Source organism: Ixodes scapularis, unplaced genomic scaffold, assembly GCF_016920785.2.
Source record: "Ixodes scapularis isolate PalLabHiFi unplaced genomic scaffold, ASM1692078v2 ptg000044l_1__unscaffolded, whole genome shotgun sequence".
Taxonomy (NCBI): domain Eukaryota; kingdom Metazoa; phylum Arthropoda; class Arachnida; order Ixodida; family Ixodidae; genus Ixodes; species Ixodes scapularis.
In genome coordinates, this window is record NW_024609897.1 from 1,005,034 (window position 1) to 1,149,212 (window position 144,179).

Genomic DNA, 144,179 nt, shown 5'->3' on the forward strand with positions numbered 1-144,179 from the left:
TGCCTACCGCAAAAATTTAAAAATGAAAATACCGATTTTTTTTTTTTTTATGTGCCCTATATTCTGTTTCACCTTGTGTGTACCGCAGGAAAGGCTACAAGCGCGAGCTCCTTGCTCTGGGGCACATCTCGGCGGCACGAGCTCCCGTGCACCAAGGGCAGGTGCCAACGCTATAAGCTCGGGCTTCTAGCCTTCGCTGCGGTACAACATAAGGTGAAACGGAGTGGATAAAATCGTGGTACCGACACGTGCACCGCTCAAAGTGAAAACAAAAAAAAAAGCGGGCTGCGCGATTTTTTCCGGATAACTCGACTACAGCGCCGCCACGAACTGTCAATACACGCGCCCTCACGAGCTCCCGTTGCCGAGCCGCTCCGGTCCCAACACTACCCAAGTATTCTAGTACACTGTACCCTTACTGCACGAGAGCTTGTGCCGCCGAGATCTGCCCCCGAGCCCCACCCCTGCCCGTTTCGATCTGGATGAGCATCGTACCGGCGTGCGGTCGTGTATCACTACTGCGTGGTGCACGTTAAAGACCCCAGGCTAGCGGCTGTACCGCACTGGCTAAATTGCTCATCTACAGCTGGGAGACTCGTCGCCCCTGTGAGGCAGACCAAGTTCTAGGCTGTATAAACATACCACAGAACCCAATTTTCAAGGAGCTCGCGCTTACAGCCTTCCCTGCGGTACAACATAAGGTGAGAGTATAGCTTTCAGCTCACAAGACCGCTCACCGATGTGCAGCGCCCCCACGGAAAATGAGAGAAGTTCTCCTCTCACGCGCGCTCTTTTGTTTTCGGAAAGACATCGGCAGGCCGCACCAACAGGGGGGATCGAGTGGCCGTGCTAGTATACTGCACTTGAGGATTGATTGGCCGCTCCAGCGAACGGCAGTTCCGAAATAGCAGTTCAACATCCGTCGCAACGGTAGTCCGTCGTGCGCCGCCATCACGTCGTCCAGCCCGCGGTACATCGTCATGTTGAAAATGAATGACTTAGTACGTGTATCCGTAAAACCCATAATTTTTTTTTTGTTGTTTTACAGCGGAGCTGTTAAGGGCTAGTTTCCCCAGTTTCGTGTATATGGACAAATAAATCTCGACACATTTTCTGAACAGCTACCGCCATCTATAAACAATGGTGGCAACCAGACAACCGGCTTGTCGGTTGTCTGGTTGCCGCCGTCGCTCATAAATGGCGGCACATCGTACAGCCCCGCTGCTCTTCTTTCTTCGCCAGAATGGAAAGGCTGAGTTTTTTTTTTTTTTTTTTCAATCATCGTATTTACAGTTTTTTAAAAGCCACCGATGATGGAGTTCATATTCGTTGCTAACTTTAATATAAAATGCGTGCCTTAGATGACCCATGCCTTCGAAGATACACGTTTTCCGTTTTCTTTCATTCTCAGTCTGGTGGGTTTCATATCCGGTATGAGCGACGCAAAAATAATGAGACATTTCAAGCTGGAATATGCGAAGAGATATAGGTCACAAAAACAAGAACGTGTGACAATCACGCGTCTTCGTGAACGCCTTCTAGCAGCGTGGAGAGATCAAAACGACGTTTTAAGGCATACCAGATGTGACGAAATTCAAGATAGCTGCACCCTTGTGGAAAGTGTGTACATTCGGTACGCTATCTGGAATGTCACGTGACCATAGAAAATAAAGTGAGCGCGCATAAACCCGCGAATTCTCGGCCTGCGGTTTTCGGACGATAAAAAAGACGAACTTCAAGTTGCAAATTGTGTTCTGGGGAGTTAGGCTCTCATATGTCATGCACCAATAAAAATCTTGGCGTGCATAAATATCCTGTCAGTTTTTATCTAAAGATGACGCACACCAAATATTGTAATGCTAAAAATTGACGTTTTCTGTCAGCGCTATAAGAGCCTAACTAACTAACTGGAGAGAGTTTTTCTCAGTTTATTTTTTGTAATTGTGGTTGCTCTACAAATAAAGAGTGTTTTGAAATGTTACTTTATTGTAAAACATTAACTGTTTTGAAGCCTGTGAAGTAAAAACAATTACCTAACTAGAGCAAATACATCAAGGCGTCAACTACGGTTGATACCTCCATAGTGTCCTATTAGCTCTGGCTCGCGTGTTGCGAAGCAGATGTTTCATTCTTGCGAAATTTGCGTCAGGATGCAAGATCGACGTTTTACTCGCATGCGTTTCTCAGAAATAAGTAACACAATTCAGTAACATATGTTTTTTTGATAAATTACTTAATTTTGTAATCAACAGATTTGAACAACCTTAATCGGACCATGAAATTATTTTTCGACTTCTTGCTCCTTAGCTTTAGTCCTCAACTCAAAAGCCTAAAGGCACCATAGAACTTGTCGTTCTCAGGTGAGAAGTGCCGTCACGGCACTTGTCGGCCACAACCGGGTATCCAAATAGTCGTTGACAGATTGTTGTTTGACATGCGCATACGTCCGTGTAACGCAGTGCTCGTGTCCAATGAGTAAACTGGTGTCGTCTGACGCTTTGGGTGCCACGAGTGTGTCAATAGAACTGAAAAGGTGGAGGGCTTCCGAAGGAAAGGAAATGCGAAACAGTCCGCTATATTTTAAAATTTTTCTTCCGAAAAGCTGACTTTTTATCTGCTGCCCACTTTCTTTCGGCCCACTAAACGATTTCCGATTAGTAAGAAACGATTATAAAATAATTTATGCAGTCCAAAATTTATTTCATGGCCCCTTCAAGTTTTCCCGTATATAAATCTTCTCCTGCTAAAAAGCTCGAGATCCAAGGAAGCATCTGATTACTGCTGTTAGCGCACACTGAAAGCGCGTTCACACAGTCGCGTTGGAGTGTGACTGCAGCCACTTTCCTGTCGTTAAGACTGATTGCGTCAATTTGTTACTATGGCGACCCTCACGATGAGCCAATGGGGACGCGCTGGGCTGCGCGACGCAATGCAGCGCAACGCAGTCGACGCAGCTGCTTCACCGACCCTTGAATTCACCGTTAACAGCGATAATTCGCCATATTATAGGTTAAGCAAACCCCTCGTATCTTTCTTGTGAAGTCAGAATGTGCGAACTTTCCTCTTGCATTTTGTTTTCTAAGTGATAACAATAATCGTGTGAACTAATATTACTGTGTGGCGTTAAACATGTTTAGCGTTTATTATTTCTTTATAGCTTTCATTTTATCAAATAAAACAAGTTTTGAGTATCAAATATAGTTTATACGATGGTTTGTCCATGCACTAAGTCTTTTTGTTTTTCTGTTCGCACCGTACTGAGGCGGTCGATCACCTTATGCGCAGTAAAATGTGCTTCCGAGTCCGATTGTTGTGTATGAATTGACTCGCAGGATACTGGGCGCGTTTTTATCTTCTAAAACTCGTTCCTACGACGGAAACTCCACGCACGATTCGCTCACTTTCATATTGTATGGAGGCTTCTTTTAGCCAGCTCCCGTGATGTCCCTGGAGGAGCACTACCAAGGAGATTATATTTAAGACTTCTGGAGTGGCGGTGGCGCTGCGGAGCTGACGCCGAAAACGGCGACTGCCGCCATCTTACTACAGGTAAAAAGCGGATCGGCTTTCTACCTTTTGAGCGGCTTTGGAGTCCTCTAAAACCAATAAAAAAATCAGTTTTGTTTTTCTTTTAATACGCAGCCCCAAAAGCAACGGTGCACTGCTACTGCCGTTTCGAGCGCCGTTTCGTTTCGCCTTTAGTAAGATGGCCGCCGACCGGAAAAACTGGCTTCACCCGGTCGCAAGGGAGTGTACTGGAGGCCGCCACTCCAGAAGTCTTAATTTAACCTCCTTGAACACTACGGCCTTGTCCTCTAGGCGGGGTTGCGTATGTGCGCGCGCTTTCGACACAGAGGGTTCAACCACTGCACCGTCGCGCCAATGTTAATCAAGTTCGCACGCCTCCGCGTTTCTTGTACGAGCTACCGTAGCTTCCTGCAACACTCCGAGGATCAAAATAGGAGACCGTCGCGTCGTAGAATGACCTTGGCGTCAAAACTCTTTGCGTAGCCGCTGGACGCGCACAGCCCTCAGGGTTTTTGCTATTGAATCGGGAGTACTGTAAGTAAATTGCGATGCCAGAGTGTCACCTACCTTTTCCTTTCGCAACCGAAGCCCCATTGGCGGAGGAAAGATGACATCCGATAAATTCTACTTCAACGCTTGCGAGGAAGCGACCTTGCAAAGCGCTGGGTTTAAGATGGGGCGCAGGTTTGGCTTTGCGCTCGTAAAATGTTGACTTTGTGCTTAAGTATGACAAGCTTCATGAACCTTCGGACATTTTCTGTGCCGCTCACACATTTGTAGAGCCCTGAATATGCGCTGATTATCCACAGATAAGCTCCAAACGTCTGCCGTAAACTGTCGGATGAGGATAAAAAGGAATCAGATTTGGCGGATTGCGGATCAAATGCGTATATTTGCGGGTCCGCATCGACATTTTTGCCGAGGCGACACAGAAACCTGTGCGACCGCACAGTGTAGAGTGAACAAGTGAGTGATACTATAAAGGGGTGCATCATCGAATGTACTGCGGGGGAAATTTACCCTCTTAGATAGGAGGTGCCAATGGGAGGGGAACACGAGGAAAGATGATTCTCACCAAAGATCGCGTTAGAACGTTCTAACTCGGCAAACATTGCGTCCCTAGAAAACGTAAAGAATGCAGGAGTATCACTCCTCCCGGGAAAGGGTGTCCTTGTTTGGCAGGGTAAGAGCGAAAAACGTTTTCTGAAGAAAGAAATCCCAAAAAGTACAAGCCCCAAGAAAGTAGAAGAAGAGTGCAAGTAGGATCTTCTCCTACAAGTAGATCGAGGGGACTGTATTTGATTCATTAAAGTGGTGGAACTTGCGCCACTACGAGTTTCCCCGCCTCATTCTCGTGGCGCAGTTCGTGCATGCCGTCCCAACATCAAGTGCATTAACGGAGAGACTTATTATTAGCGGGTATTAATTTAAGAAAGACACACCTGTCTAGATCTGTCCATGTTGACGATATTTTGTTTCTTTTACACAGCAACCTCAACAAGTAAAACGTTGCGAATATGTGCGTTTTCTTTTTCTCGACAGGTGGCACTGAGTTGTTTTTAAGTATACGCTTGCGAGCATGCAAGTGTGGGTTCGTGTTTAAAACTGAAGCCGATAGGTGTTGCCATTAGTTAAGATTGTGATATATTTTCCAGCGGTGTACCTGCACCTCTCCTCTCCCACTTTTTTATTGTTTGGCCTAAATAAAAGGACACAATGTTATTAATCTGCCTTTTGTTAATTTTCATGTTTATAAAATATGCGTCTGCTTGAAATGGGCTTTACAAAACAAAAAAAGAAAAGAAATATTGCACATTTCCTGCTTTTCAGCGTATCTTCCAAACAGAGTATCAGTATCACGAATTTCCGAGAGGAGCTCATAGCCGCGATCATCTTTCCAGTGATCCGAAGAATTTCTGGAAGGATGATCGCTTATTTTATCAATACGAGAAAACGAGATACGATAAAAATGGCTTCCCCAGTATCCTGGCACGAAAAGCTCTTCGTACAAGGGTAAGCGGCCGGATTTACCATCCAGATTTTTTATTTTTTTTTATTTTTTGTTATGTTTGACTTTATGATGTGAAATGAAGACGCGGATTGAGGCTCGGATGAGGTTCCGAAGTTTGCGGATGCGATTCGAATACGGACAGGAAGTCTGCGGATTCAGATCGAATGCGGATACGGTTATTTAAGAACATTGTGGACGCCGATCGAATGCGAATACGGTTATTTAAGAACATAACGATGTGGTTCGGATACGGATATGAAGTCTGCATGCGGAGGAGGGTCGGATGCGGATGATCAAACTGTTATCCGCGTAGGGCTCTATACTTTTTTAATTGCGTTGTTTTGATAACGCGAGTGCTGTTTGAAAGCGGCCTCACACAAGCAGACGACCCGGCGACCCACAACTCAGCGTGTGCGCGCGTTCCAGAGGAAGCCGGGCGACGCACGATGGCGCATGCGCGGTGAACCAGTGTCAAACGGAAAACGAACCGAACCGTTATTTTTAATCGCACCGGACCTGAACGGAACCGATATCGTCACTGCTCTTTTGAGACTGAACCGGAAATAAACAAAAAAGAAAAAAACAAAAAAAAAACAGAAAAAACATTGGTAACCGAGTCAATACGGTTCACAGTTATATTTTTTTTTGTGTCAAGTCAATATTCCATAATAACAAAAAAGAAATGGGAGCTGTATTTCTATGCATGAATGAAATCGTCATATACAGAATTGAAATGTATGAGAAATTGTGGTTTTTTGTGGCGCTTTTGTATTGGCACTATGAATGATCATGTAACGTCAAGGCGTCAAGACATGCTGTCAAGTATGGCGAAGTCTGACAAAGTCTGGCGAGCACGACTATCTTGGGCCAGATTTCACGCAATGCCTGGCCTTCACAAATTTGTTGCGTGTTCTATTATCTTGCCGTCTTGCCCTCTCTACTCATAACCGGACCGTCCCAACTCTATACTAGACCTAATTATGCGCAAACTGTTTTATAACTGTTACAACAAATAACACTTAGTTTTATTATATATTGTTATCATATAAACAAATAAAAACGACTGCCCACCTCAAGACAAATATCTCAACTTGTGCAGTTTTTATTTAAATTCTGATTTATTACAATGGAAATATGTAGAAACACCTTTACAGTAGGTTACATCTTGGTTTTCGTGTGGCTTGAGAGTCTGCGAATCTCAACTATTTTTTCAGTTTCTCTATTTCATGGGCAACCTTTGTTTTGAGATCTTGTCTCAGCATCTTTCCGTTATCGGACTTGGGAAGAGACTTCATAAAGAAGACACCTCCATGCAGCTGCTTGAACACTGCTACTTGACCTTTAAAATGGAAACCAAGGTAAGACAAAGACGCATAATAGCTTAGTCAATCTCCCTGAAGCTCACCACTCCATTCATGTAACCATAGTTTGTGCAAATAAAAAAAGCATAAATACGTTAACGTTTTGCGTTCATGAAATTTTGAGAATTAGAAAAAAAGCGTGGCACAAACCAAGCACATCTGCTCCTGTCGTGCCGTGTGCATTGTGGGAAGTAATTTAACTACCGTAATATCCCGAGGAATAGCCCACCTAAAATCTAGAGCAAGTCGGGCGAAAATAAGGAGTGGGCTAAATTTCTTGTGCAATCAAGAAAAATTTAAAAGAAAACAACACCAGCACTATTGTTACATAGGATGTGAAGCAAAGATGGCAGTACTTTAAGAGGCAAAACAAAGATCACAGAAATGTTCGCTCTTTTTGCCATAGCCAACTTTCCGCCTTTACGGCGAGGCCATCATTGATCCGCAACTACGATTACTAGGAGTGGGCTTTATTTAGGGGGTTAAAAAATAGCAAATCAAGCAAAAAAATGAAAATAAAAGATGAGTTGTTTTTTGGGGGTGTGCATATCTCGGGATGTGATTACGGTGGTGTTTTTCTTAATTGTCACCATGAAATGGAACTTAATGGAGCAAAGCCAAGTGTCCCGTTAGGTAATAGCCGGCCCTAATATGTTATACAGAACGTTTTTGAAATTTCATATGTCCGTGACCAAATTTTTCGAAATTGGTTGGTCGATTGATCGATTCTTCGACCAACCCGCTCGTTCTGTCCTTATTTCAAAAACGCTTCGGAATTCTCAGATAAAAAAAAAAACCTATCAACTAAAAGCGATTATTTATTTTGAAGTCTTTTTTAGGTCATGATAAAAACAAAAAGAGTGAATTTTCTCCGGTTGCGAAAGCTTCGCGTAGCTTTTAAAAATAACAAATGCTCAAAACAAGGGGAAAAACAATTTACGCGAAAAAAAAGTGGCCGTGATATGACTACCCGCATTTTGTAAAGGCTTTTATTTTTACGTCAAATCTTTTATATTGGCTATGTAGTCATTTTTGTTGGTTCTTGAGCACCCGGCGAAAAGCATAATTTCTAGATATTATCCATAAACAATTGGAGCCCATAGACCGCTATTCCCTAAACCAAGTTTATGTAGTATACATTTCAAATTTAAGCTTTAAAATGTGCAAGTTCGACATGGTCATAACACACCAAAAGACAAAATCAGTATCGGGAAAATGACATATACCAGCAATGAGTTCCTTCAGTTCTGTCGCCAGACTTTCGAGATTCTTGTCGAAGCCGTCTTTGACAACGACGCAGGCTGTTGGAGCCTCGCCATACTGCGAGCTCGGGACACCCACAACAGCGGCCTCTGCGACAGCCTCGTGGCTGATCAAAATCTCTTCCAGCTCAGCAGGGGTGACGACGTTATCCATGCATTTTATCATTTGTTTAAATCTCTCAATAACATGGAGCCGTCCTTCCGTGTCGTAGTAGCCTAAATCTCCTGAAAAGCAACACCAAATTTTGTCAATAAATCAGTAGGCTTGCAGAAAAATAAGCACGAGTGATTTTGTTTTTCCACGTCATTTTGTTCAGTATTTTTTTTACCTGCAAATAAAATGTTTGATATAATAATATTCAACTCCAACCTAAATATTCAGCCACTATTCGGCACGTCGATTCAAATTCGATTCGAGCTGACATTTCACTATTCGCGCAGCTCAAAACATTTCTTTAATACAAGCGTCCTTAAAAAAGTGAAAGCCGTTTACAACTCTCTGTAACGCCGATTTAGAGCGCAGTTCTTGAGGAGGAGGAGGAGGCGGCAAGGGTACTGAGGGGAGGGTATACCCCCTCCCCTCTTCGTTCACGTCCTGCTCCCCTCATCTCTAAAGCTACTCTTCTCCTCTTCTCCCTCCCTCCTCTACTCCTCTTCATCCCTCCTCCTCCTCTTTTCCTTTCTCCTCTTCTCCCACCTCCCCCTCCTCCTTCTCCATACATAAGTAAATGACTTTTAAAATGTAATTTAATTACAATTACAATTACTTTCCTTCAAAAGTAGTTTAACTACAATTACAATTACCAATACATGAAAAGTAATTAATTACAATTAAAATTACTATTAAATTGTAATGCGATTACTTTACAATTACTTATTTCTGAGAGCGAACTGACTTGGGCCATATGACTTTAAACGAGTTGTATAGAATGCAACTTATTTGTTCATTCCTTGCCCCAATGTTTGAGGAGGCTTAAGCATCGCTGCATAAATGCCGCACATTGTACTTTCCTTATATGAATTTTGTTAAATTCATATTGGAACTTGACAGTTTGAGGCAATGAAGTACTACGTTCTTATAGTTTTTCACGTAACCTCAGGGGGTCACGTGACTTAAGGGGGTCACGTGACTTCAGGGGGGTCACGTGACTTCAGGGGGGTCACGTTACCTCGGGGGAGTCACGTGGCCTCAGTGGTGGGAGGTCACATGACCTCAAGGGGTCGCGTGACCCGAGGGGGGTGATGTGACCTCGGGGATCACGTGACCTGAGGGGGGTGATGTGACCTCGGGGATCACGTGACCTGGGGGGTCACGTGACATCGCGGTTACGCCGATGGCGACGGCGATGCTGACGCCGACGCGGACGGCGACGCCGACGCCGCTCAAGCCGGAAACGGGACCCTAAGAGCTGCGCTCTAAAACAATATCTAATTGATTGGTTTTAAAACCCCACATGGGCTTCAGAAAATGCACAATGGCTATCGGTCGTACCATAGCCTCCTCTATACGGAGGAAGCCTGGCACATCGACAACGGACCCATAGAGCGCGCGGCCGCAGGAAAAAGGAGAGGAGGAGCGCGCCGAACGGTGACCAATATGGTAGCGCAGAGCAGAAAGGGCAGACCGAGACAGCGAGCGCTTGGGTCGTGAGCGGCCGCTCCCCGAACCACGCTTGTTTCTGTGTTTTCGTTACCGTCGTTTTTGTACTCCGGGAGAAACGGGCGCTGCGATTCGAAAGGGCGCAGGGAGAAACGGGAAAGGGTGGACGTTGAGTTTCTCCTCTCCGCGATAGCGACAAGAAAAGAGAGAGAAAAAAAAAAGATTGTTTCTGCGTTTGGCCGCTCGCTCTTTTGTGGCGCTAGCGGGCAAGGTTCTCTCCGCTCCCGTTTCTCCGCCCATCCTTTCCCATTTACGGCGGCCGTCTTTTCAAGCGACGCGCCAGGCTTTCTCCGTATAGAGGAGGCTATGGTCGTACGGATTGCAACACAGAAACAAGAGTACACAACATGACGTACGTCAACAACGCGGGATAGGCGTCTAGAAACGCTCCTCTACACGCTTCCGTGCGCACACCTAGCACACAGCGATAACAACCGAATAAGGACAGTAGTGAATTCTTGAACATCCTATGAGAACTCCATATATCAATGCTGCCTGCTCTAATTTTGTCCACGTTATTGGCTGGACACAAAACCACAGAAATTTGAGACTCAGCGAACAGACTATGAACTGGGGAACATAAACAAAAGCATCATAACACGCCAGACCGATAACTATTCAAGCACAATTGAGCAATTTGGGCCCAATCGAGAACGTATTCTTGTAATTTGGAATAAGAAAAAATAAAAGCCATTTACAACTCCCTGTAACGCCGTATTTGGGCCATGCCCCTCCACTTCTCCTGCTCGCCCTCGTTTTGGGGAAATTTTTCCGCTAAATTTAGCGGGGAAAATTTTCAGCTAGATTTAGCGGGGAAACGTTTACTCCAGATTTAGCGGGGAAATTTCTCCGCTAAATTTAGCGGGGACATTTGTCTGCTAAATATAGCGGGGAAAATTTTCCCCCCGCTAAATCTAGAGGGGAAATTTTCCCCCTAAAATTAGGTGAGAATTTTTTCTGCTAAATTTAGCGGGGAAACTTTTCCCCGCTAAATTTAGGGGAACAATGTTCTGCTACGTTTAGCGGGGAAAATATTCCGCTAGATTTAGCGGGGAAATGCCCCGCTAGATCTAGCGGGGAATTTTTTTCTCTAAACTTAGCGGTTAAAATGTTTCTCTAAATGTAACTGGGAAAACTTTCTGCTAGATTTAGCGGGGAAATTTTTCCGCTAGATTTAGCGGGGAAATTTACCCACGATTCACTGCGCGGTTACGGCGACGGCGACGGCGACACCGACGCCGCTCAAGTCGGAAACTGGCACCTAAGAGCTGCGCTCTAAAAAAAAAATACAAGAAATGGAGATAAGTTTTGCACCTGTACGCAACCATCCGTCGCTGCTCAAAGCTTCAGCAGTAGCTTCGGGATGCCCATGGTAGCCCTTCATGATGCCTCTAGCGTGAACCGCAATCTCGCCATTCTGGTTCGGTCCGAGAGAGTCTCCGGTGTTTATGTCTATAACCTGGGGCATCATATAAGGTCATGAGTTCCTTTCTTCTTTCAATATTTTATTTACTAGATGAGACAGCTTCGTCACCGTTTCCGAAAACAGTAAAATACTTGTAGAAACAAAACAACAACAAAAAACTCGGCTAATTGAATGTCCGATTGTAAGCGTACACCTAGCTTGCTGAATAAAAGCTATTTTCTTATCATCGAAAGGTGTAGACAATAGGGAGGTAATGCTAAAGTAAACCGAGGTAACTCAATGCCGAGACACACCTTGAGACAAGAGGAAACAGGATAAAACATACGAAGCATTCAGAAAATAAGTACCCTTCGTGGATTGGTTCCGTAAAAATAGTATATTTCCGAGTCGCGAGTGAGTTGTGTTCCCTCGTATGTGCATTGGTGACAAGTTGACGTCGTTCTGTGGAACTTTTTTTGTTTTCGGTTTGTACTTTGTAGTTATCGCGTTTAAGTCGATAGAATTGCCCATCAAACTCCGAACTTCGGTCTGTGATAACACTTTTGGAACCGACAAATATCTAATCATGCAGAGCCTGAAAATTCATGGACACATTTGCGAAATATATATAGGCTAAACTCAATTAGCAAAATTATTGAACATAAACAGGTGAGCATGCTTAAATCAAAGTCAGGAACCTCTCATGACGCATTGAAATGCCATAGGCCGTTTCTGGGAACACATTCCGTCTTAAACGAAGTGAATGAAAACATCGCCGATGCGATGCCTAACAACATCTGATTTTGCAAAACATGACCTGAAATTTTGATATCGTTTTTACACAAAATATTTTAAAACGCTTCATTAGTACAAATTGTTTTCAAAATTTTGGCTGAGATTTCACGCAGCAAACTTTTATGAGGGTGGCATCGAAACGCTTGAGCCACGATATTGTCGCGAATTACAACTGATGAGGCAATGATAACTAAAGAAAGTAAACTTTTAATGGGGCGAACTTGTGCCCAAAACAAAAAGGAAACAGAATATAACAATAGAGCGTCGCAGGCGTCGATGGCGGCGAAACAGCAGGATCGAACGCTGGGGCGAGACTGACTCCACTCGCCATACCCTTATGTACACTCGTGGGGTTCTGGAACATTCGACTTAGAGCTTTCGGCAAGTTAAACATTCCGAGCACGATCAGACGAGAACGTTCTCGAACTTACGAGAACGCCAAGTTGAAAGAATAAATAATGGGACATTCCGCTGACTGGAATCGAAGCTAGACCTTCCGCGCGACAGTCAAGCGCGGTAACCATTCAGCCACGCACCCGCTTGCTCGGCGACGCGCATGGCAATATAACAAATGCCTTCACACATAAGAAAATTCCGAGACGCATCGCGCTCGTGACGTCCCGTTTTCCTCCGGCAAGGGCTGCATGGAATTTGGCGTGGTTGTGAGGTTAGCCACTTGGTGCGTCAACGCATCACACCCTGGCCGTTCCAGTTGTCCATTCCCACTCCCCGCAGGAGTTAAATAGGCGCTGGAGAAAAGGGAAATCCGGTTCGTCCAAGTTCGACAGAGCTCGCGCGCACTCAGCAGTCCGCGGTACTTCCACTGATCAGTGTTGCTTTTAGATATTCGCTTTATTCCTTAAAAAAATGTTATCTTGTCTGTTTGAGCGAAGAATTGGTGTCTCCGCTGTGTGGCCAGAACATGGTTGACATTTAGAAAATAAAATAGACTCTAAATTTTGGTTGAAGTATCTTTTTAAACAAAAAAAAGCAAGAAGATAAAAAAGGGATGCACATATTTTCTCTTTACTCATCAGAGAGAAAACGTATGTTCCTTTTTATTCTTTCTGTCTAAATACTGGCACCCACACTGAGGCTCTGCCTGACTGTTTGTAGTATGATATTATTTCGCCAGCTATAGTCGGTGCAATCTATCGCGTATCCCTGAAACGCTTCAGATTTGCATATATACATATATTTTCTAATGCACATTTTCCTTTCACCGCGAGCTTTGGCATACTTAAGATAATGTTTTACTCGACAATTTTTTTTCGAAGGTTACGTATATTTGATCTTGCCAGTAGTTCAAAACCTTTGATTTGGATCGAAAGCATTCCAGGGATACCTGACAGATGGCCTCAGTGTGCCTGTGTGTTCTCCGGTCGTAGGTGGCTACAAGCAAGCACAACCAAAAACAACTAGACGATAAGTCCTGCTATTGACGTCATCGTTCGTGGATCCCTGACCCGCCTCAAGTGGGAAACAGGCCGAGGCTCGACGAGAGGATAGCCTCAAAGCAACAGACGCGTCCCTCGTGGCTTCACCGTGGAACCGTCGTCTCACGAGCGCGACGTACACCCGCCGGCAATATGGAGGTGAACGCCGGACCGTCCAACAGCTCTGTGCTATCAGCGCCATGACGTGGCTGCCACGGGAGCCGCGTCATGGCGCTGGTAGCACTGAGTGGTCGACGGTCCGACGTTCACCTTCATATTGCCGGCGGGTGTAGGCGGCGACGCTACTAACGATGACGCGTGGGAAGGAGTGGCCCAGGCCTTGTCTTCTATGTGGTTTGGGCACAACGCGCTCGATCACACTCGAGTACAAATCTGTGAACCAGGCTTTGAGCCTTTGCTCGCCCTCGAGTAATCATCGTACTAAGGTTATTGTCACATCTGCAGAAGATATGCAGAAAATACGGTGGATCGCACCTGCTTGATAGTGTATATATCTATCGAGCAATGCCAAATCGTGACGCCATACTCCTCCGGGACCTGGAAAAGTACTTTGGTCATGAGGATAATTTTTTTTTTTTTATGTTTTCACATTAACGCACAATCTTCAAGAAATTAAAACGTTAATGTAGAAGTTGGTTTGCACTGTATAAATGTTCGTTTGACATAATCAGGTTAACCGAAACGTGGTGTGCGAATGAGGCCTACGTACTTACGTTAGGTGTGTATTACAGTTATTTTTTTAAATCGCAGGTCTCGCCGTGGAGGAAGTGTGTGCTTATTTGTAAATAAATCAATGAAATCCAAACTTTGGGTAGACTACTGCTCTGTCACTCAGAACCACGAAGAGATTTTGGTAAAGGCTGGGAATACGGTTATAAGTGTACTATATCGACCACCAGGTGGCCATACTTTGTGATGGTTTCTTGCGAGCGTTTTTTTATGACATCAACGCATTATGATTTTAATTTGGGGGTGATTTCAACATATATATGTCAAAGGATTGCGCTACGAAACGGGAAATGATCACTTTAATTGAATCTAGAGGATGTGTCAATGTCATGAAATCTCTCTCTAGGATCACGGTTCCTCTCAAGCATTGATCGACTTATTTATTACGAGCGTCTAACGTGGTAGGATTGTAGCAGGCACGCCAAACAATAATAGGAGTGATGACTTTCCAATATTCCCGTACCTAAACGAAAAATCGCACAAACAAGCAAAAATAATGAAGCATTTTCTTTTGAACATATAACAACTGACAGCTAAAGGCTTTCAAATCAGATTTTTGGGAACTTGTTTTATGAGTCACTATTTTATTTAGAAGACGTCAACTTAGCTTATAATGTGTTCCTTAGTAAATTTCCCACTGTTTACAAGCGCCATTTTACTCATGAAACTGTGAAAGTGTAAAAAAATGTGAGTAGGCCATGAATTACTCCCGACATTTTGCAAAAAATTAAATACAAATATATTCTACCAGTGATTTCTCGAAAGAAGAGATCATTCTGAGCTTTTAACCTTTAAATTAAATTGGAATCAATTAACAAAGCTACTTACGGAAAATTTTTAGGCAGAATCTAGACGTGCAAATTTTATTTGAAAAAACAAACAAAATACTTAAACTCAATTTGAAATCGTACGTAGTTCAAATTCACAGCCTGTCGAGAAAATTATTCACTAAGGACTGTCTTTGGCTGGTCGCTCCCCAGCAAATACTTTCAGTGATTACTTTGCTAACTTGGGCAGCAACAGCAGTTAAAATTATACATCTTGCAATTAATTAATATTGTGGTGACCAAGTGGCGCGACCAGCGCTGCCAACTTGGGCGCCGAAGTGCTTGCGAGACAGCGCGTGCTGAGGCGTGATTGTGCGCGCGTTTCAGAATACATTCAGTCTTGGCTGGACAAACCGTCGTCTCCGCCTGCTTATTCTTTGTCCCCAAAGACACTCACAATATATAGAAATAATCATTCAATTTTTCTTGAGCCCATCACGAACTCCGAAATATTTGAAATCTTTATGAAGAAAAAATAGCAGTAGCTGTGTCTATGATGATTTGCAAATTCGACCGACTAAGTACGTACTTGACATAATAACACCCCTTCTAGGTCACATTTTCAATGTATCTTTTGCAACTGGCGCGTTTTCCGAAAAGATGCAGAAGGCAGAAGTAAGAGCTCTACGCAAGAAAGAGATAAAAACATTTTAAGTATCCATTGACCCTTTCCATCCTCCCGTTATTCTTAGAAGGCCTGGAAAAAATATTACAGACTTGTTTAACACACTTCTACAACAAGCATAAGCTTATAAACTCCGCACAGTTTGGTTTTAGAAACAACCGGTCGACTGAATTAGCACTGCTAGAACAAAAAAAATATATATATTTTAAAACAACCCGAGGAAAATAGGCTGGTTCTGTCTGTTTTTATTGCTTTCAGAAAAGCCTTCGACTTCATTAATCATGATTTATCACTTCTTAAACCGTTTTGTTACGGTATTTGTTGTTTACCTCTACAGCTTTTAGTGTCCTATTTAGAACATCGCAATCAATATATTTCTATTAGCAAATATTATTCCGATATTAAGCCCATTCACTCCTGCGTCCGACAGGGTAGCATCTTTGGGCCGTACCTTTTGAACATCTATATAAATAACGTTGTAAACATACGTCCTGTAAAAGTTAATATATATTCGGACGACACTAGCATATTGTTTCCTTCAAATACAAATAATACTATAATAATAATAATATCGTTATTATCTGTGAAAAAATACATGTGTAAGCGTGCTGGCCCACGAAATATAAGATGCTTGTATGTGGGACCAGGCAGCCAAGAAAATACCGTAACACATTGAACACTGGAGAAACAAAACCAAAAAACAAGAATAAAGGAGGAATGTGGGCAACGAATATGCACTAAGTAATTATATAATTGTTATTGCGCGAGCGTGATGCACCATTCTGTTACATTCCGTTTTACCGCACGAAAGGATGATATGTTCAGCAAAGACTTTGGCAAACTGTTGAACATCGAATGAACATAGTGTCGTTTTAACTTTCTTCCATAATTTGTTTGTATCTTAGGACCTTGAACCTATCTGTACGCCGCAAGTGTCTTTTTTTTTACCTCTTGTTAGAAAGTTCTACTATAATAATTACTTGTTATGATCACCTATCTGTGAAACTGATTAAATGACGATATTTCTAATGCGCGCATTTTTTTCTTCATGGTCTAGTTTATCGCACACTGTCCCGTGAAGAATGTTGTTTTCACTATATTTTATGATTCTATCAATTAATTGTTTTTTTGTATTCGGAACAATTCTCAAATATCGTAATTCCCTTCCGTACAACTTATCCTCCTAAATATTTGAAAATAGTTCACCGCAAGTTTACAGAACATGCACTTTTTAGCTTGTTAAGATACGCCGATACCACCCGCATTCTCTTAATATATTCGATTTCTTGGTTCCAAAGGAGATGTTGGTCCCACAATAACCCCAGATATTTAACCGAGGAGTCATATGGTAATGGTCTACATGTGCAAATGTGTTGAGTATGATCATGAAGATGAAGATATATGTTTGGTACTAGAGTAATTTGTTTATGGAGATTACGAAAACAGACGAATCTAGTTTTATTGACGTTGAAGAAATGAGATTACTTCGGCGCCAGTTAACTAATAAATCTATATCGCTTTGAAGCCGCGGAACCGCCTGGTTATAGTTGTGATGCGGTGGTAATAAAACAGTATTATCCGCGTACTCAAACATTCTAGATCGTAGTTGTAATAACCCTAGACCATTCACATATATATTAAACAATAACGGACCTAGTGTGCTAGCCTGTGGCACGCCGCAATTGACTCTGAGTTTTGTACTAGTGCAGCTTCCAATTTTAACCATCTGAAACATGTTAGTAAAATAGTCAGTGAATAATTTCTGAAACGGGCCCCTGGAACCATGCTTATTGTGTTTTGATAGGAGGAGTGCGTGATCATTTGTATCAAATGCCTTGGACAAGTCCAAAAACAAGGCAATTGCTACTCTATTATTTTCAAGCGTTTCATTAACAGAGTTTGAGAAATAGTGTTCCTTTGTTGCCTGAAACCGTACTGCCCGTCGTTCAGTAACGAAAATATCTCACAGAACCTATATTCATGCAAATTTGCACCCATTTTTCGAGAACGCGAGCAAGTGTTGGCAATAGTGATATTGGTCTATAGTTTGTTGTTGTTGTTGTTGTTTGCGGGTTTTATGGCGCAACAGCAACGGAGGCCATACTGCGCAAGACTAAATTAACTGATGAAACTCCCATAGTTACCTCATTAAAAAAAGATGATCCTGAAAAAAACTGGGATTAGATCTGGTGTATAAGGCCAGTACAAGTAATAAATGATAAAACTCGATCAAGAGGAACGAGAGGGTGCTCGCCCAGCAAAAGAGCGGGATGAAATGGAATACAATATCTAAAAAACTCAGGAAAATGAGCGCGTCGTTCAGTGTCGAATTCCGGGCAGATCCACAAAATATGAAGAATAGTAAGATTGTCTCCACAGTGCTCACAAACTGGTGGATCCTCCCCACAAAGGAGATATCTGTGTGTAAGGAAGGAGTGCCCGATTCGAAGCCGGCACAATACAACTTCGTGAAAGCGGTTTTTAAGTAAGGAGCTCTCCCAAGACCCAAGGACTGGTTTGCTTACATGGAGCTTGTTATTAGACTCCATAGCCCACTCTGCCTGCCATAGACGAAAAAGTGACGACTTAATTAATGACTTGATATCCTGATACGGCAAGCTAGCTTGATATTGAGAGCAGTTACCTGAAGATGCAGCGAGCCTGTCTGCCTCCTCATTACCCTTTATACCCATATGACTCGGAACCCAGCAGAATTTTATATTGTGACCCTTACGTAAAGCTCCGTTAAGTTTACTTCGCACCTGTTCCGCAAGCATATTCTTAGTGGCTTTTAGAGAGCATATTGCAGTAATAGCACTTTGAGAGTACACAAATATTACGGCCCGTCTAGTTTTAGTCTTATGAATATAATCCAATGCAAAAGACACAGCATAGATTTCAGCAGTAAATATACACGCAAATTTCTCTAGACGTTTAACTTTTACAAAACGACCTGAATGCACGGCACACCCGACAAATGATGAAGTCTTGGCACCGTCCGTGTAAAAGTGAGCATAATCTTTATGTTTCTCTTCCAGGTCTAGGAATTCCTGCTGAATCACAAGAGCTGATATGCTATTCTTATTAAACTTAGTTAAAGTCCAGTCACAAAAAACACGCTCCACATTCCAGGGTATAACGCAGGCTGTGTTCTGAATTAGGTTAAGTTCGTCCAGATGAAGTTGAAGTGAGGAACAAAATTGCTCTATACGAAAACTTAAGGGTCTCACAATGCTTGGCTTATTTTCAAAGAGACGGTAGAATTGAGATCTTTGTAGGGAATGATACGTTGGGTGATCAGGCTTTGCTAGGATCTTAGAAGCGTAGGTTAGGCTAAGGTATTTACGTCTTTTAGACAGCGACATCTCATTTGATTCCGCATACAAACTAAGTACAGGCGATGTCCGAAAAGCACCTGTTGCCAAACGCAAGCCAAGATGATGTACAGGATCCAACATCCTGAGAGCAGATGGGCGAGCTGATCCGTACACCACGGCGCCATAATCGAGACGAGATCGCACAAGCGCGGCGTACAAATGCAACAGGCATTTCCGATCCGACCCCCATGATTTATGAGCCAAAACTTTCAGAAGGTTTGTGGAACGAAGGCAAATTTCATTGAGAAATCTCAGGTGGGGAATGAAGGTAAGTTTTTTATCAAATATAACACCAAGAAACCTGTGCTCCCTCCTAACAGGAATCAGAGTACCGTTTAGTTCCAAAGCTGGGTCTAAGGAAAGCCCGCGACGTAGGGAAAAAGGCACACAGACTGTCTGTGCAACAGAGAACTTGAAGCCATTTTCGTCCGCCCACTTACAAAGTTTGTTTATAGCCAGTTGTAACTGCCGTTCACAACTAGAAATATTGCAAGAAGATGAGGAGATCTGTATATCGTCGGCATAAAGAGAGTAGGAAATAGACCGAGGTAGCATTTGTGCGAGAGAATTCATTTTCAGTACAAAGTGACGCTCAAAATGCCCCCCTGTGGGACTCCGTTTTCTTGAACAAAAGGTTTAGACAGGGTGCTGCCAAGCCGGACTTGAAAGGTTCTGTTTGTTAAAAAGTTCTTAATGCATTGCAACATCCTACCACGGATATTGCAAGCATACAAGTCTTTCAGGATACCATATCTCCAAGTGGTGTCATATGCCTTGTCTAAGTCAAAAAACACTGCAACACAGTGCTGCTTGTTCACAAATGCTTCGCGTATAACGGTTTCCAGGCGAACCAAATTATCGAGAGTGGATCGACCTCGGCGAAACCCGCACTGATATTTGTCAAGAACCTTTTGCTTTTCTAATATGTATATTAACCGCCTGTTTATAAGCCTTTCAAATGTTTTCCCGACACAGCTCGTCAGAGCAATGGGACGGTAACTTGATGGTAGTGAAGGGTCTTTTTGTGGCTTTAGGAGCGGGATGACATGTGCATGCTTCCAGGCATGGGGAAAGCAGGCTTTTTCCCACAATAAATTGAAGAACAAGAGAAGACTTTTCAGGGATTCAGGAGAAAGGCGACGAAGCATTTCATAATGAACTGCGTAGGGCCCTGGAGCAGAAACCCTCGTTATGTCAAGTGCCATTTCAAGTTCACACTGCGTGAAAGGCTGGTTATAAGGCTCAGAGTCTCCTCCAGACATGGAGATATTTTGCCGCTCTGCACGAGATTTAAATCTACTGAACGAATCACTGTAGTTTGCCGAGCTGGATGTGTTATAAAAATGTTCACCAAGGATGTTGCCGATGTCAACTAAAGATGAAGAAGGGGCATCAAAAGTAGGAATTGTATAGCACCTATATATTCTCCATTTATTTTCCTGTATCTATCCCAAACCTCCTTGGCTGGCACAAAACTATTTATAGAAGAAACATACTTCATCCAGGATTTCCATTTTGACTGTTTCCTGGTCCAACGGGATTTAGCTTTCCGCTGCCTGAACTCTGCGAGATTACGTGATGTGGGATATCTGCGAAATTTGCCCCAAGCCCTGTTTTGGTCCGCTAAGGTTGTGGCACACTCCTTGTTCCACCATGGTTTGAATTTTTTGGCACATTACCAGAGGTTCGTGGAATAGACACCTCAGCAGCTCTTAGTATCTGCTCAGTAATATACAGTGTAGCATCTTCGGGTGACATAGAAGAAAGCAGAGCAGGGTCCAAAGTGGAATGTAACCCAAAAAGTGACCAGTCAGCTTTATCTAACTTCCACCTAGGGATTTGTTTCAAAAGTGAGGGCAGCTGAACAACGCTCTCTAAAACAATCGGAAAGTGATCACTGCCAAAAGGGTTGTTAAGAACATTCCAAGTAAAGCAAGGAAACAATGAGGGCGATGAAATCGACAGATCTATGGATGTAAATGTGGTGTGAGCTGCACTGAAAAATGTTGGCTCTCTCCCATTAAGAAGGCATAGCCCAGATGCCAATAAAAAACGTTCAACTACACCTCCACGAGAGTCTTTACGGATACTACCCCAAAGGGGGTGATGGGCATTAAAATTGCCTAGAATGATAAAGGGTTGTGGCAGCTGATCTACAAGACCCTGCAATTCACTAAGATGAAATGGAGTATTAGGTGGTAAATAAAGTGATACTACAGTTATGAGGCGGTCTAAAAGAAGGCGCACTGCCACAGCTTCAAGTGGTGTGCAGAGCGAGACCTCAGAGCAGGCGACCCCACCTTGTACAACCACTGTCACGCCACCAGAGGCAGTATCACTAAGACGGTCTTTCCTAAAGACCCGGTGACGTCTTAAAATATGAGGAGAGCGATCATGGAGATGAGTTTCCTGAAGAGCAAGAGCTATCGGCCGAAGCTCATCCATGAAATGATTTATATCATCAATATTTCTTAAAAGGCCGCGACAGTTCCATTGCATAAAATTTACTTTTGCCATTTATAAAATTTGTTTATATCGGAAAATGTAAATCAATAAAACTCGGTAGTAAAAAGATTAAAACTAGGGAGAGAGACAACTTGGATTACTTCGGCGCAGTTACCGGTTTTTTGTTCTTCCCAGCACGGGTCTGCGTCTGCCACTCCATACTATCCGGGTCAGAAGCAGGAGCAGCCAAATCGTCTAACTCCATGGACAAGTCTGCCTCTTGAGTCGTGTCGCTGGTGTTAGCCAGTGTTTTCTTCCGACTTGGATCACGGGGAGCAAGGCCCCGGCCGCGACCAGCGGAAGAGGCAGCGGAGGTGCTGGGCAGAGCGTCTTTCAACTCTGCCTGCTCCGGCCCCTTGGATACTGGGAGAGCAGCACGAGAGTTGTGCCGCTCTTTGGAGGAGGCCCTCTCCAGTGAGTTGGGGCGGGAGTGTCGCTCCTTCTCACTGGGGGAGGGCGACGAAGTAAGGACTGGCAATGGCGTTGCCTGCCTGTCCTTAGACTTGAGCGCAGCTGGTGTACTTCCTCCACAAGTTGGGGGGAGCTGCTGCCCCTGCGGGGGGGTTGGGGCCCGAAGGGCCACTGCCAGGGCTTCAGGCGAGACCTGGGTGGCCTTCGATTCCGTTCGCGGTGGAGGGCCTCTGCGCACCGCATCGGAGTACGTACCTTTTGAAAGAAAGAAGAATCTTTGCTTAGCTTCTGGATATGAAATGTTTTCTTTGGGTCTCAGGGTAAGGATTTCTTTCTCTCGTCGCCACAAGGGGCAAGAGCGAGAGTAGGCAGGGTGAGGACCCTTGCAGTTGGCACAGGAAATGGCATCTTCACAGATGTCGGCTTGATGGTCGTGGCTGCCACACTTTGCGCAAGTCTCTCTCCCTCGACAGCTGCGCGATCCGTGGCCAAAGCGCTGGCAACGGAAGCACCGCTGGGGGTTGGGGACATAGGGGCGGATGCGGCAATTAAGGTATCCTGCCTTGATGGTTTCTGGCAGTGTGTGTCGTTCAAATGTAAGAATGACGTGTTTGGAAGGGATTTCCTCACCATTTTTTCGGAATATAATGCGCTTAACAGCAACAACACCAACACCTTGGAGTCCCTCGAGGAGTTCTTCCTCCCTAGTGTGCAAGAAGTCGTCCTCGGAGAGGACCCCACGGATGGTGTTGAGTGTGCGGTGAGGGCTAACTGACACTTTGACATCAAGAAAACTAGTCAACTTCAGGATCGCTTCACTTTGTTTTTTGGTGGTTACCTCCACTAAGAGGTCTCCGGAGTGCTGCTTTTTAGCCTTGTAGGAGAACCCGACAAGGTTTTCCAGTACTTTGGCAACAACAAAAGGCGACAGCTTTGCAACGGGTTTATGTTCATCGAGCGAATGAACAATGAAAAACTTTGTAAATGTTTCGATTTCAGGATCTTTGTCAGTGGTCTTGGGTTCAAGACAACGCCTTTTAAAGGCTTGCCCTGAACGGGGTTTAGAGGGGTGGGGCGCCATAGGAGGGCAAAAGGTGTTCAGAGTCCGCGGTGCACCGCCCACCACCGAGCCCAACAAGGGGTTAGGTAACGCACCATAACAAGAAGGGCTTGGCTGGAGACGTTACGCTAACAGTGCTGCCGGGAAACTATAACCAAGTGTGGGTCAAGACAGAGGTCCATTGCCACCCAAGGTTAGCCCTTGTCGCCAAAGAGGGGTGAAAAAGGAGTAAGATAAGTGAGAGAGAAGTAAAGGAAACAGGAAAGGTAAAAGTGAGAGATCGGAGGGGATAGTAGAAGAAATGGCGACTAGACTGAATCATCCTGGCCGGGCCTTACCAGGACTCCGTCTATGAGAAGCGGGGGCCGAAGTGATGTATTGCCTCACCCGGGGGGCCCCGAAGGGTCCAAACCTGCCCCGGGCTCAGCTCAACCACCAGGATTCCCTTTTCCCCAGATACGGGAAAGCCACGCACAGCCAGACGTGGGCGGGCGAACCCGCATGGCTGGGGGTCCGTGGAGACGCCACTCTCCAAACACCTGCTTTCACAGGTGCCCCCTGCGGGGATTTATAGTTTCCTAATTCTTTCTTACTATCATTTTGTATAGCGGTCTCATTATTGACAATTTTAGTCATTCCGGTATTTTTCCTGTTGTCAGGCTTCCGTTAGCTAAAACAAGGAGGTCCAGTTTTCGACTTGAAAAATTGTAGCGCAAGTCGCTAATATGTATTTGGTCTATTCCAGGCACTTTCGTTATTGACACTAAATTATTAATATTCATGAGATCGTACTCATTTATTTCTGGTAGATGTGCTGAATTTGCACAGTCAATTCGGTCAGCCGGTTCATCTTATACATGCACCGCTATCTTTTGCCTTAGTGCTTGTACGGTACTAAAGAAACTGTTATTGAAAGATTCGGCTAGTTCCGTGTAGTTATCTAATGCTGGAAAATTCTTCCTAATTGTATCGTCAGTGTTAGTTTTCCTTTTCCTACCCATCAACTCATTCACGAGGTCCCATGTCTTCCTTGGGTTTTTTGCAGAACTAAATTTGCTAGTATAATGATTTCTTTTGGCTAATCTAATTTCAGCAGTTCACTTATTTCTTAACACGAGATATTCGGTTTTTAAAGTGGTATTACCCGGATTTTGTTTACATCTATGCCATAACCTGTCTTTCAGGTGGGATACTTCTAAAATCTCTTCGTTAATCCAGTCATTTATTTTGTATTTCTGTTTGCTTCAATTTTAAATTTTTGACATATATTTTATATATCTCTTTAAATTTATCAACGAATAAGTAGTAAGCGGTAACATGGTCATGTACTAATAATGAATTCCAGACATACATACTGATAAGATAGTCTACCTTTTTGTTATCTGAAACAGTTTTAAATACACTTTGGTTTGACATTTCATTTTTTTAGCTTTAAGCCAATATTGCTGGTGCTACTAAATAATGATCAGCTACCTTCTGCTTAATAGACCCTTTCCGAAATTCAGTCTGGCCACTTTGATCACTATCATCATCTGTGGAACGGCATCTGTGCCATACGAATGGCGGCCTTCTAGTGACTGATAAAGGAGGACGTTGAAGATGCTCCTAAGCGGATATTGCGAGGCCTGTACGTTCGGGGGTCAGTACGAAGCGAAGTAGGGCTGGAACACAAGAGCGACGTAAGCGTTTATTTCTAATTGCTCAGATTCAGTCAATCTGTCGTGGCACACAATCGGCTTTAAAGCACTTTGGTGTATAGAATTTTCTCGAGGCATCTCAGTGGGTTGGAGCTTTGTTCTGAATGCACGTTCTTGGTCACCATCGACCTGAAAGTGATCGAGAAAGAACTCACACTGAACAATTCCTCGCGTGCCGTCGACTTGCGAAAGTGACGGTGCCGATACAAGTTCATTTCCGCCATTGATAGGGCAAAACCTAAACTGCTTTACGAACCACCAGATGGCACTGAATTTCTGAAAGGGTCTATTACCGCCGGCACTACTGCTGCAATACCATATTTGTTACTATGTGATGAATGCATGACATAGTTATGTACCGCCATAATATTCTTCGCTTGTGCAATCGCATATCACGTTCATGAGCCCGAAGGAGGAAAGCGCGTCTAAGTAGTTTGAAACTCCACATTTATTATTGTTTACGACATCTACCTTAAAGTCGCCAGCCAGTATGATATGCGGGTTGTTATCAAATTGGCGCAATATTGGTGAAAGTTCCTCACAGAACACTTTTATATTAGAATTAGGCGGTCGATAAACTGTGCATACAATGTACGAAATAGATGCCTTGTGAACAGAAATTGCACATAGTTCTGCATGGCCAAGGGAAGCGTTAATTCTTTCCGACAAACAGCTATTATTTATAAGCATCAGCAAACCTCCTCACTTTTTTCCTTCCCGACAAAGACAGTACGAATGAAAACCAAACAAAGTATATTCCACACATGCTTCCTCTTCGATGTTTATTTCACTTAAAATCAATACGTCCAGGGACGACAGATTTCCAGACAACAGAACCAATAGTTCGTCCCAGTGTTTGCGTAAACTTCTAGCATTCACGTGTATCAGACTGAGTTTTCGATCGCCACTATCGTTTTCTGCTGGAAGTTTGCGATAAGACCCTCCCATTCTTGAATGATGACGAATGTCCTTTCGATTTCCATGTTATCTTATCTAAGTCTCTTTCGCATACGATGCGAAGAGCACCGGCGCGTTCTTTTTGCCTCAAAGATTTTACCGTTTTGCACCCACACAACCTTATGACTGCTTTTGCACATTCCTTAGTAGCCCACAGAAGACTTTTCAGTGTTTTTGTTAGATTTTCGTGAATATATTTTTTTTTTCATTCCGCAAGGTGACGCGCTTTGTCATCCAGAGGTCCCGTGTTCTCCTTTCCCCAAAACTCACCAGGATTGGCGCTGTTTTTCCTTCCCTCGCCCCTAGGTGGTGAGCAGCCTCAACGTCCTCAGGGGCAAGTTGCGTCAGCTCGAGTTTATTGGCCAAGCTCTATACAACTTCCAACATATTCTAGTTTGGTCGTTGGGCGATTCCATGAGTTTCGATATCTTTGCGCCGGGACTACTGCTCCGCGTAATCCACTGCTATCTTTAGTTCCCTGATTTGCAGGTCCTGCTCGGCTACCTTAGCTTCTAGTTGACCCATCCTCTTTGTCAGCTCCATGATAGTAGCGCTCTGCTCATCCAGTCGTTCAAGTTCATCGTTCTTCCCTAGTTTTCTCAGGCGCATCTAGCTTCGTCATGATTTCATCGTATTTACTGCTTTGTTTTTCTAGAGATTTTTCAACGCCTTCCATCCTGTTCAGGATGTCAGTTAGTTTCTTATAGATATCTTCGTTTGTGGGCAGCAACTTATCTATACTCAACTCGCGGGAGCCACTCAAAGTTGCCCTCTCCCCTTCTGCGGGGCCGCACTTATTGCATGTTTCATACTGACGGGAAACATGAAGTTTGCGCGTGTTACATTTCCACGCATTGGCACTCTCTGCCGTCATCGCCTGAAGAGAGTTTTTTGTAACACCAGAGCACTTCCCAGTATGGTATTTGTTTTCCCATTCTGAGCACTTGAGACTGAGACCCGCGGCTGGCAAAGAATTCCTACATGCAATACATTCGTTTTCTTCCACCATATCACAGTTTTTAACCCAACCAACACTAATAGGCAGACCAGAGAAATGAAACCCCGTAGGCTCACGCTAACGTATTGAGTGAAAATCAAGCTTACCTAAACCAGAGAAGGCAGCGCTTAGCTCTGGGCATAAGGCATCTCGCTGGTCTGCGACGTGCTGTTCCGCGTTTGGCGCTTTTGTAGGCGACGAAACCAGGCTCAAGGTGTCACAGCAGATAACCGTGGCGCTTGCGCCGTGGCCTGCTGCAGCTCGCTGAACTTCCACGTGACGAGAGGTGCCGATGACTGAGCAGCGGGTGATCTTGTTGCTTGTCCCTCCTGCGCTGGACGCTGCGGCGCAAAGCCGAAGGGCTGCGGTCGTGGGAAATCAGCCTTGAAACTGTTTACCGACGATCGTCACCTAAACCAGAAAAGGCAGCGCTTAGGTCTGGGCATAAGGCATCTCGCTGGTCTGCGATGTGCTGTTCCGCGTTTGGCGCTTTTTAGGCGACGAAACCAGGCTCTCGGTGTCACAGCAGATAACCGTGGCGCTTGCGCCGTGGCCTGCTCCGGCTCGCAGAACTTCCACGTGACGAGAGCTGCCGATGACTGGGCAGCGGGATCTTGTTGCTTGTTCCTCCTGCGCTGGGCGCTGCGGCGCAAAACCGAAGGGCTGCGGTCGTGGGGAATCAGCCTTGACACCGTTTACCGACGATCGTCGCTTAAAACAGAAAAGGCAGCGCTTAGCTCTGGGCATAGGCATCTCGCTTGTTTGAGATTGAGATGAACTTGCTAACAATGCTAATATTACCCTTTCTGTTTGGGAAAAGTATAACCTACACACTAATACTGATGAGACATAAGCCATAATTCTTTGTGCAAAAAAATATGTTTCTATTTAACCAGAAACATTGTGCTTGACTCCAGCCCAAATGAAATCGTTAGTACATCTAAAAATCTCTGTGTGATTTTTATGTACAATTTTCGTGGGACAGCCATAATAACCACTTACTTACAAAGCTGTCTAGAAACAAAACAAAACATACCGCAATCGAGATACACTCCCATTTAATGTCAAATTGTTAATCTATAATTCCTGATTTCAATCTCACTTAAACTTCTGCAATCTGGTCTGGAATAACACCATAGTTACGAACCTGAAAAAAGTATTTTGTTGCAGAAAAAACATAGTAAGAATGATATTTAACGTAGCTTATGATTCCCTCACAGATAGTTTGTTTAATGATCTTAAAATACTTAAAAGAGGTAACCGTTATGAACATAGGTTATATATGAGTGTAAAGGTTAGAAAAACCTGAAATTTTACCTTTCTACCAAACCTAGCGGAACTGACACCTAATGAGCGCATCTACACAACTCAAAATGTGTAATATTGGAGGGTTCAAGTTTGTAAGGAGAATTATGGCACGCAAATGCTGCATTATATTGTGCCTTAAATGTTAAAGTTTCAAAGACAAAATAATATGTGTATAAATTCAAAAAGGACTTACGTTCGTTTCATTCGCGCTAGTCTGTTTTTATCATGCAACTGCGTCTTTATAATGCTGTGTTTGGTAAAGCAATTTTTTTCTGTTATTACATTTGCCTTTTGTGTGTGTGTTTTTTTCTCTTGTGTTGCCGTAATGTTATTGTATAAAGCTAAGGTCTGGTCAAGACCCCCTTAAGGCTGTTTCCCTTTTTGCTGTACCATATTTTATGAAAAATAAACTTATTATTATGGTGATGCCATGTTACATTTGGATACTCTCTAGGATTGAGACAATCTATTTTTTCAGTTTGCTGGGAATTTTTAGGCTTGCTGAACATCTTTACCTTATCTTGCTGGAAAACAAAGTAAAAGTGTTCTAAAATAACATTGTAAATAGTTTTAGTAGTAATATTTTTATTCGTATATATGCATGCATGTATTGCAAGGCATATCTCGAAACATCTGATTTACCGATGATATTACATCGAACGTCTGTAAGCTCCTAAATGCATTATAATGCACCGTTCCCAGATTTTCAGATGTATAAGCACATACGAAGTTTGATTGGGTATTTCAGCAAAAACGTAAAAAATGCTCTAAAGTAATGAACAAAACCTTAGGACGCAGACGAATCGTTGACGATCGAACATGATAAACTAAAATCCTGAGATTAGTTAGAAAGACGATGATGAAGGAGATGATATGTTGTTCAAGTTAAAAAAAAGAAACTCTTTGGGGAACAAAAACTGGACTTGAGCGATGTCAAGGATTGCAAAACATACTAACTGGCAAGATAATTATCTAAAATTTACTAATTAAGTTTCTAATAAGTGTGAATAAACATTAGGTTCCACTGAGAAACTTTCGAACCATCAACAATACCTATTAAATCAACTCTGTTTTTTCAGAGATCAGACAAAAACAGCATTTTACGGCGTCCTGAGAAAAAAAAAAAAGGCTCGAGGTATACGTAAGCACTTTTTATGAGTTGTGAATGCTAAAGCATGTACATCACACTTTCGCTTGCTTATTTCGACTACAGCGTATTTGCGTATAAAGCAGAGTGGCACGCGCTGCCGGCGAAGAGATGGCGCCTCTCCTCGCCGCTATAACCTTGGACTTTTTGTGTTAGCAGTGCACTGACGGACACTCAGCGCCATTGGATGGCCGTCGTTGGAAATGCCGCGCAGCGACAACTGAAAGCCTCGTCGACGCGCGCCAGTCAATGGGACTGAAGCGGAAAATCCATCAACTTTACTCCGCTCCTTTGGGATCGGCGAATTTTGTTGCCGTTGGCTAGTTTTTAGCGTGGTTTCATAGCTGGGAGCTGTCTTCACTTGGAGAAAAGTTTTAAGGTGCCATTTGGCGCGGTTTCAAAGTTGACGACGGCGGCTCGCTCCATAAAACAATTAATGCTTTCGCAATAAAAAAAAGACATTTAGTTTGCACGTGTTTTTAGGTTTCGGTTTCCCATCGGAGTGCGTATTCGTTCCCCTGGTCTTACTCCCGAATTTTCGCGGCGCGAAGCCACCGCCACGCCTCGCTCGCAGGATGGAGGGAAGTCAGTCGCACGTTAGTTGCACGCCTCGACCACTGGGAAGCACGACCACGGGCGCAGAGAACTGCTCCGATAAAAAAACCGAAACCTAGAAACGCTTTGAATAATGCGTTTTGTAGCGTAAGCTACACTGGCCGAGGTTGAGCAGTTTCGCGTGGCTCCCAAAGAGTCATGGTGCGCAGGCGCGAGGAGCAGTGACGTCACACAGCGCATAGCTGGCGCGCCGGAGCCGCCCTGGCCGGTCTGCTAGGGTGACCACCTTCCTCCTAGCTAAATGCGGGACACGCGGGGCAAGGGGGGGGGGGGGGGTTAGAGGAAATATATTAACACGCACACAAGGAACCTAGGCTCTGCTAACACATTTATTATCCTGCACGGTTTATGCACCTGATAGTTGTATTGCAGCAGTTAAGCTCAAATAATTTCCACTCCCACTGATATATTTGTTTTAATGCCAAACATGTTATTATATGTGTCGAAGTTCAAATCGTAAAAATCGACGATATCAGAACTCAATGCATGAAATGGAAATAAGAAACAGGAAATCTTTTTCGAATTCTTGTTTCCTGCCAACGCTTACTTTTATCAATATGGTCATGCACAATGTTTTAACATTATGTTCTTTTTCGACCGATGCAAATGTGACTGCCTTTACTAAAAAAAAAACATCCACAGCAAACTTTTCGCATTGACGCAACAGTTTGAAAATTATTACAATATTTTATATTTAAACTTTTGGCGAGCAAGTTTTCTTACGATATTTTGCCACCAAAGGGAGAAGCACAACCGCGCATGAGCGTCGAATCTCCTGCAAGAACAAAGGTCGCTTCCCGGAATGCTTGGCTAGAAAATGGCGTATCATTGCGATTAATAGGATTACCATGCGACCTCAGCGGTTTCCTGTGCCCCGTTGTTCGGAAGCGCCATAAGTTGCGGAGTGAATTTTACGACAGTGTGAAATGCGGGACATTTTGATAATTTTTTAACTTCTCGCGGGACGCGGGACACGAGCCCTGAATGCGGGACAGTCCCGCGAGTCGCGGGACGGGTGGTCACCCTACGGTCTGCGCATTCCAGAGGAATGGCGTCATAGCCGCGGCAGACGCACTGGCGCCGCCGCGTGCCCAGCTGTGCGCCTCCGTTGCGCAGTAGCCAAGTCTGACGCTGCACAACAGCCGCTTGCTAGCGCCTCTCATTTTGTGCGCATAAGCTCACGCTACGTATATGCTGGCATAGCCGAGCTAAGCCACTGCAATTGTTTTACGGGACGCCGTAAAATGTTGCCCCTTCCTTATATCTTTCCAAAAATACTTGATGTAGTGTTTTTCGATGATGCTTAGCAAGTTTCTCACTGAAACCATTTGGTCATTTGCATAAATTAAAACATAAATAAGTATATTTTAGTTAATTATCCTGCAAATTCGTATCTTTGGGCAATCTTTGACGTCCGCCAAGGCTGGTAGTTTCCTCCGCAGAGAGCTACTTTTTATATCGAACGGCATGTTTTTAGGGATTTTTGAAAGATTTTGAAACAAAATCTTATTTGTAATTAGTCGTCATATATCCATAAAATAATTCGTTGCTGGTTATAACTCAGCTCTTTACCACTCTTTTGCAATACATATTAAACGAAACAGTACAATGTTAGGGCAGATTTGTAAACTTATTAAAAGAGAAACCGTGTACAATTTGATAAATTTCAAGCATACCTTGATTTTGATACCGGCAGCAAGAAATCCACCATTGTCGAAGGCAAGTTGTCCTACAAGTGAGATGCTCACCAAACCGGACGTTTCTGTCAAGCCGTAGCAAATGTAAAGTGATTCCACGTTGAAGGTTTCCCGAATTTCCCGCAGAAGCGAAATAGGCATCATTGAACCACCCATCAGGATTCGTTTTATACGAGGTACACTATACTTGTTTTTTCTGATTTCATTGACAATATCCTGCATCCGTCCCGGAACGCCAATTATTAAAGAGACCTGAGAGATAAAAACAACAAAAAACACATCATACAGTGCTTCTTGGATACTGCATGCAGCATAAATACACAGTTCTGGTCCCGAAAATATTTTTTTTTTTTCAGAAGTATTTTTTTTTTCATTTATTTTATGATTTGGATGTTATAAAGCACTGCATTAATTTACTGTGCCTTGACAGGTGGATGAGAGTCTATTTCATGGGTTCTAGGTATGAGCGACGAATATCCTCGCAGGTGGCGCCTACACTTTAGGTGTTAGGTGCTTGGTGATTGGCGCCACCACAGACCCTTAGCCTCCACTCCTAAGGTATATTCAACTGTGTCGAAAACGTCGAAGGTGAAGGCAAGAAACCGCGAACGATTGCGGTCGTGGTCTTGGTCAAGCACCGCACGGTGGGTACTATTACCGGGGACCTTGCGGGGGTACGGTGGGTGAGCACAGCCGGTCGGCCGATTCCCCCCTGGGTTCCGCTAAACCTTCTAGCAAGTCGCAGAAAACTGGATGTAAATGACTCCGACAAGACACTAAACCAACCAAAACCAGGACTGCGGACTACAATCTACCCATTTTCATTCAGCAGCACTCTCCTGATGACACTCTTCTGGGAAAGTTGTCACCCTTCTACGTACAGAAAACTCTATTACGCATCCTAACGAAAAGGGTGAAAAAGCTTCGTTTGGAAGACCTCCTCGAAAGCGAAAACCTCAAAGGTGCTAAAGCTTTTCGCAAACCAATAGCACTTGGATCGATCACAGTACAAGCTACACCACACCGGTGGGTAAACACCTCTCGTGGTGCCATCGGAAGCAAGGACATGTCCGATGTAACTGAAGCATAGCCGCTCGACGGACTGAAGGGCCAAGGAGTTATGACAAATAACTACGAAAAAATGGCTATATTACGAGCACAGACATATGGGTATTGACATTAAGCGGACCCTAGCTGCCTGACAGGCTAAAAATAGGATGTCTTCACTGTGAAGTGAGGGTGTACAACCAAAGCCCTTTCAGGTAGCTCTTCCCGCGGCACGGTCACTCTTCCCATCTTGCAGAGCTCAACCGACGTGCCCGAAATGTGGGCAAGAGGCCCAGAAAAATGGAAGAACCTTACCCAAAACCATGAAGTATGTGAACTGAAAAGGTCCTCATTTGGATCACTAAAAGACCTGTCAAATGTGGCTGCAACTAAAAGACCTGTTAAATGTGGCTGCAAGAAAAGAGAAATAAAATCCCATATTTTGAACGGATTCTGTACCCAGCTGCCAGAGCGCCGGTTAGATCTTTGTTCCTGGATAAGATATAATCAAAGGCAGCATCAAATGAAGAGAAGAGATGCAGCAAATACAAAAATTAAGAAACTCAGATATACATATCTTAAAAAAAAACTATATAATCTAAGAAAATAGGCAAGCCTTCCCAAGAGGCCGCAAATGCTCCAGCCGCTAAGACAGTTCAGACAAGAAAAAAATGTTGCCAAGACTGAGAAACAAACTGAAACAAAAACACATAACAAGGGAAAGGACCGAAAGAGAGATTCAACACAGGAAATAATTAACGCCACACCGCGTTGTTCGACTCAGATGGCATAAAATCTGCCTCACCAGCCATGCAAACAGACCACATTAGTAGAAAATCCGTAAGGAAAATACAAATGTAAAATTTTACCCCCAACTTGATAAGTGACCCTCGCATAATAAACTACTGAAGGACAACATTTTTCCTGTGGAATGTGAGGTGCCTCCGGCCAAATATTGAGGACCTTAAGAAACTGTGCCTGAAACAACAGTCCAATTTTTTTATAAGAAAACTTGCTCAAGGAGCTGCCTGCTCACTCTTACTATTGCACTTCGAGTATTAGCCGTTAGAGTCCAAATATCTTGTTTGATCCCTTTACGTAGCATTTACATTGCTCCCAACTACTCATCAAAAACCCGAACTCTAGACTCCTTGTTGAAGAAACTTCCTGCCCTCTACATCATCTTATTCGACTTTAATGCTCAGCCCCATCTTTGGGAAAGCTCAAGAAATGATGCTCGTGGTGACATTATATTCGACACACTCTTGTATAATCCTATTCCACTTCTAAACAGTGGGAGCATGACAGACCTATGTGTAGCACATGAATTACTCTCAGTGATAAACCTCGGCATCTGCTCGGCTTCACTCTAAACAAAGTTTTGTTGAAAGAGGGAAAGCTCTCCCGTGGGTAGCATTCACTTTCGCATTGTGATAGAAACTGTCACCCCAACTCCCTACATACCTATATGTGCCCCATGTTGGCAAATAGAAAAGGCAAGCTGGCCGAAGTACACTAGTCTAGCTTGCATACCAAGGGATGTACTTCCCAGTTTGAGTGTAGAGGATGCCACGGGTGAACGAACGAAGCTCATCATCATAGTTGCCCCCCAGTTCCGAAATCGTCAGAAAGGTTTCCCACCCTCAAAAAGCCTCGAGGAAGTGAAGAATTTGTAGAAGCTCGATAAAGAAAAAATAAGGCGTGGAGTTACTTTAAATCGCAACCTACAAAATCAAAGGTAATAATATTGAAGGAAGCAAAAGCACGCATAAAAAGAATAACGAAAGGAGCAAAAGGAACCTCTTGAAACGAATTGCTATCGGGTTCATTAACATAGTAACTAAAGCAGCTCTTGAATGGGACAAGAGGCACAAAATACGACGTAGAAACACACGTTTCGCTTTTTACGCACTGAAAGTAAATGGTAGGGAGATATCAGACCTGCAAGAATAGGCAGACGTTTTCAGAGCATTATGGTTTTAAAAAAACTTTCAAGCCAAAAGAGCTGCACTGTGGAATTTTTAAATTATAGGAATGAGTTAAAATAAAAGAAATAACACCCCAAACATACCATAGAGATTGTTATAACCGTCTCTTTAACCACAAAGATCTTGAGCAAGTTTTGAAGGACAATAAGAAAACACAGCGGTTGGACCCGATGACATTATTTACCTTATGGTTTACTACTTATCAACCAAATCTAAGCATGCAGTCTTGAGTTTCTTCAACCGGCTGTGGCTTAGTGGAGAGTTTCCAAGCTCTTCAACGATAGGTATAATTATACCTTTATCTAATACAACCAAGGACACCACAAATCCGAAGAACTATCGTCCCACCACCTTGACGAGTTGTTTGAGTAGGGTTCTTGAGAGAATGATCAACAATAGGTTAATGTAGTTTCTAGAGACTAACAGCATAATCTTAACGGGAAAGTGTGTTTTTCGCAAGAATCATTGCACCCTAGACCACCTCATGCGCGTTGAAATCTGTATGCAGAATGCTTTCACACATGAACAATAATTGGTTACCATTTTTTTCGACCTCGAAACGACATGGCATAGCGTCGTGATATCCTGACGACCTAATAAGACATGTAGTTTGGCGAAACATGCTTGTGTTTTCAAAGAATTGTTTTAGAGGAGAGCACTCTCCAAGTTTGAACGGGCGGAATCCTTTCACAGCCTTTTGGTCAAGAGGTTGTGATAAGTGATGAGCCTTGAGAGTAATATTTTTATTATTCAAGGAGAACTCAGTCTCTGAGCCACTTCCGAAAGCTATTTCGCACTGTGTATATGTTGACGATCACCAGATATCGTACCAAGGAAGCAACGTAACTCTTGTTGGGCGACAGCTACAAGCAAGAATTAATAAGCTAGGGAATTGGGACAACAAGAACAGCTTCATGTTTTCCACCGAAAAAAACGGCAGCTGTGCACTTCACGCGTCTACGAGGGGTGCACCTACCCCCGGAACTTCAGGTTTACGGTAAAATATTGCCCGTCGGCAGTAGTCATACATTTCTAATAATATTTAATAAAAAGCTGACCTTCGAACATCATATATCAGATCTTTGCCAAAGGTACCAACAAATAACAAACAACTTAAAACGCTTGGGTGATACCTCGTAGGGCTCAACTGCTACATCACTTCTTCGAATTTACTGGTTATTCATCCGCTCTAATCTCGATTACGGAAGCATTGCGGAAAATGCTGTACGAATATCTGTGACTAATGAGCTTGATCCACTGGTCCACGAATGCAGTCTTATTGCACAGGTGCCTTTCGAACAACCCCTTTTAAAAGCATTTACAACATAGCTAATGATCTTCCTTGGTTTATGTGTCGAAAAAGGCTGTCACTTTTGTACGCAAGCAGGATGGCCATTCTCTTACAGACAACAATGGTCACAACGATCGCATTGATTCGAGGTCAGTACAATTTTTCGGCAACAAACCTTCACTCGTGCTTCCATCTATCATTAGGGTGAGCCATCTGCTGAAAGACCCTGACACACGACTGTATACGTTCCGGCTTTTAGTGAACTCCCACCATCGGAGAGGTTACGCCTTTGCTGCTGAAACCGTCAGCAAAAATTTTAGAATACCCACTTGGGTTTCAATCTTTACTGCCGGGTCTCTGGCCACATGCAAAGTAACCAAATGTATAACGTTTTGCTCATGGAGGGACTTAGTCATCTGAAGTGCTTCAAAAAGTGTTCTGCAAGCGTTAACAAAGCAAAGCGGATCCATCCACCCTCTGGTTGGGAAGATCAAAATGATTCTTATTACTAACACGTAACAGACACGTCAGGTGTTGGTGGGTTCCAGGCCGCGTCCAGATACCAAGAAAAGAGAGAGCTGGGGATGCTTCTCGAAATGTTCACGAGCTTTTCCTTGCCACATTGTGAGTTCCGCTCACAGACGTCAAAAAGCTCTTCAATAAACATATACAAGGGAAGAGAACCAGGCACTAGAGCCAACAGGCTAACGATGAGCTCTATGCTCTTAAGCCTCATATATTCCTTTGACCTATGACACAAGATCTGACACGGCGGCAAAATGTTTTCCTGAAGCGCCTGATGATCGGCCAAACTCGGCTTACACAACTGTACTTGCTGGAGGGGGAAAATCTACCACGATGTGCAACATGCCAAGAGCCCCTTACGACGACCCATCTGTACCTCTGCAAGAAGTATTCGAGCAGTGCCCAGTCTTTAAAACTCTACACCTGCAACAAATTTCGCTTCATCCTGACTTAATGATTAAAAATCGCGACAGGACAACGGACACAGAAAGAGACGCAGACACAGCGCTACTTACAACTGAACTTTATTTCCGCTGCCGCTCGGTATATATTACCGGCAACAACACAAACAAGTTAGGAAGATATAAAATACGCATCGTAAAAATCTTAAAAACAGCATAAAAATGCTAATATTCCTGCATCGCACATCGGCACCCACCCGAAACTAGTCATGGTTGGTCAAGAAACTGCAATTCTTTTTCGAATAACGATAAAGAGGGTACGTTGACACATTGCAGCCCTAATCTAGCAAATTCTCGAGCCTTGTGGTTTTGTTTCTCCTTTTGTTTAGTACTGCAGAACCTGTGAAAATCGAAGTACCACCACAATCCCGGCAATGCACATCGAGGTGTCCTGATATGACGGCATCAACGTTGTAACGGTGTTCCCTCAATCTTTCATTTAGGCAGCGACCAGTCTGCCCCACATAATGACGCCCGCACGATAATGGCACGAAGTATACAACCTCTTCTGTACACTCAACAAAGCAAGTTTAATGCTTTTTCGTGAAGCCGGGTCTGCTTATGATGTTTGATGTGGAATTTAACTTTTTACATAAACTAGCCAACTTAACAGGTGCTGAAAAAACAACGTTAACCTTTTATGCAAGCCCAGTCTTTTCAGGTTATGGGACACTTTATGGGGGTATGGTATGACCACTGGTTTCTCTTTTTTCTTTCTCTGTACTTCCGTTTCCTGCCTATTTTTATTCTTTAACATCTTGAGAGTGTTCTCTGCTACGGCTGATAGAAGAGAGACTTGATACCCCGCGGACTTGAGTCTTGAGACCTGATTTTTAAACTGCCATCCAGGCGGTCGTCATTCACGCAAATTCAAAAACCGTAAACTGGCGCTGTTTGGCCGTCGCAGGCGTTGCGCCAAAGATAAAGAAATCATCTATACAAAAGCGGCTTCTGGAACAGCAACCACTGCAGTCGGCGCCAATTCGTTGCAAAGAGCTAACCTCGTCATTTCTGTACAAGTGAGCTAAGGTCACTCTGTTTCAAACTCTGCCACTTGTTCTTCCGCCGACTGCACAGTGTTTTGTTTCGTATAGTTTTTTGGTCGCTACTTGATTATAACTGTTTACATATCTATTTGTTAAATACGATTTTTATGTCATCCATGGATAGTCTTAAATGTGCTTATCCGCTTCCCATGAATGAGAGGTTTTTGAAGTGCGGTGACTGTAAGAATGGTTATCACCTTAGAAAATACTGCTCCGGCTTTTCAGAGAGGACGTTTTTCGCAATGGGTGCATCTAGAAAAGAAAGCTGGAGGTGCCCCACTTGCCGTACCGGGGAGCTTCCCTCAGGTTGCGCAGCTGGCAGTGGCGTCTCAGTACACGCCGCTGATCAGGCGAACAAGGTTCAACAGGAGCAAGCCACTACTGTCTCTGATCAGTCGACTTCAATCAGTGCCACGCTTAACCAACTCCTTCCTTTAAAGAAGAGGTCCAAACCCTCCTGCTTCTTCCAGCTAAGGTCGACCAACTGTTGACATTAAAGCCGGTTGTGGGGGAGCTTCGCAGCACGGTCAGCGTCCTTCAAACAAGCGTTCACACTTTTAGCACGAATTATGATTCCTCACTTGCTCTAGCTATGACTAACCAAGAATCGGTGAAAGATCTGCAGCAAGAGATCTGTACAATCAGGGCTTCGATGGAAGACCAGTCGTGGGAACTTTCTCGACCAAAAAGAAGAGCTAAACGACACGCAACATTACAGTCGTCGTTGCAATATGGAAATTCATGTCCTGGCTTTCGTTCCTGGAGAAGATTTAATCTCAACGTTAAAAGATATGTCTCAAAACCTTGGCCTTCCATCATTCCAGTCGTCCGATATCGTAACAATGCATCGCTTACCGGCAAAACGTGACACAGCCCCAATAGTTCTGATAATATTTGCATCTGTTGGCATAAAGGAAACATGGATAGCTGCACGCGGCAAATTCCGAAAGCCCGTGCAACGAGGTGAGCAGTCGTTGTTTTTTAATGATAACCTCAGCCAAGCGAGCACAGAACTGTTCTGGTTGGCGTAAGCGAAGTGAAAGGAGCAAGAGTGCAGATTTGTTTGGCTTAAAAACACTAACGTTTGTGTGAGGAAAGATGAGGGAACTCCAGTAATATGCATGGCCGCAGTACGGGACATCGAGAAGCTAGTGTAAGACGGGACAGTTGGCTTTTTGGTTTTCTTGGTTTATGGATTCTGAGAGTTTTCGTTCTTGTACAACCATTGGGGAAGGTCACAAGTTTTTTACTAATTGCGTGAGCAACTCCTTGTGTGTCACCCATGTTAATATACGCAGTATTTGGAAGCACTGGGATCCCTTTCTTGTTTTAATCTCTCCATTTATTTTTCTATTTGATGTTTTCGTTATTGCTGAAATCAAGGTTTCTTCGGAATGTTTTTTAAACTATTCGATACCAGGTTATCAAGTGTTCTCTTCCACTCGTCCCAAAGGAAGGAGAGGGGACATTGCTGTATTTATAAAAGACATTTGGTCGGTGTCTGAGCTGGGTTTTCCTTTATACAAGCGGAAGTAGTTGCACTGCGCTTATGTACTCCTCGGTTATCACTTAAAGTACTCTCAGTCTATTGCCCTCCAAGCTGTAATGGTCGCTTGTTTTTAGCCGAATTTAATGCAGCTCTCTCCACACTTTCATGTGAAGAATGCGTGTGTGTAATTGGTGCTATAAATATTGATATACTTTGTCCCACAATACCCTTAGTTGCCGACTATCTCGATATTCTCTCAAAATGGGGTCTAGAAACTACAATTCCCAAAGCCACAAGAAAAGTTGTTATCTGGCATGCTGGTCGTATCTAGTACCGACCACATAAATATTCGGTCCCACAGCTCGGAAGTTAAATCAGCAACGGTAGAAACTAAACTTGCCGATCATTATTTCGTATGTTACTCTGAAACCCCGTTATCTTATTCTTCGTACTACCAACCCTAAGAAGGAAGTCTCGATTGTTGACCACAGGCACTTTGATAAGCTAGTGACACAGCATGATTGGGGCACGTTTCTACTAACAGTGCCATCTGCCGACAGTCATGAGCACTTAGTAGCACAACTTAATCTCTTTCGCCGGGCAGCTACTCGTCTCAAGCAGCAATCAAGGAAAAAGACTTACTTTGGATACAATCAAAGCGCTCCCCCAGTTGCAACGTGCTTCGGTCGACTTTTAAACAGAGAAGAAACAGGGTGAATGCCATGATACGTCTCGCTAAACGAGTTCATTTTCGAAATAAACTTAACAACTCTCGTTTCGACATTAACAAAACGTGGTCTCTGATCAACAACCTAAGCGATACTAAGAAGTCCTCGGCTGGTGATAATTTGTTTCTTTCGTATTTTTCTTCTGATAAGCGAAGAGTTGCAATGATTTTAGCACCATTTTTTCTCGGATGTCGGGCATCTCTGAAAAACACCCAGACTCCTGCTCTTTACAAAATAGTATGTTGGATTCGACTTTCTTACCCTTGTTGTCGCAAAACGACCTTAGGTCAATTATTTTTAGCCTCAAGCGTGACAAGGCTCCGGGCATTGATGGCATCTCAATTAATAAGCTACCAGACATTCTGACCCACTTTGGTGTGTCCTCCTTTCGCGTTTGAATAATGTTATCGTAAGTGGAATCATTCCGATACAAATGAAAACTGCGGTGGTTACTCCGCTTTTTAAATGTGGTGCGCGTAAAAATAAAGAAATTCCCGACCTGTTTCAATTTTGCCTTGTATTAGTAAGGTAAAAATAGTCAGAGTGCAGGCGAGCTGGTGTAAGTTGAACATGATTGTAAACCTGAGACTGGGGCAGGAAGAGAACACAACAGAAGGTAGTAAAAGAGGAGGCAACGTCTCATTGAGACGTTGCCTCCTCTTTTACTACCTTCTGTTGTGTTCTCTTCCTGCCCCAGTCTCAGGTTTACAATCACATTAGTAAGGTGTTGGAGAAACATTTGTACATTTCTATGGGACGTCTTTTAGACAAGAACAGTATTCTTTCACCTCAGCCGTTTGGGTTCATTCAAGGTCGAGCGACACAGACACTTCTAGACGATTTTTCTGATATGCTGAATTCAACATTTGAACGGAATCAGGTTGCCTGCGCACTGTTTTTGGACGTCAGTAAAGTATTTGACAGCGTATGTCATCGACTTTTGCTAATGAAACTTTCGAAATTAAGATTTCGCGGCTCCTTTTAAGTACTCCTTGAAAACTTCCTAAGCGATCGACAACAGCGTGTTTTAATTGAGCATTTTCAGAGCACATTTTCGTCAATCAAAGCTGGTGTACCGCAGGCATCAGTTCTGAGCCTATTATTGTTCAATATTTATGTTAATGACCTCCACAACGCTGTGCCAGTTTCGTTGTTTAAATATGCTGACGATACGGTTATTTTATCCAGAGCTACCAGTTATTTAGATGCAATCTCTTTTCTGCAGGCTACTGCGATTAAAATTATAAGCTGTTTTGCAGCTAGTTTAATTCTTGTTAATGCTTCCACAACGCCGCTCATTTGTATTCATAACCCCTTGAAAAAAGTTAGGCCTACCTATCATTTACTGCTGCATGTGTCCAATTGTTTATCGTGTGCCTGTGAACCGGTAAAATATACATCAACTGTGAAGTATCTTGGTATTTTTTCGACGATGATCTTTCCTGGAACTCACACCTTGCTTATATTTGTAAGAAAAGTCGTTCAGTCTCTTGTTTGATGTACAAAATTCGATACGATATGCTGTTATCAGTCCGAAAAGTTATTATACATGCTCTGTGCTACGGTGTACTTCGTTATGACATATCTATGTACGGTCATTGTGCCGAACGTTGGCAAACCAGAATTAACACAATTCTATGTTCTATGTGACATAACGTTCCCTATGACTTAATCCTTGATAAATACATTGATGTGTTCGCGACTTTATCAATGCCGAATTTGAACTCACTATTGATTGAAACTGTCGTGCATAGACATTTTTGGCTAGCAGTTTTAAGACTCCCTACGTCCCTGCCCGTAATCTCAGTCCGAAAGAGCGATATTGGACACTTCGGTGTTTTACAAGATATGGTAGAAGAACCCGATTGTACATTGTCCCAGTATGCTTTAATAAACTATCGTCGTGTGTTATTAATGCCAAAACAAGGTATAAACTGAAGAAAGTGCTGAGAAACAATAATAAATAACCCCCCGCCCCCCCCCCCCCCCCCCCCCCCCCCCGGATTACTTCGGATTCGGTTTTGATTTCGTTTCTTTTTTTAACTTAAAGGGATACTGAACCGAAATTTCGAGTTCACTAAACAAGGCCGGGCGGATAGGCGGGAAGCTGGGAAACCAAAAAATATCACTCATACGGCGATACATCTAACGGATCGCCGTATTTTTCGAAAAAAGAAGTGCGCGATTGAATCCGGTCGACGAGGCCGACGACACAAGGCACGTCACGATTACCCATTCCCTCTCTCCTCGCTACTTCCTGTCAAGCTGGTGAACCGAAGCGAGGAGGAGAGAAGCGAGGCCGCTTGTCCTCATTCTCGAATTCTCCCGGAGGACAGTTACGTCAAAGAACTCGCTTGATCGCGCCCTTCTTTTCCGAAAGTACGGCCATCCGTTCAAGATATCGATGTACGAGTGATGTTTTGGAGTTCGTAGCGTCCGGTTCAACACTTCTGCATCCTTACTTTGCGAAATCCAAATTTCGGTTCAGTATCCCTTTAATGTACTCTATTTTTGTGTGTATGTGTTTCGTTTGCTGACTGCCAGACGTTGTCAGAGAAGCCCAATGAGGCTTTGGCAGGTTTGTTTTTGTTTGTGCACTTAACATGCAATAAAAATTATTATTATTAATATCATTATTATCTATCAATGGGCGAATATTATTTATATATCGAATTGCCTAACGTAAAACAACGTTATGTCACGGTTAAATTGGTTTCGCAGAGTGTCTTTAGACACCAATGTCGTTGGCTTCAGCAGATTTGATGCTAGCAAGGTGTTAATCCTGGAAAGGCGCCCAATAAGTGAAGCCTAAAAAACAAGACCGACTTTGAGGCAGCTGCTTGATTTTTTTTTCTGCTATGGTTAGGGAAGAGTTACAGTTTGAGATGTTAGCACAGATAAACGAATCTTAGTAACGAATGCAGAAGACGGATTGTTTCATCAGCTTGTCTGGTCCATGTAACGTTAACATGTGCGAACGCGCTGTAAAAAAAACTAATCAAGCGTTATCACTCCTTTGCGTTGTAGTAATGCAAACTCACAAGCAATGTAAAAAAGTCACGTTTTTTTTTAATTTCAAAAAACTCAGATTTGTTTTGTTTTAAATTAGACTTGTTTGATTTAAGGAAGTTCTATATTGTCATGAACGACGAGGCGAAAAAGGGAATAACTGGGGAAACTGACCCGTTTAATGGAGCGAACTTGTGCCCAAAAATAAAAGAAAAAGGAAACAAAAGAAAGCAGAGCGCCGCGAGCGTCGAATTAGGCGTAACAGCAGATTCGAACGCTGGGGCGAGACTCCCTGTGGCTCGCAACGCGGAGCACCTTTTGTAGCCGCGTAGGTGTCTGGAGTATTCGGCCTAGAACGTTTTGCGCGTAGAATATTCGGAACTCCGGTCAGACGAGGGGGTTCTCGAACTCACAAGAACGCCAAGTTGAAAGAATAAATTAAAGGCCAGTCCTCTAAGTTGGAATCGAACCTAGACCTTTCGCGCGAGAGTCAAGCAAGGTAACCATTCGGCCACGCACGCGCTCGCTCAGCGAGGCGCGTGCCATTACTCACCCCTTTAAAAGCGCATCATCTCGATGCGACGTGCTAGGAAACAAAACAGCAAACTAAACAAAAATAAGGGCAAACTACGTAGACTTGTACAACACAATCCTATCGAGCGTATTACAAAGCACAATTCACAGTCCTATCGAATGTAGTATGGCTTGAGGCGTACGACGTGGACGACTTCTGGTCGTGGAGGCCGGCATGATGAAGTCCGTGTTCCGTCGGGCATCACCTCATAGTTCAGATCCCCTATTCGACGAAGAACTTTGTAAGTCCAAAGTAGCGCTTCAGGAGTTTCTCGCTGAGACCACGGCGGCGAATCGGTGTCCACACCCACACCCTGTCTCCGGGCTGGAAGTGGGCGTCCCGACAACGAAGGTTGTACCGGGTAGCGTCGACACGTTGTTGATCTTGAATTCGGAGTCGGGCGAGCTGGCAAACTTCTTTGGCTCGTTGAGCAACCACCTGGGCGTCGAAGATCTCATCGTCAGGTGGTTCGTGGAGTAGCATTGCGTCGAGCATGGTTGTTATTTCTGCCATGCACCAGCTGAAACGGGGTTATTCCTGTGGTCTCTTGCACTGCCGCGCTGTAAGCAAACGTGACGTAGGGTACCACCTCGTCCCAAGTCTTGTGCTCTATGTCGACATACATGGAGATCATGTCGGGGATGGTTTTGTTTAGCCGTTCTGCTAGTTCATTTGTTTGTGGATGGTATGCAGTGGTTCGACGGTGGCCGGTGCCACCGAGACGAGGGATCTCTTGCGTCAGCTGTGCCATGAACGATTTTCCACTGTCTGTAATGAGGACTTCAGGGGCGCCGTGCCGGAGGACTATAGACTCGATGAAAAACTTAATTGGCGACTTCAATAGCCGTACCAAATGGAAGGGCTTTCGTCTCAGAGTACCGTGTGAGATAATAGGTTGTGACTATTATCCATCAGTTTCCTTGGTCCGATGGTGGGAATGGTCCAAGTAAATCCATTCCGATTTGCTGGAATGGGGCAGATGGCGGCGCAATAGGCTGAAGAAGTTCTGACGGTGTCGTCGGTGGTTTCTTCCGTCGTTGACACCCGTGACGAGGTCGGGTGTAGTGGTGGACTATCTTCGCAAGCTTGGGCCAGTAGTACTTTTCGCGTACCATGGCAACAGTCTAGCTGTACCCATGGCGTCCCGCCGTCAGGTCATCATGGCAGGCATGAAATATTTCTTCTCGAAGACTGGAAGGGATCACCAAGAGCCACGCCGTCCTGGCGCTGAAGTTTGCCTTGTAGAGCATACCTTCTCGGATAGAGAACGTTGGCAGTGTTCGTACGAAAACGCGGGGAAGGGCGCTTTCTTGTCCCTCTAGACGCTCGATGAGTGCTAGCAGCTCAGGGTCGTCTTGTTAGAGTACTGCCATGTAGCTGACATCCAGAACGCCAAAGAAACACTCATCGTCGTCGTTTTCAATGCAAGCAGAACCGGCCTCGACTGGGGCACTTGACAGGCAGTCGGCGTCATTGTGCTTCCGGCCGGACTTGTACACCACGGTCATGTCGAACTCCAGCAGTCGTAGGCTCCATCGGGCGCGGCGTCCGGAGGGGTCCTTCAGATTCGCGAGCCAGCAGAGCAAGTGGTGGTCCGTGACAACGCGAAAAGGACTTCTATACAAATATGGCCGGAACATGGTTATTGCCCAGACGACAGCAAGGCACTTCTTTTCAGTCGTTGAGTAGTTCTTCTCTGCCTTAGATAGTGTCCGACTCGCGTATGCGTTGACTCGCTCTACCCCGTCTTGCATTTGGGCTAGTACCGCGCCAAGTCCGCTGTTTCTGGAGTCCGTGTGGATCCCTGTTTCCGTGAACTGGTCAAAATGTCCAAGAATGGAAGGCGTCTGGAGTCTTCGTTTGGGCTCATCAAATTACCCCTGGTGTTCTTCTGTCCATTCAAACTATACGGTGTCCTTCGTGAGGTGCGTCAGCGGTGCGGACAACTTGGCAAAGTCCCGAGCAAACCATCTATAGTAGGCACAGGGTCCGAGGAATCTTCTCACGGCCTTTTTGTCAGACGGCGGCGTAAATGAAGCTACTGCGCGGGTCTTCTCGGGGTCAGGGAGAACGCCTTTGCTGTTTACGACGTGGCCAAGGAACTTTAGTTTGCCATAAGTGAACTGACATTTTGTTGGCTTGAGTGGCAGGCCGCCCGTCTTGAAGGCTGCACGGCTCGAAGTCGTCTCAGGTGTTCGTCGAAATCCCATGAAAATACCACGACATCGTCCAGGTAGACGAGGCAGCTCTGCCATTTCAGACCTGCCAGCACGGTGTCCATGACACGCTGGAAGGTGTCTGGTGGTGTGCAAAGTCCGAATGGCATCACATTGAATTCGTACAGTCTGTCGGGAGTGACAAAGGTGGTTTTCTCGCGGTCGCGTTCGTCGACTTCAATATGTCAGCGACCACTCTTTTGGTCCATCAACGAAACATATCGGGAGTGGCGCAGTCGGTCTAGCGTATCGTCGATGCGGGGGAGAAAATAGACGTCATTCTTCGTCACAGCCTTCAGTCGATGATAGTCGACGCAGAACCTCAAGGTTCCGTCCTTCTTCTTTAAAAGGACGACTGGGGATACCCACAGACTTCTCGAGGGTTGAATGATACCGTCGTCGAGCACTTCCTGGACTTGATCTTGAATCACCTCCCTTTCCTTTAAGCAGACTCGATACGGCGACTGGTGGACATTGAGCGCGTCGTCGTCGGTAATAATGCGATGTTTCGCCATTGGTGTTTGGCGAACTTTCGACGCCGTGGCAAGACAGCCATGGTACTCGGCGGGGAGATCAACCAGTTGCCTGCGCTTTGGAGCTGGGAGCACGGGGTCAATGTCGAGCTGCGGCGTCGACGTGCTTTTCTGCTGGGACGACGAGGTTTCCTCAGAGATTGCGGTCACCACGGCTGGCACATGGAGCTCCTCGACGTGGCCCACGGTGATACAATTTGTTATGTGGTGCTGCTCCTCTCGGAAGTTTGTCACGAGAGCAGTTGTACGTCCATCTTGAAGATCCGTTACGCCTCGTGCGACGCCAATTCCTTTTTCAGGGGGCAGTTGGACGCCGCCTTCCAGAAGAGCTTCACCGTGCATGGATGCGTCGGGTATGACGGTGAAGACAACACTCGACCGCGGTGGCAGGTTTACACGGTCGGGTATAGATCGGATCGCGGTTGACGTCGTATTTGTCCCCACCGGCTGCAGAACATGCTTTCGCACTGTCAACTGGTTTGCTCCGATGTCGATGACGGCGCCATACTCGCACAGAAAGTCCATTCCGAGAATAACGTCCCTCGCGCAGTCTTCTAGAATGACGAATTTCACAGGGCACGTCTCACCGTGGATCTCGACGCGAGCAATGCCCCTCCCGACTGGTGTAATGAGGTGCCCCCCGGTGGTTCGTATTTGAGGTCCATCCCACGGCGGCGTGACTTTTCGAAGACAGCGAGAGAACCTCCCATTCAAGACTGAGTAGTCTGCTGCGCTGTCCACGAGTGCCGACGCGTCGTGGCCGTCGATGGCGACGTTTCGGTTGTTGGACACTGTTGCAGGCGCGTCGTAGCGATGCGTGGCTTCGAGAGAGTGGGAGCGCTCCGGCGTTCTTGGAGGCTCTCTACTTCGGTCATCTTCGGCAACGCCACCTCCAGGCGTAGCGAACTTAGTTTTCACGGCGAGATGGGGGGGACAGCCTGTCACGGTGCGACCGACGGAAAGGCGATGCGGGACGTCTGGGGGATGGAGAGCGGGAACCTCGTGATGCTGTCGGCGCTGGTGATGGAGGGCGACGGAGGTATTCCTCGATGCCCATTGGTCGTTCTCCAAAGCGAGGTCGACGGTCGTTTGGCGCGAATCCCCGCAGGCCGAGCTGGCGGTAGGGCTCCTCAGGTAAACGTGGTCAGCCTCCCCGCAGTGCAAGCACACCGGGCGTCCGTCGTCCGTGCGCCACACGTCGGTCTTTCGAGGTCCACGCTGCTCTTGTCGCGGAGCGTACTGCGGCGAAGAGATCTTTCGTCGGGGTGCTGCAGCTGAGTACTTCCGGGTGACAGGAATCTGCGGACGACGAGCAACTGTGGTGTAGGTGAAAGCTGGTGGTTCCGGTGCGGCGTCGGCGAGAACGTCGGGCTGTAGCGCTTGCTGGACCTCTTTTCGAACAATCTCGGTGATCGAGCGTGAAGCTGGACGTTCGGCGGCAGGTACCAGCTTCTTTAGTTCTTCGCGGACGATGTCCCGGACGATTTCTCGGATCCCCGGAATACTGGGGCTGAGGGCGCAGCTGGACGGCGTGGGTGCAGCGACGCCAGAGGTCGATGAAAGACAGCGGCTCGTGCTTGCAGGGCCCGTTCAGTGTTGGTCGCCTCCGTTACAAACGTTTCGACAGTTGCAGGTGGACATCGCACCAGGCCCCCGAAGATGCGCTCCTTGACACCACGCATCAGGATTCTCAGCTTCTTCGCTTCGGAGGCTTGAGGATCGGCGCGGTTGCTGAGTCGAAGAACATCTTCGACGAAGGTAACGACGCTCTAGTTAGGGCCTTGGATCCTCGCTTGAAGAAGCTCTTCGGCGCGTTCTCTCCGATGTTGGTTGGTGAACGTACCTCGGAGCTCAGCCTTCAGCTGCTCCCAGGAGGTGATTGACGCTTCGTGGTTTTCAAACCAATTCCGTACTGTGGCCACCAAAACGAAGTAAACGTTTTGAAGGCGATGTTCCGGTGTCCATCCGTTAAGCCACTCGTTCGTAATGTTGCAGCCCATATTCTACGTCCTCGTGGGCTTCGCCATGAAGGGGCGACGGAGTGCAAGGAGCGACGGGCAGTTACACCACGGCGGTGGCCGGGGTCTGCGACTGGTTGGCCATCGTCGCCTTCTTCGGCTTGGGCTTGTCCGGCAGCAGAGCCGATTCAGGACACTGACCTCTGATACGACGGCTTCTTAGGCTTCTCCAGGCTACGGTGTCTTCAGCGAAGGGAATCCTTCCGGTGCTGAGCACGTCGCTTGACCGGAATGTCTTTGGAGGGGTACGATTAACGGGCATAACATGCAATGCCCCGCACCTCCACCAAAAATGTCACGAATGACGAGGTGAAACAGAAAATAACTGGGGAAACTGAAACGTGTAATGGGGCGAACTTGGGCCCAAAAATATAAGAAAAAGAAAACAAAAGAAAGCAGAGCGTCGCGAGCGTCGAGGCCGGTGTAGCAGCAGAGTCGAACACTGGGGCGAGACTGAGCGCGGCTCGCAACGCGTAGAATATTCGGAACTCGGTCAGACGAGAATGTTCTCGAACTTACGAGAACACCAAGTTGAAAGTACAGATTAAAGAGCAGTCCTCTAATTAGAATCGAACCTAGACCTTTGGCGCGACAGTCAAGCTCGGTAATCATTCGGCCGTGCACGCGCTCGCTCAGCGACGCGCGTGGCAATATGATTAAAATCCCATCAGCTAAAATATTTTTCTCCATTGATGCGCTTCTAAAATGACTGCTTGATAATAATCTTTCTTGCTTGAACATTCCTTGCTTTATATACGAAATAAGTGTCCCTGGAATGTAGGAAACGATAAAGAAGTGCTAAGAGAAAAATATTTTTGAGGATTTATTTGGGGAACCTTTAACCTTTTCCATTCTAATCACCGCAGTCAAATCAGTGAGATTTAAAGCATTAACTTAAATTATATTTTAAATCATGACTTTAATCACTTTGATTTTTAACGTTGAGTTGAGTTGAGAAAACGTCTTTATCATCCTGCTCCCGACCACGAGTATTATTTGAAAAAAAAACGGCTTGTGGGACTCTTTTTTTCAAGTAAAACCTTCGTCCTAGAAATAAAAGAAATATCATTGCCAATCTTATTAATATTGAAAAACCCTATATACAAAGTAATCGCAAAAAAATATAGAGTGAGAGTAAAAAAGAGAAGAACAGCGTTGTTTTTCACGCTCGACCATTCAAACTTACGTTAGAAAACATGTGGCTTTGGATATAAAACAAAAGAGAGTTGTATATTGCTATCTGGTACTTAGATATTTTTCGGGGAACACATCTGGCCCGGCTTCCTAGAAACAGTGTCTCAGCGGTGAATGGGGAAAAGAGAACACTGTTAAAGACTGCCCACGAGCTGAGCGGGACACACGCCGCGCCTCAAGACGCTCGCGCGCTTTAGCCTTTATACTGCTTTTAATCACCCTGTGTCAGCTGACACGCCTTTCTAGCAAGCCAGGCCTCGTAAGTTTATTACGTAGCACTCGTTAGTTTTTTTTATAATACGAAACTGTGGCGAACAAGAATTGTATTTGCAATAAACTTGTTATTCCGTGAGTTTGACGAGCTGATGTCTTAAAATCTGAGGGCGAGTTCCGTACTCGTTGAAACAAAGCGGCCAGCTTCAGCTCAGTTCTTTTAACAATGCCCAGGATCAGAAATCTTCACCGTGACTATTATTAAATTTAGATAGTCGTTATCAGCGCTACATAAGCGAATAATAGCCTTAGTGGTAAAGCTGCAGGTATTTCTAAGGAATACCATGGTGCACTATATAAAAAGGTGCCTGACATCAAGTTATTTTTGGACTTTGTAAAAAAATAACAGCACAGCTTGTCTTACTGAGCAAAGCAGATTCTCTGCTAGAAGAATTAGTGCCAGTTCTATAAGTGAAGCTGTTTGGTTTGTTTATTAAGCTCAGCTACATGACAAAAGGGTTTCCTTCAACAAAATATCCCTGAAAAAACGTTTAGGAATTCAACGTGAGATGAAGTCACGCTCTTTATATTATTACCAGTTGGTGGTTGTTAAACTAAGCAGGAATATATTGAACAGCTAAAAGCAAGCTACTAGTACAGGCTACGCAAACAACGGTAAAGTGTTATCGTTCTTTTCCCCATGTTATGGGAGACTAGATTGCGCTTGTTTTGTCAAAGTACCTTTCGGTAGTTCTATTATAACAAAATGTATCTGTGGAATGCTGACTGAAGGTAACCACTACATAAACTATGTATAAAAAAAAGAGCTCACACGAGCCGGGAGTTTGGTTGTTTTATGGATACGTTCTTACAAATGCGCTCGCTTATTTCAACACTTACTCAATGCCGATGACAAGACAACCTGTACCTGGAGAGGTTTTTAAAGAATACGCAAAAAACAAAAAAATACTGCCGTTACGGCCAGGTATTTCAAATTTACTACCGTAAAAAAATACAGCAACATGAATAGAAACAATAATAAAAATTCAACGTTCATTTTTTAGTAAAAGTGGTTTTGCGTTGAAATTTACTATGAAAATGACTCCCTGTTTGCCCCTCTATGGTAAATTTATGCCGCTTGGCACAAATAAATTATTCTGAGCGACGATCGTTATTATTATTTCACCCGATATTTCTTACCTCATGTATCTTGAGAGTCTCCAGGAAAGTTTTGTACGGAATCAAAGAATCAGTTATGACTGTTTTTGTTCCGAAAAGCATACAAAACATGGCCAGTGCAAAACCCGACGCGTGGGTGAAAGGATTCCAACAAAGAAAAACATCCTCTTCAGTGAAAGACCCAACAGAGCTGAAATTAAAAAAAAAAAAGACAATAACAACGAGAACAACAGGTGTATATAAGTTCAAGAATCTTCGAAAACAGCTGCTTAAAATATCCAGAAACTTTGGCTCTGCCAACCCGAATTTCACTTTTAAGCTCATAACGTAAAATATTTTATATCGTTAAGGTGATCCGGTCAGCAGCAGAGAGGACAAGAAAGAACAAGAAACAAAAAAAGTGGATAGAGCACGTAGAAAAATTACGGAGGCCTCGCCAGTACGTAACACCTTGCTCGAAATGGTTGTGCGCACCAATGCCCGGTTGTGGTATTCTCCTTTTAATGTAAAGCTTCTTTTTAGAATAAATATGCTCATAAAACGCGCAATAATGAGATAACCAAACATACGAGTAAACAAAACATAGAAAGACGGCACCGCAGTTTTGTTTGAACGGCTTAGAGCTTTAGATGTGACGTGCTTTGCAAGGGTACTCAAAGTCTCCCACTGGTGGCAGGGGATATCGGTTGTGGTAACCTCGAACCGGGAAGGGGGGGGGGGGGGGGGGGGGGGGGGGGGGGGGGGGGGGACGGCTAGTGGGGTTTTTAAACTAATCCAAACGCTTACACAGCGTGTCAGCGTTTGGAAGTTAATCGTAACACGTAAGCCGAACGCTGCGTGAGGGACACGCCCATATAATTCATGTAGTACCAGTGGGTTTAGTTCTCAACTTCGCCGCTAGGACAGCGACGATTGAATCTACTCTCCAAAGAGGTCTCAGACTCCTCGCCAAATTCTGGGTGGGACGGTGGGGGTCTTAGATCCCCCCAGATCCCCGCGACTTTAAGCACTGTACAACACTTCACTGCCTATAGGCGCAATGTGTTTGATTTTGAGAGATAATGCTTAAAAATATGGCTTCCCCCATGGCTTCACAGCTTTATAAAATATTTTAAGCAGGGTGACATTTACAAGTAATATCACTATGTTTCAATGATATATAGGTAATTATAGTTCGTTTGATACATAGAATACAGCGGGGTCAAAGATACTGGCGTCAGCGCGTGGCTTCATCTGTGGTTTCGTTTGCGCGAGAACGCGTGCAAATTATCTGGGATATCATTCCCCATGCTCGCGCCAGCAGCTCTGACAGCGTTGTGCGCTAAGCTTGAAACAGACTATAATCTCTATATACCATTACGCTATTGCATAAAATAAGTTAGTGCTCGATTTTGTCGAAAGGAATATTTTTTTTTAAATAAGGCTGCTCTAAACTCTAAAAAAGGGGGTGTGGGCGTTGCACCCCTTGTCACATATACGACACCTCAAAACTTCAGTTGGACGTACAGCGCACCGACGTCTTACCAACGCTACCAAATTTCACGAGCGGCTTGATAGCCGAGTTATACAACTCATTAAAATAGCTAACGTAAGTGTGACTGACTGCAAAAAAAGTTATCGGTGTTTTTTAAGCTCAACTGCAAAACCTGTGTGTTTTTTTCTTGTAGACTTTGGTACGTACTTCAGCTGTTTAATATGTTATATCGCACCGTCATCAACCCTCTCGCAAAAGTTGGGGCAGTCGGTTCGACGTCGGCGCGCTGTACGTCGAACTGAAGTTGTGGGGTGTCGTATATGGGACGAGGGGTGTAACGTCCACACCCCCTTTTTTAGAGTGTACGCGAAATATATAATATACCGGGTGCGCGAGATATTTTGAAACATAATGGTGATTTTAGAAAATAAAAAGGTTTAAAAAAATCATTAAGATATTTTGCACGGAGTTTGGTACAGGTACTGTTTTATATTCGTGTTCTCAAACTTCATTCAATAAAACCACCTTTAGCGGCAACGACTGACTCGATGCGGTTCGATAACAGCTGCCTGCCCTGATCAAGCAGTTTGCGTTCATGGCCTTAGCGTTAACGATGACAGCGTTTGATTACTTGTCTTACAGGGTTCCTTGATGGTCTCTCTCGACGACTCCCAAGACATTGTAGTCCAGATGTTTGATATCTGGCGAGTTAGGAGGCTATATGGACGTGGTCATGGAGGTTGTCAGCCAGTTAATCTTTGGTCGCGTGGGCCATGTGGCATGAAGCAGAGTCACTTCAAAAAATGTTTGGCCTCCCCTCCACCATTCCTTCTATACAATGTTTTACCACAGTGTCCAGAGCCTCGATGTAGGCCTTTGAGTTGACCCTCAAGCCTTGTTGAAAGAAGTGCAGTGGCACGACCTAACTCGTTGTTCACAACGTCACCATCATCACAGATGACGGAAATTTTGTCCGCATAACCGAAAGGACGGCTTTTGGCCAAAATATCCATCCAGACGAAATGTCCATCGAAATGAAATGTCTATCGGGTCCTTTTTTTATTTTTTTTTATACTGGCAAAATATATTTTTAAACAGGCTTAACTCGGAAGCCAGAACACGAAAGTGACTGAGAACTCCAAAACCACAAAGTGTACGAAAAAAAAAAAAAAACGGATTTTTGAAACTTTAGTTTTATGAACTCACACGTTCAATGCCATCCTTTTCTCGGATTTTGACCAGTTGACTCAATGGCACAGTGGTCTATGACGAATTCCCCTATGTGGCCAATATCCCTGCTACAAGTTCCAGTTCTCGAATTGCCTTTCAACGAATGCCCCACCTCCTCCGCTCCGCAAAGTATGTAGGAGGTCCAGTTTAAGGTTCATTGTACTCTGTTACGTCCGGGGACCGTGTGGTGAAGTGTAAAGTTTTGAGGTTTCCCATCTGCCATTTGTTCTGGAGCTCTGTGTTAAACGTTTCTGGTACAAACGTCATAATGTACTGCTGGTTCACTTCGAGCCGAAGCTAGCGTATTATTACTCCAAATTTTAAAATTAACGAAGGGGCAAGATAATTGTTGGCCGTCATTTGGAGCCATGAAAGTATTCTCGACTTTGGTATTTTGTAGCGTGAGCTGCACTGGCCGAGGTTGAGCAGTTTCGAGTGGCTCGAATTATGAGCCGTGCTTCGTGCTGCGAATGCGCGAGGAGCATGACGTCACACGATGCACAGCTGGCGCGCCGGATCCGACGCCGCCGCGCGCTCCGCCGCCGCCGCGCCCGCCTCACCGGTCTGCGCATTCCAGAGGAGTGACGTCATAGCCGCGGCAGACGCATTGGCGCCGCCGCGTGCCCAGCTGTGTGCCTCCGTTGCCCACCATCCCAGTCCGACGCTGCACCGGTGCCGCTTGATAGCGCCTCTCATTTTGTGCACATTATCTCACGCTACGTATATCCTGGCACAGCTGAGCTAAGCCACCGCGTTTTTTTTTTATATCTCTGTCTTTACTTATTCTTGAAATTATCTGATCTAAATGACAAAACTTTTACAGTAATTGTGTAGCATTTTTAGTTTTATCAAACCATAAGTACTACCAATACACAAGCCGTTGGGAGCAAATACAACCCTTTTTTTTCTGACCGCTAACGTTATTAAAATTTACAGAACGTAAGTCCGGCAGTTCGAGTCGAGATATTTAGAAGAAAGCACTATATCTTAATGTTGAACTAACCGCCAACAGAGACCGTGCTACTGTAAATCTGACTTTTTTCACGAGTTCGATATTTTGCGATTTTCTCCCAAGAATTTTCTATATTTAGAGTGGAATACTGTTTATTCTCAAGCGTCGGGTTAATGATTCGCGGGGCCAGTTGCTCGTAATTGTTTTCAAATTTTCGAATTTGTGGAACTGAACTCAGCGAACGCGCTCTATTTTGTCACTGACATATTTTTTTTTTTTAAATGCTTTCACTTTTTAACGTTTCTAGCACTGTTTTTTCTGAACATTCGGCATCTTGTTTCAAACACTGGGCACATTCTGGCGGAGGTTGAGCGGGCCGTAACTTTTGTTTTATTTTTCGATTAGAAAAGCTGTTTCCTCCTATACAGGAAAATACGGTTTGTCACGAAATTAAAAAGTTGCTCGGATTTGCGTAAGCAGTCACATTATGATCGTTTGTGAAACAACACGTGTGTACATATACCACATATGTATACGAATCGGTATCAGCACCCTTTTTGTAATATGAGTCAGCGAGGTAAACTGTCTAAAAGGTCGACACATCTATCTGGGCGAATTGTCTATCCAAATGTCTATGCGGAAAGGTCGTTCGTCTGCTTCTTGCGCAGGGGGTTGCGGTGACGTCAGAACGACGAACCCTGATTGGCTGATTAAAATAAATAGGGGGTCGGCGCGACCCCCTATCTGAGCGTCGTCTGCTCCTTTGCAACGTCGTCTGCTCGCAACGTCGTCTGCGTCTGCCTTACCTTTCCCGCGACTTTCGGAAGTGCAGGTCTTTACGAGCGAGCTCGACTTCGCCTTTCAGAGGGCAGACGAAATAACTCGAGCGGTACGTTGCTTTTGTCTAACAACTAGCAGACGCGCATCAAGGAGGGAAGTCAAAGGACTCACTGGCGAGGTGTCCCGAGGCGCCGAGGTTTGTTTGCTAAGAACCGAGAGGCGACCGCTCATTCACACTGGAAGCGGATCCGCGTTCGCAAAGTGGTTGTGAACGCGGTTGTATAAAGATCCAGTAAAATTACACCCGCACTCGATGACATCAACTGCACGTGCAATTGTACTGGATCTTTATACAACCGCGTTCGCAACCGCTTTGCGAACGCGGATCCGCTTCCAGTGTGAATGAGCGGTAAGGGTGGTTAGTGTCCGCAAGTTCCCTCCAAAATACTTTTTCCCTCGTTTCGTGTGCGGCGAGACTCCTCACTCTTTAACGGCGTCGGCGGGTTGGCGCGGTTGGTGCAGCTAACAGGCCGGGTTTACTGCGGTTGATCGAATGCCATTTCATCGAAGCACGTTTTATCGAAGCACGGTTTAAAGAAAGCAGAGCCGTTTACAGAAAATCTGTTTATCGAAAATTGACGCTTCTTTTTTTTTTTTAAGCGGTCTTCTTGCATCTTGCGTGTATCACTTTTGCGCGCGTTAACCCAGGCCCCCCGCTGCGCTCCCGCCGCTTTGCAGAGGCAGTCTGCGGCGGCTCATTACAAAAAAATGTTTGGTCACCTGACTGACCCGTACACGCCACTTCGTGGCGCCCGATTTCGCTAAAAGTAGGCTCAACGCCATTTTTTATAAACTGTGTTCTCTAAACAGGGATTCAATAAACTTGGGTTGGTAAAACGGCTTTCGCTAAAACGAGCTTTTCTAAACCGCATGACTCCACAGTTAACGTCGTCTGCTTTACGTCTGCTAGTCAAAGCGATGCCTGCTTTACCTTTCCTGCGTCTGTCGGAAATTCACAACTTTTTCACTGGCGATAACACGGCCCTCGAAAAAGGCGAAAGGAAATACCTTGAAGGCTACGTCCTTTCTTTTGAGGTGAAGGATTTCACTCTGGTTGCGAATGTCCACGCGACGTTCAAGAATTGTAGCTACGCGGTAAAGATGACACTCTCCGATAAAGGTGACATTTTAGAGTGTCACAGTGAGTGCACTTGCCGGGCGGCCGCAAAGTGAGCCACATGGTGGCTGCAGCACTTTACGCGGCTCTAAATGGACTGTCTAAGACGGACCTTAATTCCGCAGCAGTGTCTGCAAGGTCCCAAGAGCAGCACGCCGCGGTAGGTCGCTCGCTCGAGTAAGAAGTAAACACCATGTTCATCGCTATGTTAAAACGTTTAGTTGCACGAGTTTCGTGAATGAGTTGTTCAAAGATAATCAGCTAATGACAGACGACAGCCGATGTAGTGATAGGAAATAAACAAATGCGGCTGTGCGATCGCTCCTATGAGCACATCATAGCCCAAAAGTGCTCGATCGCTGCTTGTTGTCACAACTTTCTCGCTCGACTAAAAGGCTCTTGTCAATTAGTGTATTTGGGTATGTATGTCTTGCATAAACCTAAGGGTAAAAGTCTGAAACGCTGTGCTAATCCGTGGAAGAGCATCCGAGCAAGATCGATCGAGCTACCCGAGTGGCGTCGAACGTATCGCGGAGGTTATGTCGTAGACTGGTTGGCACCAAGAAGTAATTATTGTTTTTATTTTTGGCCGAATTTTGTGGAAACTTATTTTTCTATGCCGTGTTATTTAAACAGACGAACACTTGCTCGGGGGTAATCCGATGGAATTCAATTAGTCCTCTGCATTTGCTCAAGTCACTTTTTTCTCAGCTTACTGTCTTAATAGACATGAATAAAAGCACGCTGCTTCCTTCAGTATAGCGCGCGTGCGGCCCCGAACATCTAAGGGCATCACAGACCTGTAATTGCTCTGTTTCGTGCGGCTAAGAGCCGCTTGTCCCTTTTAGAAGGGTGCAAGATGCGGAGAACCACGCACCTATTTAATAGGCTACAGTCTCGTTCGTTATCGGAACTAACCAGGCAATCGCTCCACCAATTAACAACAGCCATACCGTTCTTAGTTGGTCCTACATTGTCCCATGGACTAGAATATGTTCACCTTGGAGACCTGCTGCGGATGTGGGTACGGTCCGGCACGGAAATCACACTCCCCCACTCGGATTTTCAAGGGCCGACGCGAGCGCACCGGACAGCTCAAGAGCCGCGCTGCTCTACGGAGCCGCCATCCCTATCTTGGGGCGAACCCATTCCAGGGACTCGATCTCCTTACAGAGAAAAGAAAACTCTACCCGGGGCCCGCATTGGTGTCTCCAAACTGGTTTGCGTTACCGCACGGGGCCCCGAAGTTATCAGTCTGTCAATCCTCCCAGAAATTTAAAATGCGACACACTGTCGTGAATCCGCCCACCATATCCGAAGACGCAGCACGTGTTCATTTCCCCTGTTAACACTGTCCCTTGGACAGCGCCTGAACGGAGCCGATTTCTAAATCGATCAGAACAAAACCGGAACGTTATTGGCTCTTTTTTTTTTACCACCAACCACGCGAAGAACTCGCGGCTACAGCCACAGCTGCTACGGCAGGTCCGCCATTGCCGACGCCGAGATGTTCACATCCGCGAACTCCACCCCCCCCCCCCCCCCCCCCACCTCGAGGAGGCGGAGCTTAGTATAACCTCTTCTCCCACCTTCACACGTCCTTTCCCATGCGCAGAAGTCCGAAGTTGCGCCCACTTCCAAGGCGCATATCGTCTAAATATCCATCGAGACAAAATGTCCATAGAGTCAAATTGTCCATCCAGGTCAAAACGTCAATCGAGACGAAATGTTCATAGAGTCAAAATGTGGAATTTTGACTCGGATGGACATATATTCTCGATGGAAATTTGGACCTGGAATCTGTAGGCACCTCATCGAGGCTCGCACAGAGCCACCTGTCATTCCGCCTGTTGACCTTTTTGTCTTAATAAAAGTTAATATTATAAAAAAATAGAACACGCCCGATTTCTTAGGACGCTTGAACTGGTTCAACAAGCTTTTGGACCTGACGACCAAGTTTTTCAGGGTTGTTTGGGACATAAACTGCATTATTTTTATCAGATAGGACCGTATTAAAACATTCTTGCACCACAAGCCCGATACTGTACTCGGCCGCATAGAGCTGTTTGGTACTGGCTTTCATTGACTCGCTGGCGTCGTCGTTCAAAATGTCCTCCATCAACCTGTTCTATAAACTCAGCCGCGCTTGCGTCGTCTAACCACTTGGAATGTTTTTTTTTTTTTTTTTTTTCGATTGGCCCCGAGTAAAACGTCCACGTCAGAATCCGAAAGTTGTTTTCCAATCTTGAAAACGAAGAACCTTGACGTATTCAAGAAGGTCGTAATGTCCAAATCGCTATGGTTGGCGGCGAATGACACCAGGTTCGCATGCCTTTTCATTCTTCTGTCAGACCGCAAGCTGCCGTTTTTAAATTATTACACTAGATAGATGAACATAGATGCGGTCGAAGGAATTGAAGCATCTAGAAAGATATGTAGTAAGAGTATGAAAAGTTATGCACCTTGAATTTTTGTTCTCAAATACTTCGCGCACCCTGTTGACTTCCGTGTTTCTCAAGACTTGAAAAACTCTATGTTCTTAATATCCTCGCTTCCGTACATAGAGAGAGAAGCAAACATAAAATGCTGCCGGTGTGACAGAACGTAACTTGTGTCTTCTGAAAACGGGTGAGTTTCCAACACTTTGATCAGCGCGTACCTGAATGTGTGAAACCCGGCACAGTACGCCTTATGCGATATTTCCACGCCCTTTGGGGGACCCACCGATCCTGACGTATACATTATTGCGACAAGCTCTTCCTCGTTGTTAGCAGGTGCATGGGGCGTAAATGAGGCGTCTGAAAGTTCTTGAAATTGGAGAACATTTACGAAACCGGGTGAGTTTCCCAGGGAGAACAATGCCTGCGAATGAAATGAATTTTTTTACTTCTATTAGTTGTGTTGGTCGCAAGGTGGAAGAAAATAATATATGCATGTGAGTGACTACAATAGAGAATAAAGCGTTCAAGTAGCAAGAGTATCTCGCTTTCTGAATAAAAAAGAACTAAACTTGCTAAAGACATACGAAAGGCAGATGAGCATAATAAGGTTTTTTTTTTTTTTATCTATGTGCTTAACTGGTAGTTTCTTCAATCTACGCCACCTAGAATAACGGAAGTCCGGGCACAGGCATTTTGACGTCATCACAGTGCGGTTATGCGCTGACTCAGACTGGTCACGAGTGCTGCGTCATATTCAGCAGGGCTTTGTGTCCAGTTAATGCGTCGAGGAACGCCTTGGGCCAGAGCCCAGATGTTGAGTTGACACCATCCGGTTATGATGACATTAGGAAGAGGTCGAAGAGGCTGTTTACAGGCTTTGATCATTTTAGGTGGTGTTGGTCCCATGCAGCAGTTGCCGTCAACTCCTTCATTCTTTTTTCATTAGAGGACAGTTAGAAACATTTATCCCTTTATCTTAGAAAACAACAAACACTAATTACTTGGCCAGCACTCTCAAGAAAAAACAACAAAAAAACTACGATTCACTTAAAGGGACACTGACATTCCCCAATTCTTCTTAGTATTTTCGTCAGGCGATTTAATACGAATTCTCGCAGTAACTCAAGAAATATCTTTCTGCAGAGTTCCGTATATTTTTAAGGAAGTACCAAAACCTCAGCTGCTGAAAACCGAAACCGGAACACGAGGGCGGAATTTCATGGCCGGAAGTCACGTGGCTACACCGACCACATTTTTTTTTTTTTTCTCAGCTTCTCCGGCGTGTAAAGCAGACGACGACAAAATTACGTGTACCGTTCGTCGTGCAATTGTTTCGCACTTCTATCCCTTCCGCTCGACGTTCTGCGCTCAAACATCAACTGGCCGGTACCACGAACGACAGTTCCGATGTAGCGGCCGCACGTCGGTCGCAACATTGGTCCGTCGTGCGCCGGCATCGTGACGTTCAGCCCGTGGTACGTCGTGATGTTGAGAATGACGTGCACATGTACTTTCTGTGATCTGTGCAACATTTCTCTTTCGATTAACATGTTTGCAGCTTTTTAGAGGGCACAAATATGGTGTTCATAATTGTTTCTTTTTTTTTAAATATTGGATGTTTGCATGAGACGACCTGCGATTTTGAATATAATCGGTATATATGGTTTGAACGCCACGGGTCCACAGAAAAGGGACTGAGCGCAACTAAATCCGGACAGTTTTCGACCGGCTGTGTTTGGCGAAAATATAAAGAATGAATTTTTGGCTGCAAACTATGTTCTGTATATAGTGCTTCTTAAAGGTCATGTTCAAATAAAAACCTCGGCGAGTACAAATACCCTGCCAGTGTCCCTTTAACTGGTGGGAACTTAGTGGCAAACGTTCTCTTTTTTCTGGTGTGACAAAAAAAAAACCCTAAACAAAATATTTTATTCTAGGGAATAAATATATGGAAAAGAAATCTTTTATAACCAGACCAAACCTCAAGCTTAAAAATAAATAATAATATCTCACCTTAATGTTTGATGGCATTGCCACCTTGGCAGCATTTGCTGCGATTTCTTGATCAGTTAGTAGAAAAGTGCACTGAGAGTCTTCAATCGTGTGCAGCAATTCCCCTATAAGAGTGATGTCACAATACGTCCTCTTTTTTTTAAATGCTGCAATTAGAATTCTCTATTGAGATGAAAACGTTGATGGCACTTACTTGCCACGTAGGTCGTCTTTGCCATGACAAGCGTACCGCCCGCGAACACAACGCCAAAAGCTGCTGCTACAGTTTCAGCCGCGTTGCCAATATACGCACACACATTGGAGCCCGGTTTTACACCGTGTTGCTGATAACCAACAGCATATTTACGTATCTTTTCCAAGAGCTGAGAGCCGGTCAAGGTTTGATGGCTGTCAACCTAAAAGAAAAGAAATAGGAAATGTTTTGAGAAAAAAAGGGTTTTAGACCGGTCTCATGGTGCTAAACAAACTTATTTTCCGAACTTCGCCTCGGTTTTGTGCAGTACGCTCCGCTCCGTGCGTGATATGGCTCCACGGTTTTTCGCGCCATCAGCGCCTCCCTTCCTGGGTTTAAGGACTATACTTCGTTTCACCTTTACAGGCCAAGTGCCACCCTTTTTCGGAATAAATTTGTTACCACTACTACGTTTCACCTTAGGTCCAAGCGCGGCCGATGTTATGAGTGGAAGGGCCAATCAAACAGCGCGAAAAGCGCAACGTCATGGTGTGCTCTCTGCGCTTGATAGGATTAGCCGGCGGAGGAGCACGGACAGAGACACGGCGAATTCCGGCTGGTCCTATCAACTGCAGAGAGCACGCCATGACGTTTTGCCTCTTTCACTGTTTGATTGGCCCTTCGGCTCATACCATCGGCCGCGCTCGGACTGAAGCTGAAACGAAGTATAGTGGTATGTTGCCCATGCGAAAGCGGCGGCCTACGGGGGTGCGGGACTGCCCATGTGGCGCACTTTTCTTTTGCGACTTAACATGATAAATGACACTGTAATATGCAGGGTGTCTTTATTTAGCTGGGTCAAGTTTCGAAAAAAAAGATTGCATTGAGATATTTTCAATTTTTGGATTCGCTTACTGGACTCGGCGACCACTGAAAAAAAAACCTATTTCTGCAATATGGTGGCTAATTAACGGAGTTTTTTAAATTAATTATAATATGTGACCTTAGAGGGTTTACTGCATTTCAGAAACTGATGTTCAACCTCCAGTTTGTGTGCGCCAACCGCTAGCTGTGATAAACATGTCAAAATTTGGACGGCACCGGCCAAATATTTTAGTTCCGCAGGCTTCTTCGAACCGAAAGTGAGTGAGTGAAAGCGTTTTATTGAGGCCATGAACAGTGGAGAGGGGGAGAGGTCAGGTGGCCACGCGTCCTGAACGCAGGCGTACGATGGTTGGCTCACGTGTTGGCGTCGTGCCTGGCATCGAAGGCGAAGTCAAGTAGGCGGTTCAGGAAGTTCACGTCTGGAGGGCTGCGGGGTGTATCCAGTCGTCCAGGCTGTTTGTGTCTGGAAGAACGTGCTTCCTTCTGATGTCTTTGTAGTGGAGGCATTTCCAGAGCAGGTGTGGGCCGTCCGCTTTTTTGGGGACTGTACATCTAGTGCATTCAACAGTCTTGCTGCGCTTGCCCCACTTGGCTAAGCGGGCTGGGGTGCAGAGGACGTCGACTTTGATTTTAGTGAGTAGAACACGCTTACGCTGAAAGAAGCCCGGGGGAGGGGGGAAGGCGTTGGGGGGGGGGGGGGGGGAAGCAGTTCCCACAACCTGAGTTTGCAGTCTTCCTGAACCCGGAGGCGTTCGATCCTCCTCCGGGTCGTTGTCTTGGGACTTTTTGTACATATCTTGCTGATTGCAGGAAGCCGTGTACCCGTGGTATTTTGATTGGAGTGGAAAATCAACCATCTGAGCACGGAGGTAGGGAGAAGGGCGCGTGACAGATCGCTAGCTTCTTCATTTCCTTTGATGCGGGCATGGCCGGGGATCCAAAGGATTTTCGTTCTTGTGTCCTGCTCAAACAGGCTCGAAATGAGTCTCTTGATGCGCTTCGCCTTGGGGCTCGTGCTGTGGGCTTTCTCGCACTTTGTTAGTGCGCCCTGCGAGTCTTCGAAGGCCCGCAATTCGCAAAGGCGAATGTCGGTGTTTTTGTGAAGAAAGGCTTCGAGTGCCACGGGGATGGCTTATAGATACCCTCCCTTGATTGCGGTCCTGGATGGGCGCTCACGGGACCTGGAGATGGATAGCTCTGGGGCGACGACCGCCGCGGAGCACTGAGGCCCCGCAGGACCTTCGTCCGCTGCAGCGTCCATGCAGGCGACCAGTCTGGTGTGCAGCGGGTCCTTCCAGGTTCTGACCATCTTCTAGTGGCCTAGCGAGGGTTGGCAAACATTTCCTGTGGAAAACGGGTTTGATGTTTGTGATTTCTGCCAGGTTTTCCCAGAGTGGGAGGTCCGGCTGCCGCGGCGGCAGCTCCAGCTTGGGGTCGGGAGCAGTATGAGGATGTCCCGACCTTGTTGAGAATGCTGCAGACGTTCATGATGGGCCAGTTTCCTAGCCGATACTTATGTCTTGCAGGGAGTTCATTTGGGCTTTTTCCCGAAGCTTGCCGATCGGGGTGAACTTCGGGAGTCCGGTGAATACTCGCATGGCCTTATGGTTCTGGGTTTCAAGCTCGCGCCACTTTGTTTTGATTAGCTGGTAGTGAGTGGCCCGCTTCGTAGCAGACGCGGGACACGACCAGACTAACGCGTCGTTTCTCAAACACCCTTTAGTCACTAATGCTTTTCCTGATTTCTGTACATCCCCTAACAATAAATGACATATTTTTTGCCTATTGAAATTTCACTTCTGTAATGTTTATTTGGCTACTTTTGATTACTTTATTAATACAACTAATGTAACGGTGCACGATGTCACCGGTATTTATGTGACGAGTGAAGAGACGAGGAGTTATGTTCGGAGTGCAGCGAGGCATTATGTACTGATAGACCTCGCATGTTTCTTCTTCAATGTCACATAGGCAGACGCTGGAGACAATTCTTCTTGACATTGTGGTATCTATATCGGTGTAACGCATTAGGTACATATTTAAAATCCGCTCATTGAACAATAATCAGAAATGTAATAAAAACCAGATGAAATCAAAAAGTTCTGCATCACCAAGCCAACAGGAGAGAATTTGATCATTGCATCGCCCCAATATACGTTTTCTAATCACACTGCTGCGAATATATGTAAAGACGTACTCACAAGAATTATCTTGGTTGAAAGTTTCTTCAATCGCTGCTCTATAAATTGAGAGGCGTAGCTGTATCCAACGTCGAAATCCGGGAGGGATGAGTGTATGACTCGGTTTATAATCCTTGCGGTCATTTTTTTTTTGTGGTTATTTCTCAAAGTGTAAAAATGACACTTGAATACACACTCCTTCAAAAAAAAAAAACGTGATGAAGAGTAGAACATTATTGAGTCTGTGTTTCATTAAGACGCGAAAGTGATGATTTTAGAGGAGCTCTCCTTAATTTTTTACTTTGTCGGAAAGACGTAATCACCAAGAGCATAATTGTTAATTCACGAAATTGCCATTCCTGATTTTAAAAAGGTATATAAAATTGTGCGCATCAAACTTTCAACACAGTGAGGAATTACAATTAAGGACTAATGTTCCTTTAAGAGAATGTAGATTTTTACCAAGATGTAGGAAAGAACTCAGACGAACGTACCCCACCGTGGCTATAAGCACCTTCTTCGCTAGTGTGAAACACACCGCTAGACTAATCGTGCCCGTCATTAATGGGGCGCATCTGTCCGATGCGCACAGATGCGCAGCGTTCTTATGTTCGAGCAACGCGCACGGGGATAGTTCCATCATCACGAATAGTTGGGGATGTACTTATAATAGAACCCGCGAGTGCTTTAACGATATACTAAAGCGCACAGTATAAGACGTGGAATTTTTGTATGTGCGCCACGTGCTCATTTTCACTTCTGTACGAATCGTTTTAATTGTCTAGTCTCAGGTGAGAGCTGTAGCGGAAGACTGAAAGAGCACTCTCAGCGTAATTTTCAACAAAACCTTGGCCCGAAACATCATCTGTAAGCGAAGCAAACAATGTCATCTCGCGGTTTACACCGAACATGTTGCTTCCAATACCAGAACCACCTTAAATTTGACTCTTTGGCTGCCAAGAAAGGAGCGAGTTACTTGCATCTAATAATTGTCTCCCAGCCAATCCGGTGGCGGTATCACCCGGTAAAAATTCCGTAGAACAAATCATCAAGCCTTAACATAATAAGTTAGGTTCTGAGATTCTTAAGCTGACTGTGACTAGGATTAGGTTACGTGTGCGTCCACATGGATGCACAGGACGCAGGCAGTTACTGTCTAGGAAATCCGAGTCCGGGACACTTTAGACAATTGGTCAGGTCGGAATAACGTTGCTACGTGCTTTTATACGTCCGCGTCTCTCCGTGAATGGGAGTGACGGCACTCTGCGGGAAAAAAGAGACGCTAGAATATTTTATTATCATCCGACTGCGTAATGAACGCATTGCATTGGTCATTGCGTTATAACCACCGACCCTGGTCTGTGGAAGATAAAACAAATAACTGGGAACACATAATAAACGTCCTATGAAAAGTCCGTCCCCACAAAGATTCTACTGGCCACCACTAGGCAATTTTCTTCAGAGCTAATTTTGGTTATCATCAACCGTACTCTGTCAGGGAATATTCTTAAACGTTTTGAGCAAGGACTTGTCTTCCGTAGACTGGTAGAGAGGTTGTGGTGCTGGATAACCGTAGGTGCATTACCATAAATATGAGAAAATCTTAAGTATTTTATGAAGATTATGAATTATTGTACAAAGATCACTATGTGCTCCACCTATGGCTTTTCAAATTACCAGAATTATTGTTTATTCGATAAATGTGTGAACGTTATTTAACTACGAACGCCTATACCAAAAGTCATCATAATGATAAGTGTTGTGTGTACCTTGAGGGCCTTAGAGGAAGACTCATGACGCTGTAACACAATTTTCGTAAAATATAAGTTATTTTAACGTGCTCAAAATCAGATCCTTTTTCACTCAGTCAATCAATTGCAGTAAGCTCACCTGATGGGAAAATTTGGAACTGCAATCAAAACTCTCATGCGGATTAATGTACCGTAATATCTCGAGTTACCGTCCATACCCAAGTCATCGCCCGCCCTATATTTTAAGAAAATATCAACAAAAAAAAAAAAAAAAAAACTTTGAGCGATTTATTATTCTTACCGATACCCTAATGGGGACTCCATGATCCGAGAACATTCATCCTACCCGAATGACGCGGCCACAGACCTTACAGTTAGAGGACGTCAGTGACAAAGGAAAACGAAGTATCGAAACATATTTTTCTCATTTTAGGCATCTTGGTATCTTCGTTTACGTTACTCCCCAATTTCCGCGACACCGAAGTTGAAATACATGCGTCCGAAAGGAAAACAATGAAGATAACAGAATGACACTTTGTTTTGCTTATAAAAAAGTTCGTTCAGACAAAACAAAAGGTAGGAAAGATAACACAAGCAGTAACACATTCAGGAATCGCGAGGTCAGCGAACGTCTCATATCCAGGAGTGTAACCACGCAGTGTAAGGTAACGTCCGTCTCTACCAGAGTGACGTCACCGCAAACCAGCTCCTTCTCTCGGAACATTGTCCAATGTTTAAGACAAAGCCAACGGGTAAATGAAGATTTGCTGGAACGCCGCACACAGATGTTTGTAAAGCGTCTCATTTTGAGCAGCTCCGCGTTCGTGGCGCCGTCCACGCCACGAAGCATCTCCGTCTCAACCCGCTTTATAGCACGCCGCGCACGGACACACGCATGGACGCACCAAGCGAGGAAGTTGCATAAGAGCCCTTGTGATTGACAAGGTGCCCAACTTTGCCGGACGCCGAAGTATTTGCGAACCCGATCGCCGGTTTTCGTGCTTCCCCGGCATCGCTCTTCATTGTTTCTTTCGTTCGCAGGCTCGCTTCCTCGTTGCGCCTGGTAGGTTCTCCTATTTTCTTGCTGACTTTTTTATTTACTAAAAGAACATCCCAAGTAGCACAACACGCCGGGTTGGGGATGGGGCGGTATTGGCCTGCCGGGATAGCGATACCGGCCAGTACCGGAAACGCCCCAAGGGGCGACATCGGCCGGGCCCAATGCCGGAATCCGGCCGGTACCGGGACCTTATTGGGAAACCGGGATGCCGGGAATACGGGATGTTCCCAGCGAGCTCCCGACACAGATCCCCGGCATGGAACCGGTGGTACGGTAGGAAACCATCAGTGTGCCAGCGTGATTCCGGGTCAGAGCCAGTCCAATTGCGGATTAGTCCCAGCGTAAAAACAGATCAGTGCCAGCGTAATTGCGGGTCAGTGCCTGCGAAATTGCGGATCAGCACCAGCGGTTGCGTCATTCAGTGTATCCAGCATAGAACCAGCAGAATGCTAGCTGTGTCAGGCTTTAAAGCCCAGGAATGACATCCTACTGCATTTTTGAACAGCCAACTTCTCAGTAGATCAAATTGACTTAAACGTGGAAATGCTAAATTTCTCAGTCCAAACCATTTTATTGGTTTTCATATCTTTTATAGGTGCTGACCGTTTTTAACATGTTTTTCGGACTTGAACTGAAAAAAGCCGGTTTAGTATTTGTGCAATTTTAAGAAACAATTCTGTGTGAACAATTGACTTTCTCCATGTATGCAGTATACTCATGGCAATTACTGTATACTCGTTGAGACGACATGTCCCATTCATTTGTCGCCCAGATGCATATTGTGGGTAGTACAAGAAGGGAACATACAAAATGTTTTTTACCGTGACATTCTTTATTGTGACTCGTGCATCCATAGCAGCTAGCTCCTCAGCCAGAGTGTCCCTCATCGTCAAAGGCGGTTGGAACCACCAGTGGAGTGTCCGTCTTTTTAACTCTATTGCCCTTGCCCGCCTCCCTGGCCGTCAGCCACTTCTGCACCGCGTCCACGCTGCACGAGTGCGACTTTGTATGGCACCTGTAAAGAGAATTGTCAGATCACACAGATTAGTTGAGAAATAGGGGAAGCCAATATCTTGCATATTAGCTACACACAAGGTGCTGTTCAAACACTGCAGTTTGCGAGCGTTTCCTTTGCGTAAATATGGGTCCCTCACCAGCCTGCAATTCAAAGCTGACAGAAAGAGAGCACCACAGAGGTGGAGATTGTGGGTTTGGCTACCACGCTAAGGTGCAGATTCTACGGAGGCATATGGCTATTTCACGCAACATCCTATTAATCTGAAATGGGGGGCGAGACGGGGTGGGGTGCAGAGATGAGTGGCTAAAAAAAGAGCAAAACTTCCCCAACTGACACTCTGTAGACCAAGGCCTCTAAATGGTCGTAATTAGATTTTCAACCTGGAAACTAACAGGTTAACAAAACAAGACCAACAAAAACCTTTTTTCACAGTTCCTTCAAAACGCTGCTTTTCAGTATGAAGGTCCGAGAATGCTAACACAGGAGATATTCATAATAAAGAATGCAAATCAAATTAAAAAAAAAAAAAAAAACGACAGGAATTGACGACTTAAATTTTGCATATTGCAAGACTTAACGGGAAACTGAAGCTGTTCTGTATTTGAGGAAGAACACCAAAATCGTCTTGATATGGCCTCCAGGATCACGAATATCGAGTTTATTTTTTCAATCTGGTGCATGGAGAAGCAGAAATTAATTTCTAAAGTACAGCTGAAGCCCCTCCTTCCCGGGGCGTGACGTCGTGCTGGGAGTTTTCGGAAAATTGAATTTGTAAAAAGGTCAGAAATAAATTTGTAAAATTCATTTCTGACCTTTTTCTTGAATTTGAAAAAAGGTCAGAAATAGACGCCACAACTGGCATCAGTGTGGAAAAATACAACTGGCAAGCTTGCAATTGCACGCGCCACCCACACGAGCGACACGTGCTTGGCGCCCCAAAGATCCTAGTACGACGTCACGGCTGCTCTGAGGTTTTTCGTGTTTTCTCGCGTCTAGTTACACCTTCGGGGAAAACGAAAGCGATATTCAGATTCACAGGACAAAAATACGCCAGAAGTCACCTATAACTCGTTTTTTTGTCCAGAAGTGTTTCAGTTTCCCTTCAATTGTCAACATATTTCAAAGATTGTGCTTGTCTATTGAGCTCCAATAGAGATACCATCAATTTAATAGCTAGTAAAAAATATGCATTACCGATGACCACCTTACACATCATGGCGTCCTTGAACCTTGACTTTCCTTGGTAGCCCAGAAGGGCCGGACAACTGCTCCTGGACTTGCTTTGAGAACAGGCGTCCCACCATCTCTCGCACCACCTTCTGCAGGTTCTTGCTGTCTCCTAGAGACACGAGCTGCCCCTCCTAGAAAGACAAAATGTGTTCTCAATAAGTCAATAAAGTTATTTATATGCATAACATGTCTCAAGTAAGAGAATGTGAATGCCCAGGTAAATGCAGCAAGCTACACTATACATGCATCAAAATTTTACCATATTTACTAGAGAGAGAATAAAAAATATTAGAATATATGACAACATTACTTGTCTTAGACGAAACCAGAAAGATTAAAATATTTCCCTCCATACTCTGCTAAATCTCAATAGTCAGTCAAATTCGTTGCAACGTTCAAATTGTGCAAACGTTTTGATGGATCCTCTTTCCCCATCAGCATCCACTCAGTAATTTTAATAATGTATGTGGTTCTCAAAACAGTGCATTCAAGACCCTGCGCATCTTGACTTTGTTAAAGCTTAGTCTAGCTGCCGGTTAGTCACCCTGCAAATTTATCACCTATTTTACGACTTTACGAAGACTGGAATTGAAAAAGGCATAAAAAGGCAGGAATTGACCAAAACCGTCATCATAGTTGCAAAAAATGGCAACAGCAGCACAGTATGAGTAGTTACCTTTCCATATTTTTGTTTAGTGCTGACTCAGTGGTGGCCCTGTAGGCCAATGAACCAACTTACTCAGCTCAAGCTCGCCTCGTGTAATAATCGCTTGTGCGACTACCGTATGCTATGCCTGGAGACACAGCTACGCATGCACTCACACCCCCTGAATAAAGTGGCGGATGCAATGACAGTTACTCTTTCACCTTGGAAAATTTGATTTCCTCTCATAGGGTGACCTTCGGTTAGGACTGGTTAACATCTCATTTTGGAAATGCACTACTAATGTAAAGTAAAGATGGATTAAGATTTATCTGGCAACCCCTTACAAATTTGTTTGGGCATACGCATGTGGTGGGCACGCTCAAAAGCGATTTTAGACCAGGCTAAAAGTTATTTTCAAGCATGTACCTTTACTTCTGTAGCAGATGCCGAAAGCGCAAATGAATTTATCGCCCTAAATATTTAGATCTCTTGACTATAGCCTCAAGTGAGAACAGGAACAAAACCAAAAGAAGCCCATAATATACTACAGCATCTCGATCCTTCTGTCAAGCAAGCATTAAACACAAAAAGCACGCAGGCAGGTTTGTGCGTGCTCCACACACATACTCACGGCGAGAGTTGTTGCAGGTGCGGAATTTAACTTCTAAGGATAAAACGGGCAGAAGTGTCGTAGCAAATCAGCATGATTTATGATTATTTGCAGGCCGACATATTGTAAGCACCCAAAGGCAAATGTGTTGGGCGATTTTACTTCCCCCGTTGTGAAATGTTTTACTTAAAAATATTTCAAGAAGCGGCAGTTGAAAAAACACTTAAAATGCCGTTCAATGAGGATGCACATGAAGGCCTCTTGTCTACACGACCTTCGGGTGGAAAGAACTGTTCAAAAATGTAAAGATGCACAAATATTTAATTTTTGGTGGCCACCGTCCATCATTTCTCCCTTCAGTAGCCTCTATGAAACACAGTTTAACAATTGCAAAAACTTTACGCAGGCTACTAAAGCTGACTTGCAAAACGTGCAACTGGCGTTGCGTCACCTTGACACAATTCTATCGCAGGGTTCAGTTTAAGGGTACCCCTTACAATAAATAGCCTTCCGATGTGCATTGGCTGTGCATGCACTCTGCTGTTATAAATAACAGAAGGCCCGTAATGAAGGGACGGCAACTTACTCATTTTTAATTTGCCACTGACTGTGTTTAAAACATAGTTTGGGTGGGCATCCATTTGAAATATTACGGTAAAAGGCTTCAGTCCACATTCCAAACCCCGTTTGCATAAATCTTCAGATAACCCAAGTTAAACCACAAAGTAAGAATCACAGCCTTATACCCGTCAATATTGTGAAAAAGAGGACACATAAATACCGGCAGTGTCCTGTTGGTGAAGTTCTTCAGCTGCGCTTCTGCAGCACTAAGCTGTTCCATGTCGCGGAGAGGCGTCGGGAACAGCTCGGGTGGTTCAGGCCTGGCCAGTTCCTGGGGCGTCACCTGTTCCCCAGGCCTCGCCTGCTCTCCCTGGTGCTTGAAAGACACCACGTGCCCGAGCACCTGCCCAACAGACTTGCAGTTCCCTGTTCTGCTGCTGTAGGTGCCCATTCTGGATGTGCAGGTCTATCACGGCCTAAGCAGCTGAGCGTCGAAGGCTGCAAGATAACCAAGGCATAACAAAGCATTATCCATTTTGCTGATCAACAATATGCACTGATGATGCGAAGAAACTTTTTCAGAAACTTGGGTTTCGGGAAGTTTCAGAAGAACGCTTGAACCTTCAGGTGTTTCGGATGGTTTCGGTAGCTTTGGAACGGTTGCCAGACACAGTGAGTGTTTCAAATTTTTGTAAAAATTTAAGAGACATTATAATTTGTATGCAATATTCATAAATGTAATAAAAAAAATGTGTTAATCAAATAAACTTTCTGAAAAGGAGACACGGCCCCAATTTTCAGAACGTCACAGTTTTGGCTTGTATGGTCAAAGTGAATGCTCCCACAAAGTTTTATGATGTTTTTTGACAATCAAAGGAAATAAAAATACTGATTCGTCGGCGATGCACGCGAGACGCGCTGCGCTTGGCTGCGATAAGCACCAGTTTAAAAATCTGATATATAGGTCCGTGCCTATTAGGCCTAGCTTGGTGCCTGTACCCTTGTTGGAATTGCCATTTTCTGGGCTTTCAGGACGGCCTTTTTTTCAACTATCAACCGTCTAAGAATGGGAGAGAATCGCGTTAAGAACACTTGCCCTGGTATAGAAAACGAAATTGGCTGCAAGTGGCTGCTCTGTGGTCACATGATACCTCGCGTATAGGCATATGACGCTATAGAATGAATTGGCACTTCCAAGTAAAGCACAGGTCATCAATTGCACCCCTTGTTAAATAGCAGAAGTTCCCAAAGCAACTTTGTTTTCTATCGTTTCACTTGCAGCATACAGTGTGTAACAGATGATCCACCTTTCTTCGGTTCTGGTAGCAGACGACGCAGCGGCGTCTTGTTTCCCGCAGCAAATTACACTCTAGGGCAGACAAACCCTCTCTCTTTACTAACGTTAGCAGGCGACGTGTCTGTTAAAGAAAGGTCAGCTCCCTCAGTACAAGCCTGCCGAGATCTCAATCTCACAAAACACCAAAATCGGGCCATTGGTACAACATTTCAAGGTACAAACAGAAGCTGCACAGCACGGCGCCGAAGCGAACTTGCTGCACCTAAAAACAACACTCCAAGCTGTCCGTCGAACCTCTCCAGAGTAGGACAGCACCACGGCCATTCTTGGCAGCATGCAATGCTTTCCCACAGCATTACGAGAAAGTTTTGTGACCAGTAGTGTATTGAAGAACTCGGTCACTACTGTAATTGTGCATGTGTCACTACGAAGATTATGGAGCTAACTAAATTGAGCAACTGCTGCAAGCTAATCTGGTCAAGCATGCTAACAGAGGGCAGATGAAAAACGTGTGCTAGCACATTATCAGGACTTTAGATGAAAAGGAACAGTACAAAATAATACTTACTGTATTTCTGCAAACTTGATGCTCTGAACGAAGGCCAGTCAGAGTCTGGTGCTTGGCCCGGTCGCACACGAGACAAGATGTCCGCCCCAGGCATTTTGCTTGGCCACCTGCCGTTGTTTCATACTCAAGTCGAACCACAACAGAGGGACGGACGCCACCGTTATTTCGTCATTCTCTTCGATGAACTGTACTCCTCCTCACTAGAATAAAAGGCGTGGTCAGACATGATGTTCATTCAAGTAACTTCACACTGTCAGGTCTTCGCAACCTTTAGCATATATTATAATAACTCCATTGCTATATCCCCATGCACGGCCACATTGAAACACGACGGCGTCGCATTCCGGTATACGCCAAGTAATAAAAGTAGCAGTAAAAGAGAAAAACGGTGCTCATTTCGCGTAAAGGTCTGTTTAAACCATGCTTTGTAGCTTTTTACTTGCAACGATTTCGTGATACCGCGGTTTCGTGCAATTAGCTTATTTACATCCAGTTTTTCAAGCAATGGCAATGGCGTTTCGACTATACTCCATTCATTTTTAAGCTGAGACTAGAAGCTCCGCCTTCAACGCAAGCTTTCTGCCCTTGCTAAAACAAGTGCGATCACGCAGGCACGCGCAACCAAAGCACTGCAGAAGCCAGCGAGCTCGCACTGAAGGCGGAGATTCTAGTCTCAGCTTAGGGGCGAACGGAGTATACATTCCTTGCATATGACGAGATGCTAGGTAAGGACGGGGCCCTGTGCCACGCCGGTGGTGGACTTCACAACGCGCGGTTGTGCTTACCAAGGCGTAGGATGCCGCTAACTGCCTGGACATACCGTAGAATACCGTGCATCCGCCCATTCCACATTAAGCGCCCATTACCAAATTTGTGAGATCTGAGAAAATACGCACAGTACATTTATATGCAAAATTGACGACCGGACAAGCACCTATCCCCCATTTTTTTGCGATTATTTCCAAAGTTTAAGTGCGCGCTTGCCCGGTATTTAACGGTACACCGTATTTTCATAGAAGGAACCTAGTTTTGTTTGATGTGAACTCAGAAAAACGAGTCGAGCTTATGATGATGACGGTTATCCAGTACGTGCGGAATTTTTCAGCATTGGTGCGATTGCGCTACGAGCAGAAAGTTTCGATATATCGCTAAGTTATAATAAAAAAAAAAAAGTGTCGAAAAAAGAAAAAAAAGTTGTATTGCGTGCCGCAAAATTTGACGAGCGGCTCTAGGAGTCACCTGTAGAAAAATTGTTACGACTTTGCGAAGTACGGCAAACAATGCAAATTTACCGTCATAATCTAAAACCTGATGCAAGGATAAATAAAATAACGGACAAGCGTCTCGCGGACGGCACAACCCGATGCCCCGCCAGCAGCGTCTCGGCGAGCTAGCATGCCTCCACCAACACGGCGCGGTCGCCCCCGGAGACCGCCTTGATCACCGGACACCGCGCGGTGCCAGCCACCAGTGCTAAATCCGCCCCGCCCACCCCTCCCCGCCCCGCCCCCCCCCCCCCCCCCCCCCCCAACACACACACTCACTCACGGATTAAGCGCGACGATGGGATGACGAGCGAGCGGGACGGTGAGACGACGCTCCTGACGCCCGACTCTTACTTCTATCTTCTCCCCCACTTTTCTCCCCTCACCCACCCCAAGTCAGTGACAAATGCGCTTAGCGCGCGTACACGATTGACTCTGTTCCCCCCCCCCCCCCCCCCCCCCTCTTAATTTCACTTCAACGCTTACAACACACGGAGGCCGCCGCCGAACGATCGCCGTCTCGCGACATTCGTCCATACTCGGCCGGGAGTACCGAAGGTGCGCTCGAAGCGTGGAAACAGCGCGATGCAACGAAAGGCAAAGGGCATCTACACTACGAACGGGCAGAAGCCGATGCAAAAACGTGCGCGAACGTAAACAGAAAAGTGCCGCCGCTCGCCACTACGAAATAATACGCGGTCGCATCCCTTTCCTGCTGCTCGTACTTTCTCTTACTTGACGGCTACTCCGTCTTGCGGGACATCCCGACGAAACGATCGTCGGGATACGGCGAAAGGCCGTCAACACCGTCGAGTCAACCACCAGCAAGCGTTGTTGAGCGGAAGTTGGTTCTCTAGGCCTTCATACGACGAAACCGACAGAACACGAACATCAAAATCAAAGCACAGGCGGTAACTTCGAGCGACTTCTGCCCCGCATAGATTTACATGCAGCGCTTTCACTCGCCACCACGGTCACATACAATTTTTCAACCCTGGAGCCACCGTACCTGAACCATGCCAAGAACCACGCCAACGTCCGGCTCGCCATTTGTGTTTGCTCACCTTGTCCGGCTTTGGATTGGATGCTGGATCGGCTTTCTAGCAAAGTCTATCAACAGCTGGCTCGATGCTGGATGAGGTCTGTTCTAGTCTCAACACGAAGTCGGAAATATATAATTGTGCTACTGTGCTACTCTATAAAAAAAAACAAAAAAAAACAAAAAAAAAAAAAAACGGGGGCACAAAGAAGTACACGACGCTTCGACGAAGTGCCCTCTGGGAACTAGTTGGCCACTCAGTTTCGGTTTCGATTGAGCAGCTTCCTTTCATGCTATCACGCCGTGACCGAATGCGCCGCTTGAGTTTTCGATGATCTGACTTTTCACGAACGTACAATACATTCATTCTCGAACGATACAAAACGAAACGAGAAAAGAGTCAAAGTACAGGCTAGCTGGTGGAAGTTTTCGTTTTGTCAACCATTTCGTCGTTTACCCTGAGACCTGTCTGTTTTTTTCTGTTACTTCTGCTCTTCAAAAAAAAAAAAAACCCAGTCTCAGGGTAAACGACGAAATGGTTGACAAAACGAAAACTGGGGCAATTTCCCTGCACACAAATTACTATGGTGTCTTCCTCGTGTCATCATATATCGCCCACTCAAATTTTACGCTGATAGGAGATTAGGTCTTCGCAAACGCTGAGGTCGGCTAGCTACGACGGAGGCTCTAACAAGCGTCTCCTACTCTTCGCTAAGCCTTTTTGGACGAGCTTTTACTGACGCCCAAGATTTGTGTCTAAACGGTGTGTCTGAAATTATCTCGGCATACTCAGTCAGGAAGAAAGCAAACACATAAATATTACGGCCATTACCAACCGTCAAATGCGCTTTGAATAATTTTGTTCCTTTGGCACACCGCATAGAGGTTCACGCCCGTCCGACGCACTTCCGGCGAACGGTGCAACGTTCTTCACACAATTGCTCGACTTTTGCTTTCTTAAAACGGTTTGTGTGGGGGAATGTGCCTATATGATTGCAGAAAAAATTTATGTGCATACGCGATGTTGAATATTAGCGGAATGCAAGCGGGTGGGGACTTAGCTTCGTGCAGTCAATACAGATAAGAGATGTGTGTTCAAATTGAGCTTTTCAATGGTGCCTCCAAGTTTTACCTCACGTACTCAGACGTATTAAGAAAAACAGTAGGTGCAAAAAATATTATTTTGTCTATGGACGCATAAAACAAACAAACTTCCTGACCAGCTGTAAAGGTGCGAGCTCGATGTATGCAAACTTATTGGTCGTTACAGCTTGTTGACTCGTACACAAGCAAGATACCCGAGCTACGCAGCGTCGAGATTCCCAGCACTGGCTCGTTCACGTATATCTCGAAACGCAAACAGAAAGGCTCGATAGAGTATAAAAATACAACAAGCATGTGTGAAGGCAAGCTATACGTCTCGGGCTTGTGCTATAGATTCGAGGTCTGGCCATTTAGGTTAGTTTAGAGACCAAAAATGATGCTCTCGAGACCAAAAAACGTGAGATCACGGCCGTTAATAGTCCACGCTGCCGATCGAAACCGAAACCATGCCACTCTCCTCCCTGGCCAACTAGATCCCAAAGAGCAACGCGCGCCGTGTTGCACGCAGGGGTTTATGGAAGTAGTGACCCTTTGTGGTTGAATATAGGGTGCACGTGATGTTTCGATTACGATCATGCAGAATGATGTAAAAAACGAATGTGCCGAACAAACTGTGTCTTCCTCGGACAGACCATCGGACCCGGAGTAGTTCTCCGCGCAGCCTTTTTCGGGGGAGTACGATCTATAGTCACTCGCAACATTTCAGTTTCGTTATCAACGTTGCCGCGGGGAAATGAAGGAGTTTCGCTGTTTTTTGTTTCGATTGCTGGGTGGGCTCTCTTGCTGTGCTTGCTTTCGCTCCTCTTGTCATGACCGACTGGCCCGAGCATACTGCGGCGCTGACATCGTCTAATAAAACGCAGTAGCAGCGAAATCAGCGACAGCGACGAAGATACCAGCTTAGCTCCAGCTCGAGTGACGACGAGGCAGCCGTTCTCGGCGAAGTCTTTGCCGACTCATTCGCCTTGCCAGCGAAGAGGCCCAAGATATGGCGTTACGTCGAAGACGTTGTGCACACTTGTTCGGATGAAGAGCTAGGTATGTCGTTTGCTAGAAGACAATACGACAAATTCCCCTCAGATGGAACTCGCCTGCGGAGATGACGGTCGCTTTACGGCATGCGTGTTTGGTAATGCTTAACAGCCCCTTTGCAAAACGTACAGCGCCACGACGGCAGGACATTTTATCAAAGCATGAAGTTCCGATCAGAACTTCATGCTTTCAGCAAAATAGCAATGGGAACCGAAACTGTTAAAAAGCGAGGGCAGACAGTGGGGCAGACGCTATGAAAGCGGTGGCAGCGCGTGCAACTGGGTGGATCGCTTACTGAGGCCGACCGCTGAACGACCGCTTGCGCGGAGCGCTCGGCATCTGCCTGGGCAAAGGGCTGGATCGCGCATCCCCGCTTGGTCGCTGCAGCTGCAGCACGAGAGTGAAGCCACCGATCGGCGATTTTGCATCTTGAAAAATCGCGTTTTTGGAGCGTTTCGGAGGCTGGCGGCAACATGCTGAAGACACGCTTTCTACTCGTTCGTAGTCAATCGTCGAAGAAGCTCTTTAAAACCCTGTGTAAGCCCTGAGACTTGCCGTTGAGAACATGTGGAAATTTCTACGGAAGCGCAGTGCCGCAGTAAAAATGCCCGACTCATCGAAAGCAAGTTTCGCCGCCACGATGCAACGCGCAGGTCACGAGTGACCCGCGCGTTGCATCATTGGACTTTTTCCATAATGCAACGTGCGGGACCCTTGTGACGTCACATGTGACGTCAATTGTGATGTCATTATAGGAAACGTCCCATAATGCAATGCGCGGGTCACGAATGAGACTGCACATTGCATTATACGACGTTTCCCATAACTGAACGCGTGGTTACGCCGACGGCGACGTTGGCGTCGCCGACCCGCGCGTTGCATCATGAGACGCTTTCCATAATGCAATGCGCGGGTCACAAATGAGACGGCGCGTTGCATTATGAGACGTTTCCCATAACGCAACGCGCGGTTACGCCGACGGCGATGTTGGCGTCGCCGTCGCCGACCGCGCGTTGCATCATGGGACGCTTCCCATAATGCAACGCGCACACGCCGTCATTATGGGAAAGGCCCCATAATGCAATGCGCGGGTCATGAGTGAGACCCGCGCGTTGCATTATGGGACGTTTCCCATAATGCAACGCGCGGTTACGCCGACGGCGACTGCGACGGCGATGCCGCTCAAGCCGGAAACGGGCGTCTAAGAGCTGCTCTCTAAAAAATTAATAGATGTAAACCAAATTGAATTTTCATTCCACAGCCATGTTTGATCCCGTCTTTTTTAACAAAACTGAAATAAGCCTTTGTTAACTGGTTCAAGGATGATGCGGCGTTAATACTAGGCCAAGGATAATATTAGGTGTCACCTTTTAGCATATTGAAGACATGTCCAACCTAACGGTCATTTGTAACCATCATATAGTTTCTATATCAGCGAAAAAGCCATGTCGATTACATATCAAAACTTGCATGGCTCGAATGGCCTGTGAAAGCAGCGAGAAAACGACGTCGGTCAGTCATCGAAAACTCCGTGGCTGAACTGGCCGGTGATTACAAAGAGAAAACGATGTCGGCCAGTCAGCGGAGACTCCACGGCTAGACTGGCCGCTGACTACAGCAAGAAAACGATGTCGGCCAGTCACCGGAAACTCTATGGCTAGAGTGGCCAGTGACTACAGCAAGAAAACGATATCGGCCAGTCACCGGAAACTCCATGGCTAGGCTGGCCGGTGACTACAGCAAGAAAACGATGTCGGCCAGTCACCGGAAACTCCATGGCTAGGCTGGCCAGCGACTACAGCAAGAAAACGATATCGGCCAGTCACCGGAAACTCCACGGCTAGACTGGCCGGTGACTACAGCAAGAAAACGATGTCGGCCGGCATCGGGAACTTTCCGGCTGGCGCTGGCCAGTTTAGACAACGAGTCCCCGATATCGGCCGGGATCGGTTCCTTACCGGCGTTCCTGGCCGGGATCCGCCGTACAGCTCCCGGTACTGGCCGACGTAATCCCAGTATCGGCCGACATGGTGTGCTACCTGGGATAGCGCTGTTAGAAACGTACCTCCACGCAACAAACATTTCCGCTATATTTAAATCGTCGGTCTTCATTGCGCGTATGCTAGCAACGCACATTAAGATGGTAAAACGGTATTTCATGAGCATTTTAATGCCTCTACGGGCGACACATTGCAGAGATTTTTACCTCGTCTGTTGCCGTCGCCGCTTGGACAAAAACCCTTCACCCCGAGCTTGGTGCGAGGCCAGGGAAGTCTGTTTTTTTTTTTTTTCGTGGGCCGCCCCAACATCCCGCCGGCAACGACGTGACGGAAGGAGAGTCTTCTGTGTCGCCTGCTTGAAAGACTTGTTTTCAAACATTCCTCTCCTCAACCAAAATCCCACTGTGGCAGCATCCAGTTTCTACGCGTAATGTGGAATGGTTTTAGAAACTTCCACCGCGCTTCCCCACTTACATCGCGGACCCCCGAGCACTCGTGGCGTCCGTCAGTGGCATCCCCGACGCAAACCGCAATAGCTATGAGAATTAACCACGTCGCACCTCCGTCCCCAGTTACGTGACGGCACCGTTCCACCTGCCTTACTCGACCGTGTTACAGCTATCGCTTTCGTTTCTTCACACGTCATAGGGGGAAAACACGACTTTTTTGCTAAAACAATGCAACTAATTCGATTTTTGAGTTTAATGCACTTCTTGTGCAGCCGTGATAGTTACGTACAGAAAAAGAATCCTTTTTTTGCTTTTTCTAACCTTTTTGTGCTTACCCACCGAGTCATGGACCACCCCACTTTTTTATGAATTTGAGGCGGCAGGAGGGTTGGCGATGATTCTGGATATTACGTAATCACATCCATTTCTTTTTCTGGTTGTTTTGTTTATTACTTAATAAATTGCATGCTAAATTTTATTCTTCCCAACTAGAACGTTACACGTCGTCCGCACTAGTGGAAGACACCCTTGTCGTCAACCAAATTTGCTCACCGACGAAAAAGCGGGGCGATTTGTTTCCCTTTTGTCATTACTGCTCGCGTCGGGTCTTGTCCGGGTCCGAGGAGATCTCACGCTGCAATCTCACAACGTTTCGGCACTCTAAAAACCATGAAGCGTCTGCGTTTCCCTTGAAGCCCTTGGGAGAGTCGATTTCTCTAATCTGCGGAGCGAACTCGGCAAGTGACGAGGCTGAGAGTGTGTTCAGACCTAAAAATGTGCTCTCTCCGCTCTCGCACTGACCACGACGTTTCGTCATGCTCAGTGTCTGAGCGCGGACTCATTCTAAGGTCTCGACATATCACCAGCCTCCTCCGCAGGCTGCAGCGTTGGATACACCAGTTTGTGTTGTGGGAGGACCACACGCTCCAGATTGCTTAGAGTGGAGGACACGGTACTGCCCCCCGCACGTGTCGTTCCTCGTTTTTCCTGGCTCGTATACCTGCTTCAATACCTTCGAAATACGAGTGCAGAACGCCGGTACAATTACATACAGGTACGGTGATCTGGAAATCGCTCTGCGTCATGGACCAAAAACAACAGGTGTGCGAAAACAGCCTCTAGCGATGAGCCACTTAAAAAAAAAGCTTTTGTAGATACTTTTTTTGGTTGACGCATAAAAGTAATACACATGTACCTTTTCATTTTTTTGCGAAGAGACGTATTTCAAGTAAAGTGCACTGCCTGTCCATGGCCGACCACGACATTTTAAAACATCAAAAGGTTTAAGTATGCTACTCCAATTTAAAACATTGTCTGTCCGTCCGTCTGTGCCTTTCCCGCTAAATGTGGGGGATTTTATGCAGTCTTGTCAGCGTTAACGCAAAAATTTAAGGAAATGCGTTACTCGTTACTTGCAAATAAATGGAACGCGTTACCGACCTACATTAACTCGAGATAAAAGGAACGTGCTCCCTCTACTCTTAAAAAGTAACGCACGTTATTTTGGCCCTTCTTTTTTTTAATTGTATTTAACACGGTTTATTCTTTTGATGTTATAGGTAGGCGTAAGCGCCATATTTCAAGAAACACTATGTTCATCCAGAAGCTGAACATAATTACCTGACCTTTGTTATGGTTTCATTAAATACTCACGAGAAAAAACGCAAAAAGAACGCAAAAAAACAACAGCATAGCTTGGCGCACAGAAGCACCAAAATATTTTTAGTGGAATTGGGGAAGAATAAGGAACCGTATTCTTGGGAAGAATACGGAACTAGTAACGTAATTACGTTACTCGTTACTCGAAACAAATAACATAAGTACGTTATCCGTTACCATTTTTAAAATGTAACGGGGACGTGACAACGTTACCGCAAAAACGAACAATTTACCGGTAGCGCCGTTAGTGGTAAGCGTTACCGCCAAAACTGGTTTCATGACATCAATTGACATTACGTGGCTTGACGTCACGTGATCTTTACATCCATTTATCTTAGATTCGAGAAGGGCCAAAAAACAACAACAAGAATTGGACGCAACGATGCTCTAGGTCAACCGAATTTTTATTCGGTAAAGACAAACATATATATGACCGGCAAGTTCGTCTGCACCTCGCGCACATCTTGCATTTGTTTACGCGTCAAATGCACTTACGTGCTTTTGTTGAAAATCTACCTCAACCAATGAGGACACCAGCTTGGCTGCGTCGTCATCCCGTGTTCCCCCCGTGTTCGCTGTGTTGCTTTCTGATTGGCGTGCCGCTCCTATCGTTCCGATGCTCAAAAGACACTGCATTTGTGCGCACTTGCTTGACCTATCCTATAATCGCCTTCTATGCCCTGCCATCTGGGCTGTGGAAGACGTTCTGAGCGTGCGCGGTGCTTCTCTTCCACGAAGACGAACGAGACGTCGTGCAGGCGTCCATAGCGCAGTGAGTAGGGAGTTTTCACCCGTGTGATAAGTGTCTAAAGGACCATACGCTTCCGAACTAACCATTCGGTCTAAATTAAAATTCTCGCGAAATTAATTCAAATTTTTTAACAAATAAAAAATATTGGCGATGCGATGATACATGCTTCATCGACTTTCGCCCACATATTAAAAGCCTTGAAGATTTCTCTTCCTGATTTTGTTTTACAGCTTCCCAAAAATTTCAGTTGTATTGAGTGCGCTTTATTAGTCACCTTTTGGCATCCTCTGAAAAATATTGACGGTGCTGTGAACCCGTCAAGAATTAAAAAAAAAACGGCCGGCAATCTCTTAAAGGAACCATGAAACGATTCTGAAATCGAATTTCATCCACCGCACGTCGTAAACGGTGCGAAAAGAAACACAAAAATAGGGAGCCAGAAAAATTCTTTGCTATAGAACTTTTAAAAGAAAATAACTTTTTTACGCCTTCTTTCCTTCGAAAGCTCACTGCCTTTTCACTGCGATGCATCCGCGGAATCACAGCACGTGAGCCGAATCCACGTCACCTATTGGGTAAAAGCCTATCTCACCAGCACCGCGATCGTAAACAATAAATAGCCGGTGAATGTTTCCTAAACGTTTTGGTAAATAATATTCAGATCCACACTTTGTAGCATAATTAGAGATGTGACGAAAATTGCCAAATTTGATAATGCTGAGAGCCAAGCGCCATCCATCGTGTGGTAAACGAAGCAAGAAAAAAGACCTTACTGCGCCTGCGCAAAAGGGCTAGCGCGTCGTTGGTCCTGACTTCAAGCAGCAAGAAAGAAGTACTTGAAACAGACCACAACGAACAAGAACGCTGAATCCACAAACACCCGAGAAAAGCTGCAACGGCCACGAATAAACCGACCCCGACCATGCGAGTGGGCAGAATAAAGACCTAGTAGGCACTCCAACTCGGCGTAGCGTTGCTTCGGCGGTACTTGGCCAAGATAGTCAGCCTACAACCGGCTGGCGTGCTGAATGGAATATGCCCGTGCGACCCTTGTGGACCCTGCCCGTATTATAGTTTGATCGCTGACCTCAATTTTAGATTAAGAGCTGGTGTCAATCTCTTCCCCTTGTCATCTCCTTGTTTTCCGAGGCAGTGTTGACGAACACTGTCGTCGAAAAGGAACTCTCGTCGATTCTATCTTCTTGTTTTGTGTGATATAGAGCTCGAATAAACGCCGCATGGATCACCTTCATAACGCGTTATTAGTGTGCCATTTTTTATTCTGACACGACTCTGACACACGTAGTTCAAACGTATCTTTGTTAACGTCGGCTTGCTCCTGCATCTCCGAGGCTGCGAAAAACGCCGCGGCGATTTCTTTTCATCTACGTCGCTTTGCAAACGACTGACACGGGCCGCCTTTTACCGGCGATGAGTTGGGTTGACTTTTGGAATCTTCACCGGAAGACTCGCCGCACTTCCCGACAGGCATACCGGCGTATGAGACTGGTCCCATGCTGTCGCTGTAACGCAACATATCTCATTGAATTTCGCTCAGCTGCGATGTGTCTATGACTATCGCGGCGATGAGAGGCGCCAATTCAGAAAATACGTCGGTGACATCAGCGCAGTAAAACCTACCGGCGAACCCCCAACTCGCCAACGCTAACTCTTCCATTCTCCTACTGCCGAGAGAACTTCCAGTTCCTGTGCCAGGGTACGTCACAACCGTCAAAATTACGCCGCTACTTGTTTTGCGGTCAGTTGGAGAGAAAGAAAAAGTCGATATTTCATTAATTTTTTTGTATAGAAGTCAATGAACCAAGACGAAAACGGATGCCTGTTCGGAATTCAGTGAACGTTGAAGGTTTAATGTAAAAGTTATCTGGCAAAAGTAAAAAGGTCATTTTATGGTCCCTTTAAAAGGCTGTCGGACAATCTATGAATGTACTGCGGAACCGCCGTTTTCTGTTTTTCTTTTGGGATGCCATCCGATTCACTTTTACTTTTTTTTTCAACTTTGACGCAAGGCTTTCAGCGATTTCCACCAATACCACTACTACTACTACAACAACTACTACTGATAATAATAAGATTAATAATAATACAATGATAATGATACATATTGATAATTATAATAATAATGATGATGATGACGATATGTTTATTTACTTTTTGCACACAAAAAAAACGAAGGCAGGGCAAATAGCTCCTTACACGCAGTTTAGGAGGCTCTGCCTCCCTCACACACTTTGGCAAAAAGCAGCGGAAAAATATTTTTACAAAATGTGTCGCTCATACATTTTTAGTCAACATTAGAAACTTGTACAAACCGCGAAGTTTTAAATATCAAGTTACGTAACTTATACTTAGGTATCCTGGTAATCTCAAGGTTTCTGTTTTCGAATTCATTAAGAAAAGTGGTGGTAGTGTATACGTTAAGGATAATAACTCGTTTGGCGCGCTGAGTGTTGTCTCAATGACTCTCACCATATACAGTTTCATAAGACGGAATTTTTTTCTCTAGACCTGACATCAGAGAAAGGAAAAAAGTTATTTTGTTTCATAGCCCTACTATATAAACACATCAAGCGATAGTTGTACAGATCATTGATTGAAAAAAATTCGCATATCTTTGTAGAGGCTTGCAGCGACAGCATCGTCTTCCCCGCAACACGCTCCCTCGAGCCGCGGAGGAGGCTGGCACGCACCGGGGATACCCGACACCAGCTCGGGGGCCGGTTGCGGGCCAGTCGGCCAGACCTCCGTGGTGGTAGACTAAACAACTCAAGTCGCCCCCACGGCAAGAGAGGAGAGAGGAGAGGAGGGCAGACGCCTTGCGAGCAGCGCCCGGTTAGGACGCAGGAACATTCCTCGTAGTTTTAATGTCGTTATTCTTGTATAAGCTCTCAGAAAAATAAAACGAGTTCAGTAGAACATTATTTGAATCTACATTGGTGACCCGGACTAACGAAAAACCCGACCTCAAGCGCTGCGACGAATCAAGAAGAAGAAAATGCTTCTGCCAACTCCTCAACCATGGCGCCCCTGCGGAAGGCGTCTCCGTCGTCGCCCTCAAGCTCCCACCGTACTGGCCTGCGGATCCCGAGCTGTGGTTTTTACACGTGGAAGCGCAGTTCGCGACTCGGAAGATCACCGCTGATCGCACCAAGTATCATCACATCGTGGCCAGCCTTCCACCAGATATCGCCAGCGAGGTACGCGACCTGCTCCTCCAGCAACCAGCCACGGATGCCTACGCCACCCTGAAGCGGCAGCTTATCCGCCGCACAACAGCTTCTGAGGAAAGACGGTTACAACAACTCCTGACCACCGAGGAACTTGGTGACCGCCGACCTACCCAGTTCTTGCGCCGCATGCAGCAGCTGATGGGTGAGAAGGCATCTACAATCGACGCTTCGTTCCTGCGGAACCTGTTCGTCCAGCGTCTGCCCCACAACGTGCGCATGATCTTGGCGTCCGTTGGAGACCTCGGTGTTGAACACCTGGCAGAGCTCGCCGACAAGCTGATGGAGATTTCGACTCCGGTTGTATCGGCCGTGCAAGCTCCTACGGACGAGATACAACAGCTCCGCGCGGAGATCTCCCGCTTGACGACCGCCGTCGCGACCCTGCAGCAACATCGCGGACGTAGCCAGTCGCGGTCCCAACGACGCCGTCCATCTTCTTCACCAGCACGAACCGACATCTGTTGGTACCACCGCCGCTTCGGCGATAATGCCACTAAGTGCACCACACCCTGCCACTACACGGGAAACGGAACGGCGGAGCACTAGAGGCGGCAGGTGCCTCGGCCACTCCGGACAGCCCCCAACGCCTCTTTTACGTCCTCGACCGCGACACCGGGCTCCGCTTCCTCGTAGATACCGGTGCCGAGGTCAGCATAATACCGGAAACACCTAAAGACAAGCGGATGTCCAGCACCTCGCAGCTCCAAGCTGTGAACGGGACGCCAATTCCTACCTACGGTAAGCGTTCGCTAACCTTGAATCTCGGTCTCCGACGGACCTTCCGCTGGGTGTTCGTCGTCGCGGACGTGCAACATGCCATCATTGGTGCGGACTTCCTCCGACACTTCGGACTTTTGGTGGACATAGGACGGAGGCGTCTCCTTGACACGATAACTAACCTCTCCGTGTCGGGCGTATCATCCGCAGTGCCTTCTCCAGCTCTGGCGCATGTCATTCCTAACGCCCCAACACAATTCACAACCATCTTGCGCGAGTTCCCGGAGTTGACGCGCACTGGCTGTGACGAACGCCCTGTGCAGCACAGCGTTTCTCACCATATTGAAACCACCGGAGCTCCCGTCCATGCTCGACCGCGTCGTCTCGCCCATGACAAGCTGCGAATTGCTCAACAGGAATTCCAGCACATGCTTGAATTGGGCATCGTGCGACCGTCGTCGAGCTCATGGGCCTCACCACTACACATGGTACAAAAGAAAACAGCCGGAGACTGGAGACCATGCGGCGACTACCACGCATTAAACCGCGTCACCGCTCCCGACTGTTATCCGATTCCCCACATCCAAGACATAACATCCAGCCTCGACGGAGCATGCATCTTTTCAAAGATTGATTTGGTGCGCGCTTATCACCAAATCCCCGTCGCCCCGCACGACGTGCCGAAGACCGCGATCATCACGCCATTCGGACTATACGAATTCGTCCGGATGCCGTTCGGTCTTCGGAACGCCGCCCAAACCTTTCAGAGGTTTATTGACGAAGTACTCCGGAGACTAACCTTCTGCCGTGCCTATGTCGACGACCTTCTCATCGCAAGCTCCTCACCCGCCGAGCACGAATAACACCTCAAAGCTGTGTTCGAGCGTCTCAGGGGCTACGGCATCATCATTAACACCGCCAAGTGTCAGTTCGGTGTAGGTGAGCTGAAGCTCTTGGGACACCACATTGACCACCAGGGCATCCGTCCACTTCCCGCGAAGGTTGAGGTGATCCGGAACTTTCCTCAACCGTCAACACGACGCCAGGTTGCGGGAGTTCCTCGGAATCGTCAATTTTTATCGGCGTTTTGTCTCCCACTGCGCAACAACCCTCCAACCGCTGCAAGAATTCCTCAAAAAGAGCCACGGCGAGGCAGCCGCTTTGACCTGGGATGCAACAGCGGAGCGCATGTTCACCAAAATCAAGGCAGACATCGCCGACGCAACCCTTTTGGTGTACCCCGAGGACAACGCTCCCCTGTGCGTCATGACGGATGCTTCGGAAGTTGCGATTGGAGCGGTCCTTCAGCAATGGCAAAACAACATCTGGAAGCCCATCTCCTTTTTCTCCACGACACTGTCACCCACCGAGCGCAGATACAGCACCTTCGGACGAGAGCTTCTCGCCGCATATCTGACGCTTCGCCACTTTCGCCATCTCTTGGAGGGAAGAAGCTTCTTCATTCTCACTGACCACAAGCCACTGACCTTCGCAATACGATCGCTGAAGTCGGATAGCCAAACCCACACAACTCGTGAACTTCGCCAAATGTCGTACATCTCGGAGTTCACGACGGACGTGCGACACGTGAGCGGCCGCGACAACCCGGTGGCGGATGCCTTGTCACGCCTCTGCATCGGCGCCGCTGAACGCCCAGTGCTGGACTTCGCCGCCCTTGCTGCTGCTCAGAAAAGAGACACCGAGCTCGGCCAACTGCACACAGCTACGCACTCGATGGAACTGCGAGAGGTACCACTGCCCATGCATGACGCAACTCTGTGGTGCGACATGTCGACGAGAGCGCCTCGTCCATTTCTTCCCGCACACTTCCGTAAACTGGTGTTCGAGAAACTCCACTCGCTATCGCACCCGGGCATACGGGGAACACAGCATCTCGTTACTTCTCGCTTCGTTTGGCCCGGCATGAATCGCGATGTTCGTCAGTGGGCTCGAGAGTGCATATCCTGTAAGCGAGCTAAGATCCAGCGACATACCATTACGCCCCTCTCCACCTTCGCGACTCCCGATGCAAGGTTCGACCACGTCCACGTTCACATTGTCGGACCGCTACCACCATCACAAGGCCAGCGGTACATCCTCACTTGCATACATAGATTCACACGCTGGCCGGAAGCTATTCCCATCTCGGACATTACTGCCGAAACCGTCGCTCGCGCTTTTGTGTCAATTTGGATTTCACGTTTCGGAGTACCGTCCATCATCACGACCGATCGCGGACGCCAGTTTGAATCGTCACTCTTCACCCAACTGACGCGCCTGCTCGGATCAAAGCATGAGAAAACAACCGCCTATCATCCGATTGCCAATGGGATCATCGAGCGGTTCCATCGGCAAATGAAGGCAGCCTTGAAAGCACACCAGCGCACCGACTGGACTGACGTTCTGCCCTTCGTCCTTCTTGGTGTCAGGACAGCGCTCAAGGAAGACCTCTTGTGCACAACAGCAGAGTTGGTCTATGGCACCACACTGTAATTACCTGGCGAATTTTTCACACCAGCGAGCAACAGAGACTTGTCCGACCCAATAAGCTACGTGACCCGCCTAAAAGAGGTCATGGAAGGACTACGCGCGACCCCACCTCGAACGGCTCGTCGAGACCATTACGTCAGCACACATCTCGACACCTGCACACACGTGTTCGTTCGACACGACGCGGTGCGAACTCCCCTCCAACAACCGTACGACGGCCCCTACAAGGTCGTAAAACGGGAACCCAAACAATTCACGGTCACAATCAGGGGAAACAACCAAGTAATCGCCACCGACCGCCTGAAGCCCGCTTTTGTAAACACCGCTTCCGACGCCGATTTCCCTTTCCCCATCCTTCCACCAGCTACAAATTCTTCGCCTCGTTCTTCACCGGCTTCTCTACCCGCGCAAGACCAGGGAGCGCTCCCTATCTCGAAAAAGCCGGAAAGAACCACACGCTCCGGACGGCGAGTTCACTACCCGGACAGGCCTCAACTCTCCCTGCGTGAACCATAAACTTCAAGTTCTCCTGCTCGTGCCACCTTTCTGCGTTCTGTGCCACTAGGGGGGGAGTGATGTAGAGGCTTGCAGCAACAGCATCGTCTTCCCCGCAACACGCTCCCTCGAGCCGCGGAGGAGGCTGCCACGCACCGGAGATACCCGACACCAGCTCGGGGGCCAGTCGGCCAGACCTCCGTGGTGGTAGGCTAAACAACTCAAGTCGCCCCCACGGCAAGAGAGGAGAGAGGAGAGGAGGGCAGACGCCTTGCGAGCAGCGCCCGGTTAGGACGCAGGAACATTCCTCGTAGTTTTAATGTCGTTATTCTTGTGTAAGCTCTCAGAAAAATAAAACGAGTTCAGTTGAACATTATTTGAATCTACATCTTAAAAAAATTTAAGCCGAACCCTACAAAAAGGCACGTTTGCCTTCTGGATAAACCGTCTTTTTCCGGCGGCTGACTCTGTTGCGGATGCTTGACCCAGCAACGTGTTCACGGGATGTTTCTATTGCGGCCGGCATAAAAAAGGTCGCCACTGCTCTCTTGTGGGATTCGACTTGCCTTACTGCACCACTAGGTCGATCCCACTCCGTAGCTCGATGTTGAGGACTGCTACGGCCGGGTCCGTCCGGAGGCTGCCGTGGACTCCGAGGAGAGGATTCACTCCAAAACACAAAGATACTGAAGAAGCGGGTTTATTTGGCTGTTGTGCCACCACGCTGTGCCCGTCGGCCTAACTAATAAAAGAATAGAACGGAAAAGGGTCGGCGCTGTCGCATTAGACAGATTCACCTGGAGGGGGCCCACGCTGCCGCATTAGGCAGATTCGTGGAATGGGGAAAGCTCCAAACAGAACGAGGCTCCGTGGCCCATAGCCTTCCCCGGACGAGCGCCCGGGCCGCCGTTCGCGGCCGCTTATCTAGCCAGTGGAAAGTGGACGCGCCCGGGGTAGGTAGTGTGGCTTATCCCGCAGATGGGCCACGTCCACAATCATTTCCGAAGGGTGCGCCGGAGGCACTTTCACCCAAAAGGGCGAGGGAAGACACGCCCTCTTCGAGGAATGCGGCCTTACCCCCGTATCCGGGATGACGTCGCCATAACGCTCCCACGGCCTGCTTGTGCTAGGCCTAGATAGGGAGACGGGAAACTCGTGGTTCCCACACTCCTCCCCCCTTAAGGTTGAGGTAGGACTAAAAACAAAATTGGCCTACCGACTCTCAAACAAAAAAAAAACGAAACCGAAAAAAAACTACCGCGTCCGGTACCGACCCCCACATGGTGGGGTTGACAAATGGAAAATCTTCGGGGACGCTCCCGGCGTTGAAGTCCGTGGCTCACCATGGCGCAGGGACTTGACGATGTTTTGGCCGAAGTCCAGCAATGACGACGCCGGGGCGTCTCCCGACGACGCGTCCCGTGCTGGCGTCGGCACGCGCGCTCACCCGCAGTGCAGGTGGCTTGCAGGCGGGGTCCAGGCATCGGGACGGGAATCCGCAGGTTGGGGCAGCGCAGGGTCGCCGTGACGGCAAAGTGTGTCGGGGAACGACCCTTGCAGTCCTTGAATGGCAGCAAGTCCCCAGCTCCAGGTTCCCAGGGTTGGAGACGGAACCAGGCAGCGGGAGGACACCTGACGCCATCTTGGTCACAGCGGAAGTGAAAAAGTCTTTCGGGCCGGCAGGGGGACTGGCAGCCCCGGCGATGATGACGTTGCCCCGGCGAATGATGACGCTGCTCCGGCATTGTTGTCCTCCTCGTGGGCCGCGCCATGACTCACACCCGCCTGGTACTGGAATGCAACCTGCGCTCTGCCCCCTCTCCCGTTTCTTTCCTCAAGAAACCTCGGAAATTCCGAGCAAGGTCGAGCCGTCCAACTGAGGACACTCGACCAATCCCTGGGTGCTCAAGGACCCAGAGATAAAAAAAAGAAAAAGGCAGAGACAAAGGTGTCTTTTCTGCCGTGAGTCACGTGCATCGCACTGGCTCGGCTTGCGAAGTTATTGTGAAAATAGTTCCACGACTCCGTTTAATGTGAACACGGATGTCCACATACCAAGCTGACTCGCGTCACCCCGGACAATGGATTTGTTGGTGACAATTCGAAGAGGCAAAGTTCTTTGTAGCTGCTTTTGCTAACGATGCCTAATCGCTTCGATTTGCGGGCACAATGAAATGTCAAATGCGCCACCCTGTCCTTTCTTGATATTGAAACGATGCAGGGCTGCAATCGGGCAGGCTCACCAACATTGTTATTTTCCAAACATGTTAGCTTTTACCTTAGGCTAAAATACAAATTCCTATGGCCAGGTATAGCACAGCGACCTAACTTCGAAAAGTCTTGGAGCCGCGTGCTGCCCTGGCCAACGCGAACTAGGAGAGCACCGAATGCAACTCCCAGCCGCACAGGACAGCCACCTTGAACTGCAACGTTCGTAGAGGCCAAGCGCCGTAGCACGAGTTTATCCGCATCAGCAAGAACAGAAACCGATCCCAAATAAAAACAAACCCCGTGCCAATAGCAATACAAGACTATTTACGGCACCGATCGGCAACAACACGAGTTGCTCGACCCGGCGAGTACGCTGCCCGGCTGCCAAAGCCCGTCTGCAACAATACGAGTTGCTTAGCGACGTTAGTGGCGAGCGTACCGCCCGGCGGACGCACCGCCCGACTCCGCAGAGTCCGCGAAAGTATTTACAACTATTCACATATTTACACCCCGGATCGTTCTGCTGAGCATCAAAAACTCATCGGTGCTACGGTCGATTCCCAACGAACACCCCGAGCGCCGTGGTTCACGATATCGTCCAGTGACCGCATGGCGGTCACCTTATGACACGCAATTACGACGCGGTTTCTACCGCGTTCTCGGGATGCTGTTCAACCTCTCGCGCGTGTCCGGTAGCGCTGGTTAAACGTCTCCCAAACTCAGCAACGTTTTCGACGTCTCTTTTTTTTTTTTCCGGAGTTACAGGTTTTTAGCGATGTCGGCACGTGCGACGCTCATTGACTCTTGCCGGAATCAATCGCGGGTGATCGGGAAATCTTTAAAATTAGTTTACCGAAAACCGTTCTGACGCCAGTCCTGTTCCCTCGATGCGGACGGAAAGGCTTGGGAGAAAAATGAAAGGACTCACTCAGTAGTTCTCCGTGGGCTACGGGCCGTTCGTCGAAAGACAATTCGTAACAGGGCAATTCGTAGCAGGACAATTTGTCGCGTAGGGCAATTCGTCATAGGGCTATTCGTCGCTAGGGCATCTAGTCGAAAACTGGGCTTTCTTTTCCTAGTTTATTTTTTATTTTTTGAAATTTTAGAGGAATTGGAAAGGGGGAGGGGGGGGAGGATGGAACGTGTATGTATAAATATGAAGTTCAGAAGCCTTCCAAGAAAACTTCGAACACCGCCTTGATGTCCGCGTTCTTTTGGAGTTTCGGGAAGGTCGGAGGCTGTTCTAAACATGCATGCTGTGTTGTATCCTGTTTGGATAGTTCACGTTCCTTTGTCCGGTTTCGATACTCTATTCACCTTTAAGTCGACAGTGCACGGGAGGCTGTATGTCCGCCGGGCCAACAGTTTGAGTGGTTCAACAAGCGTGCGACTTTTTTGTTATTTCTTTGTTATTCAGATTTCGCTTATATATATATATTTTTTTTTTGTTTTGGAAAGTCCAGAACGTACTTTCGAGTCTTACAAGATAAAGTTTATAAAACGTCTTTGTCATCCACATCCTTTTAGTTCCGAGGGCACGTTCGTACACCAGCCGAATGCTATAAAATAACTGGTCTAACCGTTTATTTTGGCAGTCGCTATGGAAGTCATCAGGATTGAAAGAGGCGGGGAGATGCTGGTTTCCGAAGGATTTTTATATACTGTTAACCGAAGGTTTGAGCAAAGCATCTACTGGGTATGTCGAAGAAGAAAGACCTACAAATATCATGACTTACTTTTCTAAGCTTCACGTTGCTGAAGTCACAAATAACCACAGTCATGCTGGGGTTATTTGTGGCAGCTCTTTTAAAGTCACAAATAACCACAGACAACAGGGACATCCTCGAGGCTTGCGCTATAAGCATAAAATTGTAAACGCAGATGTATAGGCGATATTTACTTGACGTCACTCGCTAGGTGCGCTCGCTTCGGCCACCACGGTCGCCATCTTCGAGGTCTCTTTCTATCCCACGTATGTGTCAGGTGTCGTCTGGCCGGACCTTTCAGCGTCGGTTATCAGCATTTTACAACTTTAAATGGTCTTTTTGGCCGAAACTAGGGGTTATTCTCATACTTTGGTGCTTTTGAAGCGCCGTAGGAATATCTTTTGTGTTTTAGTTCTTTTTTGTCGCTACCAGACTTTTCCACCGCGGCCGCCTCGCTCGCAGCGCTCCGTGTCGCGCGCCGTGCCCACAGCGGTAGCTCTTCAGCGAGAACTGTGATTTTTTCTACTTTGGGGCTTTACTTTGGGTAGCACGGTGTGATTACTCTCTTTTGTTTTGCTAGTTTCCTTATTGTTTTTTCTCTAGCGAATTTTCTGTACTACGGTCGTGTAACCGTGTTGCTTCATCGCCTCCGTGTCGTACGTAGTGCCTTCGGTGTTCGCTCCTGTGCAGAAACATACCGTGCGGCTCACCGAGTGCGCAGCTACTGGAAAATGCGCCGTATTTTTTATTAGCCCAAACTATTTAAAAACCGCATGCGAGCGATTTGGCGAGCGACGAGACAAGCGACGGCAACCCGCTTCGCTGTCGCTCGCGCGACGAGGCAAACTGCATGAAAGTGACGGAAGCACCAAGGCGATGAGCGCTAAGTTTTCTAGAAATCCAAATACATAGCTACGCGACAGTGAAGGGTGAACCGCATGTAAGCTACTTAGCGAGGACGGCGACAGCGACGGGAATCGGCGACGAGCGACGGAGATTTCTGACGGTTGGTCGTCGCGTCGCTCCGTTTTTGGATTTCTAGAAAACGTCGCTAATCGCCTTGGTCGCCTGCTGCCGTCGCTTTCATGCGGCTTGCCTCGTCGCGCGAGTGACCGAGCGACAGCAAAGCGGGTCGTCGTCGCTCCTTTCGTCGCTTGCTAAATTGCTTAAGTGCGGTTCAGCCTTTACACACGGTACTCGGCGGCAACAAAGGAATTAAAACGGCCCGCCCCCGAGATAAACTGTTTTCTCTTTTCTGTTCAACCAAGCTTCTTCAACGGTATGAAATTAGCACACACAACCAACGGACGACCGTGTACCCAAGCCCGTCAAACGTCAAACCGCGACCTCGAAGATGGCGGATCGACGGTGGCGCTCCCTGGCAAACTCGAACCTGCAGGCTCAGTGAGTTTCTGCAGAGTTTCTGATGCAAATGAAACTCATTTCGTGAACTGACACCTGTGCGGTTGTCCTATTAAAATTACTGAAACATATTTATAACTTTGTTGTGTCGTTTACCCACAGAAGGAGACAAGCGTCTACTGCGAAAGTAGAGCATTTAAGCAAAATCTTAAACATTAAGGCCCGTTCAATCTCTTGCGACTGCTTGCGACCTCTTAAACCTGGGTTCCTTAAAACTTCTTAAACCAGAGAACACACTGGCGCCATCTATTGGGAAGCAGTGTAAACTCGGCGGTCCGGCATATTTTTTTTTATTTCTCGCGCAATATCCTTTCTTTTTTGGCTCGAAAAACTTTTGTCAATGTTATAAACGAGCCTTTCTATGGGTATTACGCACATTTGACCTCGGAAATCCCGCAAAACCTTCGCTTTTGTGAAATGCAGTTCTAGGGTCAGCGCATAGATGGCGCCACAATGTCAGTGTGTTCCCTCATTCTAGAAACATTTAAGAAGTTGTAAGAGATCTCGTTTCTCTCAGTCGTACTCGGTCGCAAGAGTTTGAACGGGCCTTTATGCTACAAATCAAAACAGCAAATGAAAAAGAACCTTCGTTCGTAAAAAATAATTTTGAAGCAATATACTCGAAAAACTGTGAAAATTAAACACATAAGAAGCTATTAATAGGGTGACGAATTGTCATCTGGACGAATTACCCTATTACAAATTGCCCTATTACGAGTTGCCCTATGACGAATTGCCCTATGCGACAAATTGCCCTGCTACGAGTTGTCCTGCTACGAATTGTCTTTCGACGAATAGTCCTACAGCCGTTCTCCGTGGATGGTCGATCTCGCTTCTGGATCCGGGAAGGACCCGCCGTCGACGTGTTGACTGCCGGTCCGCTGTCGCAGCGTAGAGGGGCGCCATCGGCGGTCTCCGCACCCGCGCTAGGCTGGGACCGGTGTTGTTCGCAAACACCCGCGCTGCGCATTCTAGCAGTGGGAGATGCAGGCACAGAGCATTTTCCCGCTCCGAGATCGCTTCGTGCGCTGACGGGGTGTCCACTCTGGGTGGGCCCCGCGAGCCGCCTCGAAGGTGAAAAGCTGCACTTGCTTCTTGTTGCGTCACCGTACTTTGTTCGAGAACTGGGTTGACCCCGAAAAGCGCAGGCGCGCTCTCCCCAGCGAAGTAGGCTCGCGTCGTCCCGAAAGGGAATGCCTCGGACGCATTCCGGGCGTTGAGTCACCTCCGTGTGGGAGGGCGCTCGGCCGAGACACTTATTCATTGTCTCTTTGCGTGGCTGACGCGGCCACTAAGCCATTGAGTGGCATCGGGTGGTGGGCGTTCGCCTCTCCCTTTGTCCACTTGTTTGATCCTTGGCCGGAAATCGGCGTGGTTCGCTGCCATTGCGAAAGTGCTGCTTTGTTTGCAGTCGCCGGACAGGCCGCACGTTGGGGCGCCAAATGTGGGATTCGACTTGCCTTACTGCACCACTAGGTCGATCCCACTCCGTAGCTCGATGTTGAGGACTGCTACGGCCGGGTCCGTCCGGAGGCTGCCGTGGACTCCGAGGAGAGGATTCACTCCAAAACACAAAGATACTGAAGAAGCGGGTTTATTTGGCTGTTGTGCCACCACGCTGTGCCCGTCGGCCTAACTAATAAAAGAAAAGAACGGAAAAGGGTCGGCGCTGTCGCATTAGACAGATTCACCTGGAGGGGGCCCACGCTGCCGCATTAGGCAGATTCGTGGAATGGGGAGAGCTCCAAAAAGAACGAGGCTCCGTGGCCCAGAGCCTTCCCCGGACGAGCGCCCGGGCCGCCGTTCGCGGCCGCTTATCTAGCCAGCAGAAAGTGGACGCGCCCGGGGTAGGTAGTGTGGCTTATCCCGCAGATGGGCCACGTCCACAATCATTTCCGAAGGGTGCGCCGGAGGCACTTTCACCCAAAAGGGCGAGGGAAGACACGCCCTCTTCGAGAAATGCGGCCTTACCCCCGTATCCGGGATGACGTCGCCATAACGCTCCCACGGCCTGCTTGTGCTAGGCCTAGATAGGGAGACGGGAAACTCGTGGTTCCCACACTCTTCACCAGTCTTCAATGGGTGGAATCAAAGAGAATCACACCTTTTCTAGATCCTGGCGCATATTGCCAGCAAGAGTGATTTTCTTTGAACTTCAAATTTATATCCAGAAGATATAGGCTCCTGTTTTTCATTTCCTCGTGCGTGAAATTCAACCCATTGGTATTGTTCTGGTATTGTTCGAGTACACTTGTGGGAACCACGTGCTCCCTGCATCTCTCTAGGCCTAGCTCAGGCAGGCCGTGGGGCGTCGCCATGTGGGGGCGCGTCCCCGATGCGAGGGGAAGCCGTATTCTCTTGTGGACGGCTCTACCTCGCGCTTTCGGGTGATTTGCCGAAGGCACACCTCTCGGGGGGATCATGACCTGGACGCGTCCGCCCCTCAACGGAGCCTACCTATATCCGACCCACCCCGGCCGCGTCCATTCCCACAGGCTATATAAGACGGCTCAAGTCACACGGGAGGGACATTCGCTGGTGTAGGCTGTGCTTGACGTAGCCTTCCTTTCTTTATCTGATCCTCCCTTTCGTGATGCTGTCAATAGCGGAAGCGCGGACTGCGACTGGTGATCCAGTCAAAAGAGACAGCGCCGTCATCTCCGACACTCTTGGCCCTCAGGGCGAGCGTGTGGCGTTATCATCAATAAACACGTGTTTATCTAGAGCTAAGGAGCCTCCTGTGTTTCTAAGTGGTACCCCCAAAGGAGAAACCCACACACTTCTAGCACATATCTAGGGTTCGGAGTTTTCGGTTTAAACCGATAAAAACCGAAAAAAGTACGCCGAATTCATTTTCGGAAGTTTGGTTTTAACCGAAAAGGGTCAGTTTGTAGGTTCGACGTTTTCGGTTTAAACCGATAAAAACCGATAAAAGTACGTCTAATCCGCTTTCCAAAATTCGGTTTTATCCGAAAAAGGTCAGTTTTTAGCAAGGAGAACAGAAGCGTAGGAGAGGGCATGACGACAGCCGTGTAGCATGCTCAAGCCATGCTCCCTTGACGCCTCGCCTCTTTCTAATTTTCCTCCTTACTCTCCTCACTTACCACGCCAACGTGACCACATCACGTGACCGTAGCTAGCCTTCGTCTAGCTATGGGGTACTATACTCCGCGACAACTCTTCTTCGTAATGCAGTGGAAGGTACAGGCCCGCGTCCCCTCTCCCATTTTGAGTGTACGCAGGCTCTCCTCCTCCCCCATTTCCGGGGAGTGGAGGAGAGCCCGCGCACACTCAAAATGGGAGAGGGGACGCGGGCCTGTACCTTCCACTGCATTGCCAAGAAAAGTTGTCGCAAAGTATAGAATATATCACAGGCTAGCCTTCGATCTGATAAAACCTACCGGACGGAGCGCGCGCAAGCCTTCAAAGAGTCCTACAATCAAACATCCATCTCACACGTGACATGTCACGCGCACCAATCGCCAGAGAGATCTACGGTCACGTTGGCCACAACATCGTTCAAACTTTTTTATGACTAGGCTTCACCAATATTTCAACGTGCCCGCTCCTAGTACTTCTAACCTCCTTGTTTTTTAGGGCCTCGTCGAGGCAGTCATGGGTAAGTTACTTTTAAAAAGTAATTCGTTACAGTTACAGTTACTTTCACAAAAAAGTAACGAAGTTACCGTTACAGTTACCGCAACAAAAAAGTAACTCGTTACAGTTACAGTTACTTTCAAAAAGTAACGACGTTACTTTTCAGTTACTTTTTTATAACACAAAAATTGAGGAAAAACTAATGTTTGAAAGAAAAAATACAGACTCGAATCAGTCGGGCTTTCACCATAGCGGTAAATTCAAACTTAATAATTTAGCTGAAAAATTAATCAATATTATGAAAAGAATAAAGACAAAAATTGAACTGGATGTGTTTTCTCAGATTTGAACACGAAGACTTATTGTCGGAGTACTCCTTGTTGCAAAGTTTGCATACTGCGGTCAAATAGTTAGCAACCAACTTCACCACAGAAAAATACTCTGTACGCCGGCCATGCTTGTTCTTTGTTCTGTTCTCATCAACATCCTTATCCTTGTAGCACTAGCACATTGCTGGCTCGTTGACGGCTGCGCTGTGTTCGTGGACTCCTTTGATATATTTCAGTTCGTACCCGGCAAACCCGAAACAAGCCCTGCGCAAACAACAGTAAATTTTGCCTCCACCGTTGAAACCACGCCGGAGTAGTGGCGCAACTCAATATAGAAAACATGCGCAGTGCGGAGTAGTGGCACTAATCAAAATACGAAACATACGAAGTTCCCTCCGCGTGTATTGTTGTTTCACGGTTGATTCACGCGATTAAAATCCGTGCGCAGAAAAGGAAAACCGCAACATAGGTAGTCCTTCAATATACTAAGATGTAAGTGTTCAGTCACAAAGTACAAGCAAGTGCGTAAAGATAACTACATTCTTCTTTTTTTTTTCTTCATCAAATCTACACGTGGCTATATTCGGATAGTGACTCGCGAGAAAGAACGTATTCTCAAGTTTGTGCAAGGCCAACTGACACTCAAAATGACGGAACAGACACTTTGGAAAGTGCAAGGAATAGCTAGATTATACTCGTTTAATGATATATTATTCACAAAGAACTGAAAAGTAACGGCAAAAGTAACTTCGTTACTTTCATCGTTACCTCAGAAAAAAGTAATAGAACTACAGTTACAAGTTACATTTTTAAAAAGTAACTCGTTAGAGTTACAAGTTACCGCAAAAAGTAACGAAGTTACAGTAACGCGTTACTAGTAACGCGTTACTACCCAAGACTGCGTCGAGGTGGGTGGGGGAAGGGGGGGAGAGAAAGAGAGGGCTTTGCAAGGTTCGACGTTTCGCCGTTGTGTGACATCTTCGTGATTGCCCTCTTCCAAGGTTCAACATGCAATAGAAGAGGTCTTGGATTGGCCTTCGCCTGACATCTGTGTCCTTTCTGTGATTGGGCTCCGTGTGTTAAGTTCCCGGTCCTAAAACAGAAGTTCGGATGTGGGCTAGTATAAGGTTTTTCGCTTCATGCGCTTCAGAGGACATCCAGGAAAGCCTTTAATACCTTTCTTAGCACCCCCTCTCAAACTTCCCGATGTTTTTTTTCTTTTTTTGTCATTACTTTGGTTTTTGTACGGTCATCACCTTAGACGGTCACGTCGTCAGAATGGGAAGGAAAAAGAAGCGTGCTGAAGATTATCCTTGCGAATTCCGCGATTTTGAGGTGTCCTGACGGAAGTTGTAGCGGAGAGTGGTCACAGATATCACAGCTACAAGGATCATCTGATCTGGTGTCCGATGGTGTTTCTTTCACATTCACCGCAATAAACCGGTAAACTTTTTTGGGAATAAATATACACCAAAAAAAAAAACTGAAAATTTAATTTTAATATAAACACCGAAAAATGTACGCCGAATTTCGAAAAAAATAAAACCGAAAACGCGGGACCCTACACATATCTTATGAAGTTTTCATTTGCAACCATGGGCGGAATCACAAACACCAGAAAATCGTCCCCATGTTTTATGATTTTAAGCCCCTCGTTTCCCTTAGCACCTTGCTTATAACTGTGTCACACTTTGTCACACTCGCGCTGTCATGGCGCGACGCGGCAGAGGCTGGTTGCACTATCTCTCCACGGGGCGCGGAGCCGCCGGGGCCGAGATGCGCTCCGATAGCAAACCGAAACTTAAAAACCCGTCGAATTTGTGAGGTTTTTCAGAAAGCCGTAAAATGCTTCGCGTGCCTTCTATCGTTCTGCAGTTTGTTGATTCAGTGTTTTCTGATGATGCTGAGCAATTTTCTCATATAAACCATGCCCTTAAACACAATAATAAAAAAGTTATTCACGCAAAAATAATTAACAATCGAACTATCTCGGACTTTAATAATTTTCGTAAATAGGCCCCTGGCCCAAAACCAAAACGACAAAAGCTTTTTTTTTTTTTTTTGTTGTTGCGACGCGTAGTTTTCGCAATATCGAATTCCTTCACCTTTCGCGAAACACCCTGTAGATATATATATATATATATATATATAAATATATATATAGATATACAGGTTTTTTTTTATTCTTACACATTTGTTTAAAAAAAAACTTGAAAGCTACACTAATGCGGTTTGTCCAGGTGGGTTATACGGCCACGCGGAGATTCTGTGGGTGGCTAATCTTTGCGATAAATTCGCTAATTAATTAAAATTCGTTAATTAACGTTTTAATTAGTGAAAATAGACATATGGTTTCAATTAGAATTTTGTAGAGCATCATCGAAAACCACTAGATCAACCATTTTTGAAAGGATATAATGCCGGGGAAGCATTTTACAGCATTCTGTAAAAACGTTCCATTTGGACGCGTTTCTAGATTTCGGTTTCTTATCGGAGCGCATCACCGCGCCCGCGGTCCTGCTCCCCAGTGGCTAGGCTGAGACGCGCAACACACGTGCGCCGTACTTCGCTCCATTCTACAAGGGAGGCGAGGAGGTGGCTTCACGCCGCGACCAGCAGGGAGCAGGATTGCGGGCGCGTAGATGTGCTCCGATAAGAAACCGAAATCTAGAAACGCGTCCAAATAGAGCGTTTTTACAGAACTAAGTAAAATTCTGCCCTGGCATTATATCCTTCTAAAAATAGTTGATTTAGGGGTTTTCGATGATGCTCAGCAAGTTTCTAATTGAAGCCATATGTTTAATTTCAGTAATTAAAAAGTTAATTATTTTTTTAAAATTAATTAGCCGACTTATCGGAAAGATTAGCCACCCACATCATGTCCGCCTGCAAAAAAAAAAAAAAAAACACCACGTTTTTTTTAAACAAATGTGTAAGAATAAAACAAAACACCCTGTATATATGTACAGGGTGTTTTTTTTTTAAGTTTAACATATCTGTTTTTGAAAAGGCCGCCTGTGGAGGTGAGTTATACGTCCAGGGGGACATATTATAGGGGGCTAATCGTAACGATCGGTCGTCTAAATAATTAAAATTCGTTAATTAACTTTTTAATAATGAAAATAGACATATGGTCCCCATTAGAAACTTGCTCAGCGTCATCGGAAACCACTAAAACAGTCATTTTCAGAAAGACTTTCAGCGCGTGAGACGCGTAGTATTGTAATAAAGTTATCACTCGTGGAGCGCGCACAACGCTGGGGTTAGATCAGAGACGGAAAAATCGAGCGGGCGCCTTATCGCAACCGCTAGCTTTGTACCTGCTCCACGAGTGGTAACTTTAGTGCACTACTACGCTTCTCACGCGCTCTAAGTCTTTCTGAAAATTACTGATTTAGTGGTTTTCGATGGCGCTGAGCAAGTTTTTAATTGGAACCATATGTCTATTTTCATTAATTAAAAAGTTAATTAACGAATTTTAATTAATTAACCGACTGATCGTTACGAATAGCCCCCTATAACATGTCCCCCTGGCCGTGTAACTCACCTCCACAAGCGGCATAAGTGTAACTTTAACGGCTCTTTTAAACAAATCTGATAAGCTTAATAAAACACCCTATATATATATATTGTACAGTTCGGGGCTACTGCTCACCCGAAAGAAGGACACGCGCCTTTATTGTCTGCTGGCAACGAACGCACCCCTGAGTCCCGAAACTGGAGCGTGGTTTGCGCGCACGTTGCACGCCGGGTGCCGAGCACGAGTTCTTTTGCGCGATGATGGGCCGCCAAACCCACAATATATATATATATATATATATATATATATATATATATATAGAAGCAGAAAAGAACCCTTAGTGAAAATAACAACAACGGATGATTTAATCTTCGACGTTTCGGCCGCAGTCTCGCCGAGACGTCGAAGATTAAACCATCCGTTGTTGCTGTTTTCCCTAAGGGTTCTTTTCTGCTTCTATACCCACGCCTTCGGGCCCCCGCCACCATGCCCGTTGTATATATATATATATATATATATAGCGTGTTTCACGAAAGGCGAGGCGAATATATATATATATATATATCAGGGTGTCGAACCGGAACCGAACCAAACCGAAAACATCAACCGAACCGGTATTGTTTCCGGAACTGAACCCGAACCCGAGTCGTTATATTGTTATCGCGATGAACCCGAACCGGAACTGAACCGGAAAAAAAATAACGGTTACCGGCTCATGTCAAAACGGTTCGGCCACGCGCTGTTGACAATGAATGTGCTATCAATGCCATTTGTTTTTTAAATGCCGTCAACTGACACACACCTCGCTTACATATTTTTCTTCTCCACTCAGTCTTAGGAATATAAACGCTGCATCCATGAATCTTGACAAACGCTTTTTCCATGAATCTTGACATAGGAACCAGTATTGCGCTGGTCGCGGCTTGCACGGAAGAAAGAGAATTGGAAGGCTGTGCAAAAAAAAAAAAAAAATCGCGTCACGGGATTTCATTTTCCTACAATCTCGTAAATCCTAAATGCTGCTGTGTGCTCATTTCATAACACGTTTCTAGAACGCGCGAGTTCTTGAAGCTTGCTTCCATCGGAATGAGAAAAGAAAAGGCTGTGGAGTTTGATAATAATGCATCCGATTTCGTATAGGCACTTAGAAGCTAACATATTTGTGAGACAGCGAACTCTTCTAATTTAATATTTATCCTATTACGTCCTTCTGGCGTTGCGTTCGGTGAAGTTTTTTTCATATTCCGTATCTTGTTTAATGAAAACTTCTTTAAGGGTCTAATTTGAGTTACCGCAGGCTAGTTCAAATAAAGAAAGCTGTATTTTCTCCCCACTGTTCCTTCAATTGCTTACACGCCGAGATGGCGGGATAGTTAGCGAGTTCTAGTTGTAACTGGGTTTGTAAGGAGGTCGCGGATTTTACAGCTACTGCGTCGGACCCAATTAGATGAAGTCCGAATGCGTAAACGTCGGTGAGGTAACCTTTGAGTGCACATAAAGAAACCATTCCTGGTAGAAATCCCTGAGCCTCACACTACGATGTATCCCGTTTTGTATGTGCTGATTTCAGATGTTTTATTTGTAATTTATTTTGATGTTGCAATTTGTCATTTATAATGTCCGAACCGGTTCGCGGATCGAATTAATCAAACCGGAACTGAACCGGAACAAAATAAATTTACCTGAACCTGAACCGTAACCGAACCCGTATTTTTTTTCGTTTCGACACTCTGTTATATATATATATATATATATATATATATATATATATATGGGTGGTTTCATCTCAAATCGTGCAGGCCAAAAGGGTCGAATTTTTTATTTTCGATGAAAAAAATATATGTCATGGCGCCGTTTCTAAAAACGCAGTCGCCACAAACCGCAAGTTCGTCGGATTTTTCGTTCTCGACTTGTGAATTTTTAAAGAGGCCGCGGCGAAAAGCAGTGTTTTTCACACCCGTCGTGGGTCGGATGTTTCGCTTGATCTCCCGCCATGGATTTTCAGTCCACATTTAATTATCTTTTTTCAAGCACTCTGTGGACACATATAAAAGGCTCTAATACCACCAAATTATTTTAGGCGTTTTGCTTTTTTTCTGTAAAAATGTCAAAAACGCCTCCTCGGTCAATTGCTGACGAACTTTGACAATTAATTACTGGCGATCTACTTGGGTTACATCGATAATTTTTATGTCCACGGCGAGCCCAAAACACGCTCTTTACATATATTATAAAATGACTTGGCTGTATAAAATATTCCTTGCGGTACGTTTACGTTAATGTTATGTGGAAACCAAAAAGTACCTTTTTTGAAATTGATCTCCTCAAAAAACCCAATTTTTTTTTTATTTTTTGTTAAAATGTAGATGTGATAGTTTTCTACGCGAAAATCAAGTCGAGAAAGTGTATATTTTGTTTGTATGTTCTATATTTAGGCATCAATATCGTACAAGAACGTGTTTTTACAGCTCGAAATGGACTTGCGTCTTCACAAGCTTGGAAATTGTTTTATCTTTTTTTCAACGTTCCCACATAAAAATGAAATACAGTATTTCCACCCTGTTATATTTATTGATTATTTAAATTTTATCATAGGCGGCAAGCTACATCGGTGGAGTTCCAAAAAGAGAAAGCAACACTTCTTAACAGACCAGCAGGTGTTTTAAATTTTTAACGCGTAGGAGTCGGCAGACGTCGTATTGATTCGGGGCCCTCATTGGCCTGCATGAACGTCCCGCCCTTTCGGAGCCAGCAGATGACCACGACCTTTCGCGCTCGTTGTGTTAGATAGGACGGCCCGTGACAGTAAAGCGAGCAGTGCACCCTGTGTCACGAGGAGTGAAATGGTACGATTGTGTCGTTGACGCGGCGAACAGTGACAGCCACCCAGGAGGAGTCAGTCAGAGTATTGCACAAGGGAAAGCAAAGGAATCGTTGCCTGAAAGGATGAGGACACCACGGCCTTACAATATCGACGGTCAACAACTGTTCTGCCAGCCAAAACAACGCCGCGTGCGCGCTAAAACCGGCGGCGCGGAACAGAAATCCCGCAGACGCACACACGAAGATGGGCCGGTTTCGTTAGGGATGTGGGGAAATTTGAAACCAGCCATCCGTGCATGCGTGCAACGATACCGCCTGTTTGCCCTAACTTCGAGCGCCCTATCCTTACCTTGAAACGGCCGTGCTCTCACTCTCTCTCCGGCGAGTTCCGATAGCACCGAAGGGTTATCTATTAAACCTGAGGAAGAAAACGAGAACGGACTGTTTAAGTTTAATTATCCCCACTAACTCGCTCGTTCTGCCCTTATAAAGGGTTATCTCTTTTGCACACAGCAAAGCCCGGAGACTGACATTAAAACGAGCGTGTTGGTAAATATACTTGTGTTTGTATTCTGCCCGGAGACTAGTTGGGTCGAAGTCAGCCTCCTTGTCAACTATAACCGTTTGTGAAGAGTGGGCTTCTCCCGAGATGAAAAGTCAGCGCCGGCTGATGTGCTCTTTTGAAAAAGGGATGGGGAAAGAGAAAGTTTGAGTAACTGCAGAAACTACCTCGAAAGCTCCTCTCCCGATATGAAGCTTCAGGCATAGTCTCGGTTACCTTCTCGCGCATCGCCTGCTCGAATCTATTCTTCACTTTCTTTCGCACGGCCACTGTTCCGCACAGCCGTCGTGGATGTGCGTAACAGAGGGAAAAACAGATTCGAGCATCATCTGGACGCCGTCCTCCTGCCAGAGTTCAGTGTCGTGGGACCGACTCGTGTGTATTTCTTCGCCCCGCTGAACTTTGTTTCTCGGGTGCGGTTTTTTCTGAACGTTTTTTTTTTTTTTTTTCAGTGTTTTCTTACTAACTGTTTTTTAGCACTGTTCAGTTGTTGGGTTTATTTCGTCATGGCGTAGCGGCCTGGAGGTGATGTAGAGAGCATGTTCGCACGCATTTGGTTGTGTCCCGTTCAGGGAATGCCCGGAGGAGTTGGTTTTTGTTCTTGCCATGTGCCGCTGAGTTTTACCGTCTTTATTAAATTATTGATTTTTTTTTTGTTTTACCTTTACGTGCCGTCGACTTCTTCGTCTGACTCTCCACCAGGCGTGGACCTATCGCCTTGCCACCGCTCGAACCTAAATACTTTTTTTTTCTTAACGCAATTTTCGTTAAGATCGGAGTTGGGCAATTAAATTCCTATTTATTTATTCTTATTTCCTACCCCTCTCCATGACACACTCTCTGTGTGTTTCGGACCGTTTCTGTGTCACCACTTTTGTGTATTACGGAAGTGAAAGGACATTCCCTGGTGATCTGTGCGATGTGCGGTGTTTGGTTTCGGAAAGAATTGTATATAATATATCGACGATGTGGTGACTTTCTTTGTCTTAGTAATATGACAGCTAATAGCTAGTCGTGCTAGTTTACTGTGAAAGGTTTATAAATCGAAGCAATACAACGTCTGTGCCTTTTGGTTATTGAAAGTCTACTAGGCCTGCTGATTTGGTTAGATATGTATCTCGTGGTTCCCGCTCTTATCAAAACATACATAAATATTCAATACCACAAAATCTGTTTATAATTGATTACAAAATGCAGAAGGAAATTCAAGAAAAGTTTTTCACAATTCATAGAGACGCATGGGTCGCAATGTCTGACTTAGGTCTTGCAAAACAAAGACGTCTTTTTCCGATATTGAGGCCTAAATATAAAACATACAAACAAAATATACACTTTCTAGGCTTGATTTTCGTGTAGACAACTATCATATCTACATTTGAACAAAAAATTTGAAAAATAAAAACTGTGTTTTTTGAGAAAAGCAATTTCAAAAATGGTACTTTTTGGTTTTTGCATAACATTAACGTATACGTACCGCCAAGGATAAATTATACAGCCGAGTCATTTTATAATAAATATAAACAGCGTGTTTTGGGCTTTCCGTGGACATAACAAATATCGGTGTAACCCAAGTAGATCGCGAGTAATTAATTATCAAAGTTCGTCAACAATTGACCGAGGAGGCGTTTTTGACATTTTTACAGAAAAAAAGCAAAACACCTAAAATTATTTCATGGAATTCGAGCCTTTTAAATGTGTCCACAGAGTGCTTAAAAAAGAAATAATATAATGTGGACTGAAAATCCATGGCTGGAGATCAAGTGAAACATCCGTCCCATGACGGGTGTGAAAAACACTGCTTTTCGCCGCGGCCTCTTTAAAAATTCATAAGTCGAGAACAAAAAATCCGACGAACTTGCGGTTTGTGGCAACTGCGTTTTTAGAAACGGCGCCATAACATGTATATATATATATATATATATATATATATATATATATATATATATATATATATATATATATATATATATATATATATATATATATATATATATATATATATATATATATATATATATATATATATATATATATATATATATATATATATATATATATATATATATATATATATTGCCACTAGCGTGGGTGAGCGCGCGCGCGCGTGGCCCGGTGGTTACCGCGCTTGACTTTCACGTGGAAGGTATAGGTTCGATTCCAGTCAGCGGACTGTTCTTTTATTTATTCTTTCAACTTGGGCTTCTCGTAAGTTCGAGAACATTCTCGTATGATCGAGTTCCAAATGTTCTACGCACCGAAAGTTCTACGCCGAATAATCCAGAAACCCACGAGGGTACATAAGGGGCTCCTCAAGGAGAGCGGAGTCAGTTTCGCCCCAGCGTTCGACTCTGCTGCTTTGCCGACTTCGACGCCCGCGACGCTCTGTTATTATCTTTTGTTCCCCTCTTATTTTTGGCACAAGTTCGCCGCATTAAACGTTTATTTCTTCCTGTTTAGTGATTGACTTTTGGTCACTACCCGTGACAATATATATATATATATATATATATATATATATATATATATATATATATATATATATATATATATATAGTACAGCGTGTTTCACGAAAGGTGGACTAATTCGATATTGCGAAACTTGGCGTCGCACTAAATAAAGACTTGTGTCGTTTTGGTTCTATAGGTAAGGGGCTTATTTAGGGAAATTATTAAAGTTCGGGATAATTAAGTTTTAATTAGTTTTGCGTAATTAATCTTTTAACATTAAGTGTAAGGGCATGGTTTCAATTAGAATCTTGCTGAGCACCATCAGAAACACTAAATCAACGAATTGCAGAAAGATAGAAGGACGCGCGGTGTTTTACGGCTTTCTGAAAAGCCGCACAAATTCGACAGGTTTTTAGGTTTCGGTTTGCAGTCGGAGCGCTTGTCGACACCGACGGCACCACACCCCGTAGAGAAATAGTCCAACCAGCCTATTTTGCGTTGCGCGATGGCAGCGCAGCAAAAGTTGCTTGGACTATTTCTCCACGGCGTTCGGTGCCTTCGGTGCCGAGAAGCGCTCCGATTACAAACCGAAACTTAAGAGCCTGTCGAAATCGTGCGGTTTTTTAGAAAGCCTTAAAATGCAAGGGGGATGAGTGGCCGAGCAGGCTAGAGCACACCAGCTCAGAGCACGTGGAGCGAAAGCTCGCGCTGCAGAAGCCATGGATCCTGAGTTCAATCCCCACCCTGACCGTTTCAATCTGGATGAGCATCGTACCGGCGTGCGTTCGTGTACCACTACTGCGTGGTGCCCGTTAAAGTCCCCTGGCTAGCGGCTGTACCGCATTGGCTAAATTTCTCATTTACAGCTGAGACACCAGACGCCCACTGATGCAGACTAACTTCCGGCTGTATAAACGCACACAATTTTGTCGTAAAATAACGCTTGTGCCTTCTATCGTTCTGAAACTTGTTGACTCAGTGTTTTTCGATGATGCTCACCTAAATTCTAATTGAAAGCATGCCCCTATACTTAAGCATTCTTAGTGTAAAGAAGAAAAAAAAAAAGAAACATTAAAGATCAAAGCACGCGAATGAAAAGGAGTTATTGTTGGAGTATGTCTTTGTCAAGTAGCATATCTTGATGAGAATGATTAACTCAGACAGGTTTACCCTCTAACACCCATTTATTGACTGGTACAAAACGTTTAGGCGTGAATGCCAATTTCTTTGAGATAAGGAGAGTAAATTCACTTTTGTTAAAATTTCGGTCATGGAGGCTAGTCCATAGCTTTTATAAATGAAGCGAGCGGCCTTTTTTGTACTCGATGAAGTTTATTATTGCAATTCTTATTGAAAGGATCTAAATTGATCGCAGCAGAATCTAATGTTAAAAGTACGATAGCTTTATATGTGAGAAGATGCAAGGGAGGGGGAGAAAATTTTAACATTCTTCCAAGAAACAACCTTCCACGGAGCATTAAACGTTAAGTAATCTGTTTGTTTCTTCTAAGTAAGATTATTAGTAATTCATAGTACAAGGTGTTTATGTAACTTTGTTGTGGGACTTCTCACAGGAAGTAATTGTTAAGATTGTAAACACACATTAGGTTATTTTTTGTTAGTAATTCTCACAAAAAAAAAACAGTTTTTTCATAGTTGATGGTCATTTGACGATCTATGCACCATGTCGCGACATTTTGAAATGCTCTGTTTAACGAAAGTTGGACTAAAGCGCTATGTTCTTTTCAGTGAATTACACAGTCATCAGTGTATGATTGGATTTTCACAAGCACACCTTGTACTATGTCATTAACATACAAACTACACCAAATATGCAACAAACACTCAGTTATTAAAATGGGTTTCAGCATATCTCTCAAACCGTCGAAACTGCGTTGTTTTTAATGAACATTGTTCTTACCGACTTTCTGTTGAATCTGGGACTTTAAAGCGAGAGCCTGGTCGACGTGCGTATATATGTAAAAGGAAACTTAGCGGAAGTTCTTTGTACGAAGGAGGTTATAAGCCTAAATAATTGTGGAAGGTACGGGTTTGATTGCGTGGCTTCCGAATTTACTGACGTAGAACTACGTCTTTCTACTAACCTGGAAGGTGGTCCAAAGTTGGGAAAACGATATCACGAAAACTTGGTCGCGGAGCGTTTCGAAGACTTGGTAACCGAAGTGACGTCACGCACGTCAATATAAATTTGGAAGGGGTTGAAGAGTTGAGCGGTCAATGTCACGAAAACTTTCTCACTGTGTGACACAAAAACATGGTCACGGAAGTGACGTCACGCACGTCAAAATAAATTTGAAGTTATTTGGAACGAGGAAATTAGAAAACAAAAGAACTGCGAGGTCTTACGCGTGACGGCGCACTCCTCGCCAGTCTTGGGTAGTTACGCGTTACTAGTAACGCGTCACTGTAACTTCGTTAGTTCTTCGGTAACTTGTAACTGTAACGAGTTACTTTTCAAAAATATGAGTTGTAACTGTAGTTCTGTTACTTTTTCTAAGGTAACGATGAGAGTAACGACGTTACTTTTGTCGTTACTTTCCAGTTTCTTATGAATACTATATCATTGAACAAATAAAATAGAGCTCTTCCTTGCAGTTTCCAAATTGTCTGTTCCGACATTTCGAGCGTCCAGTTGGCCTTGCACAAACTTGTGGATACGTTGTTTCTCGCGAGTCACGACCCGAATATAGGCACGTGTAAACGTGTTAAAAAAAGAAAAGGTCTAGCTTTTTTTACGAATGCGCTGGTACTTTGCGACTAAACACTTACATCTTGTATCTTTCAGCGATATCTATGTTGCGATAGTTCTTTTTCCTGCGCAAACGCTTTTCAATCGGGTGAATCAAACGTGAAACAACAATACACCCGGAGGTAACTGCGAATGTTTCGTATTTTGATTAGCGCGACTATTCAGGCGCGCGGTGTCAACAGTCGAGACAAATTTTAATGCTGTTTGCGGTTTTTTTCTTGTTGCTCTGGTTGTGCAGGGTCCGTTCAGCAAGGGCAGGGACGTGTTCGCCATCAAACGAGGGAAACCTTCATAAATTAATTGTGCGAAGAAAATGCTGCTAAGTTAAAATTTGAAGTAAAAAGTGTACATTTTAATTTTATACAATAAAACATGGTAAGGGGTGTTTTCTACTTTTCCTAAATTTTTGGTGTTATAGAAAAGTAACGTCGTTACTTTCTATAGTAACTGTAACTGTAACGACTTACTTGTTTGTTGCGGTAACTGTAACGGTAACTTCACTACTTTTAATGAAAGCAAGTGTGACTGTAACGAATTACTTTCTAAAAGTAACTCGCCCAAGACTGCTTCTCGCACCGCGGTACGCCAATGACGCAACGAACCTGCTATCGCGTCCTCCACGGAGGCGCCCTCCTCTCATCTGTGTGTGCTTCTAAAAAAAGAAAAAAAAGCTGGAGTAAATTTGTCGTTACAAGTCGAAAGCTGTGTCGTCTGTTTCGCCCTTTTGTGTGTTTCTTTCGTTTTAAGTCAACACCTAACTACAGTGGCTTAAAGGAGGTAGTGCAACGAACGAAACCGGAGAAGCGGCACAGCGTTGGAAGTCGGTCGCGGGTGGCGCTGGCGCTTGCCGCACCGTCGTTCTGGCTATGGCTCCGGCTTGGCCGCTTGGTCAGCTTGGTTCCGGCCGATTCGCAGCTGTCGATTACACTGTTGTCTGCTAGTTTCACATTTTTATTTACCTTCAAACAAAAATCATGTCGTTGGAAGTTCACTGAAAACAAATAATTATTTTTGATGTATTTATATTAGTATGAAGCGTGTTAGGGTGCCTCTATCTGCCGGTCGATTGCGCCACCCTAACGGAGCTGCGTATCGAAGCCCCACCTACACCGTCTTCCAAGGAGCGGCCGTTCCCGATGCATGGTGGAGACTACGCGGTAACTACACTACCCCCTTAAGCCACTGTAACCTAACCACTTCTTATGAGTCGTGAATGCGTAAGCATGCAAGCCGATCCGTCCGCTTCCTTTTTCGTCTGCTGCGAACTTTTCGTCACCGGTCAGCGCGCGTGCTCCCCTGGTGACCTTGGACGCTCCGCGCGATTCGCGTGTGTATGAAGGCACTCTACGCGCGATGGACACGCAGCGCCATGGGGTGAGCGGTTGTGGAAACTGACGAGCGCAGCGGCCAATGGGAGCCCCATCGACGCGCGCCAGCCAACGTAACCGAAGGCGAAATCGCGGAAAACATCTGCCGTTTTCAAGCTTAAAACTGATGACGTCAGCTCGATCGCTCCATGGGAGAGTTAATGCATTAAAAAAAGAAAAACTTCGTGTCGTGTGTTAGAAGTGTCCTAAAATGCGTCTTTGGCCCAAGGGTACGCAAAGAGGTGCCCGCCAATCTAAAGGCAACTTAGATAACGCGTAGAGAGCGCGCGATGACGAAGCAGTAGAGCTCGCGCCTTCAAAGGCCGATGATGTTGGGGGGGGGGGGGGGGCGACAAACGCACGTGGACGCATTTAGGGAGTAAATCAACATACGAGGTGCGCAAGGAGGGGACGAACTTGCGTCCCGTATAGCGCGCCCAGGTTTTCTCGGTTGACTTACTTGGGGCGCAATTCTGCATATGCTACTCGGAAATGATAACGTGCGGGGCTGCAAAATTGATTTTGTTTTGGCTCCGATAACTACTAAAAACAGGGTATCTTTACCAGCACTTTCACGCCTGTGGGTTTGACAATGCAGCACACAACTTTCGAGATGATGGATTGTAGCGTTCAAATGTACAGGCTTTCGAGTGCAAGTGAAAAACGTTATTCCACAAAATATTCAGGCTACACTATAGCTTTTATGACGGGTTGTTTTTCCACCTTCCTCCCCTATTATATCACAAAATCATGAATACACAAGTAGACTTAGCCTGTTTTATTCGAGAAAGAAAGTGTTCGTCTATGATCTCAACGATATAACACGCATGGTTGTTGATAATATTCGTGATAAAGAAATGGTAAAGCTATGCGTGATAGATTTCGTCTTCTTTTGTCCTTATTTTCCTGAGTAATCATAAGTTGTACTGGTTTATAAGATTAAAAAAATAATTTGTCATTGGATATTAGCAGAATCCTCGAGGTATTCACGAGATCAAAGGCATGTATCGGAAGCAATGAGGAGCACGCTGTTGTCTCACTCCAGAAGACTGGCGCCACCGCACAAAAACAGGTCCCTCAGGGGCCCTAAACTCGTCAAACACAAATTTGGAGCCGAAAGCTCACAGAGCGAGCCAATTGGACGTCAGCGACACGAACGTGAAGTCATCGTCCGGATATTCCAATCGGTGCGCTCCCTTAACGTCCGCCCCAACTTTGTGTTCGACAAGTTTAGGGCCCCTGGAAAGAACTGAGTTCCTGCCCGACGCGACAATCTGGTAGCTTAATCTTCTCCCGCTGAGCTAGCACGTTTAGCGCAGTCATGGCAGAACGTACTGGACGCTCCGAATCCTGTCACCGGTACGCTCGCGGAGGACCGGTTAGTCGTAATGCACGTTTAGTCACCCCATGACAGTCCGCCGTGCTGCGATGGCCCGCCGAGGGGCACTCTTAGTTATGCTAAAACACAGCTTTTCTTTTTTTTTCTTTTGCGAAATGTCAATTCGGATAACCGACAAACTTTTTTGGTAACCCGTAACGTCATGGCTGGATGGACCTCGTGAATTTGACAGGATGGGCGGCGATGTTTTGGAAGCTTTCCGCCATATATATTGGGACGGTGTGGTATGGGCAGTATTTCGCGCGCGCAAGTGTCCATTCAGGGCGTTTTCTACTCCCTTTCTATACAGTAGTGAAAATAACACCATTACCTCACCGTGATTTAGAAAGTAAGACAGGCGAAATCGATGTTATCTTCTGACTGTTTTAGCGTGTTGCGACAAATACAGGACAGAAAAAATGTTTTTCCAACTTATTTAATCAAGCAAATCAAATTTTGTTGATCGAAATCAAACTTATTTGGCTTATATCATTTTTTTAATTGAAGCTCGTCTAATATAATTTAGAACAGACTATCTTGATTTAAATCACTCTAGCTAAAAATTATTGTTCAGCGCTGAACGTATTTCTCATCAGAGCAGGTTTTTTTTCAAGCGGTTTGGTCACTGATGACATTGCAGAAGAGAGACATACTGGGAATGTACAGTGCAGTGCAATCAATTTTTAATTCTTTGATCCCCGCCATACTAGAAAAAAAACCTCTGGAGTTTCTTATTAGTTAAAAAAAGCTTGATTTTTTATTTTATTTTACGCTGTGACTTTACTGCAATAGGACGTTACTTTTGTAGTTTTTGTTCCTTTTTTGCGTTTTGATTTTGTTGCAATATGAAATATGTTGCTGAAAAGATAGAAGCCAGAAATCGAGCTGAGCACTCTGGTTTCCTCAGAGGAGCACTTCATTTTACTCGTTTCAGCCCCAAGAAAAATATTTGTTTGCTTGATTAACACTTGATTTAAATAAAAACGAATGTTCTTTGAAAGTACCAAAGGATAGACAAACCGTAATGAAATATATTTTAAAATCGTTTTCGCAGGAAAGGTTTGATTGAAGTCATCCAATTAAACTTGGTCTGATTTAAATCGCGATTAAAATCACGACGTAATGAAGGCGCTAGGCATGGATGTCCGTGTTCTCCAAATGCAGGTGGGTGACCGGGTGATTTGCTGGTCGTTTCGCTATGGCCTCTGGACCAGCCTGGCTTGTGTGCCGGAAGCCCGCTGCCTGCGCCTGCCCGAGCAGATGAGCTACACCGAGGGAGCCGCGTTCTCCATCAACTACGCCACCGCCTACATGGCTATCTTCGACTGCGGAGGACTCAAGAAGGGGCAGAAGGTGATCGTCCAGGCCGCCGCAGGTTTGTACTTGCCTGTACTGGCCTGGACTAGCTTATGATGGTCTGTGATGGTCTTTGATGGTCTGCGCTGGCCTGTGATTACATGTAACGGTCTGTGATGGCCTGATCTAGTTTTTGGGAGTATGGGCAGGCATGCACAGGTGTGTGATTGTTCGTGCTGGCGTATGCTTACTTGTGATGGTCTGTAACGGTATCTGGTGATATGTGGTGGTCTGTGCTGCCCTATGCTAACTTGTGATGGTTTGTGAAAATCTGTGCCGGCCTGTGGTGGTCGTTGTACCGACCACTCTAGACGCCTGAAAGGAACCAGGCTTCATAAGCGGAATCGAAATCACCTGGTCTTGTCCTGTCTTTCTTGTGTTCCTGTCCTCTTGCGCTATTGTTACATACAGGGTGTCGAACCGAAACATTTTTCGTTCCGGTTTTTGGTTGGGTTCAGGGAAAACGGTTCAGCTTAGCTTCGATTCCAGAGTAAAAAAATAAAGGTTCAGACCGGTTGGAACCGGTTCGTACCCATATGCTACAAAAGCAATTGACGACAGCAAAAGATAAACTATCCATATTTTGTAAAATTGTTACATATAAAAAGCAAAGTCTCACATTACTGTTTGGAACGAACGAGCTAGTGCTGGGGCACCTCGGGATGTGGGTGAAAGCGCAGTTCAATGTCAAGCAGCTGACCGAAGAAGCAGGATGTCGTCAAGCATATCCAGGGAAAGACGCCACTTTTGAGACGATAAAATGGACTTCAGTGCGAAAAAGGCTCGCTCGACGCTGACCTGGGTCGCAGGCACTCCCAGGACTACTTGCACCAATGCGCAGAGTTCTGGATGGCGCTTCCGTCTCTCCTCCGAAATCTGCAACACGTTAGCTCCCCTAAAAGGTGGCGGCTCCTTGTCTAACGTTTCCAGGAGGCATGCTATATAAAGTGGGCTACTCTCAGCTCGAACGTGCATGCCAGCCTCAACCTCTTTTTCCTTGAGGAGCGCTTCCAGGGCGTCTTCCGGATTTTCTAGAGCCGCCTAAATTTCCCAAGAAAAGGTTGAACGTTTCTCGCATCGCAGAGCTGTGATCCGCCTCCAAGTCTATGTCAAATGCAGCGTGGCGGCGTGGCCCAATACTTTTGCTCAGGGGTGAGAAGAAGGCCGTAGCGGGGATAAATGTACAGTGCTGCAAAGAAGACATCCGTGTCAAAAACTTGTCGCTCCCTCTTTTTCATTAACTTGACCATGGCCTTTGCTGACGGCAACGATATCGTGGAATTTTCCATAGAATATCTCATCCTTGCGCCGTACAAATGTCCTACAGTGAGCTGTTCCTTCTGCAATGGCGTCGTCGCCACTTCTGGCGGGCGAAGCGATACTGCGACCATTTCGACTTCCGCCCATACGTCTTCAGTCGACCTGGAGCTTTCTTCTTTTGACAGAAACCCTCCAGCGAAGCCTATTAGTTCAAGTAGCTTGGTGAGCATATGCAGCGTGGACATTCACCGGCGTTGGACAATCAAGCATTGGTGTCTTCAATCCTAACTTCCTCATCAGGAACATAACACATTGAACACGTAGTCTCTTTACAAGCACACGGCTTTCTCCGATTTGCGCGAAAATACTTTTTTTTTTTTTTTTACGTTTTAGGTTTTATTTTTTGGCTAGTTCCTTTTGCCACGCACTTTTCACGCGACCTGACTTTTGCGTATGAACCAAAAACCGAGTGGGAAACATATCGTTGCCGCTCCGGAGCGAAAAAAAATATATGTATATATTTCGAGCCGGGTCAACTGTGGTTCGAGCGAAAATAATGTTTTTTTGTTTTTTTTTTCGGTTTTCGGCTCACGATTCGGGTTCGGTTCAAAGCCCTGGTTATATAATGTTCAAAAGCTAGTGTGGCCCCCGGATTTCATATGCTCTGTTAAGGCGCCAGTCTGACAACCATGGCACTCCCTGGCAAGGCCTAACTGGCTTGGCTGTCGGACAACCTAGACACTTCAGGAGCAAGATGGTGGTGCCGAGAGACCTTACTTGTAAACATCTATAGGTACCACATGATCCACCAGAGTTACATAGAATCACGTCGCCTTATCATAACGTTACATATTGATTTATCGTTGTTTGACGTCGCTGCTACGTCGTGGTGTCAAATGACACTACTCACGACACTGACGCCGTGATGTTACGATGCCACGCAACACGTTGATGACCTTACGTGACATTCTGCACGCTGACGTCACGTTATCACGTCCGATAAATTGAGCGGGAAAACCAGTTTGCGTATTTCCAACTTAAAAGGCCCCTGCAGCGTAAAAATAGCATTTGTAGTTTTTCACTCCTCGCGTATTTTACGTACCCTCAGTTAGGCTGCCAACTTCTCAAACAAAAATAACTAATATTTCCTCAGGGAATTAATTTGAGAAGCTCAGATTTTGATACACACATTGCTGTTTCGACACTCGACAAAAACCTGTGACGTAACAGGATGCTACAGTCACTAATCTTGACGTCACGCCTTTTGCGTTTCTTTCAGAAGCACCGCCCCGCTAGCAGGCGGGACGGCGGGAGAGGAAACAATGTATAGGTATGGTGCCTGAGCGCGTCTACGACAGGTGTGTTTACCGCGCCCAAAAAAGTAATCCCTCGATTTCCACCTGATGACGTCATAGAAGTGTCATGCTGTCGCCGGTTGCGATCCTGAAGGTGTCCCAACAGTTGTGGTATATATGGCAGACGCCTGTTCTGCTGCAGGTCGCTCTCTACTGTGAAAGTCCACGGAAGCTGCAGCAGCCGGAAGTTGGAATGCCTGGGACGCCGTGACGACAGTGACACTCGCGTTCGCTCGCGCTTTTCGCCAGCATTTCCACGGCCAACCGCCAGGATCGCGACAGGCAACAGCATGACACTCCGGCTTCTGTGACGTCATTTGTTGCCGCCACTTGGGGACTACTTGTGATGTATGGGCGGAATAGGACGCTAAACACACCAGTCGGAGACGCGCTCCAGGCACCATAGTATAGGTAGCGAGGAGGGCGGAGGAAGGAGCGTCCCAAGCAGACGGCATCCCAATTCTGTTTGGTCACGGCTCGTTTATTGAGTGACTGCAATGCGGGAATATTCAGAGGTGTTTTATAGGCTTTATTCTTCAAATCGCGAGATTGAATTTCGTGGACATTCCCGCAAGGAGGTGCTGGTACCTGCAATAAAGATTTTATATCCAACTAACGACCCCCACTCTCGCCTTGAGAGGCCATTTAATACGTTCGATGAATGCCTTTCTTTACCGAAAAACCGCGAAATTTATTGGTGTTAATGAAGAATAACGCTGATATTTAAAGAAAGCCGGTGGGACCAGAGATGCGGGTTGCCTGCCACTTGAGGAATATAGGAAAAAGAAATTATCTTTGCGTCCATCAAGAATTAACTTCACTAACAAAATACTTTTATAGTGTGCGCCACTTTGGAGTCATTCTACGAACATCTCTCGCCTACCAGTTCACTGAGCAATGTGGGCACCGCACGGTTCCTCGGGTTATATTTTCCCGTGCTAGTGTAGGGATGAGCCCATGTTTGGCTGCCATGTGTTGATCTTTTGGTCAGCGAGCCTCCGGGATAACCTCATTACGAGGATTTCCTGCTCCTGGGATCAGCGCAACGAGTGGACCTGGCGTATACCCTCGACTGCTTCGTCTCCCATAGGGGGCGTCGGCTGGGCAGCGACGCAGCTCTTCCACACGGTAGAGGACGTCCCCGTATTTGGCACGTCCTCGGCTTCCAAGCTCACGCTCACGCGGCGCAACGGAGTGGACTATCCAATCAACTACGACGAAGAGGACTTTGTGTAAAAGGTGCTCCAGATTTAACCCAAAAGCATGTCAAACCATATGAACTCTTACATTCAGGGTACTTCTTTTTTTTTTTTTATACGCGCCGTGTAGGAGTTGCTCCGCTAATGATCCAAGTCCGTCATTGTCGGGGCACGTGCCTTCAGCATGCATTAGACACAAGGGTTAATATCCAACATTGGGCCGAAAATCGGCTCAGTTCTTTTATAAAAAAAAAAAGAGTTTTGCGTCAGCATTCTTTGAGCGCTCAAATTCAATCCTACGCGTTGTGTCCAACGAATGGCGACCGTCAATTCTTGCTTGTCTTTTGAAAAGTGTCTATTGGGGTGAAACGCCTTTCTTGCAAACCTCGCGGGATCGCCAGAAAAAAAAAAATCGGTTTACAAGTTTCTTTGTTGCAAAAATTTAGCGCAAAAAAAAATATATCTATCAGTTCCTTGCCGTTGTGTGCAAATGATTTGCGGCGGCTGCCGAAACACTGCACACTGCCGCAAATGGTTACTCAGCTGCTGTGTTTGAATTTAGCGTTCAATTTAGCAGACGGTCTTCGGGTGACACTGTAACGTAACGCATATCTCGTGACACTGTGCCGTCTAGGTCACCATGAAGCCACGTGGCACTGCATGCATTTCTAGCGTATGAATTTTCCTCGAAATTTAGCGGGGAGGTTTTCCGCTAAATTTGGTGGGAAAATGATGAAGTCGTGTGACATGACGCGACATCACAAATTGTCACGACATTGTGACTCCCCCAGTAAGTTTAGCGGCCAAGTTTTAATGCTGAGTTTAGCGGGCCACGACATGCACGTTCACACACACACACAAACACACACACACACACACACACGCGCGCGCACGCACGCACGCACGCGCGCGCGCACACACGCACACACACACATACACTCACGCGGTATTCGCTATACGATTCCTTGCCAATAACGGCCATCGCAGTAAAATAAAACAGGCAAAACTGAATGTTAGGAATCGCGGAGCGCTGCACATTCCCATTGGTCTCATTGAGATTTTCGCGTCATGGGGAGTGAAATTCCGGATCAATGGAAACACCGTCTGACATACTGCAGAGCGCATACTTAGAACCAGGCGGAAGCGGGCGGATGTCGGCGACTTCTAATTCCATCCGACCGAGACTCGGGAAAAATCTTGGTTTGAACTAGCTGAAGATCGGCGCGGTTGTATAACAAATGTCCAGGCAGCGAATTGACTCCGTAAGTATGGCGTCATGGGTCCAAACAACTCGTTGCTAGGGTCGTTATTATGGACAGATGCATCTGGCTAGGTTTCGCTACAAAAACCCGACCGTTCAAAAATCAGCAGTAGGATTTAAACTTCTAAAAATCACAAATATAGAAAGGTTGAATGTCGTATATGTTTCGACAGAAGTGTGCCGGTAATCGCTTGTTTCTGAAATATTTACGACTGCAACTTCCGGTTCTCAAAATGCCTGCAGCAGACGATGAATGCAAGAAGTATGCCGTCTGCCACACGTCGGCAGGCCAAGCCGGCACCGGTGTCTGAATCGTGTGAATAAAGACGATATTCTGATATTTCATCTGTTTGAAATATGAGTTTCAGACACGTGTAATAATTCAAAGTTGGGTCTGATGCAAAATATGGTTTATCGAAAGTCCGTGAGTCGATCGAGTTGATAGTCTACTAAAAAACCGCATTGTGCCCGTGAGAAAAGCACTTCAGTCGATCGGTTTAGATCCCAAATTTTGTTTGCGGACTCGCGCTAAGGGAGGGTGCTTCGTACCTGGTTATACTCCGCGACAACTTTTCTTGGCAATGCAGTGGAAGGTACAGGCCCGCGTCCCCTCTCCCAATTTGACTGTACGCAGGCTCTCCTCCTCCCCCCTTTCCGTTGAGAGGAGGAGAGCCCGCGCACACTCAAAATGGGAGAGGGGACGCGGGCCTGTACCTTCCATTGCATTGCCAAGAAAAGTTGTCGCGGAGTATAGTAACCATCGCGTGGAGAAAGGTTCTTCCAGTTTCTTCAGAATTCCGCAAGCACAAAATAGCTGGGTAAAGAAACATCAGGGTACTTTATTCCAGATTTTACTCGCATCGCGGTTTCGATAGAGATTTTCACCAAAAGAGCACATCCAAGAAAATTTATGCACGCCATGGAAAAAGAGATACTTCGAAATGGCGATAGACATATAATTCTTTAATAACCTGACAACCTCAATAATAATAACAACAAACGACTTACCTCGACGGCGTACGATTTTGTTCTCATGCCAGCCTGCACTACGCCGGTAATGCACTTCAGGTCGTCGTCGTAACTGATCTGCATGGCGTGGTTTGATTTTACGGCATTTTCCTCCCTCTAAATTAAGCTGGGTACTTCAAAAGAAAAAAAGAAAAAAAAAAGAAAACGCAGATTGCGGAGGCCTCTACGGCCATGGCAATGCACTTGTTTTTGTCGCTCGTTTACCGACGTAATTCAATGAAGACGCCCGCTGCAACAGAGACCAGCGAATCTATCGTGTCGTCTGCTACCAAAGCAAAGCGGAGGGTAATGCTTCAGAAACAGCTTTCATCCTTACAGTACGACACTGAGACGAGAAGAACATCTTCGTAAATAGATATCAAGAACTTAGGTTGCTTCCAAAAAAATTGTTGACTTACTTGTAAGGAAAAGTCTAGCCTTATGTAGAGTCCTCATTCATTAGTTCATAGCAACGCCCCTAGCAACGGTTTGCTTGGACCCAGACGCCATGTTGTGACGTAATCACTTTCGGAGTCAATTGCGTCTGCCACGAAGAATCTTCGATTGATTACCTGCGAAATAAAGTGGGCAGTCGTTTTTCCTTTCGAAGGATCGGTGACGGAGTGCCTTAGCGCACCGCAGCTCGGAGAACGTCGAAAGGTCGCGCTCTAGGAGCCAGGTATCCTGTGTTGCCAGGCATCCTGTGTGTGAAAGGGAGCCTCGGGCTCTCCGTGACGGATGCCTTTCTTTTATGAGCGGCGCATTGCTGGGTTTTGGCTCACGAGTGTTTTATTTTTAGAGCGCAGCTCTTAGGCGCCCGTTTCCGGCTTGAGTGGCACCGCCGTCGCCGTCGCCGTCGGCGTAACCGTGAGGTCACGTGACCCCCCCCCCCAGATCACGTGACCCCTCCACGTCACGTGACTCCTCTCCAGGTCACGCGCCCCCCATTCACGCGACACCCCCAGGTCACGTGCCCCCCCCCCCCTCCCCCAGGTCCGGGGGCCACGTGACACCCTCCCCTCCCCCCCCCCCCCCGACATCACGTGAACGCCATGAGGGGAGGAGGAGAAAGGATGGGAGCAAGGAGTATGAGCACGGGGGACGAATCCAAATTTTCATTACTCCGAAATATTATTTTAAAATACTTCTATCTCTTGTCCCTCGACCGGCTTCGACCCGGAGCCCCATTGTCCAGGAGTAGCAGGCAGGATCACGAGGGCGGAAGAAGAAGGAGCAATATAACCTCCACTCAGTACCCTTCCCTCCTCCTCCTCAAGAGCTGCGCTCCAATTCGGTGTTACATGGAGTTAGTTGTAAACGGCTTTCATTTTTATTCCATTCTTCAACCTTGATTAAACGGCTTTCTTCGCACACAAAACAAACGTTAGTTTGGAAACAGACAAAGCGAATAAAGTGCAAACGAAAGGAATAAAAAAATGCATTTGGAATCCGGTGCACACGCACCCGCGGGAGAAGAAAAACAAAAATCCAGGTGCAGTAACGTTTATATGCCACCACCTAAAAGTACGGGTGCAGGATAACAAATGATTGCGCTCAAGAGTCAAGACACCATCGTGGTCAAGACCGAGAAGAAGTGCACAAACAACACCCTTTCGATTACCCAAAGCCGTGAACAGTGTTCTCTGCCGTGACGTAACGCCATTTCAATGGGACGGCGCCATCTCAGCAATTAGAGCCCGAAGCCGACGTCCTTTGACGCGTTGATTTGACACGAGGCCCGCCCGAACGCTGACGCTGCACTCGGGTCCAATCAGGGTCCACTTCACTTTGATGACGTCAAAGTTCTCCTGCGCAGGACTTTGACTCTCCTATGTGCTGCGCCGGCACAGCCCGTCGGCAGATTGTAGCGAAGGCAGTGCCACCGCCGCGTGTATTTCGCGCGCCTCCCCCGCACGTCACTGGAGTGCGATGATTGGCGTGAACCCGGCTACGTTTTACCATGAAAGTTCATAATAGCGGTCATGTGTGCCTTGCGGTTGTTTGAACAAAATTGTTGGAAAACGGAGCCTTTAAGTGGAGATGTAGCCTACTTGCAGCTGAATTAAAGGACTGGTCCCAGCTGGATCTAGCTAGAAAGGAGGCAACCCAGCTGGATGAAACAAATGACCTGGTCCATAATCCGGTTGCAAGGAGACTGATTAGTACCTAGGTGCAGACATAACCCAAACAGCACCCCAGTGTTGGCCCGACGTTGGCGAAATATTGGATTGATTGGATTCCAATGTAGAACCCAATATTGGAGCGGAAACCGCTCCAACGTAGGGGCGATTGAATTTCCGATATTCAGATGATGATGATCCGACGTTACTCCCATTATTAATCCAACATTGGCATTCCAAAGTATCTAATTAAATACCAAGACCTCGAACCAATATTGTCACGAATGACAAGTGATGAGGCGATAATAACTGAAGAAACTAAACATTTAATGGGGCGAACTTGTGCTCAAAAATTAAAAGGAAACAGAAGATAACAGAGCGTCGCGGGCGTCGAGTTCGGCGTGACAGCAGAGTCGAACGCTGGGACGAAACTGACTGTGACTCGAGTTGAATTGAGTTGAGTGCTTTATTTTTTTTCCAGAAAACGGACCGTTTTTCCTGGCAGGATGCCTGCATGTCACAGCCGATTGGGGGGAACGGGGGTTCGGAGGATTGGTAAAAGATAAAGAAAGAAATAGAGAGAGAGAAAAAAAAACAAATAAAAAACGGTCGCTTGTTATCGACACGCCGTGTCACGGCGAGCGGCGCTGTGATGTCGTCGTAGTGTTCGTAGATCGTGGGCAGCCCTGGGCGTTCACATCACATCTTTGAGGCCGGTGCTAACCAAGTAGGTGGCCAGCGCACGGAGCGCCCGCTCTGTCCCGGCCCGGGGCAGCCCGGGTCGCAGCAACTCGTCCAGAGTGTCGCCGGGGCAGCCGAGGGCACCGTATGCATGCCCCAAGTTCGCCCGCGCGTCTGAGAAGCGCGGGCAATGGCACATCAGGTGCTCTGCGTCTCCGTGGGCGCCGTAGTGCCCGCAGCTGTCATCGCGGTCGGTCCTCCACCTCGCGCGCCCGGCGGGTGTGAAGCTGGAGCCGGTACGCAGGCGGTGCAGGGTGGCCGCCACGCCCCTCGTCAGCCGCCTGGGGAGATTGGGAGGAAGCGGTCCGCGCTGGAGCTCGGGGTGGCTCAGCGCGACTCGCCGCCACACAAGCAGACGTGCGTCCGCGAACGGCGGGACTGGCGGCAGGAGGCATCCAGGGTCGTCGTGGGCCCGGGCAGCCAGTTGGTCCGCCCTCTCGTTGCCGGACGTCCCGCAGTGTGACGGTAGCCACTGGAAGGCGATGGTCCAGCCCTTGTCCTGAAGCTCACCCACGCACGCCACCACCTCCATGGCCAGCTGTGGTGAACGGTCCGGGGAGCGGAGGAGGCCCAGCGCCGCCCTCGAGTCCGCCAGTACGACGACCCGAGCCGGCCCGTTCTCGTCGAGGAGGTGCAGGCCAAGCTGCAGCGCCGCGAGCTCCGCCGTGGTCGATGAGGCATGGAACGTCAGGCGCTCCGCAGCGGCCCTCCCTGTGTCCTCGCGGAACGCCGCTGCTGTCGCTGTCCTGGTGGAGTCACGCACCGAGCCGTCAATGTAGAGGCTTGCCCAGCCGTGGTAGCGCTCGTCACAGTGATGTTCTGTGAGCTGGCGTGCCACTGTTGGCTGAACGTTCCTCTTGGCACTCAGGTTGCTTACCGACAGCTCAGCAACCACGACTGGCGGTTCATTCGGCGGAGGAGGTGCCGTGTAGCGGACTGGAGCGCCCGCGATGTCCCGCAGCCGCGTCAAGGTGTCGGTGAGCTGTGCCCGCCGCCCGCTGATGCGTGCGACGAGGGGTGCGGCGCTCGGTGTTTCTTGCATCCTGATGAGGTGCCGCAGTGCCCGCTCACCCGCCGTGTTCCGGACTGTGTTTAACCCGGCCTCAGCCAGCGTTTGCCTCGATGAGGCGTGTCTCGGGACACCGAGGCACACTCGTAGTGCCACTTGCTGCGCCTGCTCGATGCGCCCCCACTGGTGCTCGGTGAGAGCGAGCAGGGGCAGCGCGTGCAGGACCCGGGCCAGGGTAAGGCCGCGGTACAGCTGCAGCATCATTCGCTGTTCTGTGCCTCTGCGGGCTCCTCCAAGGAGGCGAAGGATGTTGGTGGTCGTCCGTGCCCCTCGTAGCGCCTCCCTCACCGCTAGCTCCCAGGTCACCCGGTCGTTCACTCTTAGCCCCAGGTACGTGGCCTCTCTCGCCGCGCGGAGCCCCTTATGTACAATCAGCGCGATATGAAACCCGAACGCCGGAACGCGTGGCCGCTGATACAGGCTGCTCCACCTGGAGGGCCCCTGAGAACTAATGGAAATGCACCGGGGTTCGAGAGTGCGGGGCCTACTAAGATTAGCTCGACCATCGCGCGGCGGGTCTGGGAGTTCCGCGCTTCGCCGGTGGCGCGCTGTAAGAGCCGTCACATTCGATAGAAAAAGCACTGTCACTCGCTTTGTGTATCAAATTCCCAGCGATATCTCTTCAGCGCTGTCATTCATTATCACTTTGTGTATCGCAAGGACGAAATTAAAGTTAAAATATTTCGTGCACAGAAGACCCGTAGTGTTCGATGACGTGTCACCGGAAACAACGTGCCACGCGCGGTTGCTGAGAAATAGTGAAACGTCATAAACTCGAAATAAAATTTGTTTATTCGCACACCCATATTCTTTATGAAAAAGAAATGCTGCAACAGACCGACGCGGATGCCTCGGTTTTATGAGCAATGCGCATTTTTTCGTGCGAGGTTATCAGTCGATTCTAAAAAATTCGAGAAATTGCTCGCTGAGGTTCTCTTCGGTAACCACCGATATGCCAGGCTTATCAATTCCGGAGCAGGATAAATTCATTACCCCGTCTGAGCAGGGCCTATCGCAAACAGCTATACCCAGGTTAAGCGGCCGCCCGGTGTCTACCGGGCGACAGTGCGGAGACAGAAGAGCACCCCGAGTGACGGCGGTTACAGCGCGCCACCGGCGAAACGCGAAAGTCCCAGACGCCCAGCGCGAGAGTTGAGGATATCTTAGTAGGACCCGCACCCTCGCACCCAGGCGCATTTTTATTGGTTCTCAGGGGCCCTCCAGGTGGAGCATTCTGTATCGATGGCAGCGCGTTCCGGCGTTCGGGTTTCATTCCGTGCTGATTGTACATGCGTGGGCTTCTGGAATAATCGGCGTAGAAAGTTCGACGCGTAGAACACTCAGATTTCGAAGAAGCAACAGGATTCTCGAATTTACCAGAATACTAGTCTGCAGGAATAAACAAAAAGATGCGCCGCTCCCAGGAATCGAACTCTGGCTTTTCGCGTTGGAGCCAGGTACGATAACCGCTAGGTCACGCGCGCGCTGCCTACTTGGCCAGCTGCGCGCGCGGCAATATTACACATGATTTGCAATATTAGATCCCAATAATACTCTAGAATTTCCAATATTGTGTCCAATGATATGACAATATTTCCGATATTGGCATCCAATGATACGCTATGATTTCCGATATTGGTATACAATATATACTACTATGCCACGATTTCAGATATTGTTATCCACTATTATTCCACTATTTTCGATATTGGTATGAAAGTATACGTCCTTTTTGGTTTAATAATATGCTAATCAATTATATTCTGATTTTTCCAGTATTGCAATCCAGTCACAAACCAATTTTCTACTGTAGCTATTCAGTTATATATAAGTTTTTCCCATTATCGGCAACCATGTTAAGACAATTTTTCTAATCTTCTTTTTTATGCATAGCCGAGCATCTCTATTATGTCAAGCAGAATAAATTCGAACTGCGCCAATAATGGTCACCACCTTCACAGTGTTTCGACATTTGTTCGCAAAAACATCCCTTACCCATTCTTTTAATGCAAAAAATAGCGAACATTTATTTCATCATATATATTTCTTTTTAGTCCAGTTGATAACGGATAGAACCAAAGTGAAGTCATCAATGCTTGCATTACCCTCAAGTGAACAAACGCTCCAAAGTTTTTAATGATCCTCATTCATTTCAATATAAACATCCTCCTGTGGCAGAACTAGTAAATGTGGGCCCATTTCTTCAATCGCAAATCAGTCTAAGTCATAGAGACGAAAAATGTATGTCCCTTTGAAGCACCAACCTTAAACTTATCTACAAATGAACAGCTGATCTTTACAAACATTGCTGCCTTAGATGTCTTTGTTTCCGAAACGAAAGGTGTTTCAGCGGTATCCCCAGCTCGATGATGGTTTCCAGGTCGCGAACTGAAAAAAAAAGTTGCAAAACACAATCAAAAATCTGATTTTCTTTACAGGCGTCCACATTGTGCTGGACAGTCTCTCTGGGGAGACTTCACCCGCTCGAAGCAGTTGCTCAAACCAATGGGACGTCTGATTCACATCGGTGTGGCCGACCGGGACGCTCACAGATAGGTACCTGTGCAAGAGAAAATAACCGTCAACCCCTCTTCTTCCTCTCCCCCCCCCTCCCCCTCTACCCCGAAAAAAAGAAAGAGAGAGCATTAGAGCTTAAAATTAAATATTATTATAGTAGAATATCTTTATAATTCACGTCTCATTCTCGGTTTGTGCATAAAAAAAAAGAAAGATTTCCTTCCTTTTCGTGAACCTTTGTTGCCATACATGATATCTGCTTTATCAACTCATAAGGAACACTTTCACTGCTCATACATCATAGATAAGACGCGGTGTTCGCTGCCTCCACGACGACAGAATAATCTGCGGACTCCCCCCAAGCGTGTTCGCTTCTCACATATGTGTGCTACGACTGTGCCTGCAGGCTGTCTTTTTGAACGACGTGGTAGCAGTCGAACTGCGGCTGTAGACCAGTGCGGAGACGTGCCTCGATTGCGCGGGCGGCGGGTCTCGTCAGAAACGGCGAGCGGTCGCACACATTGCGCGAGTACCCGATGGAGTTGTCCAGGATCGTCCTCGTAAATTCGCCGATCGCCACGGCGAAGGGTAACGACATCGTGCATGTACCACCGCCTTCTCGGCTTTGCGTCCGCCTCGTGCTCGCGCAGCTCATCGTTGTCGGCCCCCCGTTGACGCTTTCTCTATGTCTCTTTTTCTTTCTCGCGAACATATGGGGCTTGAAGTTTCGGTTATTGCTTACGCGCTTCCTCTCGTGCGCGTTAATTGGGATCCTGCGCCGTTTCGCTATTCCCGTCCAGCTACGCTCCACCACCTACTCTGCTCAGCGCAGAGTAGACGGATCAGTGGCGTACCAACTTGTTTTGGAGTGTGTGTGTGCGGGGGAGTGCAAACCAGACTCCCCCCCCCCCCCCCCAAGCAGGGGGAGGTACCCTTGGTATCGCTTGGGCGCCGCCAGCCAGTGCTTGCCATACCCAGTGGTGGGTGTTTCAGAGGGGTGGGAGGGATTAAAACGCATGCCTTGCCCTCCCCACTCGGAGAACTGAGGGGGGGGGGGGGGGGGAGGGACAAGAACCGGGAGAGGCAAGGGGGGGGAGGGGCCTTGCCTCGCCCGGTTCATACGCCCATGAGACGGAGGGCCACAGAGTAGACGGAAGGACGCAGAGTCGCCGAAGCTCGCAATTCTCACTTCTTGGACGCAGAGAGAATTTAGTGCGGCCAGGCCGTGTCTAGGTGAGAGAACTGAGCAAGCGCCGCGTTTCCTAGACGCGCGGAGAACGTACCAGAACCCCGCAGTGATTGCGATAAAGATTAGAGGGGGGGGAGGGGTGGGGAGGGGGAGAGAGGTCGGAGCTATCACTGTCTTTCCCACGACGACGTGGGTTTTTTGCGTATATAATAACGCCGGATTTCGCCAAAAAGTGGCACTAACCGCGACCAATGTAAACCAAAAAAAATGTTGATTTGCTTGCAGCATGCCAGCTTAAGAAGAATTGGAGAAGAGCAAACGGAGGAGGGCGGCCATAGTCGCATATAGTCGACTAAACAGAAGTTCTGATTCCTACTTTAAATATACAGCCGATCGGTCTATCAGTTTATGAAGACATGCATCCAGGCATCTGTCAGGTGCGAGCTCAGCAAACGCTCTACTCCAGGGCAGTTGGGAAGCCTTCTCCTTCTCCAATTGTCTGGTGCACAAAAGGTGTGGGAGCCATACTGTAGAGAGCAAGCAAGTAGAAGCTGGAGGGCTTCTGTTAAGTAACGAAGGATTTTGTTAGAAATAAGTAAGATTTGGTTTAGAAAAGTACCTTTCTACAGTTGTGTCGGCATTGTTTTTTTTTTTATCTGCCTATGCTTGTGTGTGCATTTTTTGGCGTCTTCCACCCACACGCGCGGGGGGGGGGGGGGGCTTCGAGCAGCCGTGGGGCTCGGTGGGGAAGAGTCGGACCCCGGTCGTTAACAAACGTCTCCGGTTCCGAGAGGCGGTGCGGGGAGAACACGTGCTTGGAGCTGCTTGCGGCTTTTAACCGAGTGTGCCTCTATACAGAGGGTTTCGCCGCTTAGTGTAAAATTGTCGCTTTTGCGCGATGTAATAATTTAGCCAGACTGAGAAAATTGCAGAGACCGACTCTACAAGGAATTTGGATTTGGCGTTTGGAGCGTCAGGCTGACAGCTCGCCGACCATTGGGCGACAGTGTACCACGTGGGAGTGGTGAAATTTGACGTGATTGGTTTATCTCTGGAGAGAAAGGAGGCCCCTACGAGTCCAGAAAAGGGCTGCCGAGAGGATTTTTAGGGGTTCGGCTTTTGAGATCAGGGGAATTCGGCTCTTGAGACTGTGGACTAAAGTATGGGTTTTAATTTTGGGAGTTTTGTATATTACCGTTAACTTGTCGTTTTGTTTTGAAATAAACGTGGCCACACCGGCCGTCGTAAACCAACCAACGTCGTAATGTGTCCAGCGGGATCGAACAACTTTTAGTTTTTTTTTTCTTATTCGACTACCCGGGGGGACTTGCATCGGGCGAACATCATCATCGGTCGTCACCATCCTGACCGGCCCCCTCTCCCTCGGAAAGTTGACTGCTTCTTTTCTACGCTACCCACCAGAGGTCATCTTGGGGCTGGACACGAATGCTTCATCAGAGTTCGCTGGAATGCGTGCTTCATCAGTGAGAACACTTTTGAGCCCTTGTCAAACGCTTATAAAGCACTTATCTCCTATATGTGCACTGCGCTTCGTTAGCTAGGTGTTGCTGGAAGGGAATGTTGTTCAAAAGGGCCGTGGCTTTGGCAGGCATCCGCAACATGGTCGTGGGAGAGCGCTTCAGCCTGTGGAACTCCCTGTCACGCTGTGTGCGGCCTCAACTTGGCATTGCTGGCGGATGTGGACCCTGACCGGGTGCTGCACGTGCTTCAACACCTGCTCCAGTTTTATGTGCAAGGAAGAGTGAAGCCTCGCATCGATTCACAGTGGAGCTTTGGAGAGGTAAGTCGAACCAGCCCGGCGTCTTTGTCGTCTCTACAGGCCGAGTCTTCAGACTGAAAATTGAGCGAGAGCTCGTAAGCTTCAGTGGGGAATTCCCAACCCACTACGTCATAAAGCTTGCAGTAAACAAACCTTGGTGGTTCACATAAACTCCGCACTTGAGAAATTCTGAATTAAGCAGTCGGCTGCCAATTTATGACGTCTATAATCAGGAATGGAGGAAAGGAAGAACTCGTGTTCTGGATAACTGCTGGGTCTGTCAGCCGTAATCTTTATTTTGCCATCTAAAATGTGTGAGAAAGTAAAAACGCTATAAATGAGCCGGCTTCCCAACTGGACCCTCAATTGGCCCCCGTTACATGCATCTGTAGCTACTGTTGCAAACATGCCGACCACGAGCATGGCTCAAAAGAAGTGGCAGAAGGCCTGTTCCCCTAAGAAGCAAAAAATATATGCGTACAGTTTTGCATGTACACACAATTAGCGCGTCAGGGGACGAACGCAGGAAAGTTAGAGAAGACAGGACAGAGGGCTAATTGTGTGTACTGTCCCCTGTCGCATGTTTTTTTATGATTTTGGTACTGGTTTGCACCCAGCCGCAGGAGGTCTGTCTCGTGGCAGCTTACGTTTTGCCTTTCTACTGACTACTGAATCACTTAGGTATTAGCGAATGAAGTATGTGCCACCGTGCATGAATCAAAACTACCTGAAGGCTCCCCAGCGGTAGAAAAATACTAACTATACGCCTCGTTAATACAAATTCTCTTCTTCGAAGCTTAGTGGGTGAGTGCACTCTTTTACAGGTGACTCGAGCAATGGAGCACATGGTTACCAGAAAGAACATTGGCAAGATAATGCTGATCCCAGGAGATGCCACGGGATAGGCAGATGAAACAACCAGCTAAAGAGGTAAGAACGCCTTTTATTATAAAATAACAAAGGGCATATTAGGCGACAACCGCAATGTCAATCGACGTGCTTCTCTACAATTCAACTGATGAAGAGTGAATTGGCATGAGAGCTTGGTGTGCGAAAGTGTACGATACCATTACTCCACTGCAATCCCCTTTAATGCTGGGCAATTTTCAGGGGACACGCTCTCCACAGGATGCTTTTAATCGATCCATAATTAAAAAAACAAAACAAAAAGCGTAATCTGTGGTAGTTTTTTTTTTTTTAGCCCGGGTGCCAAGTTGGTGGTCGTGGAGGCCATCAAAAATTAATCGAAATCGGTTATTAGTTAGTTAATTAAATAAAACGTTTCGAATAACCTTTTAGCCTTGAAATTTCCCGTGAACCTTTTATAAATAAATTTATAGTAAGTTCTATGGGGGCGAGCAATTTCACACTCCTTCACGGCTTGAAACCCAAACAAAGCGACCGAAGAGCGGCGCCATCGCAACCGCGGCTTTGTTTGCGCAATCTGTCGAGCCGCTTTTGCCCGGTAAATTTCGGTTTGATGCCATGAGAAAGTGTATAGTGCTCACTTTTTTCTTGTAAATATGGTTTTGCAGGGCCGGGCAGTTGAGGATGACATTCAGTAGGCACCGAAGGCTTCAAGGCAGCGAGCCCCGACTGGCACTTGCCGCACTTGAACCACTCTTACTGGACTATGAAGGGACATTTGCGCATGCGACATGTGAGCGAGATTCTACTGGGCAGTCGGTTTAGCTACTAGGAGAATTTTTAGAATACTTCCTTAGTCTTCTCATGTTTTTATTGACACCAACCCAAGCATACATTTAGCAATTGACTTATGTTCTTTAACGAGCTTCGGGCAATCTTTAAACCTTTGCGGCATCCTACAGTGTCCAGGTCCCATCTGTGTCACGTGTCTCTCATTTTAGACACAGCGAAAACTCTACTAAAATAATTCTTGGAGGTGAAACAATATCGCATAAGACTCATAATATCGCTTTTGAAGAATATGCTTCTTCTGAAGTGGTGCCCCACAAGCCACTTTGGTGCTGGCAGATTAGTTATGGATTCAATTTGTAGGAATTTCAAACTCAGTCTTGTGTGGCCCCAGGGCCACCAACATATAAAGAAGCCTTAAATAAATACATATTTTATTCATTCTTCAGTTGCTCTATGCTTTCACTCTACGTCAGTCTACTCTTCAAAGTTTTCATGTTTCCAATGAGGGCACTTTGCAACATGGTTGTGTACCTCACCTCAATCATTAATAGTATATGAAAAAAAAGTTGAATGCCAAGTATTTCAAGAATAAAACTATTGTGCTTAAAGCCCTCCTTCGGTCATTTACTGCCTGCGCAAGAAAAAAGTGTAGTAGTTTTATCTTCTACGAAAAACTAAAGAGATAAGTTTTGGCACGGTAGCTTGTGGGATTCGACTTGCCTTACTGCACAAAGAAGTCGATCCCACTCCGTAGCTCGATGTTGATGACTGCTACGGCCGGGTGCGTACGGAGGCTGCCGTGGACTCCGAGGAGAGGAATCACACGGAAACACAAAGATACTGAAGACGTGTGTTTATTTGGCTGTTCCAAGGACGCCCTTGTCTCCCGGATGCCAGCGCGGCGTGCCAGCCGGTGGGCCATCTTTGCAGTTGAGTCTTCGACGCCACCGCCGGAGATTAGCCCGCGCCCTTCCTGCAGGTGGTCTCTGGCGACAAGAAGAACACACGTAGATAGGGGTGAAAGAATTCCAGAAGTAGCAGGTCCGACTTCTTGGTCCGAGCACGAAGGAACGACCGGGGACAGGTATTAGGGAAGGCTGGCCGTGCGGCTGGTTCGGTAGTCTCCAAGGCTGGAAGCAGGTAAGGATGAACGTTCCCATCTCCAGTCTTCAGGGAGGGTAGAAGCCATCCCAGAAGTGTCTTGTCTGGCTCGCTGAGCCGAGAACGAACGGATGACCATGGAAAAGAGACTTGGCCGAACTGGTCAGTTTATTACAGCACACATGGCCAAGGCCTCCACTATTAGCGTTGTGCGCAACCAAAAGCGTCAATGTGGTCGAAGTTCGCGATTGGGCAAAACAATATGCTTCCTGTATTATTTTAATGCTTGCCCAATCGCCGGTTCACGGCGAGGTAAATCCTGACAATAGCGGCAAGGCAAATCCTGGTCGTGACGTCGGGAAAAGAATTCATAAGACGGCGGCACCAAAACATCTCGGCGCTAATATACAGAGTGTCGATCCCAAATAACCTGGAACAAACCTAAAAAAAAAAAACGAGGCGTCTCGCGGGAGTGAGATTAACGGTATTTTGTTACCAAGCGTCGGACGAAAGTGCACACATTTTGTAGTCCATTTTTTTAAGCTATACATTTAAGCGCCGAAGTTTGGGTTGGAAGGTGGTAGAGCGCGTTGAAAACCACAATTATGGTATTTGCCACATGATAGGCTTTGCACGCTTCTTTCTTTAGCTTTAAAAGTTCAATAAAAAATAATAACGTCACACCGTTCTTGCGCGTTCCGCTTGCAGCGCTTATAAGAGTCAAACGTGCTCTGAAGGAACTAAGTACACCTAGCACACTAAACATCGTTACATCCAAATAACTCGTGGAGGGACCGCAAGCATCGTTTTGAGTACACACACATCACAGTCCACGCACTGACACAGAGTGAAGAACAACCGGCGACGGCAGAGTATACAATTGAGCACAACCGCATTCTACCGTGCCACAGTGCAACACCTCGTAGATAACAAAGCCGTAGTGGTGGATGAGATGGCGGCGTTAGAGAAGGCCACCGCTAGGCACAAATTGGACACGACGATTGCGTCAACCTTCGGCTGAAACTTGACTCGATGCCGAGCGCTGACGGAGCACTCGTTTCAATCTATGTCAAGCGTTGGATTTTTCAAACGATGCCATCTAATTCAGCACTATGGCTTTGTTATCTAGAGGTGTTGCGCGGCGCCTCCTCTTCCCTGGCTCCACGCCAAATGTGCGCGGGACTTTAACGAAAACGAAATGGCAAGCATTGACGAAAACCCGTCGGTGTCTGTCAGTTTGTCAGCGCCGGAGAGAGATGGAGAAATTGACGTGTGCTGACGTCAGCGCTTCGGACCAATGGGAACGTCACACGCGTCACCATTTTGTTCTCCTTCCCTCCCGGGCGCTGACAAACGGAAGGCACCGCCGGGTTTTCCCGGCGGTGCCTTCCGATATTCGATTCGAAAGTTATAGATGATTTTCTAAAAAATTCAATGCGAAAAAGGGGCCCATTTTTGCCCGCTTTCGGTCTTTGGCCCAGAGATTCGCCGGCCACCATTTTCCCTTTGAATGTTCTGAACATCAGATCTAACTTTTGAATAAAATATCGGTTCGTGCTGAAACTTTGTCACCTGGTTCGGACTTCTAGCTCTACTTTTGGGCGGAGAAGGAGCGTTCAGCGGTGTGTAGTTTATTTTTGCGGTGAAAAGATCCTGCAAATTTTAACAGGGACTTGTGACGGCTTGAAGCTAGTCCAACGGTGTGTCTGCCTTTTTTGTGCGTCTCCGTGTGTGTGTGTCCGTAAAACGTTGAGCTGGCACTTTAACAATTAACAGGGACTCCCTCAAGTGTTTATCACAAAGGAAAAACTCGTGCATAACAATAACTAGGTATTTTGAATCACACTCATGCGTGGCTTTAGAAACGCGAGACACTACGTATTTACAAGTTGACGCAAGACAAACATTGCACCCGAGCACATCATTTAGAAAGTGCGAGAAATTGCTAGATTATACTCGGGCAATAACATTTGAATCCCCAGAAGGTGACAGAAAACAAACAGACAGCAAAAGTAACGTCGTTGCTTTCATCTTAACTTTAGAAAAAGTAATTAAACTATAGTTTGAAGCAACACTTAGAAAAAAAGTAAAGCATTACAGGTAAAAGTTACCAAACAAAGTCACAAAGTTTCCGTATTGCGTTATTTGTAGCGCGTCAGTACCCAAGACCTTGTGATCGGTTTTGAGAAACAAATAATACCATAGAGAAGCTGGGAGACGGAAGTAGAAAATGAGTGAAATCGGGGGTCACAAGTGAACTGTTTCCCGTCTATAAGCCACTTACGCGTTCATGAATATACATTTAGGCAAGATACCTCTACGGTTGAGGGACAAGCAACTCGTGTTCCTCCTCGCGAAGCACGGGCCAAGAGCGCTGGCTGATCCGCTGATTTCAGAGGGACATACGTTAATGGTACCTTTATGCGGGCCGTGTTAATCGGGTATTAATTCCAGAGGCATAGGCGCCATTACCTGTCACCATGTTTTAGTACAGGTGTCAAAACAATAAATCTGCCAGTTTCTTAAGCCACCCGAAGCTGAGTGGAGGACGAGCAGAACCCCAAAAGACCTTGAATTCCTCTTGTTATCCACCAAGCTTCAGATGGTTTAAAAAATAATAAATCTACACCAGCTCGTCCTCGTCATTGCAGTTTCTTTTGTGTTTTTTTTTTCAATAAATCTCATTTGAGGAATAACCTAGGACCTGGTCATACCTTAACATTCCGGTAAGTGATAAGACATGGGCATGATCGTCCATTTCATTTTTTCGCATTCATCTGTCTTGGGGCCCGAGTTCAAAACATATTACTTTTTAGTATACGTAAAGGTGCCTATTAATATTGCTCCAAGTCTGCTCGATAAACTATAGTGAGTTTCGAGTGAGATGAGGTCCGGCCTTGAAGTCGCATTCATGTGCCTTGCTGCCTGAATTCGAAACATAATGCATTTCACAATAAATAAAAGTGTCTACATTTATTCCTCTCAGTCTGGTGAATAAAACTGTGAGTTTATAGCGAGGTGAGGTCAGGCCGTGAAGAAGAAAGTCCGGGTGTAGCGTAGCACTCCGAGCAGGATATTCTTGTCCACAGGAAAGTCTGTCTTCGTACAACCCTGCGAATGAAAACAGAACGGCCACACACTAACTTTACCCAACACCCACCTAGAATAAACAAAGAACGGGCTCAAGAATCTGTGACGTCATCACAGTGAGACCGAGCGAAGATGCAGATTGGCAACAAGTGCTGCGTCAGTGCTCGGACGGGCCCGTGTCCAATAAAAGCGTCGAAGGACGTTCGGGATCGGGCTCGGGTCCACTTTCTGAGTTGAAGCCATGAAACTCTGACGACGTTCCATTTAGGACGAAGCGTGTGCTCCCAGGCCTCGATTATTCTTGGTGGTTTTGCTTTACCGCAGGATAAGAGCACCGTCGAAGCACCTGCGACATTGCGCATTAGCAGCTCGGTATGTTTTGCGGGGTAGAAAGTAAAGGTGCTTTATGTATATCTTGTGACTGCGGGAAGTTAGGTTCAATGGGCTCCATGGTGTCTCCGCTGCTGATGAGAAATTTGACCAGTACAGTTCGATCGCTAACCTGGGGTCTTTAACGGGCATTGCGCAGCAGTGATGCACGATTGCACGCCGCTGCAATGCTCATGAACGAACAGGGGTGGGTTCATGTATGATATACAGCGTATGGGGAAGGTAACTACTGATGCGCGTTCCTGATGCCCATATCGCCACTACAGTAATTGAAGCTATCACCATCATGTCGTATTTCGCAGTGCTGTTCGGAATAGTGTCAATTCGTCCAGTTTAGAAGCCAGCAGCGAACCCCACTGCTACAACAATTGCAAACCCTTGCCTCTGGAATTCGTATCCTTCAGCACTAAATTAATTTAGGGGACATAGCATCGTGAAAAAAGATACATATTTTCCTTTTTTTATTCACTAAAAAAATGGTATTCTATGTACGTTGCTGAGAGGAATCTTATTAAAAATCGTTTTCAGAAATTGTCTGCTAGTACTAAATTACTTAAAATGCGCTTCGCCTTTATAAACGGACCTATTGGTGGCGTGCGCGAACTACAGGGGGGACTTCTCTAGCTATGACCATCATCGTATGTGACGTGACGGGTAGAACAGACTGGGACAGACTGCGCAGATGTCGGACCCCTCGGCTTCTCAGCTTGCTTCATGCGCTGTTTGGTTAACGTGCGGCAAAGCCTGTTTCACGCGTTCTGTTTAATTGGTGAAGTGATATTTGTAGTAGGACATTTTACCACAGTTTGAAGCCATGGCACGCGTAGTCGTGCTACCAAACGCTTTTGGCGCTGGGGTGTCGAAGTGTTCGGTTGGTGGTGTGCTGTTCTCGACCCCAGTACAAAAAGCAGGATGATGAAAATAGACTATCCAGCGCTTTACCCCAATACAACATCTACCACGGCGAATAGGATGTATTTTTTTCACAATTATTGAGACAAAATTAAACTGAGAAAGGGGTGATTCATCAAATTGAAAATAGAAAATCTGAATTTACCTTTCGCGTATGTATGAACTCCAATGAAAGCGATTTTGTGTATCCTGTTGGTTCCAATGTGTTCTATGAGTCCTGGTCTCCCATTAGTTTCAAATTGATTCATTTGTTTTAATATGGTAAAGGCTAAACAAACGCTTCCTCAATATAACTGGCAGGAAAAATCGGTGGCTGACCTCCGGAATCGTTCCAATCAAATCTCAGCTTATTCATCTGGTCGATGCGAAACGTGCTAGACCCCCTCGCGATCGAAGCCTTAAATCTACTAAGGCGTTGACACTTGAGCGTCCCAAAAAAATTTAGTATAAACCTGCTATGAGTTACTATTCATCGTATGTTTTTCTTTAGCGGACCCCAATGCGCATAATGCGTGATGAACTTATCAGCGAGAAATTTTAAATGCGTAAACAATTCTTAGTAGAAATGGGATAGAACAGAATAATCAGTCGCCTGAATTTACCGGGCCATGTCAGACAATTAAAAATTTATAAAAATTTCTGCTTGTTTTTCTTTAGCAAAAGCCGCGATATAAGAAACTTCTCTGCCACGTATTCGATGCGGGAGGAGCTAAGCGTGAGTTGTAACTGTCGAGTCACACTTTAATAGAAGAGTCGGTATCGGCAAGCTCAATGCAGCTAAAACAAGTTGGCGGCGGTATGCAACAAGTGCGCACGCGTACACAGCTGAGAAGACGGCACGTTATTCACTCTGGTGAATGCGAAAAAAAAAAGAATCGGAGAGGCTGTGATTAGCCCTGGCGCACGCCGCGCTAAAGTTGTAAAGTGAAGCTGAAGGTTGCTTTAAATATTAGGAAACAAAATTAAAAAGCAACTTACAGGCGCTGTTATTCATTAAAAATATAACTCCCCAAAACGTCATACACGTTTCTTTAATAAATAAACCGCTTTTAATAGGAATCGATGCGAACTAACATAGCGACTCCGTGCTTTGACAAAGCGCATCGTCTGCTCGCATCCTACCAACTGCGCCAGAGTGGCGCCCGAGAGGAACATTGCTCGAAGCAGTGGGCCTTTCTTCTAGTCGTCCCGGTGAAGAAACGCCATCCAGGAAGGCCGAATAATGAGACCAAGATTGGCAGCTCGGTGCTGGTTATTTTGTTCTGGGAGCTCAGAAAACGCGTCCAATCTCGTCGGTAGCTTCTTTTTTCTTCAGTTGATAGTTCAGATCTGTGTGAGTGTATTTCTTTTGAGAGTTTAGACTTTTGAATTACCGTATACCCGTGCGTTGGTTCGTAATTATACACTTACGGCCTTTGCAGGGGGAGTAGGTCCTCCCTGCGGCAGCAGCTCGAAGAAGTCGCGGTACCCCTACCCTTCCTACAGAACTTTAATTCCTTTTTCAAACAGGCACCTCTCCACGCAGTGTTGGCCTCTTTGCTCCGGGGTTGTGTTGGAGAAGTTGCTAGGGTAATTAGACCCACATGTTATGAGGCCGCCTGCCTGCAGGGACTAATGCGGAACACCTCTTTCTCTTTGTCTCCCCCAAGAAAAGAGTTTTTTTCAGACAAGCATTTAATTATCGTGAGTCGAAGCTTTTCCAATCGCCCGCTACAGTTTTTTTTTAACTAGTATAAGGGTACACATTTTCAATAGTAGTGCTCGGGTAAAGGTTGTTCAGGATGGCTCATTCGGTCTTGGGTAAGGTAGTGTGGTCCAAGGTGTAAGATAGGGATCAGGTGGGGAAACGAAAGCCAAATGAGCGACCAGATTCTGTCTCCCCTCGGTTTTCTTTTCTTTTTTTTTTTCGGTCGCGCCATCTATGTGGAGCACCGCGAACTCTTCCTCCGGGTAGGCGGCCGTCGGTGACCGGCTAAACTGACGAAGATGGTTTCTCGAGGATTTTCAATGGAGTACTGTCGTACTCTCGGGTTATTTTGCGTGCTTTTAAGAATCCACAGCAGTTTATTCATGCAAATGAACCAAATATTTATTTTATAGGGTTTGTCTTACTTAATAGTTCAGGGGGAATCCACAGGGTGGCGGATCGGAGAATCTGAGTATAAAGCACTGGATAAATCATTTTATCCAGTGCTTTATCGGAGTAGATCGAAGTGGTGGTGTTGTTTCAGAGAACGTAATGTTTCGTGTTCAGCGAGTTGGCTACTAAGTTTCATTGGTTTCACTTCTTACCTGCATGTGAGGTAAGTTTAAGTTTAGGGGAATTTTAATCAGCTGATATGTCGTAATCCGGTGCGCAGCGCTGCATTGTTAGCCTATATCATGATAACTTGGGCTGGCTCGGGCCCCGACAACTTTGCGTGCTAGTGGAAGCGTTACCGCCGTTACCGCGCTGAAGACTGGATTCGTGCTTCTTTAGTGCTCACGTGAGACGTAATTTTTGATAGATTCTGATGTAATTTTGTATATATTCTGACGTAAGTTTTGATAGATTTTGGCTGCATTAAAGGTGCGACCGCGCTTGCCTGCAATGGCATTCCTCAAGGCGTAGAAGATACGGCCCGCTTATTGTCCTCACCGAAACCGATACAGTAAGATAAACAGCAAACTGTCTCATCTGACTGCCTCTGTTGCCGCCATTTCACAAATTGAATGAACGATAAAAGGTAGATTATCCTTAAAAGCAAGGCGCATGTACGGTGCACCCCAAACTTAACGCCGCCATGAGATGGTCCGGTTTATTAACTTTTTGAGCTATTCCTTAACCTAGCGGTCGAACTAATTGCTGAAGATTTGCGTCCCCGATGAAAACCCAACCAGGGGAAACTATTGCAGCAGCTGCAGCGATCAATTTATCTTTGGGTAGCAGGAAATCGATTTGTATTTGCGAAACCGAGTGGCGGCGTTAAGTTTGAAGGGCGCTGTACTATTACCCTATTGTGCGCCGGCGCAGGTCTGTTAGTAAGCTCAACTCTGTCTTTTGTAGAACCTTACCCTTTGATTTTTTTACGATAAGAATTGCTCGTGGTGATGACTGCGGGAAAAATGAACATTTGTGTACAGAAATTTTGTCACTAATTATTTGTCTTTGTAATCTTAGACATAAAATTTGCATTTCATAAAGCTTTAGGTGTAAAAGACCTCTAGTTTGTGAAAAAAAGTCTGGCTTCACATTGTAATTAAGGCTCAGCAGATATTTTATTCCTACAGAGAAAATGAAGAATTTGACACGCACCAAACTAAGTAAGCTTCGCAAAATATTATCCCCGCGAGTGTCCAGGCACCACATGCATCATTTCGGCAGCCCCCTGATGCCTTGGGCGTAGAAAGAACTGGGCTGCTATCGTAGCCACTGCAGGACCTCTTTCTGAAGCGCTTCATCTGTCTGAAATTTTTTTCCCTCCCTGAGGTTGTTTAAAAGGAAGCTGAAGAGGTTCTTGAAAAAAATTCGAAGCAAAATGCAGTCTTTTTACTTCATGAACCCCAATACCCAGACCGGTTCTGACCGGAGGACCTCACAGTTGCCGAACTTCGGTGGCCGCACCAGGTACTGTGCTGACGAAAGTCTGTGCAACTGGAGAACGATGCGCATGCTCGTGTGGTCATTCTAGTAGCCGGCTTGTCGCACTTCCCCGAAGAAATGTTCCACTGGGTCTTGATTCATCTTGCTGTTATCACATAGGCGAATCCCCAGTTCTTCAGCAGGTGTATACCTAGTTGAAGTGTTGAGTGCAGGGTGACTCTGAGCCCCTCGCTGGTGTTGTTCGTAAGGATGATCTCCCTGGGAACGTTGCCATGCTCTAGTCTGCTTGCCAGTAATCTAGCCATCTGACTGCGCTCTTAATGGTCAGCAGGTCGCTGCAGCCAGGCTTTAGGACCTCAGCAGGCTAGCGTCTGTTCATGGCATCAAATAATTTCTTCAGATGCATAGTGAAGTGGGTGGTCCCTTCACAGTCCACCAGCTCGCAAATATACTGCTCCTGTATATAGTTGAGTCTTTTTGCCATGCTGGCACTGAAGACCTGTGTAGCCAGCTTCACCCTCATCTTGTCTTTTTGGGACGGGCGAATGTGTGCCACTTTGAGCTTGGGACACACCCTGAGGTCTCCAGGTACCAGCTGGTCTGATAGAAGAAAGCCTCATAGTACGTCCACTGGACCTATGCACTCTCAATTTCGAATGATTTTTGCTTTTCCAGTCGATTGCGGATACATTTCAATAGGTAGGGAGTGTCCGAGAATGCATAGATTTTTGGCTCTCTGTCCACCGGATGTTCAAATGAGTGGTACGAATGATCTTGTCTGCCGACGATACTAAGCTCCGTTCACATATATCGATTAGTGTTTGCACCCTCACAGATTATGCCATAAACCTTTGCTCCAGCTTCTTCTAGGAGTAGGATGGCTTGTAGCATCAACTGGGCAAGGAGAGCTCCCCTGGTGGAGTTGCGTTATGCGAAAACGCCTATTGGCTGCGCGTAGCTGCCAGCAAGCGGACAAAAGATAAACACAAGGCCATGGTCTGCCAGTTCGCTTCTTTTCTGGTTGTTTTTCTCATCATCCACTATACCAGTGTATATAGGTCTTGAATTTACGGCTTTGCAGTTCCTTACCTGAATTTCATCAAATATCTGAATGCCATGTTTTTCAGACTCTGCTCTGTGCTGCATATTGAGTAGGAAGAAGTTCTGGGTGAATACACGCTTGAGGCCAACCATGGAGATTGTGATGATCGCAAGTTCCAAGAAGGCCGGTGTTTCGCGAAGCCGGGGTGTGACAATGACATGTTGCAAAAATGACCACCTCGCGGGGCCGGGTTGTGGCAGAACAGGGAACAGCGCGCCTGCAATCTTGGAAGGACCATCCGGGTTTTCCCGCATTCCGTGCTCGTCGGGAACAATGGGAGAATCGAGGGAAAGGAGAGGGAGAGAGAAGAGGGCGCACTCAACGGCCGTCGGTGGGGATTCGGGGGGAAAGCAGTTGGAGGAGAGCGTCGATCGAGACTTAACGCGTGGTCAGCGGCCAGCCGAAAGGTAACAAATAAGAAATGCCGTGCTGAGTCCTGAGGCGGAAACTGCACGACGTACCCTTCCACGCAACTGCCACGAACGGGGTCGCCGTCTCCCGGAGCCGATGTAGCAGCCACACGCAGTAGCAACAACACCCGATTGACATTAATATTACCCGATCTGACGCAAGAGCCACGGCTCATCGCCAGCCAGCCCGAACTCTACACGGAAGCCCCGGTTTGCTTGCCCCTGCGGTGTCCCGAAGGCCTCCGCGAGCACGTCGTCAACTAAGCAGTGAGCCCCAAAGTCATCGACCCTCCCTCTAGTTCCTTAGTAATAAACTTGTATCTGTTCGCCGATCTCCTCACTCATTCTCGTCCAAAAAGAATACCGGGACCAGGGTTGCGGTTGCAAAACGTCACAAGATGTACTTTAAAAGAGTCTTTTCAGATGGTAGAGGCAGAATGTCATTGTCCCTCAGAAACCGACGGGCAGTAGGTGTGCGAATGCGGAGCAGCAGACAGAGCAGCAACCAGTTGTCGTCATATCTGCGCCGCTGCTTGGACTTGCACTTTGCTGCAGCAGTGCATTGGTCCATTACCGAAAGCTGGGCGTCGGAGAGGTTGACTGCAGCAAGCGGTTGGTAAATCAAGTGCTGCTGCACATCGTGCAGTTCCTGCCAGCAGCCAATGACCTCTTTTTGAAGCTTCTGTCTGGACTTGAGAAGTCTCAGCCGGGGCCTTCTACAGGCGATCCTGTTTTTTTTTAGTTGCTTCACCTTCACCTTTTTCGTTGGACTGAATATGACAAGCCTAAGATTGGTGCTATGGGCTGCCTCTCTTTTGTAGTCTAGCAGGATGGATGCGAAGCGCGTTCTTTAGAGAGCGACAAGCAGGGCACTGCCCATCAGTACTGGTGACGAAGGTACACCGGCTATGTGGCCACGCTTCACCCACGTCGACGAATGCACATTCTCTCAGAACGTGAGGGTAGTCCTTTGCATAGGGCCACCAGAACAAAGCACCAGTCGATCAAGCACCTTCAGGGCATGTGTCCGGTCATGTACGTTGTCGATCTAGATGCCGTTGAAAGTCAAGTCCGTGGATACAGTTTTTCCCCAGATAAAGGTGTTGACTGACAAACCTCCGCCCTGTTCTGCTGAGATCGAGAGAACCCTCTCAAATACCTCAGGTTGTCACGTGTCAACCTGTCGACACATGGTGGAAAAGTCAATTGCCTGCACCCCAGCATAGTTCATGGTGTGGACGGCCCAAATCTTTCCTGGAAGACCGACGAGATGTGGCTTCCCAAAAAGATCCGAAAAAAAAGAGGATGATCACACGCGCATTGTAGTTTGATACCCTGTGGCTGGTCGGACACTGACTGAACTCCCACGCTCTCTCCCCGGCCGTTTTATAGGCAGATAGAGCCCTCCCCTGGCGGCGCCCCCTCATTGGTCAAGCTTCGGACCTTGTGTGTGTGAGGCGTGAGGGGACGTCAGCAGGGTTGACGTGCGTGGGAACCCAGCGTGTCCGGAGCCTTTTATTGACAAAGAGTAACGAAATAGCAGTAGCTAACTTCCATGGCAGGGCGCGACCGTGGCCGCGAGTGACGGCTGCCACTACTCCGGCATTGTCACACAGGATGATTGTTCCGGGCTGGGCAATCAGCGCTGAAACTGCCAGGGCTTGAGCTTCCCTGACGTAGATGTTGGGCGCAGGTTGAGTGACGA

The 144,179-nt window shown here is 46.3% G+C and overlaps 1 protein-coding gene and 1 pseudogene across 1 annotated transcript; one reads left to right on the forward strand and one right to left on the reverse strand.

The window, feature by feature from the left end:
* Positions 1-6,741: 6,741 nt before the first annotated feature.
* LOC120846707 (4-coumarate--CoA ligase 1-like) lies at positions 6,742-64,390 on the reverse strand. The gene is made up of 9 exons (XM_040218561.3): positions 64,268-64,390; positions 61,203-61,404; positions 61,010-61,113; positions 59,215-59,417; positions 50,964-51,132; positions 31,411-31,683; positions 11,137-11,281; positions 8,127-8,387; positions 6,742-6,878 (listed from the first exon to the last, which is right to left on the reverse strand). Exons 1-9 carry the CDS (start codon positions 64,388-64,390, stop codon positions 6,742-6,744), a joined length of 1,617 nt encoding a protein of 538 aa, XP_040074495.1.
* Positions 64,391-113,166: 48,776 nt separating this feature from the next.
* On the forward strand, positions 113,167-131,153 carry LOC8036916 (annotated as a pseudogene).
* The last annotated feature ends 13,026 nt before the right edge of the window (positions 131,154-144,179 follow it).

Excerpts from the sequence above, each read along its gene's own strand:
- LOC120846707 (XM_040218561.3), bottom strand. The coding sequence starts at position 64,390 with ATGACCGCAAGGATTATAAACCGAGTCATACACTCATCCCTCCCGGAT. Across the intron at positions 59,418-61,009 it reads CAATGCCATCAAACATTAAG|GCATTGTTCTCCCTGGGAAA; the intron begins GTGAGATATTAT and ends TTTCATTCGCAG. Across the intron at positions 51,133-59,214 it reads GCCGGGTTTCACACATTCAG|CTCTGTTGGGTCTTTCACTG; the intron begins GTACGCGCTGAT and ends TTTTAATTTCAG.